Source organism: Carcharodon carcharias, chromosome 13, assembly GCF_017639515.1.
Source record: "Carcharodon carcharias isolate sCarCar2 chromosome 13, sCarCar2.pri, whole genome shotgun sequence".
NCBI classification, from domain to species: domain Eukaryota; kingdom Metazoa; phylum Chordata; class Chondrichthyes; order Lamniformes; family Lamnidae; genus Carcharodon; species Carcharodon carcharias.
The window spans coordinates 38,564,409-38,708,587 of record NC_054479.1 but is presented as its reverse complement, the minus strand read 5'-3'; the positions used below and the strand labels follow the sequence as shown (position 1 = coordinate 38,708,587).

Sequence of the window (144,179 nt, the reverse complement as noted above, 5' to 3'; positions counted from 1 at the left end):
GCTCCGCCATTCAATCATGGCTGATAAGTTTCTCAACCCCATTCTCCCACCTTCTCCCCATAACCTTTGATCCCTTTACCAATCAAGAACCTATCTATCTCGGTCTTAAATACACCCAATGACCTGGCCTCCACAGCCTTCTGTGGCAATGAATTCCATAGATTCACCACTCTCTGGCTAAAGAAGTTTCTCCTCATCTTTGTTCTAAAAGGTCTTCCCTTTACTCTGAGGCTGTGCCCTCGGGTTCTAGTCTCTCATACTAATGGAAACATCTTCCCCATGTCCACTCTATCCAGTCCTCTCAGTATTCTGTAAGTTTCAATCAGATCCCCCCTCATCCTTCTAAACTCCATCGAGTATAGACCCAGAGTCCTCAAACGTTCCTCATACGTTAAGCCTTTCATTCCTGGGATCATTCTCGTGAACCTCCTCTGGACCCTCTCCAGGGCCAGCACATCCTTCCTGAGATACAGGGCCCAAAATTGCTCACAATATTCTAAATGTGGTCTGACCAGAGCCTTAAAAAGCCTCAGCAGCACATCCCTGCTTTTATATTCTAGTCCTCTCGAAATAAATGCCAACATTGCATTTGCCTTCCTAACTACCGTGTCAACCTGCAAGTTAACCTTAAGAAAATCCTGGACTAGGACTACCAAGTCCCTTTGCACTCCAGATTTCTGAATTCTCTCCCCATTTAGAAAATAGTCTATGCCTCTATTCTTCCTACCAAAGTGCATGACCTCACACTTCCCCACGTTGTATTCCATCTGCCACTTCTTTGCCCATTCTCCTAACCTGTCCAAATCCTTCTGCAGCCTCCCCGCCTCCTCAATACTACCTGTCTCTCCACCTATCTTTGTATCATCTGAAAACTTAGCCAGGATGCCCTCAGTTCCTTCATCTAGATCATTAATGTATAAAGTGAAAAGTTGTGGTCCCAACACTGACCCCTGTGGAATCCTTTAGTCACCGGCCACCATCCTGAGAAGGACCCCCTTATCCCCATGCTCTGCCTCCTGCCAGACAGCCAATCTTCTATCCATGCTAGTACCTTGCCTCTAACATCATGGGCTCTTATCTTACTGAGCAGCCTCCTGTGCGACACCTTGTCAAAGACCTTCTGGAAGTCCAAGTAGATAACATCCATTGGCTCTCCTTTGTCTAACCTACCCGTTAGCTCCTCAAAGAATTATAACAGGTTTGTCAGGCATGACCTCCCCTTGATGAAACCATGCTGACTTTGCCCAATTTTACATGCACTTCCAAGTATTCTGAAATCTCATCCTTAATAATGGACTCTAAAATCTTACCAACGACCGAGGTCAGGCTAATTGGCCTGTAATTTCCGGTCTTTTGCCTCACTCCTTAAACAGGGAGGTTACATTAGCGATTTTCCAGTCCTCTGGGACCCTCCCTGACTCCAGTGATTCCTGAAAGATCACTATTAACGCCTCCACTATCTCTTCAGTTATCCCTTCAGAACTCTGGGATGTAATCCATCTGGTCCAGGTGATTTATCCACCTTCAGACCTTTCAGTTTTCCTAGCACCTTCTCCTTGGTAATGGCCACCATACTCACCTCTGCCCCCCGACTTTCTTGAACTTTGAGGATGTCACTCGTGTCTTCCACCGTGAAGAATGACGCAAAGTATCTATTTAGTTCCTCCGCCATTTCTTTGTTCCCCACTCTACTTCTCCAGCGGCATTTTCCAGTGGCCCACTCTCCACTTTTTCCTCTCTCTTACCCTATATACATCTAAAAAAACTCTTGCAATCTTCTTTTATATTACTGGCTAGTTTACCCTCATAGTTAATCTTCTCCCTCCTTATTTCTTTTTTAGTTGTCCTCTGTTGGTCTTTGTAGGCTTCCCAATACCCTGGTTTCCCACTGCTCTTCGCTGCATTGTATGCTTTCTCTTTAGCTTTTATGCTGTCCCTGACTTCCCTTGTCAGCCATGGTTGCCTCGTCCTCCCTTTAGTATGCTTCTTCTTCCTAGGGATGAATTTTTGCTGTGTCTCCCAACTTACTCCCAGAAACTCCTGCCATTGCTGTTCCACTGTCTTTCCTGCTAGGCTCATCTCCCAGTCAATTCTGGCCAGCTCCTCCCTCATGCCTCTGTAGTTGCCTTTATTCAACTATAATACCGTTACATCTGATTCCAGCTTTTTCCTCTCAAATTACAGGGTAAATACTATCATATTATGGTCACTTCCTCCTAAGGATTCCTTCACCTTAAGCTCCCTTATCAAATCTGCCTCATTACACATCACTAAATTTAGAATTTCCGGTTCCCTAGTGGGCTCCACCACAAGCTGCTCCAAAATGCCATCTTGTAGACATTCCACAAATTCCTTTTCTTGGGATCCACTACCAAACTGATTTTCCCAGTCTGCCTGCATATTGAAATCCCCCATGATCACTATAACTTTGCCTTTCTTACACACCTTTTCTATCTCCTGGTGTATCTTGTGCCCCACATCCTGACTACTGTTCAGAGGCCTGTATATAACTCCCATTATGGTTTTTTTACCTTTGTGGTTCCTCAACTCTACCCACACAGATTCTACATCATCTAACCCTACATCATTTCTTGCTATTGATTTAATTTCATTTCTTACTAACAAAGCAACCCCACTCCCGCTGCCAACCTGCCTATCTTTTCGATACGATGTATAGCCTTGGATATTTAGCTCCTTTCCTGATCCCCTTGTAGCCATGTCTCCGTAATGCCCACCATATCATACCTGCCAATTTCAATCTGCGCCACAAGCTCATTTACCTTATTTCGTATACTGCGTGCACTCAGATACAACACCTTCAGCCCTGTATTTCCTGTCCCCCTTCTCATTGTCATCCCTTTATCTGATGTGCTTGAAGTTAGATTCCTAGCCCTTTCCAAACACTGTCCTATTTTGTGTTCTGGAGACTTTAATAGCCTCTCCTGGGCTCTCTTTTCTTTTCAGTTTTTTCATAATTTTTCATGAAGTTGAATCCAGCCCCCCCTCCACTCCCCACCCCCCCACCCCACCACACGCTAACCTGCTGCTTTGTTTCCCATTAGTCATACTTCTTGGAGTTTTACCCTTCCCTCTTAAGTATCTGTAATCCTATGTGTGTGCTTGAAAACTTTTCTTTTGCTAATAAATGTTTTAATTTAATTTTTGTAATCTTTAAAGGGTGTTAGTATACTCATTACTTCTGAATTCCACGCCTAAATCATCTTGTGATGATACAAATTGTAAAATCATTGTGATAACGTGGCCAAGTTTCCCTTGTGGATTTGTTCCACCTGGCAGACATCACCTGCTACATCATAACAAATAATAGATTTTTTAAAAAGCCTGTCAACTCACCATAGGTCCATCTTCACATTCTTCTTTCCATCCCAACATCTTCTACACATCTCAAGTGGTTTGTGATTCTTTGGATGGTGGTGCTCACTTCCCACCAACTGACTGCCCCACAAGCCAATTTATGTTCCAATGAGCATCGATTGGCTGCAGACAGGATGTCCACCCCTCACTCAGGAAGTACTGCTTTAGAGAGCTGCCAACCAATCTGATTGGCCGGCAGCTCTCCAGTCCCTGTGTGATAGCGCTGCAGTGGACAGAAGGGGAACTATACCAACCTGTCTGATCCTAACTGCCGGAACTGGAAGGCAAGGTAAGTGTAAGGGGTCCCAGAGCAGGGAGGGTTGGGAAGGCCTAAGAGTTTGCGAGGGGGCGATCATGGTCTTAGGGGAGAGGCCATGGGCAGGGAGGGCAGGGAGGGAGGTCCAGAGGTCACCGGGCCTGAAGGGGATTGTGCCCCCAGTCAGAAGGGGGTTTCTGATGGAGGCTTCCCCATCACCCCACTTCTCGCCCGAGATCTAACATTGATCCTTTCCAGCCTTCCCCCAAGGAGGTTCAATGTTCCCGCCAACCTAAAAATTGAGGCCCTTAAGATCAGGACAGGTGGGAACCCAGAGGGATTCCCCACAACCCTACAATTTGACGCCCCTCCCCCCATCTGCCTAAAAACCTGCCGATTGTGAATTTATGAAAACTGTTTTCAGCAACTTCCTCCTCCTTACTACATGGCACTCAGTTGATTAAGAGAATTTCTACCATTTAGGGTTTGCAATTCTAGGACCCCATATCTTGGAGCCCAAGGACATTCTTTAAATTCATTATTAGAATATAGGAGTGACTGGCAAGGCCAGCATTTGTTGCCCATGACTGGTTGCCTGAGACAATAGCAGTCAGTCTTTCTTTTGATACAACAGAACAACATGATGAGCAACTAGACCGTTAAACATCAGTACCATTAGTGTGAGACTGGAGTCATAAACAGGTTAGATTGGAGTTATATAAAAGTTAGGCTCGGTAGGGATGGCTGCTTTCCTTCCCTTTAGTGCATCAGTTGAATATTCATAAAATTCTGACAGTTTTCCATTTTTCCAAATAGCGGGTTTTTAAAAATATATTTCTGGAATTCTTTTTAACTGAATTCAAGTTCTGAACTACTATAGTGTGTTTTGTACTCGTATTCTCCAGATTATTACTCCAGTAGCATAACCACTAAACTGAAGTACCCATTATTTAAAGACTGTAAGGACTGAATTTTACTGTGGGCTTCAGGCCATAATGCTGAAATCAAATGGGGAGCTCAAGCATGCACTTGCAGGTAGTGGGACTGGCTGTGATTTTACCAGAAACAGCCTCCTAATTGGTCACCTCCAGTCCCGTCATCCAATTAAACATGGGGGTCGCTGGGCTCCCGATGCTGCTGGCCCAGTCAGTGTCAGCAACACTGAAGCCCCAGCATGGGAGACGGTCCCTTTGGCAATAGGCGTCATGGCAGATGTGAGTGGACAATACGGCGATAAGGCCAAAAATCAGTTCCATGTTGTTGTGAAACCAGTTTACGATCGTCTGCTCTGCCTATCAATGGCAGGCCGCATTTCCTGCCATCCAACATCGGGAACTTAATATTAATGCACTTGCATCTCATTATTGTGCCCACACATAAGTATCATCCCCCCACATCAAACTTACCACCCATGTTGGCGTGGCTTCAGAACAGCTTCATGACTGCCTTTTAAAAGGCACGCACCTGGCAAGCTGAACTTCAAGGGGATCTCAGAGGTGAGTGCGCTCAACCTTGTGCAACAATTGCAAGGATCATCCATAGGACATTAAGGAAGAGATGCCATGCATTCAGGATGGTGGGGCACAGGCAAGTCGCTTTTTCCCAGCTGGCTTTACTGGATGTATCCAGTGAGTGTGAAGCTGGACCATCACTTTGCTCTGAAGGTTACACACTGCACAGGGAAGAGGCCCTGGACTGAGGCACCTGTCTTTATCTTGTACAGGAACCAAAGTTTCACATCTAAGTAACATGAACACTGCTTATCCATAACAAGGAGCCATAGACAAGCAGACATTCTTGGGAGTTTATTGACGATAGTGAACATTATGTACAAGTGATTAACACCCATGCCCAGGCTGTGCCAGCATTGACCTCGGTGCATTGGCATGCCAGCGCTATCACCTCGGACTTGAGGTGGACGGACTCTTCCATCATCCCTTGCAATCTGAGGGATGCACCTCTTCCTGATGTTCCTGTGATTGTCTTTGCAGCTCCACCAACTGATTGAGGACTGAGCCCAGAGGCTCATCATCTGACTCGGACTCAGCAGGTTCCTTGCCTCCAGCAGTCTTCCGCATGCCAATGACCAAGGATGTCCCTGACTCCACCTGCTATGGAACAGTTTGTGTGGTGTGCTCACCAGATTGTGATCCTGAGGCTACTCCACATCTAGGTCCCAACAAAATGTGCTGCTGCGCTGATGGAGGGTGTGGGTGAGTCCTGTGATGAGTCTTCAACAGTGCTACCCTCAGGGTCCTTATCTGAGGTGCACTTGGCAGTGGGGTCAGGGCCAAGGTTGCCTGAGAGTGACATGCCAGACGTGCCTAGACAGAAAGTGGAGATTACTACTGCTTGGCCACAGCGTTGAACACAGAAAGGTGGACTCAGTAGCATTGAGAGAGCGATGATGTGGTGCAGAATCCTCATGTGTGTGTTCACCGCTGACCTCTCAGTCGCCACAGGAATATTCCACGCCACTCTGGCCAGCTGCAATGCACAATTCTCGAACAAAGTGAGGGATTTGATGTCCGGCCCCCCCACCCACCTTTCTGGGACCTCTCCTGTTGATTATGCAGGACAAGATCATGCATAGAGACAGATGGAGAGAGTGTGAGCAAGGTGCATGCCAGGTCAAAAGAAAAGGATGCCAGGTATGCATGTGTGCTAAGTGGATCCATGGACAGGATGAGGTGGCCATTTCCAGGGGAGGTGATACCAGATAGAGATGTGAGGGTGCATGTGAGAGATTGTGTGGTGATTCTCCTGAGCTGGCAGTGAGTGAGGTGCCAGTGAATGTATGATGGCTTGTGAAAGGATGAGTTGAGATTGATGAGATGGTTGCCTTACCCTGGCGGCATGGATGACATCATTCATCTGTTTTCTGCACTGGATGGCTGACCTCTTGTGTGCAGCTTTGGCACTGACCACCTCTGCCACTGCCTCCCAAGCCAGAGAGGTAAGACTGGGCCTCCTGCAGCCAGAGTAGGGGTAGAGGACATCGCAGTGGACCTCCATGGCACCCAGAAGGTGTTCTATGGATGCATCGCTGAATTGGGGGCTGCACTCTTCTTGGCTTTCAGGGCCATATCTTGAATGGAGTAGTCCTGGGCTGCAAGCATTGAGAACTTGTCACACAGCTGCATTCTAAATATGGTGCCCAGCATGAGAGAGTAGCGAGGTAACTGGATGGTGGGCCACTCAGGGGCCGTCTGCCAGCAATCCGGCATCTTTCCCATGACTGCATAATTTGAGGCAGGAAGGAGATGAAATGACAGGAAAACACATCATTGCGGCTGGTAGATATAAAATGTCTTTTTCCACACCCAATACTGCACAGTGCAAATCGGGGACGATTGGCACGGTCCCATCATGGTCCCATGGGGAGATGTTGGCATTATTGAGCCAGCTAGGAGATACTTGCCAACCAGTCAGCAGTCTCTTCACATACAGTATAAATTGTTGTTTTCCTCTCATATGGGTATTCTTGCCAAGTGACCTGGTGAATGCTAGACAAAAAGCTTTCACATGTCTCTTTTTTTCAGCAATACTCAAATTAACTTAAACTTTGGAGTCATACCTAGCACAAAGGAAGATAGCTGTGGTTGTTAGAAGTCAGTCACCTCAGCACCAGGACATCACTGCAGGAGTTCCTCAGCGTAGTGCCCTCGGCCCAACCATTTTCAGCTGCTTCATCAATGACCATCCTCCATCATAAAGTCAGAAGTGGGGGTGTTCACTGATGATTGCACAATGTTCACCATTCACGACTCCTCAGATACTGAAGCAGTCCATGTTCAAATGCAGTAAGACTGGGACAATATCCAGGCTTGGGCTGACAAGTAGCAAGTAACATTCATGCCACACAAGTGTCAGACAATGACAATCTTCAACAAGAGAGAATCTAAACATTGCCCCTTGATGTTCAATGGCATTACCATCACTAAATTCCCCACTATCAACATCCTGGGAATTACCATTGACCAGAAACTGAACTGAACTGAAGCCATATAATTACTGTGGCTACAAAAGCCGGTCAGAGGCTAGGAATTGTGCAATGAGTAGCTCACCTTCTGACTTCCAAAAGCCTGTCCATTATCTACAAGGCACAAATCAGGAGTGTGATGGAATAATCCCCACTTACTTGGATGAGTGCAGCTCCCACAACACTCAAGAAGCTTGGCACCATCCAGGACAAAGCAGTCCACTTGATTGGCACCACATCCACAAACATTCACTCCCTCCACCACCAACGCACAGTAGCAGCTGTGTGTACCATCTACAAGATGCACTGCAGGAATTCATCAAGGCGCCTTAGACAGCACGTTCCAAACCCATGAACATTACCATGTAAAAGGACAATGGCAGCAGATAGATGGGAACACCGCTACCTGGAAGTTCCCCTCCAAGTTACTCACCATCCTGACTTGGAAATATATCCCGTTCCTTCACTGTCACTTGGTCAAAATCCTGGAACTTCCTTCGTTACAGCACTCTGGGTGTACCTACACCATATGGACTGCAGCAGTTCAAGAAGGCAGCTCACCTCCACCTTCTAAAGGGCCATTAGAGATGGACAATAAATGCTGGCCCAGCCAGCAAAGCCCACATCCCATGAATGAATAAAAAAAATTGATGTTTGTCTATAAAATTTCTATTCTGTGGCTGGGAATTCTCCAGCCCAGTCATGGCAGGATCCACAGCGGGGGGTGCAGTGGGCAAGCCAAAATCCATTGACATTTGGCAGGACCAGAAGATCCCAGCAGCGGCTGGGGTCAGAAAATCCTGGCCAACATCTTTTCTGTTGATTATCCTGTCCCTTTTATGTAATATATCATTGTTTCATTTAGGGATTTGTTTTCTTAAAAAGCCTGGCATGCTTTTTGAATGTTTTATTCCCTCGCGAATGCATGATATCATAGCATGGCTTATACAAGAACCTTACTGGTCTTGGACCATGTAATGTTCCTCTTATTTTAGTCACACATTGAATTGGCTGGCTTGGGAGATTGCAATTTCTCTAGATCTGCCAACAGTACATGATTAACGCTCAATTTGTGGCTTTCTAGCTTTCATGTGAATTTAGTTCTGAACATGATGTGAGGTGCAAACCTTGCTGAGCGTTTTCACTGCTTTTCCATGAATGTTAATCAGAACAGAAGCAAAATCACATGAACTATTCCTGCAACAGAAACTGATTAAAGCTGTCAGATAAATGTTTTCAATCTTTTAAATTTCTTGTCCAAATTTTACCCAGTTTTATTCATATACATGAAAAGAAGTTAAAAGAAAATAAAGAAAGATTGCATTTATATAGCACCTTTCATGACATCAAAAAGAGCTTTACGACCAATGAACTAGTTTTGAAGCGTGGCAACCAATTTGTGCACAGCAAGCTCCCACAAACAGAAATGTGATGTTGACCAGATAATCTGTTTTAATGTTGTTGATTGAGGGGTAAATATTAGCCAGGACACTGGGGATAACTCCCCTGCTACTCTTCAAAATAGTGCCATGGGATCTTTTACATCCACCTGAGCAGGCAGAGGGGCCTAGTGTTCACGTCTCATCTGAAAGACAACACCTCGGACTGGAGTGTCAGGCTTCATTTTTGTGCTCAAGTCCTGGAATGGGACTTGGACCCACAACCTTCTGACTTGGGGCAAGAGTGCTCCAAACAGAGTGCTGTTACTTCTCAATTGTCCTAATGTTGAAACTCGAGGCAAAAGAAAAAAAGAGGCACCTGGGAAATTAGAAAATTAGCCTAATGGAAAGAACCCCGGGAAGTTTAAAAGCTAACCCGGTGAGTAGAATGAAAAAATATTGTTGCAAGTGAGGTGCTTGTTCAATTAAACGGTAATTGTGACTGGACCTTGACATGTCTTCCAGAAAGAAGACATTTGGCTGTGAAAGTTTGAAAAACAGGAGAGTTACTAAAAACAGTGTTCTTTTACAATTTGCACATACATACCAGACTCGCCAGTGAGTGAGAACAGACTGATAAAGGCAATGTGCAGGTCCTCGGGTCCAGTGAAAGGGAGGAGCCATGTTAGGCCAGAGGGCTGGACAAAAGCAGTGAAATGAACAACGGCAGATTTGAGCTTTCACGGGAACAAGAGAAGTATTAAAAGGAGACTGTGTGTTTTTAAAGTCATGGAGTAAAAGCAGTGTAATGTATTAAAGTGAGGGCCCGCATGCTTAAATATCTTGTATTCTCTCTGTTGCATCTGCTTCACTTGTTGCTTTCTTTGCATAAGAACATTAGAAGTATTGAACTAAGATATGAACATCAAGTGGATCACTTTTGGCACTACTCAAGTAAAAAGAGAATATCTATCTTTTTACCAACATTCTTGAAAAATTGATGAAACGTTGGCTTTGTATCAATGTGAACTCTCATCCATCAAAAACTCAAACTCAAATGAGCTCTGAGACAAGAGACAACTTCCAAAGTTGGCAACTTGCAGTGACAACTACACTGCAGGGCATTGGAAAATGAACATATACATGTGTAGTTTGTGCCTGATTTATTTGGGACGAGAATAGATACTATACAGACTTCAAAACTTATAAGCATCAAGCAAAAGGGGGGGTTGCTGTAGGGAAAAAATGTAAAGGAGACTGATCACCTCCAAATAGGGTCAAATGTAGTAAAACTGTAATAAAATGGGTAAAGATAATTAAGGGACATCTGCACGGAGGCTGTGGGCAATAGACTATGATGCAAAACATTGTAAAAAAGGGCCTTTTCAGGGTGAAAAAAACTGATGACCAAATTAGAGAATTTTCCATTAAGTGTGATAAACGTAATGAAAAAGAAAAGTAATGAAAAAGAAAAGAGAGAGATGTGGAAGGTTTGATAGCCTGTATGATGTAGACAGTAACTAAACTGAATGGAAGATATGCTAACGCTAAAAAGCAGAACTTTGAACAAACTAACCAGAACCAAACCCTTCAGACAAAGACAGAAATTTTGAAGAATGGATTGGGAACTATATTGGAAGAACAGAAATTAGCAGCTTGTCAACAATTAGATATCTGCCAGTAAATACTCACTTGTGCACCCATGTAGCTATTGGGAATTATGAAACTTGTCACATGAGAAGAACGGGGAGATAGTGAAAAACAGTGTCAGAGAGGAGAGCAGGATAAGAAAAATATTCAGGAGCTAAAGGTGAGGGTGGCAGTCTTTTCTTTAAGCAATTATGGAGTTGAAGAGGAGTCTTGTAGTGATGATGAGGACCTTTTCAGTGAACACCTTGGACTGGATTTTACGACCCCCTGACTGGGCATGTTTTCATTGTGGCGGGGAGGCAGTGGGTGGTATACCATGTGTTCCCTGAGCTCCCATAAAATCCAGCCTCTTATGGTTTGCATAATCCCATCAGCTCCTGAGACACCCACCCACCGTCATTCCACAAGCCCCTTGTCACTTTTCAGTAATGAGACACATGAGTCTGCTCATACAAGATCTCAATGGCCTTGTCTTTGTCATAACTAAGGCAAAAGACCAAGAGTGAAGTTGATACAAGTACAGGATCAACAACTTTCAAATGAGGACAAGCAGATCAATAGGAATTTGACTCCTATTGAGTTTTGTCAGATGGACACACTATCAAAGTTGAGGATGTAGGGAACCCCACTCCACTAGAACAAAGAAAAGAACAAAGAAAAGTACAGCACAGGAACAGGCCCTTCAGCCCCCCAAGCCTGCGCCGATCATATTGCCTGTCAACTAAAACATTTTGCACTTCCGGGGTCCATATCCCTCTATTCCCATCCTATTCATGTATTTGTCAAGCTGCCTATTAAACACCACCATCATACCTGCTTCTACCACCTCCTCTGGCAGTGAATTCCAGACACTCACTACCCTCTGCGTAAAAAACTTGCCCCACACATGTCCTCTATAGTTTTCTCCTCTAACCCTAAATCTATGTCCCCTAGTAATTGACTCTTCCACCCTGGGAAAAAGCTTCTGACTATCTACTCTTTCCATGCCACTCATAATTTTGTAAACTTCTATCAAGTAGCCCCTCAATCTCCGTCGCTGTAGTGAGAACAATCCAAGTTTCTCCAACCTCTCCTCATAGCTAATAACCTCCAGACCAGGTAAACTTCCTCTGCACCCTCTCCAACGCCTCCATATCCTTCTGGTAATGTGGCGACCAGAATTGCATGTGGCCTAACCAAGGTTCTATACAGCTGCAGCATGACTTCCCAGCTTTTACACTCAATACCCCTGCCAATGAAAACAAGCATGCCATATGCCTTCCTGACTACCTTATCCACCTGCATTGCCACTTTCAGTGACCTGTTGACCTGTACACCCAGATCCCTCTGCCCTTCAATGCACTTAAGGGTTCTGCCATTTACTGTATAATTCCTGCCTGTATTAGACCTTCCAAAATGCATTACCTCGCATTTGTCCAGATTAAAATCCATCTGCCATTTCTCCGCCCAAGTCTCCAACCGATCTATATCCCATTGTATCCTTTGACAATCCTCTTCACTATCTGCAACTCCTCCAACCTTAGTGTCGTCTGTTAAACAAAGTAAGAGCATTGCAAGTGACCACCAGTCTGACAGACAAAGATGCTTGTAGGTTAACCCAAGATGCACTGCGACATCATGTAAACCAGCCTGAGATTTTTCTTTGTGAGCGTAAAGAAACAGGTACCTTCCCGAATCATATGAAACAAGTGTAGAGGGTCTGGAGCAAAAGGGTATAGAGTGCTGGCAGACTTTGGCAAGATAATGAGCCATAAGACAGGAAACAAGCACTCCAGTCAGTTCTTATGGATCTGTGTGGAAGCATACAATATTAATAGAGGGAATGGGAAAGGATGGACTTCACTGGGAATGACCCTACATTTTGGGGGATTAATAAAGACTCACATAAGCCCCCCTTGTGATTATACACTCTGCCACTCAGAGTTAACAGCAACTGAACTAAGGGAAAGAACAAGGAGGAATATCCACACAGCTGTCCACTTCTGGTATAGTCCAACTTGATTAAAAACTTTACGAAATCCCAAAACCAAAGCGAGCAGCAGTACGTGACAAATGAGGGAGCATAATGCAGGGAGACCTTGATGTAACTGAAAGAGACGGGAACATATTTTGCCAGAAAAATTGTGGTAAGGGAACACCAAAGAGCAATGCTGGCCACAGGTAGAAGGGACCCAAACAGAAACAACAATAGGGGAATTCATTTCCAGCTCTTTGGGATGATCAGAACTTGTATTGGACATCTTACAAACCCTACAGAAGATAATAAGAGAGTAATAACCAGGTTGGGGTCACATATCCTACAGATCCTTTTGTGAAAGATAGACGGGGACAGGTCTCAATAACTGATAAGTCAGCTTAAATATGATAAAGAGAGTAGACTGTGTAGTCCAGTCTTGGTGGAAGGTTGCTGAGACAACGTTTTAGTGGACACCGGGGCTTCTTGTTCCATTACTCACCACATAGATTTCCCTCCTAGCCAACATTTATTGGGAGTGGGAATTCACATACCTTTGGGGAGAATGACTCGTCCCCCCAATTGGAAATTGGCAACGATAAATTTGAATTACCATTGTATACAGTAGCCACATATGAGGGGTCAATTTTAAGGTTGAATGGAACCAGAAAAGGAAACGTGGTCATAGGTTTTACAAATCATATGATTTGGCAGGGACCTAAGTAACCCCATGACACACTTGTGCCAACCATTGTGCATGCTGTACATTCAGTATTTATTGCAAAAGGCATAGGGACAATGATGTTCCCCAATTATTACAGAGGTCCGATCAATATTCCCATATGTAATAGTGAAAATCAGGATGTTTGAGCACAACATAAGCATGAATGAGGAAAGGTGACAAATATGGTAGCAGCTGTAAACAGTTAGGACCATCCACATCAGCAGTAGTATCCATTCCAAAGGACAGGGAACAAGCAACTGCAAAAGTTAACAAAATCCTATTAGATCGGAATGTACCACAGGAATGTGCCTCCTAGAAAAATGCTCCCAGATGATCTATAAAGAAGCCTGATGGCCCTTCGTGATTACCACCAGTTAACTAAGCCACTCAATTAATCACTAGTCGTCCTGATATGATGTCCAAGTTACAGGGCACAGCTACCATCTATTCAACCTTGGACACCTCAAATGGACTCTGAAGCAATCCAGTGCATCCAGACAGCACAAATTTGTAGTTATCTTTAGGGAACAACAGGTTACTGGGGTAGTGATACCCCAGAGATTTCACAACTCATTTATTTTGCTCATCAGTGTTTGTCACATGTATTACGGTTATGTTCATGACCTGACAGTGTGAGTCAGTACATTACTGACATATCACTGCAGTCAGAGTTGATGGAGGAACATTACTTCCTTCTAGAGGAAATTCTAAGCCGCTTAGAAGGGGCTGTGTTTAAGATCAATGCAAAAATGTAACATTTTGGGGAGTCAACAGGGAGGAAAAGCCTTGGATCCAGCCACGTTAATGGCAGAACTCCCAAGGTCACATATGGTTATGGTTTTTCTCTGTATTGTGGTATTTTGTGGAAAATTTGAGGATTTCAGTGAAATAGCAGCCCCTTTGTATCACCATCTACAGGCCAACCTTGGTAAATACAATGCTGTTGAGAAATGGGACTCTGAATTCCATTGAGTATTTGAAAGTCTTTAAAAAACACTCATACAGGTTCCAGCCTTGAAGCCAGGTCCCTCAAACCCTTTCATTATGAAACTGGCAGTGTCAGAACATTCTATAACTACTGCAGTCATGCAAGAGGTAAAGGTATTCCTCAGATACTCCTCGCGCACACCCGACTTGCTGTGCACGTGCTTGTGCACTGGAGTCATCGGCTATGTGGTCAGCAGATGGCTCTCGTCACCCGGTAACCAACTATTAGTTTGCCATGGTGATTCAAATGCAACAAGCACTGCGGACTGCCACAGAATGAAGGCCACATTACTGCTGAGTATCTTGGCAGCAGTGATCTGCCTGACTCCTCACCTATGGTCACATACCAGCTGGACATTGAGGTAGTGGAATCCCTCTCGGTTGTAATATGGGGTAGGGTTGGCATGCAGCCCTCAGAAAACGATATGTATGCAATCAATGGCAACCTACAGCTTGGGGAAGCCTGCAATCCTAACAAAGCCAGGTTTTTATTCCATCTGCTTCTCTCTGGCAAGCTCTGTGAATGCAACAGTAGACAGCAAACTGCAAGTTGTTGCAAGAAAATATCTCTAGCTCTAGTCTGGAAGGAAGCAGACACACTGGCAAAGTGGTCCTTGTTCTGTTCTGAGGTTGCCGTTGTGGCTGCAGCAGGTGAAAGATTTCAGTGAGGACATCCTTACTGAAGTGCAGACATTTCACGCATTGTTCCTCACTGTGGTTCAGGTAAGGAGAATTGTTCCCTGAACATCTTGGGCAGATATGGCCTTCTGCTGAGAACCCTGCTTCCTCTTCCAGCAGTTTGTCCTGCTCTGCTTGACCTTTCTTATGTTCCCCATGCTGTTTTGCAAAGGGAATGGTTACTAGCATACCCATGTCTGGGAGGAACTGGTTTGTGCAGAAGACTTGAAGTCAGCAAACTCTCCCTGAGCACCATTTCCTGTACATATTTAAACAAGAGTAGAAAGCACCAAATTCCAAAACCAAAGAATCGAAGTAAAAGCCAGGAAAAATAAACCAGAAACTAACCTTGAAATAATTGATAACCTTCTAAACACCATTGATCCTTCCTGCTGCTGACTGTGCATCATGATCTGCCAGCTCTACATACTTCTGATAGTTGTTCACTGCGCTCTGCCCCATATGGTATCCTGCATGATTCACCCCAAAAGTGGACGCATGCATTTTGGGTATCAAACATCACCTGTAGCTCAAATGCTACTGACCACGATTTCACACCAACCAGGTTCAATTCCTGGTACAGCAGTTGGGGTCCTACAATTGCATCAACGCCCTGGGTTAGGGAGAGGAATAATCATTCAGTGACAGCTACTAGAGAGTGTGCATAGGTAACATGGGTTGAAAATATGCCAAGGCCCAGATGTCTTGCACTCCATAGTCAAATAGTTTGCCACCACTCACTGTTAAAGCTCATAGATGAAGTGTATCTGCTGCAGTGAGATACCAGAGGGACCTATGGAACAGCCAGTCGAGCAACCTCAGGGAAAAAGATGAGAGCTGGAAAAGTTGTTACCTTTTCAATGCACCAAGATTTTTTACAAATGTCCTTAGCTAAAAATTGTTACGACTCTTATCAAGAGGCCCTTCAATAAAGTCACAGAGATGATTCATTTGAAAAGACTAGGAAACTCAATTATACAGACAAGCAATAGATTCCAATTCCACCAAGCCAGTTCTTACCACAGACCCAGAGAGATGACAGAATATCAGTAAGTTTAATACTCTATAACAAACTATCTCATATTTCAGCTCTTTCCTGTGAAATTGAACTCATGAATAATGTGAAATTCATTCCTTGTGTATCGAAATTGTACAAAGTAGGGAGCTGTCATACAGATTTTTGGTTTTGGCGGCATTTGAAAGTTATCTGTTGCCATGTATTACATTGCACTGAAAACCAATAATAGAGGAAGTTAGAATAATATTTTCAAGGTTTACATTTGATGAGTGAGTGCTAAGAGTTTCGATAAGTAAAACAAAAGTCACTGGGATATTAAGTGACCAAAATGTAACTTAAAATGATCATACTTTCAAATCTTTCAAGTACCTCTTTTCCTGAAAAACAATAAGTTGATACATTGAACAACAATAACTGCCATAAAGAACTCAATACTCAAAGTTAACACTCAGAATGAGGCACAAATGCTTTTCATTTCACCTTGATTTTATATCAAATCTGGATTTTTGCTATATTTTCATTTTACTATTGTAATCTTGATGCCCTAGTCAGAATGTCAAGTTCAAATGAACACACATCTACGTCTTAATCTATGGCCACATACACTACCTACCTACAAAACCTTATATCTGTTGTCTTTTTTTGCCGCACTTTAATGCAGAATTTTTCCATGGTAAATTTCTGCATCGACAATTATAATGGGAATCGCCTATGTAAACTTGTCAGCTTGTGAGTGTGCAATCAGCAGCAGAGTTGTACTCAATCTGTAACCTCATAGGCCTGCATATCCCCCCACCTTACTATTACCACCAAACCAGGGGATCAATCCTGGTTCAATGGAGAGTGCAGGAGGGCATGCCAGGAGCAGCACCAGGCAAATCTAAAAATGAGGTGTTAACCTGGTGAAGCTACAACACAGGACAACTTGCATGCCAAACAGCATAAGCAGCAAGTGATAGACAGACTTAAGCGATTCCACAACCAACAGGTCAGATCTAAACTCCGCGGTCCTGCCACATCCAGTTGTGAATGGTGGTGGACAATTAAACAACACGCTGGAGGAGGAGGCTCCACAGATAACCTCATTATGGGGGAGCTCAGCACATCAGTGCAAAAGATAAGGCTGAGGCATTTGCAGCAATCTTCAGCCAAAAGTGCCAAGTGGATGATCCACTTTGGCCTCCTCTAGAGATCCCCAGTACCACAGATGCCAGTCTTCAACCAATTTGATTCACTCCACATGATATCAAGAAACAGTCGATACTGCATTATAGCTATAGTACTGAAGACTTGTGCTCCAGAACTTTCTGCACCCCTAGCCAAGCTGTTCCAGTACAGCTACAATACTGGCCTCTACCCAGCAATGTGGAAATTTGCCCAGGTATGTCCTGTACACAAAAAGCAGGACAAATCCAACTCGACCAATTACAGCCCCATCAGTCTACTCTCCATCACTAGTAAAGCGATGGAAGGGGTCATCAACAGGGCTATCAAGCGGCACTTGCTTAGCAATAACCTACTCACTGACAATCTGCCAGGGCCACTCAGCGCCTGACCTCATTACAGCCTTGGTTCAAATTGGACAAAAGAGTTGAACTCCAGAGATGAGGTGAGAGTGACTGCCCTAGATATCAAGGCAGCATTTGACCGAGTGTGATATCAAGGCACCCTAGCAAAACTGGAGTCAATGGGAATCAGGGAGAAAACTCTTCTGGTTGGAATCATACCTAGCACAAAGGAAGATGGTTGTGGTTGTTGGAGGTCAGTCATCTCAGCTCCAGGACATCACTGCAGACTACCTCAGGGTAGTGTCCTTGGCCCAACAATCTTCAGCTGCTTCATCGATAACCTTCCTTCCGTCATAAGGTCAGAAGTGGATATTATCGCGAATGATTGCACAATGTTTGGCACTATTCACAACTCCTTAGATACAAATGCAGCAAGACCTGGACAATATCCAGGTTTGGGCTGACAAGTGGCAAGTAACATTCACGCCACACAAGTGCCAAGCAATGACCATCTCCAACAAGAGGGAATCTAACCATCGCCCCTTGATATTCAATGGCATTGCCATCACTGAATCCCCCACTATCAACATCCTGAAGGTTACCACTGACCAGAAATTGAACTGGACCAGCCATATAAATACTGTGGCTACAAGAACAAGTCAGAGGCTAGGAATTCTGTGACGAGTAACTAACCTCCTGACTCCCCAAAGCCTGTCCACCATCTACAAGGCAGAAGTCAGAAGTGTGATGGAATACTCTCCACTTGCCTGCATGAGTGCAGCTCCAACAACACTCAAGAAGCTTGACACCAAACAGGACAAAGCAGCCAGCTTGATTGGTACCACATTCACTCTCTCCACCACCGACGCACACTGGCAGCAGTGTGTACTGTCTACAAGATGCACTGCAGGAACTCACTAAGTCTCCTTAGACAGCACGTTCCAAACCCACAACTACTACCATGTAGAAGGAGAAGGGCAGCAGACAGACGGGAACACCACCACCTGGAAGTACCCTTCCAAGTTACTCACCATCCTGACTTGGAAAAATATCGCCATTCCTTCACTGTCACTGGGTCAAAACCCTGGAAACCCCTCCTTAAGAGCACTGTGGGCATACCTACACCACATGGACTACAGCCGTTCAAGAAGGCAGCTCACCACCAACTTCTCAAGGGCAGTTAGGGATGGGCAAAGAATGAATTAAAAAATTACTCACTAGGCAACAGTGTGTTACCTTTACTCCATAACTTGCTCAAGATCCTTCATTAAAATTTTTTATTTTTTTCTCACTAACTAAAATTTCTAATGTCCATTCTAATGAGTTTAACTAACTCAACTGTTCTGACAACATATCTAATAGCTCAGCTGTTTTTGGCTTAACTGAACAACAACCACAGGGGGAAAAAAATCGATAACTCGTTGAAGTAAAAGTTACGATGTCTTTTATATCAATAAGAGAGACTTGAGGGCTGATTTTAACATTCAGCAGTGGCAGTAATGGAGTAACTGTCCATCAGACACACTGCCTGACTTTTGTTACCATTATATTCAATTAAGTTTAATCGCTCCACTGCATTTGCTTTCATCTGGAGTTCTGGTGTCATCATAGACTGTAGATTACTGGAGGGATTCCTAAGTAGAGAAGTGGCTTCTCTCAAAATTTTTCAAAATTTTTATACAAAAAACATACCTCGTATAACTGGTCTAACACATAATGAATATCTAGAAATCATCCAAACGGTCTACTTCAGACTTCAGGAATTTTTTAATGACCTTTCTAGCAACTCAATTTTGGATGTTACAATAGTACATATCAGGGATTCTGGCAAAGTCTCATTGGCTCAAGGCCCCACTCTACCTTCTAAGATTTAGTTCCCTATATCTCTGAGTATTTGTACTCTCGCAGATATCTAGATCAATTTCTAGTGTGTCCTTGGAGTGAATAAAGAACTGTCTTTGCTCATTTCAGTTATTGGTTTATCACATGGTTTAGCAGCAACAACATCCTACATTTTTATAGAGCCTTTAATGTATTCAAAGGTCCTAGGGCGATATTCAGTCAGGTGAACAAACGTTTAGTCATAGAGTTAGGTTTTAAGGAACTCCTTAAAGGAGAGAGTGGCACCGAGGTGGAGAAATTTAGAGAGGGAATCCCAGTGCTGAGAGCCCAGGAAGCTGAACATCTAGCTGCCAAAAGTGGACTGATGAAAATCAGGAATGCAAGAGGCCAAAATTGGAGGGGTGTAAAGAGCGGGGTGGGTTGTAGGGTTGGGGAGCTTAGGGAGGGGTGAGAAAAATTGGAGGGATTTGAAAACAAGGTTGAAGGTTTTAAAATCCAATCAATAATAGCACTAAACAACATTGTTTTCCAGTGGTTGTTAAGCTTCACAGTTATTATGCTGTGAATATTTTCCTTTTCTCACCATATAAACAATCTGGACTGACTATCTCTTATCAAAGGTTTCAAACTGATTCTCCAATTTGGGAAACACAAAATGAAATAAACCTCCCGAAAATGACAGATTAAAAGTACATTTAAGTAGCTGTCTGTTCATTTAAAAATTGCTGTCAATCAAACAGATATCTGAACAAATTGCAAAATTGCTTGAATTTGACTTGAATAGCTTGGGTTCTTCAGACCTTTCTCAAACAAATCGACCAATTGTTATGAATAATTGTATTGAGTTAAGCTGGGTTAGATTTTCTCTGAAGCTTATTTTTAACCCCTTATGTATCATGATGGAATTAACAAAGCCAGTACCAAACTCAAATCTTAGACAAAAATGCTAAGCATTAAACATTTTATTACATTAAATCTTAGTCACAACCGATGATTAAAATTTACAACAAAAAGCATTATTAAACATTTTTTTCTAAAAGAGGAAGATATAGGCTGTCCATATATGTATTAGATCAATATTTGTCAACTTCATTGATGTTTCATTTTCCATTTAATTGTAAATATTTAGATCCTTTAGTTTTTGAACACATTGTTCCATGTGTGGGAGCATCCAGCACAACATTGGGCTGAAAGTGTGAGGCTGTACTGCTGCTTATAACAATGTAACCTACATTCCTTGAACCAACCTCATAGTTAGCAAAGTTCCATGCTAGCACCAAAGCCTCTCAATTTCAGCATTTTGTATACATAATGCAGTATACAGATAACAGGAAGTAAAGTAATTTAGCTTTAAATCATCTCAGGATGGTATTCTGTCAGTATTTCTTTCATATAGGGGACTGGTTACAGCTACTTGAAGGGAAATCAGTGGCAGAGCAATGGGAGGCATTCAAAAGCGAGATTCTACATGTACAATGTAGACATGTCCCCACAAAGAAAAAGAGTGGTACTGCTAAATCAAGTGCCCCCTGGTTATCTAGAAGCATACAAGGTAAGATAAAGCAAAAAGAAAGCTAATGAGAGTCACAAAATAAAATAGGTTAGAAAGCTTAGTGGAGTATAGAAAATACAGGGGTGATGTAAAAAATGAAATCAGGAAAGCAAAGAGAGGGTATGAAAATATATTGGGAGGTAAAATCAAGGAAAACCCAAAGATGTTTTATCAGTACATTAAGAGCAAGAAGACATGTAAGGAAAGGATATGGCAAGTCAGGGATGTACCAGGTAACTTATGTGTTGATGCAGAAGATGTGGGCAGGGTTCTTAATGAGTACTTTGTCTCTGTCTTCACTAAGGAGAGGGATGATGCAGACATTCTAGTTAATGAGGAGGAGTGTGAAGTATTAGATAAAATAACCATAGTGAGTGAGGAAGTACTGGAGGGACTGATGTTCTTGAAGGTGAATAAGTCACCAGGGCTGGATGTTTTGTATCCCAGGATGTTGAAGGAAGCCAGGGAGGAAGTAACGGATGCCCTGAGGATCAATTTTCAGTCCTCATCAGACACAGGCGAGAGATCAGAAGATTGGAGTTCTGCGAGTGTTGTACCATTGTTTAAAAAGGGTGTGAGTGTTGGGCCAAATAATTATGGGCCGGTCAGTCTGACTTCAGTGATGGAAAAATTATTAGAAGCAATTCTGAGAGCCAGGATAAACTCTCACTTATTCTGGGATAGTCAACATGGTTTTGTTAAGTTAGTAAAACACAACTTTCTCTTAATAGAATTTTTTGAGGAAGTAACAAGGAGGATTGATGAGGATAGTGCAGTGGATGTTGTCTACATGGATTTTAAGGCATTGGACAAGATCCCACATAGCAGACTGGCCAGAAAAGTAAAAGCCCATGGGATACAGGGACATGTGACGAGTTGGATCCAAAATCGGCTCAGTGACGAGAAACAAAGTGTAATGGTTGATGGATGTTTTAGCGAATGGAAGTGGTTTCCAGTGGTGGTTCACACGGTCCCTTGCTGTTTGTTGTATATATTAATGATTTGGACTTAAATGTAGGAAGCATGATTGGTAAATTTGCAGAAGACACAAAAATCAGCCATGTAGTTGATGATGAAGAGGATAACTGTGGACTCCAGAATGATATCAATGGTTTGGTTAAGAAGGCAGAAAAGTGGCAAATGGAATTCAAACCGGAGAAGTGTAAGGTTATGCATTTTTGGAGGGCGAACAAAGCAAGGGAATACTCAATAAAAAGGAGGATATTTGAGAGAGGTAGAGCAAGTGAGGGACCTTGAAGTGCATGTCCACTGAAGGCAGTAGGACAAGTAGATAAGGTGGTCAATAAAGTCAATATGGTCAATAAGGGTCTATACTCGATGGAGTTTAGAAGGATGAGGGGGGATCTGATTGAAACTTACAAAATACTGAAAGGCCTAGATAGAGTGGATGTGGGGAAGATGTTTCCATTAGTAGGAGAGACTAGGACCTAAGGGCACAGCCTCAGACTAAAGGGAAGACCTTTTAGAACAGCTATGAGGAGAAACTCCTTTAGCCAGAAAGTGGCGAATCTATGGAATTCATTGCCACAGAAGCCTGTGGAGGCCAGGTCATTGATTGTATTTAAGACCAAGATAGATAGGTTCTTGATTGGTAAGGGGATCAAAGGTTATGGGGAGAAGACGGGAGAATGGGATTGAGAAACTTATCAGCCGTGATTGAATGGCAGAGCAGACTCGATGGGCCGAATGGCCTAATTTCTGCTTTTATGTTTTATGGTCTTATGGTCAAGAAGGCACATGGAAAACTTTCCTTTATTGCATGAGGTATGGCAGCAGGGATGTAATGCTGGAACTGTATAAAATGCTGATTAGGCCACAGGTGGAATTTTGTTTACAGTTCTGGTCACCACATTACAGGAAGGACATAATTGCCCTGGAGAGAGTACAGAAAAGATTTACAAGAATATTGCCAGGGCAGGAAAATTGCAGCTATGAGGAAAGATTAGGTAGGCCAGGGTTGTTTTCCTTAGAACAGAGGAGGTTGAGAAGTAATTTGATTGAGGTGTACAAAATTATGAAGGCCCTAGGTAGAGTAGGTGGGGAAGGTTAGTTTCCCCTAGCAGAGAGGCCAGTTACCAGGGGGCACAGATTTAAGGTGATTGGTAGAAGGATTAGAGGGAATATGAGGCAAAACCTTTTCACCCAGAGGGTGGAAGGTCTGGAATTCACTGCCTGAATTGGTGGTTAAGGCAGAAACCCGCAGCTCTTTTAAAAGGTACCTGGATTTGAACCTGAAGTGTTGTAACCTGCAAGGCTGGACCTGGTGCTGGAAGGTGGGATTAGAACAGGCAGCTATTCTTTTCAGCCAGTGCAGTAATAATGGGCTGAATGGCTCTTTTTGTGTCGTATCTTTCCTAAGGATCTCTATAGAATATTGATTTTGCTATATTGCTACAGAGTGATGATTTTTTCAGTTCTATGGTACCTGGGGTACGTATTGATAATAAAGTATTGAAGGTTTTTCTATCATGAAGTTAGTTAAAAACAAGAAAACACTGAATCATACATTTCAGGAGGAGGAATAAGAAGGTCAAATATTCCTCGGAAAATAAGAATCTAAATGGGGTATAGGGATCCAGGGGTACAGATACACAAGTCATAATAAATGGCAACACAGGTTAACAGGGCCATTGAAAATGCAAAAAAAAACGCTGGGCTTCATTTCGAAAAGCAAAGTTGTGCTAAAGTTGTGTAAAACTTTGGTTAAGTTACACTTGGAATACTGTGCACAGGTCTGGTTTCCAAATTACAAATAGGATATGGACGTACAAGAGGAGGTGCAAAAATGGTTTAAAAGGATGATACCAGAGTTGAGAGGTTATATCCATCAAGAGAGATTGAACTGACTTGGGTGATTTTTTTGTTTAAAGTCAGGGCTGAGAGATGACCTAATAGAGCTCTTTAAAGTTATGAAAGGACTTAAAAGGGTAGATATCGGGAGGATGCTTCCACTTCTTGGGAGATGCCCAAAATTAGAGATCACAAATGTAAGATGGCCACTAATAAGAAAATCAGGAGAAACCACTTTACCCAAACATTAGTTGCAATGTAGAACTTGCAGCCACGTAGAGTGGTTGAAATGAATAGCATAGATGCTTTGAAGAGGAAGTGAGGTAAGTACATGACGGAGAAAGGAATAGCAGAATATGCTGAACAGTTAAATGAAGGCTTGAAGGAGATTCATGTGGAGGAAAAACATCAGAATAGGCCTGCTGTGCTGAATGGCTTGTTTCTGTGCTGCAAGTTTTATGAAATTCTAAGTAAAATGGAAAAGATTATGAAAGATTATGTCTCAGATGGAACCCTCATAAATTGTGAAGAAAGTCCAACTCCAAAGCATTAACAGCTCTATTTTAAATTAAGGTTTTCAGTTTTGGTGATTTCTCTTTTAATCTCATGAATGGAAAGTAATCAGATATAAAATGCTGAACAATTCCAAACAAGTTAACAACAAAAACATTAATATAGGAGTTTTGACTTTTGTGACATTGATTATTCAAAGTGCAAGGAAAATAGCTATTTCTAGTGAAGAATGATTTACATCAGAAGGAACAGTGGGAGGTGCTGCAGTACGGGCAATTCATTCCGTCTTCATTGTAATAGAATGAAAGGAGAGCAGACACAATTCACCCTCAGGTTCTGTAACACTTCAGTTATCGCAAACAAAACAGTCAGACACAATCATTACATTTTAGAGAATGTGTGGAACATGTTGCCTTAATGTATTGCTTTTGAAAGTGCCCCAGAGCTCGGATTGATTTGAGATGGGATTTGGGACTTCTTTAACAACATTATGGGTGTGATATTAGTGTGAAGCCTATCTATGTTGTTTGGGTGTTCTGTTCCCCTTGATCATGGGTTTATTCATGAAGACAGTTATTGCCTCTTTATACTTTTAAAAATACATCACCCTCCGTTAGAGAACGTAATAGCCCCTAATATTAGGAGCTGGATCAACTTGTAATCCAGTACAGCAACAAAAACAAAATAATTTGTGCTGTCAAGTGGATAAAGGAGTATTTCAACAGTGTCTAGTCTCCATTCATTGGCTGCAAATTTCAAGAATGCGGTGCCCATATTTTTGGTGCAATTTGTGCCAATACATACCCAAAATGGTGTCCACGCCATGCACACACACTTCAAGTGTGGATTGCACCGGACGCCATTTTGGGTAGGTTGTTAGCGCAAGCACTGGGAGTGTGCGCTTTATGCATGCAGGTAGATCATGATGTCAGTCAGTGTGTAATGCTGATTTGAATCTAGTGAAGCCATTTTCAACCTCAACACCCCAGTTAACACCCTCTCTTAGCATTACACTTCTGCACTTGCCTTCAGCAGCAGAAAGGACCCTCCCCCTCCACCCACCACTGCCCGAAGGCCAGCAGTGCTATTTAAAAGGATCATCCAATACTTTCAAGGTGATTTCTAATGGCTGTCATTGAGTTAGTAGAAGTGTTTGCAAGTTTGTAGTGCTAGTTGAAGTTGGTGAAGTCTTCAGGGTTGTGTTGTGGCGAAGGCATTTGTTCTCACTTCAAGGCCATTTGCTCCAATCCATCTTTCTAACCACCTTGGCATGAATTAGAGAACGGACAGAGGTGACACAGGAAGGCAAGCTGCTCAAAGATTTTGTTGGGTTGTGGGGGGTGGCAGTGGAACAGAATGACTCGCAGCTGGAAGCAATATCCTCCCAGAATCATCAGGGAGCAATTCTCCCAGCTCAATCTCAGAAAGGAATAGTGTGTTCTTCACTCTGCTTCACTGAGGAGGTGCACACTGAAATCTGACACCTGTTGGAGGCAGACTGCAGCCTCAGAGCAGGATGAGGATGGCATTGCCAGTGGCTGTGAAGGTGACGGTGGTAACACTCTTCTTCACATCGGGCTTCTTCCTGGCTGGAGCAAGTGACATCTCCAACAACATGCAGTTTGCCTTCCACTGTTGAGGTCACTGACCTCTGTATGCAAAAAGAGGGGAATACACTGTGTTCTCTCTTTGCAGAGAGAAGCATGCAGAATATGCATGCAGCATGGCTATGATAATGGGCTTCCCCATGGTGCCATTTAGGTGCCACATGTAAATTCAGAGATGTACCACAACCGTAAATGGTTCCACTCCCTCAATATCCAGCTGTTATGTGACCATACTCAATACATCATGCAGGCCAGTGCCCGGTATCCTAGCAGCTGTGCCATTATTCTGTGGCAGTCTGATGTACCATCAGCATTTGAGTCATCTGGTTCATGACTCTGTTACATAACCTACACATGCATAGGCAGCATATGTATAATGAAGGCATGCTGCCACACAAAATGTCATCAAGCAGATCACTGGAGTGCTTAACCAACACCTCTGCTGCTTGGCCTGCTGTGATCCTACAGAGAGCACCCCAAAATTCAACATGGTCTGCTGCATCCTGCACAACCTCGCCATCATGAGAGCACAGCACCAGGTATATGGTAAGAAGCTTAGGAAGTGGAACAAGAGGAAGATTGAAGGAGTACGAACGGAGGTGACAATCAACACATCCCCTCTCCAGCTGGGGTATCATGATTGGCTCATTCAAGGTGGCGCCAGTGAACGCAACCCCAATTCCTCATTCACCCACAGTCCCACAGCTCACCTTCCCTCTGACCATCAATCCACCCTCTTAACCACAGTGCACAAAATAAAAGCCCTCCCAAAATAAAAATTCTGTCAATTTTATGATTCAAACCGTCCAATATTCTACACAAAAGTGAACTATTTACCCTTATGCATTCCCATAGTGCCTGTCTTCTTTGTACCTTTGCCTGCACAGGTGTTCCTAGGCACTGCTACCCCTGTAGCTGCAGCATGGCTGGTGAAACACCATGGTCTTTCACCAGGGGAGGCTGCAGATTGTCTTGATGGACAACCTTGAGCAGCGCTGGGCCTTGAGGGTCCAACTTTGGGCTGCAGCAGTCTGGGCTTCTGGATGGACAAGCAACAAGGGTGCTGGCATAGTGGCAGTGATGGGAGGAAAAATGTTGTCGCCCTGAATGAAGACAGCAGGTTTGTGCCCAACAGAGCAATTGCTGTTCCCCTGGGCACCTCAGTAATCCTAGTGATCTGTTGGAGGACAGATTATTGGACTGCTGTGAGACCCTCCAAACCCAGCATCTTCAGCCATAATGCCAATAGTCTAAGCTTACTGAGCTGTATTAGCATGACTTCTGTCTGATCCTTCACTGCAGCACTCAGATGTTGGCTGGCTGATGCTTATGTTGCAACGGAAGCTGAGATATCAGCTATCACCATGGTTGGATCTACAAGTGTGCTAATGAACTTGGCCACCAATCCTATATTGGAAAGGAGGGGCTGCAAGCTCTGCACAAATATGTGTGCAAGGTTGGTGCTGGACTCCTCTATTCTCCTTACTAGTTACCACAGGCTTTCTGGCAGGCCTGCCAATGCACCAATCACTCTGTGTTCATACTCATCAACTTTCTTCTGTAGGCCACGCCATCGAAGTTCTCATCTGAATCCTCTGCAGCAGAATGCATGTGCAATCTGGCCTTGCAGTCAGATTGGGCTGGTACCAGTGTTATCCTTTCTCTGTGCCCCACTTGCAGATCACTCATACCTGGTGCCAAGGTCCTGCCTCTAAGCTACCCTCTGAAGCATGCACAATGTAAGGATTTGAGCCAGTAGTTGAGAGTGTGAAAGTGAATGATGGTATTTCTTCTTCATCATTCTCTTCTTTTGCTTCCACTTCTTGCTCCTGCACCACTGCCTGTCCAGGTTGCATTCCTTGGGCGTCTGAAAGGGGATAAGTACAAAGGTAGGATGTGGTGAAGGAAGAGGGGAAACTAAGAGATGCATATTTACACCATCTACAGCTGATATATCAGAAGTGATTGTGGGATGAAGAAGTGGGATCCAAGTCAGAGGGTTATGTATGAACATATCATTATCTCCTATGCTTTCAGCCCCACTGCTGATCATGATCTCAATGATGGTGAGCACCATCTCCTCCATCAGGGTCGGGATTATGCAGTTATGCCTGTTTAGGCACTGTTGTCAGCAGGAGTTCACTTCTTGTCTTTCAATAGAGAGGGAAGCGTGTCAGTGAGCATGGTGCAATTTTTCAGGTGATGTACCTGTCATTGTTGAATAGCTGGAAATATGTGCATGCTGTCACATATGGGAGTGAATCTTGCAGTGGTGTGAATTGTGTGAGGGTGAGGTGAAACTATGAACGTTTGCAAGTTGCAGTTGATAGACATTGGTATTAAATGAGTGAAGTAGGGAAGGAGAATTGAGCATCATGTGTAAGTAATGATTCAGTTGTAAGGATAAGGCATATGAAGATCCATTCATTCTTGTGAGGTCATTGAACTTCTTTGGGCACTCTCTCCAGGTCCTCAGTGCCAAACTATTGTCATTGATCACAGTGGCTCTCTGCTTTCACAGTGTCAGTCTGGAGGACCTCCTGATCCCCTGTCCTTCTCTCTTCCTGTCCACCACCTGCACCAGCGGCCTCCATTGTTGCATCAAAGTACCTTGGAGCACACTTTTTGTCGTGTTGTGCCATTATCCAGAATCATTTCTGCTTGGACACTCTTCCCCAGGCACTTCTAGCACTTGCTGCAGCCAGAGGATTGCATGTGTCTGCATCAAAAGAGCAGGGATGGGTTATTTGTAAATCCCTATGCTCAATTTCACAGGCTATCTAATTTTACCCCTATTGTCTATGTTAAAATAAATATATCCTAAGCATCAAAATTTTAGAAGGGTATATTTAGGATGCTAGAATAACAAAATAATAGCTTGGTAGTACAGATCCTAATTACTGCTGAAAAGGGAAATATGTTGCCAAAGCTTTTGGTCTTGCACTCATTATGACAAATGCAAGATTGTTTGAAATTTGGCAATCACAAGTTATACTACAGGAGAAAAGTGTGTTCTTCCAGTTGTTCGCAATGGGCAAAGCACAGGCTATACTCAACCAGCCCATGCTTGCAAAGCCCAAAACAAAACATCTACTGTTAGATGTGATTCGATGAATGGGCAGCACTTGCTGAACAATCCTGAGTGCGGTAATAGCTACAGTATCTTGTATTCATTGTTAATCAGTTGAGCTCATAAGGTGGCTCAGTTATGCTTGCTAGAAGCGCATACATTCATACACAGGGACCTGTTCTTTGCAAACAAATGGAATGTGTTCAAGCCTCGTGCCTTTTTTGAATTACTCTGGGGTTTGAGGAGCCTATAGTTCCCTGTTGCTTTTGCCATGGTAACACATTAGCCAATGGGGGACAACTTCCCAGCAATTGGCACCCTTTTCTCCCGTAGTATAAATTGTTGTGGTCATTTGAAATTTGGCATTCTTGCATTTGTCCTGATGAGTACAAGACAAAAAGCTTTGGTGTAATGACCACATAAAAGGCTTTTCCTCCAAATGGTCTGTAACCTAAGAATTTGTGTGTATGTAACCCCCTTTTAATTTGAGTGGTTCAATTTAAAAATAACCCAGCAGAGAAGCTTTAGCCTTAGCCAAGATAAAGGTTAGTTTATTACAAAACTATTGCTGAAAGTCACTTAAGTAAAAGTGATGAGTTAATGAGTTAAAATATAGATACAGAGATTAAAATGCAGATAAAGGAAAAAAGATGCTTAAAGGTGAGATTTAAAATCATTCTCTTTCAGATATCATTGTGGGCCTGTTGCTCGAATTCCTTCTTTTTGAATTGAAAGAGGTAAAACTCGAGGTTTGGTTTAGAAGCCGCAATGGCTTCTGCAGCCAAATGGTTGGTGTTTATCTTCTTCAGGTGGAATCAGAAGGTTAAGCAGGTTTTGGGGGAGAGAGGGAGATGAGGGGTTTCTTTTTTCTCACTAGTTCTGCAGTTATATCACTTGCATTTTGCCTGGGCTCTTTTGGCAGAACAGCAGTTGATTTCCTAATACTTTTCTCTTTACTCCCGGTGGCAGAAAGAATATCCCTCTGATGATGTCTCTCAGAGTTCTTCTGTCTCAGCCAGACTTTATATAGTTCAAAACTTAGAATGGCTGCTATGTTAATGTTCAGGGAGTCATTGTATCATCAGGCAAAGAATCACAGAATCACAGTGCAGAAGAGGCCCTTCGGCCCATCGAGTCTGCACCGACATGTGAGGAACACCTGACCTATCTACCTACCTAATCCCATTTACCAGCACTTGGCCCATAGCCTTGAATGTTATGACATGCCAAATGCTCATCCAGGTACTTTTTAAAGGATGTGAAGCAAACCGCCTCCACCACCCTCCCAGGCAGCACATTCCAGACCATCACCACCCTCTGGGTAAAAAAGTTTTTCGTCACATTCCCCCCTAAACCTCCTGCCCCTCACCTTGAACTTGTGTCCCCTCATGACTGACCCTTCAACTAAGGGGAGCAGATGCTCCCTATCCACCCTGTCCATGTCCCTTATAATCTTGTACACCTCAATCAGGTCGCCCCTCAGTCTTCTCTGCTCCAACGAAAACAACCCAAGTCCATCCGATCTCTCTTCATAACTTAAATGTTTCATCCCAGGCAATATCCTGGTGAATCTCTTCTGCACCCCCTCCAGTGCAATCACATCCTCCCTATAATGTGGCAACCAGAACTGCGCACAGTACTCCAGCTGTGGCCTCACAAGTCTGCCAAGTGCCAAGTCTGCACCTCACTTCACTGATGTCTTGCAGGATTTAATGCTGCAGTCTGTTAGGGTCCCCAGTAAGATACTCGTCCCCAGATGGAAGAAGACGGCCACTGAAAGTAAGTAGGTCTGGAAGGAGATTGCTCAGGAGGTCAGCAGCAGGAGTGTATTGTCACAATCGTGGGCTGCAGGCAATGTGGTAGCATGGTGGTATGGTCATTGGACCGGTAATCCAGGGTCTCAAGATAATACTCTTGGAATCCAGCTTCAAATCCCACCACAGCAGATGGTGAAATATGAATTCAATAAAAATCTGGCATTGATGTCTAAGCCGTTGCGCTTGAGGGACATCACAACAATTGACTCTTAAATGGCCTTGGAAATGGATACACTTAATTGTATCAAACTGCTAGAAAGCCTAAAAGGAATGGGGACGGATTAGTGAACCACCCAGGCACCAGCCCTGTCGACCCTGCAAAGTCCACCTCCCTAACATCTGGGGCTAGAGCTAAAATTAGGAGAGCTGTCTTACAGACTAGTTAAGAACAGCCTGACACAGGCATACTCACAGAATCATGCCTGACAATGTTCCAGACACCAACATCACCATTTCTGGATATGCCCAGTTCCAACGGCAGGACAGACACAGCAGAGGTAATAAACAGAGCTAAGTGATTCCATCACCAACAGATCAGACCTAAGTTCTGCACATCCAGCCATGAATGGTGGTGGATAATTAAACAACTCACTGGAGGAAGAGGCTCCACAAATATCCCCATCCTCAATGATGGAGGAGCCTAGCACATCAGTGTAAAAGATAAGATTGAAGCATTCGCAACAATCTTCAGCCAGAAGTGCTGAGTGGATAATCCATTTCGGCCTCCTCCGGAGGTCCCCAGCATCACAGATGCCAGTCTTTGGACAATTTGATTCACTCCACGCGATATCAAGAAATGGTTGAAGGTACTCGATACTGCAAAGGCTATGGGCCCTGACAATATTCCGCAATAACACTGAAGACTTGTGCTGCAGAGCTTGCCACGCTCCTAGCCAAGCTTTTCCAGTACAGCTACAACACTGGCATCTACTCAGCAATGTGGGAAATTGCCCAGGTATGTCCTATACACAAAAAGCAGGACATATCCAACCTGGCCAACTACCACCCCATTAGTCTACTCTCCATCATCAGTAAAGTGATGGAAGGGGTCATCAACAGGGCTATCAAGCAGCACTTGCTTATCAATAAGTTGCTCACTGACATTCAGTTTGGGTTCCACCAAGGCCACTCCTGAACTCATTACAGCTTTGGTTCAAACGTGGACTAAAGAGCTGAACTCCCAAGATGAGTTGACAGTTGACATCAAGGCTGCATTTGACCAAGTGTGGCATCAAGGAGCTCTAGCAGAACTGGAGTCAATGGGAATCGGGGGAAAACTCTCCACTGGTTGGATTCATACCTAGCACAAAAGAAGATGATTGTAGTTGTTGGAAGTCAGTCAAATCAGCTCCAGGACATCGCTGCAGGAGTTCCTTAGGATAGTGTTCTAGGTCCATCCAAATTCAGCTGCTTCATCAATGACCTTCCTTCCATCATAAGGTCAGAAGTGGGGATGTTCACTGATGGTTGCATAATGTTTAGCACCATTCATGACTCCTCAGATACTGAAGCAGCCCATGTCCAAATGCAGCAATATCCAGGCTTGGGCAAGTAACATTTGTGCCACACAAGTGCCAGGCAATGACCATCACCAACAAGAGAGAATCTAGCCATGTCCCTTGACATTCAATGGAATTACCATCGCTGAATCCCCCACAGTCAACATCCTGGGGGTTTCCTTTTACCAGAAACTAAACTGGACTAGCCATATAAATACTGTGTCTACAAGAGCAGGTGAGAGACTAGGAATCCTGTGGTGAATAACTCACCTCCTAACTCGCCGAAGTGTGTCCACCATCTACAGGGCACAAATCAGGAGTGTGATGGAATACTCTCCACTTGCCTTGAAGAGTACAGTTCCAACAACACTCAAGAAGCTTGACATATCCAGGACAAAACAGCCTTCTTGATAGGCACCATATCCACAAACATTCACTCCAGCTACCACTGATGCACAGTAGCAGCAGTGTGTACCATCTACAAGATGCACTGCCGGAACTCACCAAGATTCCTTAGACATCAGCTTGCCAACCACAGCCGCTGCCATCTAAAAGGACAAGGGCAGCAGATACATGGGACACCACCACCTGGAAAATCCCCTCCAAGCCACTCACCATTCTGACTTGGAAATATATTGCCACTCCTTCAATGTTGCTGGGTCAAAGTCTTGGAACTCCCTTCCTAACAGCACCATGGGTGTATCTACACCACATGGACTGTAGCAGTTCAAGAAGCTAGCTCACCATCAACTTCTCAAGGGCAACTCGAGATGGGTAATAAATGCTGACCTAGTCAGTGACGCCCATATCTGCGAATGAATAAACAAGTGCCGGAAGTGGTTTAATGACCTAAGCAGGGCAGGACTGGTAAGTATGCTGTCACATTCAACTACATCCTGTGTTTCTGTGTTTAACACCCCAATCCCATTTTTCTGCCTTCTCAAATCTACTGCAGCACATCACTCCTCATACCAACTTGCCCTACTGATGCAGCAATCCTTCTCTGTCCACGTACTTCCTCACATCACCATCAGGATATTCACCACTGACACTCAGCCTCATCTTTATGCAATGTCACACCTATCCCTCACAACAACACTCAACAAATGGTCTCCATTCATCCGTTCAAAACATACCACTACTCTCACTCATAGGTTTCTTCCTTCCCTCTTTGCAGGAGAAAAGACAACAGAACATCAGGGAGTGACCCAAGGGTGGTCCTCCAACAATCTTGCCACTAGCATTTGCCTAGAAGGAGCCATTGAACATCAGTTGAATCTCAGCGTGCCTGACCATCAGAGATGGGAGCGTTCCACCTACCTGGTGATAGAAATAAGTATCAGACAGCCAATTGGCGTACAACATTCACTCATGTTGACTAGATGTCATCAGTAAGTGAAATATGATTAGGTGCATAACAGTCACTTCAAACACTCTTACCTTGACAGTTCTAATTCATGCCTTTAATCCACCGCAGGTACTCAAATGTCCCAGGAGGTAGTGCAGGAGGGCAATGATGATTCCTTAGACCAGGTCACTCATTCTGAGGGTGCACCATCACAGACTCATGCAGACCATATGCACCAACTCAGATACTCACACTTCAGTAGAACCAGTAAGGCTGATAGTTGTCTTTCCACTGGTGACTCACACAAGTGAACAAGAGCTGATAGGGGCAGGCACAGCAGTGGAGTGTGTGCATCAGGGGCTCTGTTCTGCTCAGCTAGTCATGGATTCTGAACCTCAGCGACTGTTGATGAAGGGGTCACTTCTGGAGCAGCTGCAAAGAATAAGCGATGAAACCCTGGTCTTGGCCATTTTTCACCCAACTGTTCTGGAACAAAGTGCTCTCCAACACATTACTAGCAAGGAGTGTGCATGAGAGGTAAGGTGGTAAAAGGAGCATGAAAGCGGAGGCTCTGCTCACAGTGCTTCCACTTCTCACCCATTGCCCATCCATCAGTCAGTACACTGCATGATGCCTTGAGTCTTGGTCATCGAGTAGGCCCTTGTAAAGATGCAGGTGGAGCAGTCACAGTCCCTCAGAGGCCCCAACACCCAAGAGCATCTCAACAGTCAGAGGAGGGATTTGAACAACCTACCTCTAGCTCTCCTGAAGCTACTGGCATCATGTCAATGTGCTCTAAGAGGAAGAAAAAAATTAGTAATTGCTCAAGAGTATGCACATGGATGTGTGAAATAATGTCACACTGTTAAGTTTCTGTTTTGTTTTTGAGTCACGTAAACATTATTTGTTTGCATCACTTTCCTGCCTTGCCTATTTTTGCCTGCTGCCTGGCAAGTAATCTTTTCACTTGAAATGAATGGTAAGATCAAAATTGATGCTGAGCAATGGGGGCTGTGAAAGGGTTACTTGGTTGATTGCAAAACTGCTTTGTGTTGGGGGAAAGAGATGGGCAGGGCAAGAAGTGGGTTTAGCCTGTGTAAGCCAGATGGGTCGACTGGCATAACCTCACTGAGCCTTGGCAATGTGAGGGCATCATGGGCAGCAATGTGTGCCACTGGTGGTGCACTGGCTGCAAAATGTTTCTCCTCCTCATAAGAACATAAGAAATAGGAGCAGTAGTAGGCCATTCAGCCCCTCAAGCCTGCCCCGCCATTCAATAAGATCATGGCTGATCTGCCCCAGGCCTCAACTCCTCTTTCGTGCCAGCTCCTCTTAGCCCTCAACTCCCCAATATTCCAAAAATCTACCTACCTCCTCTTTAAACACTTTCAGTAATCTAGCCTCCACAACTCTCTGGGGTAGAGAATTCTAGACATTCACTACCCTCTGAGAGAAGAAATTCCTTTGCATCTCAGTCTTAAATGAGTGTCTCCTATTCTGCAACAATGTCCCCTAGTTTGAGATTCCCCCACTAGTGGAAACATCTTCTCAACATCTATCCTGTCACGCCCCCTCAGAATCTTGTACATTTCAATAAGATCATCCCTCATTCTTCTAAACTCTAATGATTAAAGACCTAACCTGTTTAGCCATTCTTGATAAGTCAACCCTTTCATCCCTGGAATCAGCCCAGTGAATCTCTTTTGAACTGCCTCCAGTGCCAATATATCCTTTCTTAAATACAGAGACCAAAAGTGTACACAGTACTCCAGGCACTCCACCAATACCCTGTACAGTTGTAACAAGACTTCCCTATTTTTAAACTCCATTAGACCCATTAGCTTTTGTCACTTTGTATGCCTTAGTTTTTGACTGGATGCTCTCCTTGATTACCTTTGTTAACCATGAGTGGTTCATCCTTCTCACAAAGTCCTTTTTTTGACCGGGATAAATTTTTGCTGAGCTTTATGAAATATCTGCTTAAATGTCTGCTACTGCTTATCCACTGACCTTCCCCTTACTCTATTTTCCCAGCCCACTTTACACAACTCTTTCTTCATACCTCTGTAATTGCCCTTATTTAAGCTGAGGACACTGATTTGAGATCCCAGTTGTTCACCTTCAAACTGAATTTGAAATTCCACCATGTTGTGATCGCTACCCCCTAGAGGATCCTTAACCACGAGTTCTCTTATTAATCCTACCTCATTACAAATAACTAGATCTAAAATAGCCTGTTCCCAAGTAGGTTCTGCAATATATTGCTCTAAGAAACAATCCCTGATGCACTCTACAAATTCACCTTCCATGTAACCTCTGCCAATCTGATTTGTCCAGTCAATATGAAGATTAACATCACCCATGACAATTGTAGCACCCTTCTTACATGCCTCCATTATTTCCCAATTTATATTTTATCCTAGAGTGAGGCAACTCTTTGGGGTCTCTAGATGACTCCCACCCTTGACTTTTTTCCCTTGCTAATCCTTATTTCCACCCAAACTGATCTGCTGCATCTATGTCACTGCTCACCATCACACTAATACCTTCCTTTATGAACAAAGCTGCTCCACCTCCTTTTCCTTTTTTGCCAACACTTGCTGCAGATGTAGTCACTGTGGATCGCACTGGGGTCCACCAGTTTGCACATACTACAGCTGCAACACATCGCCTGCCCAGCCATCTCTATTCTATTTAATTAGCTAATATGGATTAAAGCAGAGACACAGGATAAAAGAGCTCTCCTCGTGCTCTTTTATCCTGATTTCTCATCCTCATCTTCATCCCCCCATCTCCTCTGTATGTCTCTGCCTGAAGGTCCAAACCTTACTGCTGTACAATGTTGTTCAAGTTGCAGCATACTGTGATCACTGTAGAGACCCCTGGCTAGTGAATATTGAAAGCAGCTTCCAGATCAGTCAAAGCACCTGCAGTACATCTTCAGCATGCTGATTGCTTGCTGAATAATGCATTGGATTGTCATATGGCTTTCATTTAGCACTCCCAGGCCTGATTGGTTAGATTCATCACAGTTGTCATCAGTCACGTTTTAAGAGTTCCCCTTGAATCCAAGCAGGCTTGGCCTAAGTAGCCAAGTGGTTATGGTACTGGGTTTGTAACCCCAAGATCAAAAGTTCAAATCTCACAATGGCAAACTATGAAACAATGTAACTTCATCTGAAACAGATGGAAACAGGTTTACTCAAAAGAGTATCAAGAGTTCAGATTTAAAAGATTATCAAGAGTTCAAATCTCACAATGGCAAACAATGAAACAATGTAACTTCATCTGAAACAGATGGAAATGGGTTTGTACTCGAAAGAGTTGAATCCAAGCAGCCAGCCAGTAAGTCTGCTTTGAGATTGGAATAGACCATGGAGGCTAGACAGCCATAGGATGAATGAATTATGGCAGCTGCCTGGGAATCTTACACACTCCTTTTTATAGTTGTCTACCAGCTGTACATTGATCAAGTAGAAGCTCCTGCGGTTCATGAAAACTCCTGAGTGATCTGGGGTGCCTTGATTTGTCAATGATGACTACTCTTTGTTTCTAATAACACACTACAGAAGGAGGCCATTCAGTCCATCATGGCTGTGTTGGTTCTGTCAAAAAGCAAACTAGTTAGTGTCACTCAGTAGTTCTCTGTACTATTTGCCTCAAACGCTCCATGTAATAGCGAATTCCATATTCTCATCGCTCTCCCGGGTGAAGAAGTTTCTTCTGAATTTCCTGTTTGATTTCTTGGTGACTATCTTATATTGATGGCCTCTAGCTTTCCTCTTCCCCACATACTCTCTGTGTTTACTTATCAAAACTTTTCATTATTTTTAAGACGTTTATTAGGTCAGCCTCACCCCCACCCCCTAAAACCCACCCCAACACTTTCTGTTAATCAATATTTATTTCCGTTCCTAAAAAAACCCGGAGCAATTGAGTGCGGTAGAATTCACATTATCAGTCTGATGAGTCATGTTACTAAAATCCTTCTTCGAGTACTGATGAATACGGCCAGGAGCAAGATAAAGCCAGAAATTTCAGCTCTTCAATGTGGTTTGTAGAAGATAGAGGAACAAGAACTGCTATCTCTATGGTACGTATGTTATCAGTAAGAGCCATAGAGATGAAAAAAGATATATTCATGTGTTTTATTGATTATAGTAAGGCATCTGATAAGGTTAAACACAAAGAACTGGTGAGTATGTTACAGTCCCTTGACCTTGATGGCAAGATCTTGGAACAATAAGAAACCTTTATTGGGAACCAACTGCAGCTGTAGAAGTTGAGAATGACCTAAGCAATTTTGTGAAGATTAAAAAAGATTAGACAGGGGAATGTTTTCTCTCCAGATTTACTTAATTTGTATAGTGAAAATATTCTTAGAGAGATTGAAGATCTTCCTGAATTATTAGTTAGAGGTTAGAACTTTAACAATATGAAATATGCCAATGCTATCCTTCTTATTGCTGACTCTGAGGAGAAACTGCAAAATATTTGGATAGAGTAGTGAGTAAAGGTGAGAAGAAAGGACTAAGCATAAATTGTGAGAAAACGAAATGTCTAGTAGTGCCCAGAAAGAAAATCTTAGTGGAATGTAAGATCATAGTGAAGAATGAAAAGGTCACACAAGTAGGTACATTTTGTTATGTAGGAAGTTAGCATCGGATAGAAAGTGCGACGAAAAAGTAAGAGGGATTAGAATGGCCAAAGATGTATTTGAAAAAATGAAAAAGATTATGATTAACTCAAAATTAGCCATGAAAACAAGGCTGAGATTCCTGGAATGCTACGTCATACCAATTTTGACACATGGAAGAGAGTGAAGCACTGCAGGGAAGAATTGAGGCTGCAGCATTGTGGTTTTTGAAGTGAATAATGAAGGTATCTTGGACAAAGCACACCAGCAATGAAGAGGTGTGAGTAAAATCTGAGACCAAAAGAACTCTGCTGGCCAAGATCAGGAAGAGACAGTTGGAATTTCTTGGGCATGTAATAACAAATCATGATTTAGAAAGTCTGATGCTGATGGGAAAGATCGATGGTAAAAGAGATCAGGGTAGACAAAGAACAATCTTTCTAAAAAGCCTCGCAAACTGGATGAATCTACTACCAACGAAGATGATCCATGTCTCCAGAGCAACATTAACATGGAGGACCATGGTCACCGATGCCCTCTTAGGGCATGGTACCTGAAGAGAGAAAATACTCTGTATGACAACTAGACCCTCACAAAAGTGCAAGAGATTGGAGAAGTCCATCTCGAACATGACTGGTGTGATGTCACAGACATTTAAGGTCTTGTCTTTGTCCATGAATAGAGTGGCCACTTTCACTATTATATTTACAGTTTCTAGGTGTTTTTCGATGTTCTCCTTGAGTAGGGTTCTATTATTTTTTCTATTGCTGATGTTAACCTGACTGGTCTAAAGTTTCCTAGATATGTTTTATCTATCTATCTTAAATATATATAAAATATTAGCTATCTGCCAGTTCTTCGGCACTACACGTTTTTCTGATGAATTATTAACCATGTGTAATAGTGTTTCTGTTACCCGTTTCCTTAGATTCTTTTAAAATATGTAGATGCAATCTGTCCGGTCAAGGGGGTTAACACTTTGAGTTTGATTGGTTTATTTAATATTTCTCCTCTTTAAATGCAGTTTTACAATTTCTAATCTCATCTTTCGATGTCTTGTCCACCCCATCCATCTTCCTGGTAAAACCGAAAGCAAAGTAATTATTTAATGTTTCTGCATTTAACTCTCATTATCTGTGATTTTAACCTGTCTATCCCTTAGAGGCCCTATTCCCATCCTGACTCTTTTTTATTTATGTGCTTGTAGAAATATTTTACTTTTTTTATTTTCTGTCCCTTGATGATTTAATCTAAACTCTGCAATCTATTAAATCTCCTGTTATCTTTCTCCGCTCTAAGAAGAAGACCACAGCTTTTCCAATCTATACATGTAACTGTAATCCCTCTACACTCCAAACATTCTAGTAAACCTCTTTTGTACACACTCTTCACTCCCTGCCAAAAATAGGAGCATGGATACATAATTGACTAAGTTGCACAGAATTGGACATAACAGTTCAGCTGCAGCCAAACTAGTGCTTTATGTAGGTTTAGCATAATTTCTTGTCTATTGTACTCTATGTCCCTATTGGTAAAGCCCAGGTTCCCATATGCTTCATTAACTGCTTTGTAAACCTGACGTGCCACCTTCAAAGATTTGTGCACAAACACCCTCAGATTCTTGCACGCCATTTAAAATTGTACCAATTAACTCATAGTGTCTCTCTTCATTCTTCCTGCCAAAATGTTTCAGCTCACACTATTCTGCATTGAATTTCTTCTGCCATGTGTCCACCTATAGCCAGCCTATGGACGGGATTTTCCGGTTCCGCCCATGGCAGGAACAGCAAGGACGGGAATGAAAAATTTGGAAAGGCAGCCAAAAGTCCATTGACTTTAGGCGAGACTGGAAAATCCTGCCGTACGTCTTTTTGAACTCTACTACTATCTTCCTCACTGCTTGCTACACTTCTAAGTTTTGTGTCATCTGTAAATTTCAAAATTATCTCTTGTATCCCCATGTCCAAGTCAATGATGCATATCAAAAGCAGCAATGGTCATTGCAGTGAAGCCTAGGGAATGCCACTCTATATCTCATTCCAGTCCATAAAGCAGCCATTCAGCCCAACTCTCTTCTTTCTATCCCTTAGCCAATTTTATATCCACACTGCTACAGTCCCTTTTATCCCATTGGCTTCAAGCCTATCACATGGTACTTTACCAAATGCCTTTTGAAACACCATCAACTTCACATGCACAAGATCAACTTCACTGCCCTAATCCATCCTCTTTGCTGCCTCATCAAAAAACTCAATCCAGTTAGTGAATCATGATTTGCCCTTAACAAACCAATGCTCACTCTCCTTTAGTTGTCCATACTTGTCCAAGTGGTTGTTAATTTTCTCACAGATTATTGTTTTTAAAAGCTTCCCCGCCTCTGAAGTTGAACTGACTAGCCTGTAACTGCCACGTTTATCCTTCTTCCTTTTTTGAACAATAGCATAATATTTGCAAACTTCCAGTCCTCTGGCACCACCCCTGTGCCTAAGGAGGTTTGGAAGAGTGCCAGCCAACACAACGCAATTTCAGCCTTCACTTCTGTCAACAATATTGATGCATTCCATCCAGACCAGGCAACATATCCACTTTAAGTACTGCCAGCCTTTCTAGTACCTCCTCTTTATCTATTTTTATTTAATCCAGTATTCTGACAACCTCATTTACCTTAACTTTGGCCAAGTCCTCTACCGTGGGAAACTAGTGATGCAAAATACCCAATAAGACCATAAGACATAGGAGCAGAAATTAGGCTATTCAGCCCATCGAGTCTGCTCCACCATTCAATCATGGCTGATAAGTTTCTCAACCCCATTCTCCTACCTTTTCCCCATAACCTTTGATCCCTTTACCAATCAAGAACCTATCTATCTTGGTCTTAAATACACTCAATGACCTGGCCTCCACAGCCTTCTGTGGCAATGAATTCCATAGATTCACCACTCTCTGGCTAAAGAAGTTTCTCCTCATCTCTGTTCCAAAGAGTCTTCCCTTTACTCTGAGGCTGTGCCCTCAGGTCCTAGTCTCTCCTACTAATGGAAACATCTTCCCCACGTCCACTCTATCCAGGCCTCTCAATATTCAGTAAGTTTCAATCAGATACCCCCTCATCCTTCTAAACTCCATTGAGTATAGACCCAGAGTCCTCAAACGTTCCTCATATGTTAAGCCTTTCATTCCTGGGATCATTCTCATGAACCTCCTCTGGACCCTCTCCAGGGCCAGCACATCCTTCCTGAGATACAGGGCCCAAAATTGCTCACAATATTCTAAATGTAGTCTGACCAGAGCCTTATAAAGCCTCAGCAGCACATCCCTGCTTTAATATTCTAGTCCTCTCGAAATAAATGCCAACATTGCATTTGCCTTCCTAACTACTGACTCAACCTGCAAGTTAACCTTAAGACAATCCTGGACCAGGACTCCCAAGTCCCTTTGCACTCCAGATTTCTGAATTCTCTCCCCATTTAGAAAATAGTCTATGCCTCTATTCTTCCTACCAAAGTGCATGACCTCACACATTGTATTCCATCTGCCACTTCTTTGCTCATTCTCCTAACCTGTCCAAATCCTTCTGCAGCCTCCCCGCCTCCTCAATACTACCTGTCCCCCCATCTATCTTTATATCATCTGAAAACTTAGCCAGGATGCCCTCAGTTCCTTCATCTAGATCACTAATTATAAAGTGAAAAGTTGTGGTCCCAACACTGACCCCTGCGGAACTCCACTAGTCACCGGACTCCATCCTGAGAAGGACCCCCTTATCCCCACTCTCTGCGTCCTGCCAGACAGCCATCTTCTATCCATGATAGTACCTTGCCTCTAACACCATGGGCTCTTATCTTACTGAGCAGCCTCCTGTGCGGCACCTTGTCAAAGGCCTTCTGGAAGTCCAAGTAGATAACATCCATTGGCTCTCCTTTGTCTAACCTACTCATTACCTCCTCAAAGAATTCTAACAGATTTGTCAGGCATGACCTCCCCTTGATGAACCATGCTGACTTTGCCCTATTTTACCATGCAATTCCAAGTATTCTGAACTCTCATCCTTAATAATGGACTCTAAAATCTTACCAACGACCGAAGTCAGGCTAATGGCCTGTAAGTTCCCGTCTTTTGCCTCACCCCCTTCTTAAACAAGGGGGTTACATTAGCGATTTTCCAGTCCTCTGGGACCCTCCCTGACTCCAGTGATTCCTGAAAGATCGCCACTAACGCCTCCACTATCTCTTCAGCTATCTCCTTCAGAACTCTGGGATGTAATCCATCTGGTCCAGGTGGTTTATCCACCTTTAGACTTTTCAGTTTTCCTAGCACCTTCTCCTCGGTAACGGCCACCATACTTACCTCTGCCCCCTACTCTCTTGAACTTTGGGGATGTTACTCGCGTCTTCCACTGTGAAGACTGACGCAAAGTACCTATTCAGTTCCTCCGCCCTTTCTTTGTTCCCCACTACTACTTCTCCTCTGTCATTTTCCAGCATCCCAATCTCCACTTTTGCCTCTCTCTTACCCTTTATACATCTAAAGAAACTCTTGCAATCTAATTTTATATTACTGGCTAGTTTACCCTCATAGTTAATCTTCTCCCTCCTTATTTCTTTTTTAGTTGTCCTCTGTTGGTCTTTGTAGGCTTCCCAATACCCTGGTTTCCCACTGCTCTTTGCCGCATTGTATGCTTTCTCTTTAGCTTTTATGCTGTCCCTGACTTCCCTTGTCAGCCATGGTTGCCTTGTCCTCCCTTTAGTATGCTTCTTCTTCCTAGGGATGAATTTTTGCTGTGTCTCCCAAGTTACTCCCAGAAACTCCTGCCATTGCTGTTCCACTGTCTTTCCTGCTAGGCTCATCTCCCAGTCAATTCTGGCCAGCTCCTCCCTCATGCCTCTGTAGTTGCTTTTATTCAACTATAATACCGTTACATCTGATTCTAGCTTTTTCCTCTCAAACTACAGGGTAAATTCTATCATATTATGGTCACTTCCTCCTAAGGGTTCCTTCACCTTAAGCTCCCTTATCAAATCTGCCTCATTACACATCACTAAATCTAGAATTGCCTGTTCCCTAATGGGTTCCACCACAAGCTGCTCCAAAAAGCCATCTCATAGACATTCTACAAATTCCTTTTCTTGGGATCTACTACCAAACTGATTTTCCCAGTCTACCTGCATATTGAAATCTCCCATGATCACTGTAACCTTACCTTTCTTACACACCTTTTCTATCTCCTGGTGTATATTGTGCCCCACATCCTGACTACTGTCCGGAGGCCTGTACATAACTCCCATTATGGTCTTGTTTACCTTTGCAGTTCCTCAACTCGACCCACACAGATTCTACATCATCTGACCCTATATAATTTCTTGCTATTAATTTAATTTCATTTCTTACTAACAAAGCAACCCCACCCCCTCTGCCAACCTGCCTATCTTTTCGATAGGATGTATATCCTTGGATATTTAGCTCCCAGTCCTGATCCCCTTGCAGCCATGTCTCCATAATGCCCACCACATCATACCTGCCAGTTTCAATCTGCGCCACAAGCTCATTTATCTTATTTCGTATACTGCATGCATTCAGATACAACACCTTCAGCCCTGTATTTCCTGTCCCCCTTCTCATTGTCGTCCCTTTATCTGAGGTGCTTGAAGTTAGATTCCTAGCTCTTTCCAAACACTCTGTCCTATTTTGTGTTCTGGAGACTTTAATAGCCTCTCCTGGGCTCTCCTTTCTTTTCAGTTTTTCATAATTTTCCATGAAGTTGAATCCACCCCCCCACACGCTAACCTACTGCTTTGTTTCCCATTAGTCATATTTCTTAGAGTTTTACCCTTCTCTCCAACCCCCCCCCCACTTTCTATTTTAAAGTCCTGTTGACCATCCTATTTACCCTTTTCACTAGAACATTGGTACCTATTTAGTACTTCAGCTATGCTGCCTTCCACGAACAAAATCTCCATAGTTGTCCCTAGTCAGTCCCTCCACTCCTCTTGCAACTATTTTACTGTTAATATATAAAACAGAAGAACATTGGATTATCTTTTACATTAGCCGCCAACCTATTCTTGTACTGTATCTTTGGCTCTTTTATTTCCTTTTTCACTTTTGCTCTGCACTTGTTATATTCAATCCTGATTCTCCATTGAATTATCAAGCTGAGATCTGTCATACACCACCTTTTCCTGCTTCACCTTCTCTAACTCCTTCGCCATCCTGGGAGCTTGACTTTGGTGGACTTCCCTGTGGAAATGTACCAAGATTGTCCCTGAACCATCTCCTCTTTTAAAGGCTGCCCATTGCTCCTTTACATTTCTGCCTGCCAGTCTTTGATTTCAATTTACCCAAGTTAGATCCCTCCTCAATTCGCTGAAATTAGCCCTCCTTTGATTGATTGTTGTTATTCTAGATTGCTCCTTGTTCTTTCCAAACCTTCTGATTCAATGCTACCCCACTATGACATTCTCCACTTGACTCATTTCATATGCCAGGACTACATCCAGCAATGCCTCCTTCCTCAATGGGCAGAAAACATTGACTAAGGAAATTGTCCTGAACACACTTCAGAAAATCTTCCCCCTCTCTGCCATTAACACAATCGCTGCTCCATTCAATAGTGGTTCCATTAAAGTCTCCCATTATCACTAATCTATAGTTCATACACTGGATTAGTTTGTTGTGATTTAAATGCACCATAATTGACATACATATTAGTTTATTCATGATTTTAACAATTTGTTCTGAGGGTGAGATGTCCTGATTCCATAGATGTAACCCATGTTGGATACATTTGCAGTGTACCCCAAATCAACATCTATTATTCATAAATGCATTATTCATCCTGTGATAAATAATGGAATAGTGAAATAATATGACCTATTTATTGGGCTGTAGTGAAAACCTACTATATGCTTCTGATGTTGCAGCCTAAAAACATTAAGGGCAGAATTTTCCATTGAGCAGGCAGTTGTGCACCCAACCAGCTCGAATATAAAATGACACGCAATGACGTTGGGTGAACGTCCTGAAGTCATCGCGCACTTGCGCGGTATTTCGCTCAGCGGGCGCAAGCGGGAGTCGGAGCCGTGCCCGCCATTAATTAACAGGCCAGTTAAGTCCCTTGACAACCCAACTGATGGCAATTTAACATTGCCCGTGTGATTTTTTGCTCATTGCATGGGCTATGCGGGCAGGCAGACCACAATTTGCAAAACCTCATCCACAGGCAGGATAACAGGGGTCAGCAGCATTGCCAGTGTGAGTAGTGAGGAGTTTTAGAGATAACTTGCTGCTGGTGGCTTATTGGTACTTGTCAGCTTAATCTCTATTCGGGGCTTCATTATTAACATTTCCAGGCTTCATTTCTGGACTTATTGGTGTCTTCCAGGCCTCCTGAGGATTCAGACCATGTGGACCTTTCCGTGAATCAGACAGCATTCCTTTACCCTGGTAATGGGGATTGTGGTCTCCGCTGGAGGCACCTCCTCTGAGGAGGAAGAGAGGGGCAGAAGGGAGAGGAGGCTAGGTGTCCCAATGCAGCTCCCAGGGGAGGGACCTGTGGGAGGGGAGGCACAGGCACAAGGGGCGCAGGACCAGCAGGTAGTCCAAGGCGGAAAGGGCCGCAAAAGATGCCACCATCCTGCTGCCAGGGTTTACAGACAGCGATGCAGTTACCTCAATGTGCCCGAGGTGCAATGCCAAAGGATGCTCTGTCTCTCAAGGCCTTGATGACCTTGGCAGTCGTGCTGTGGCCAGCAGAGCCTATGCTGGCCCCACCTGGGAGGGAGTGACCAGTGGCATGGCTCCCCAGTCGCTGCAACCTCATCGGGTGCCACGGCCACTGGCAGAGGGGCGGAGGATCTGCTGCCGGCACAGGGTGCACCCTGAGGGAAGCCAGCAGAAACATCAAGAGGATCATGCGCCGAGGTGAGGTCACTCTGGACCTCCCTGTTCACCATTGATGGACAGGCACCTAGTTGGGATACTGGGTGCCCCATCCATCTCACACACGGACACTGACTATCTGAGGTCAGTGCCTGTGTGAGGCTTGCAGGTCCGAGCGCAACCCCAGGAATCCCTGATTCTGTTCCTGGTGCTGCCCCTCCATGAGAGTGGCCACTCTCTCCATGGAGGAGGCGGTGTGCTCGGCCATGAGGGTCAACACAGTGCTCACACTCCGCAGGGACTCCTCCACAATGGAGAACATGGCACACATACCCTCATGGATCTCCACCAGATCCTCCCATACATCCCGCTGGGCATCCAGTGTCTGCTGCCGAATGGACGACTGCAGAGGTCCATCATCAGCCTCTGACAGAGCATTGTCCTGGTCTCCAGCAGTCCTCTGACTCCCAGCGCCCTGGGCATTCTGTGCCTTCACGCAACTCAAGCGAGTGTGAAGTGCTTTCAATGTGCACTAAGATACTAGCCGCCAAACTAATGCCCTCCGAGGTGCTGGTACCTGCTTCAGAGAGTAGGTGTGACGCAGGTTCTTGGAGAGCATGGTGGTCCTCCGGTGTTAGGGGTGGCCCTTAAGGATCTGGAGAGTAAATGCCTGTTGGTGAACCTAAAAGGGAGAAGATGAACATGTCATTAAGTTAAAGTTATCATACTGTCACCATGCATGCCAGGCACCCTGGTGAGACAACGGAGACTTGCATCATGGTGCCCTCATCTTTCAATGATCGATTGGGACTCCAGGTTCGAGGCTCCCATCATACACTAGAATAGTTGTAATAGCCAACCTCAGTGCACTGCACTCTTACCTTCATCTGACCTCACCACGTCTGCTTAACCGAGGTCCATGGCGCATCTCAAGCTCCAAGGCCTCCCGCTCATAGCGGGAGAGGATGAGGCGGTTCTCCACCAGTCCTCGACCTCTCAGTATTGTTCTGGAATGCTTTGTCCTGAAAGGACAGAGGAGCACTGATTAGTCCACTTTGTACCTGCAGCGCCATTGCAGCCTGGCCAACCCCAGCTGAGGAGCACCTTGCAGAGCAGATCCAAGTCATGACCCTCCAGCCACAAGGCACTCAGTCAAAGCAGCCAGGGCTCATCCCCTTGGCCAGCGCTGGCGTATTTAACAGTTGGCACTCAGACTAATAACACCCCTGAGCTCCACGGGGGGGTGACCAGCCCAAAACAATTGAACACATTGACCCCTGCCAACACAGTACTCAACCTTCCTGAGCGCAGCAGGTCATTGTAGTGCTTCTGGCACTGCACCACATCATGGCTGCTCACCTGGGTTACCACCACCTCCCATGCCCTCTTTGTGAGGTGTAGTTGCCTCCTCCTCCCATCTCTGGGAACAAGGATGTCCCTTCTGGCAGCCAGCTCCTCCAGGAGGGCAGCAAGGCACTCGTCGGAAAAATGGGGGCTGAGTGCCCCACCCCACCCCCCATCGGCCATCCTTCCCGCCTGGCATTTGCTGACACACTGGACTCCATCCTTGCAACGGCGGACAGATGTCCTTCCTTGGAAGCCTTTCTGGGGCTGCCTGGGCTGTTTGTAAACAGGCCCCCACCCCTGCTCGGCCCTTCCCGGCCAGTGACGAGCCATGTTTCACGCTGGGCAAGCACGCCATGGACCTCAGTTAAGCAGCCGCGGTGAGGTCAGATGAAGGTAAGAGGGCAGTGCACTGAGGTTGGCTAATTGGCCCGCCAGCGTGAAATCACAGTCGGGCCCTGATTACAGTCAGAGGTCAGATTTCCAGACACCCTCACCGAGTCTGCCCGACGAGGGCAAAATTCTGCCCTAAGGCAAATAGAGGATAAAGAATGGCATACATGCCTGAGTCCCTCTTTTATACATTTGGACATAATCTCTAAAATGTTACCAACACAGCCACATCACAACAGCTGCTTACAATTAGTTTCTTTATAACAAGAAAATCAAAGCAGCTGTAACCCCACTTCAACATTATTTCAATTCAAAACACATTCCCAGAATTTCAGATGGCAAAACCTTTACTTATCTTTGGAAAGGTCAGGATCAACTCGAATTCTGCTTGTTGTATGAATCCAAATATAAATTTATCCATTGCTCACTGCAGCATGGATTTATACCGTACCAATCCAACATAAACCCTGCCAATTTACTTTGCAATCTCAACAATCCCCAGGGTCAATTTCATGAGATATCTGACCTCACTACAGTTGCTTCAGCTGTTATATGGCCTAATATATAACACAAAAACAAACCTGAAGACTCTCTACTTTAGGTTATTTTATGTTCATTCATATTATTTGACTCATAATCGTAAACATTTAAACAAAATTGCTCCATTCTGCATAAAATTTGTAAAGAATATAGAAAGAATTGGTCACAAATTTCTAGCTGGAGTAAAAACTGTAAAGATAAAGTTAGCAGCTTACCTTTTTCTAGTTTTATTCTTCAAATTGAAGGAACTCAATTAGAATTAAATCACCAGGTCCATAGTTAACAAATTCAATCAGGATATTTTACAATGAAGAAAGCATCTCTAACAGAAGTTACAATTCTTAAGCAAGAATATACATAAATGCTGCTGCAAGGCTTGAATTTCTACTTGGAAACATAGGTCAGCGAGCACTGGAATGATGGATTAATGGGACTTGGTGTGAGTTAGGATCTCAGCAGCAGAGATTAGGATAAGCTGAAGTTTATGGAAGACGGAAGATGGGAGGACAGCCAGGAGAGCATTGGAATAGTCAAGTCTGGTGATAAAAATGCGTGGATGAGAGTTTCAGCAGCAAATGACCTGAGACAGAGTCAAGAATCGAGCAATGATACAAAGGTGGAATTAGGCGGTCTTGGTGATGCCGTGGTGGCCAGAGGCACATTTCAGGGTCAAATACAACACCAACGTTGCGAGTAATCTGATTTACCCTCAGAAGGTTGCCACATGGAGCAATGGATTAGGTGGGTAGGGCTCTTTTTGATATATATTAAAGACCTGGACTTGGGTATACAGGAAATAATTTCAAAGGTTTGCAGATGACACCAAATTCGGAAATGTAGTAAACAAAGAGAAGGATAGTAACAAGTTTCACATATGCAGACTCATGAAATGGGCAAATCCGTGGCAGATTACATCTATTTCAGTGAAATATGAAGTCATACATTTTCATAGTAAGAGAAGAGAGGTATAAACATAAATATAAACTAATGAGTACAATTTTAAAGTGTGTGCAGGAACATAGAGACCTGGTGGCATATGTATGCCAACCTTTGAATGTGGCAGAACAACTTGAGAAGGTTGTTTAAAAAAGCAAATAAAATCCATTACTTCATTAATAGAGGCATGGAGTACAAAAGCAAGAAAGTTATGATAAACATTTATGAAACAATGGTTAGGTCTCATCTGGAGTATTGTGTTCAATTCTGGGCACCACACTTGAGGAAGGATGTCAAGCCTTAGAAAGGGTATGGGGGAGATTTACTAAACTGAAATTAAGGATGAGGAATTTCAGTTATGTGGAGAAAAGGGGAGATTTGATAGAGGTTTTCAAAATCATGAACAATTTTGATAGAATAAATAAGGAGAAACTTTCCAATGGGTAACTGGAGGACACTGATTTAAGATGCTTGACAAAAGAAATAGAGGCACCTTGGGATTCTTTTTATGCAGAATTTTTGTGATCTGGAATTCATTACCTGAAAAGGTGGTGAAAGCAGATTCATTGGGAAAAAAGGAATGTAAAAATACTTGCAAGGAAAAAAACACTACAGGCCTATAGGGAAAGAGTAGGGGAGTGTGAATAATTGGGTAGCTCTTTTAAAATAGCAGGCACAAACACAGTCGGTTGAATGGCCTCCTTTTGTACTGGATCATTCTATGGTTCTATGATTTTATGATTCTGCTCCATCGCCATGGCCTTGACATTATTCCTAAGGTAGGACACCCAAAACTGGGCATAATATTCTCACTGTGACTTAACCAATGGTGTGTATACATTTAGCATCACCACTTTGCTTTTGTGCTTGACGCCCATTTTATTAAACCTATCAGCCCACAGGGTTTTCTTAAATAACTTTACCAATTTGTCCCCTCAATTTGAGAGGCTTTATATTTGAATCCCTATGTCTCTTTGTTCTCTACTCCTTTTACCATTTTGCCATCCTAATTCTTAAACAAGTGAATATTGTGATACCTGTGACAACCTTGACAGTTATCACTTAAAAATAATTCAATCAAATAATGATAAGAAGCAAACTTTCCTATTAATTTTAATTGTCAAATACTAAAAGTAGTCTGAAAAATGACTCAAAATTTTGTTGAGAATCTACACACAATCAGTACAATTTGACGATTGAGGTGTAATTTGAAGTTGAGTTGGTAACTAATTTATTTTTCGTGATCATGGCTCAATATCCCATTGTTTAATTTTAAATTCCTACTATTGTCTGCATTCTTTTTCAGTCCAGCATCTCTGGGTTAAGTCTATGTTCATGCTACCCTGTTTGTAGAGGACATTGTGTTCTTTGATTTATGTTTATTCTTCTTGTGATTTTTTTCCCCCTTTCTAATAGAGGCGTTTAAAAATAAAACATACTGGTAACTATGGTCCTTCCAAAACACATCAATGCTAAAGAATTACCAGGATACATTGACAGATCAGCCTCTAAGCTGTTCACTACAACACTTAAGATAACCTGATTTAGTTGTAGAAGTATCGCAGTCCTATTAAATCATGTGAATCAAGTATTATTATTCCTGCTAAATAGCTGGCTCATATTTTAGAGATGACCATCTAAATAGGCCCTTTTGACTGGTCTGTGTCATCAAGTGTTATATATCTCTGTGCTCATTTTAACTCTTCTTCAAACCTATATCAATTCCTGGTCATTCTGAAGCTTTGGTTTATTTCCTTATTACCGTCTGATTTTCCATATCAGTGACTTCCATTTTAAGAGCAAGTGGGCAAACCCATCCCTAATTAGTATTTAATGCACTAAGAATTAAAGGCGACTTTATCTTGAAACTATTACTTTTTATTTTTGGCAAAATTGAATCGATCCTGGTTGCAATCTCTTCCTAACCTGGCCACAAGTGATGCTGGGGTTTCAGATAAAGTTTAAAACTTAGCTGAAAACATTGGGATGCACCACAAGTTTTGCATAGGATATGAGCTGTTTCCTAGTTGGCTTGCACATTCCAATTCCACTTTGTCTTGATTTGAAAAGTGTGCTTTATACCATGTGTTACTTCCAAACATCATGCAATTGAAACTGAGTACTATATCAGAGAAGGGATTAGGTGATTTTTCATAGGATGAACCATGATCACTAACTGAAAACATAAAGGTAGGCCACCTCTAAAAGTGTGCCAAACAACTCAGTGATGATGGAATTTGCAGGTGATCATTCAAAGCTCTGAGGACTATTGCAAATCAGAGGTTTTAAAGGATTGTTATGTTTTGGAACTGTGCCTTTGATTTAGGGTCAAACAGAAGTTTCACTATCAGCAGCTCCCCCTCCCCCTCCATTCTTCATATCAATACCCCAGGTTTTCCAAAAAATGAATGATTAATTTCAAGCCCAATTTATTTATTATCAAATTCACAACAATCGGATCTTATGTAGGCACCAATTCACTGGATGCAATTAAATGAAGACAGCTGATAAATATAAACCCCTTTTAATGTCCATTTTAGGCACAAATCTAATGCAGGACCATTTGAATGCAAGGGTTATGTGACCTGTTCAGAATTCTGCTGACAGCACGCCTGGGTTGCTTTATTGTTAAAACCCAGCTTGTTTTACTGGGAAAAAGCTGCAACATATGTACATCTATAAACAATAACCAGGGCAGCTGTGCTGAAGGTAACTAGACAGTTAGTCTCCAAGTCCCAGGGAGGTATTAGGAATGTCTGGTTTTGAAAACAGTTATACTTTAAACTGTTTATTTAATTTCAAGATAGAATGGAGTTGGGGGTTTAAAGGATAGCTAATTAGCATTTCAACCTAGATACAAGGCCCATGTGACTCACAGTGCCATGGAGATGGGCTTTGAGAAGGAAGGAGTCCATAAAAAGCCATTGTAGGATTGGGTTACAGGTTTCCTAAAAATATTACTGAACTTCATACACAGGTTCAGCCTACAAGAATCTGAGAGAGTGAGAGAGCAGAGAGATAGAGGCCACAAATCTTTATTGTTTACACAAGAATGTGGTGCAAACTCATGGTTGGATTAAAGAGACCAAGTTTGTGAGGATTTAAATGAGACTGGAAGATTTACCTAGCCTTGGCTAGGGGACGGGATCTCCAGGGTAACCCTCATTGTGAAAGCTAGTTTGGGGATTAGAAGTTATCTGGCTGGAAAAGGAAGTAAGCAAGCCGCCAGGAGCTGAGAATCACTTTGGACTGGTTCTGGGAGAATGGAGTGTCTACTTATGGGACAGGGTAAAGCATAACTGTGGAGTGAGATTTTTGGTTGTGTTAAAGCATTAATAAGTTTTCTGTAGTTTAAAGTATAAACTGCCTTTGCAATAGTGTTTAGTAATGTTGCCTTTAGTTTGTTACAGTAAAAGTCTTAAAACTTGAAAGCTTGTGCAACTGGTTTAAATTGGTCACTGGAAATTCAAATTTCTTTTGAAAAGTTATAGGTCTCTAAGGGTGTCGTAACAGGAGTGGAGCATTTAAGGATTACAGCAGAGAAAGATTCATGGATCCTCATTTATTGAGTGCAGAGTGTTGTGTTAAATAAAAGTCAATGTTGTGTATGAATTTGAAACGAAAATCATCTGAAAGTATGGTTTTCTTTGGTTTCACTTTGCTGCTGGCTTCTCACATTTACAATCCAACTGGAAGCAACTTCTCCCTTGGTTCCTGACTTGCCACTTCAATATATCTGTGCCCATTTGAATTGGGGAGAATCAGTTGCCCCTTCTAGTTTTGCCTGATTGGGGTCCATGAGGTGGGGGTTAAATATCTGTACCTTTACTTGATGATATTCTGCCTCCACCTCAGCTGAAATAACATTTCAAATGGTCCTGCTGTAGTTCCTGAGACATGTCTCTTCCCCGCTCTAGAGACTGGGCTCCTTTACCAGCCTTCCTGGAACTACAATAAGATTTGCGCTAAAACGAACATTGAAAGGGGTTTATATTTATCAGCCGTCATTTAATTGCATCCAGTGAATTGGTGCTTACGTAAGATCCGATTGTTGTGAATTTGATAATAAATAAATTGGGCTTGAAAATTAATCAGTCACATTTTGGAAAGCCTGGGGTATTGATAATGAAGAGGGGCGGGGGCGGGGGGTTGCTGTTGATAATGAAACCTCAGAGTAAGGTTCACAATTCGGGAACCTAACTACAGATCCACTAAGGCTTGACGCTAAAGCAGAGCTGCCCACTGTGACCTGATTGATTTCCAAGCCGCTCTCCCGGTTCCTTTTCAGTGTCAGATAGAATTTGTCTGAGTGAAGCCACGTGTCAGAGACCGGGGTGGGTGGGGGGAGGTGTGGGGGAAAGCCAGACAGGGGGTGCAAGGAGCTCGGAGCTCCTTTAATCGCAGGGAAATGATTGCAGCGGATTCCTTCGCAGAAATTAATGCCACACCATCATGTCTTTCGCTTGGCTCCCGTGTGCTGATTCACTGGAAGTGACAGAAAGGGAAGGTTCCTTCAAACTCGCCGCATGAAGATCAGGGTGAAGAGTCTTTGTGATCTGGAGATTAAAAATGCCAATGCACCCGGTGACTGCGACTTTAATGTACAGGGGTATTTATACGATCCCTGATATCCTCAGCAATCAAGACCCCATTGACATACCTGAGGATGAACTGGAAGGTTAGTGTTATCCATCTGTCTTATTGCACATCGTGGTCGTGTAACCTACGAGGACTGTGACATGTTTGTTTCATGCTACACCAGCAACCCTCCTTTAACGGCGTTGTCACATCCTTAAAAACTGTTGCTGAGAGGGAGCCCATATCTCTTCTCTGTAGTTAAAGGAGAGGATTCTGACTATGGAAGTGTTTGAGAGACAAAGAGAGGGAGGGAGAGATGAAGCATTTAGAGACAGTTAAGTCATAGAGCGAGTTCATTAGATAGGTAAAGATAAACAGAGCCCCCCCCCCCCTCCTCCCGTAAATATTGCTACACAAACAGATGGAATGTGTGAAAGGAAAAGCAAAGCTTTTGGGGAAAGGGGGCGAGTGTTTAGTTGGGTTACAGGGCATTGGCATTCAGCGCGCGTCTGCTGGTTTCACTAGCCAATGGTGGGAGAAAGACCAGGACCCATTTTCCCTTGTCCATGTCAATTTAATAGTTTTTATTATTGGGAACAATCTGCTGTTTTACCTTGGGGCTGAGGTGGACAGTTTGCACTAAAGCCAAAGGATCTGTCCAGCCTTAGACATCAATCACTCTCCCAAGTAATCTACAGAGATTGGAGGCAATTCCCTGGGCGCATGAACAGGTCTTGTGCCAACGTGCGAACGTGTTGCTGGGTTTCTGATTCATCCGCTTCCGCACGCTGGGTAACTTTAACAGCAATGAAAATTTGTCATGAGTTTAAAGAGGTCTAAATGGTTCGGTGCCACACTTCAGCAGCCCCTTTAATAGTCTCTGCCAACTAATATACACGAATATTTGTATATATTCACAAGATCGCGTGCTTCTTTGAGAATTTTGTCACGAATTAGTTGCACAGGGAGAGCCACAAATTTGACCACGAATCTTTTAAAAGTGTCCCAAATCAACCTGAGACCATTGAATGACATCCAAAAGGAAGCGCGCTATTTGACTTCTCTCTGTATTTTCCAGTTGTTGCAACTTCCAAAGAACCAGAATGTTATAAATGAATGAGCACATCTTGCAGATTAAACAATACCCTCCGTGTGAGTGCCATTAAACCTGGCTTCTCCCAACAGAGATCCGCGAGGCTTTTAAAGTCTTTGACCGCGATGGGAATGGCTTTATCTCGAAGCAGGAACTGGGGATGGCAATGCGATCGCTGGGCTACATGCCTAATGAGGTGGAACTGGAGGTGATCATCCAGAGACTGGATATGGACGGTAGGAGGCAGAATACAACTTCTCCCATCAGGTGTCAGAATGATAACAATAGTGGGGCGGCGGTAGTTCAGGACTATACCTATTTGAATCGGCGCGATGATTTAAACATCAAGAATTCGCGTAGGGCGTTGATCAACAGTTAGCTTCAGCAGAAATTGTTTGCCCTGGATCTGGCACCAGTTACGTTCGGTTATTGGAAAAATGTTTGCTGAATTGGTCCTTCGTTTATTCTCACTTAAACGCTGGTTTTCTGCAGCACCAGAAGCCGGTTCCATCTAAATCATATTCGATAACGTGGACCCAAGTGGGTTATGCAAAGGTTCATGTCCACAGGTGTGTGTATAAAAGGGCTTGGGAAAGCAACAGGTTTCACATCAAAATGATACAAGTCTATCAAATAAATAAAACAAAATTTGAAGTGCTGCAGCAGACGCTGGTGTTTAGCAAAGTAAATAAACGACACTGTAATTATGGTGGAACATAAGGTACTGTCACTTTAAATCCAAGATGTTATCTGGCAACGGCAGATTCCAATATGATTGGCTGATTTTTTTTTAATGTTAGCAGTGGCTGTCGACAATTCCAAATGCCAATGACTAATTCCTGAGCCCACAGTGTTGAGCTGGTGTCAAGGAAATAGTCCCCAGCTCAGCGACAGGACTACTGCAGCAAAGTGCAATCTTTCCGAGGTTCTTAACGGCAAAGTGTGGGTATGTTTGAGGTGTAATAGCCTCGAGCAGTTTGAATTGTCCCGATGCCAATCTCGTCATTGTCCAACCTCGCTGCACATTGAGTTTATTCGGATCCCACCAAAGCTTGACAGGAATTTAATGTCAAGAGGATAACCTTAGTGAGGAAGACGTGTCTTTGGCTATCGGAAAGTGAGTCAATCTCGGAGCACAGTTATATCCCACTGATCAAGGGAAAGGGAGCCTTAATTTGCGCCATTGTTTAATAAACTCTTGCTATTCTCACTTCTTCATCAGAAATGGGCAATTCGTCTCTTAGATGCGTGACTAAATATTTGTTCAGTCTATTTTTTTTTCATGTGTTATCTTTTTCAGGTACTTGTGTATTTATTTATAATGTTATTTTTAAGAGGATATTATAGTCTGTACACGAGCTGTGGATAATCTGTTATGTCAAACTGATTGACAAGATAACATCGACTGCTGTGTATTCCGCAAGGCCGATTAATGCTAACACGGGCCATTGTTAATCTAGGGAGGGGGCACACGGCACTGGAGATATGAGATGAGATTTGTTGAAGGGAAAACAAAAACAGAATTACCTGGAAAAACTCAGCAGGTCTGGCAGCATCGGCGGAGAAGAAAAGAGTTGACGTTTCGAGCCTTTTCTTCTCCGCCGATGCTGCCAGACCTGCTGAGTTTTTCCAGGTAATTCTGTTTTTGTTTTGGATTTCCAGCATCCGCAGTTTTTTTGTTTTTTTCTCTTTGTTGAAGGGAAACTCCGTTATTGTTCAAAACGAAACTTGAAATCGGGATAACTGGTGGCTGCGCGGTAGGAAAATGTCACTCACAGGTTCCACCGGTTCTTTAAAGTTGAAATTGGGCCAGAATTGGAATGCCCCTCCCAAAAAAGAGGGGACAACTTGAAGTGCACAAGCTGGAGTCATGATTGGTGATGGATAAATCACAACAGCGAGGTGGAAATGAAATGCAATATCTGGAGGTAATGGGAACATACAAACTGAAGGGAAAAGAAAATAAAGATGGACTGGGAAGGGCAATGCCAGGACATGGTGGTGCCAAGAGTAGAGGAAGCAACACCAACAAAAATCTAACATGAAGGATTTTCCATTCCACAATGAGGGGGAAAATCCACAGTCTCTTCTCAATTTGGAAGAGATAATAGTAGCTACAAATCAGGTAAGTGTGACCTGGTAGACTCAGCCCATCACCTGGTACACCAGACATTTACCAAATCTAAGCACCTTCCAAATTTGAATAATATCAATGGTTTCTTCAGAACTGTTAATGGGTTAACTCATTAGAGGCAGATGTATGAAAGAGTGAGCTGTAGCATCAAAGGCCTTTTCACATCCACGGCATGTTCCAAAGTGACGCACAGCCAGTGAATTACTTTTGAAGTATGGTTACTGTTACTTAGGCAAATCTAAAGGCCAATTTGTACACCACAAATTCCTGCAAATTGAAAGAGATAAATAATGAGTTAACCCACTTTTGCTGGCGTTGGCTCAGGGATGAATGCAGGCCTGCATACTGGAAGAGCTCCTTTTCACTCTCAATAATGTCGTCGGATCTTTTACTCCCACCCGAATAGGCAGACAGGGCCCTTGGTTTAACAATATATCCAAAATACATCTTACCTGACAGTGCAGCACTCTCTTAGTGCTACACTAAAGAATGCTCCAGTCCTGGCCTGGGGACTGAACATTCCTAACTCAGATGCAAGGTGCTGGCACCAAGCCAAGCTGATAGTGTCATTCAGTGAGAATGCATCCACTCTATATTGCCATGTAGAAGCTCGTTCGTGTATCATGATAATTCAGTGAATTGCACAATCCAAAATTATTTTAACCTCATTCTAGGAATTTGATGGCATAAATTTAAAATGCTACTCATACATATCATGCAAACTTCCTAGAACATACATTTATCATGAATCAGTTAAATGAAAATAGCTTCAGCTTCAGAAAGCTGTGAGGCTTACATCTCTGAATGACTGAATAATAATCTACTTACTGCAGCAAGCAACCAGTGATATTAGGAGCATTTAGTCAGGTGCTAATAATTCCTCCGTATTCCCAGCCTCTCTCAACTTTGTAAAGGAAAGGCATGGAAACAGAATAGATTTTGCATCTTCAGGCACTTATGTCTCCTTTTATTATTGGCTCCTATTCCACTGCAGCAAGTGCCCAGGCCAGGATCACCGAATTTCTTAATTATGCCACAGTGAAGTTCAGGCGGCAACAGTCTCAGCCCAACCACCTCCAGCAGTGATGCTGCATGATTTATTAAGTGGTTGAAGTTAATTGCATGCACAACACCTGTTCCTAACAATTGGTTGAAAGATGTACTGCTGGGTTAAGCCTTCCTTGGAATTTGTTCAATGATCTTAATGCTGCTCAAAGTAGTCTTAACATCTGGACTGCTATTGGTAAGTCAGTGTAAAAATTACAAAATTTTACCCATAGCACTTTTCTTTTAGATAGTTCTAGATCTATAATGAAAAGTACAGAGAGCAATCAGTCCCTCTGGAAGATAACATACCATGAGAAAAGTTACGGTGCAGAAAGAGGCCATTCAGCCCATCATGTCTGCACCGGCCATAAAAGAGGAAAAAAAACCTAGCCACTCATTTTAATCCCACTTTCCAGCATCTCATCCATAGCCTTGCAGGTCAAGCACTTTAAGTGCAGATCCAGGTACCTTTTAAAAGAACTGAGCATTTCATTCTCAATCACCAATTCAGGCAGTGAATTCCAGATACCCACCACCCTCTGGGTGTAAAAGTTTTTCTCATGACCCCTCTAATCCTTCTACCAATCACCTTAAATCTATGCCCCCTGGTAATTGGCTCCTCAGTTAGGGGAAACAAGTCTTTCCTGTCTACCCTATCTAGGCCCCTCATAATTTTGTACACCTCAATCAAGTCACCCCTCAGCCTCCTCTGTTCTAAGGAAAACAACCCTAGCCTATCCTCATAGCTGCAATTTTAAAGCACTGGCAACACTTTTGTAAATCTGCTCTGTACTGTCTTAGAGCAATTATGTCCTTCCTGTAATGTGGTACAGAAATGTACAGAAAGCTCCAGCTGTGGACTAACCTGCATTTTATACAGTTCCAGTGGTCCCCCCCACAACCCCCCAAATCACTGGATCATCCATCCACATCAGCAGGAACACACCCCGACGTGTTTCACAACAGCACAGAAGTGATGTGCACTTGGCGGGCTGCACTTCGCTCAGGACTTTAAGGTTTGTTTGCCTAAACAAAAACAGAATTACCTGGAAAAACTCAGCAGATCTGACAGCATCAACGGAGAAGAAAAGAGTTGACATTTCGAGTCCTCATGACCCTTCAACAGAACTGAGTGAATCCAAGGAAGGGGTGAAAAATAAGCTGGTTTAAGGTGTGTGTGTGTGTGGGGGGTTGGGTGGGGGGAGAGAAGTGGAGGCGGTTGGTGTGGTTGTAGGGACAAACAAGCAGTGATAAAAGCAGATCATCAAAAGATGTCACAGACAACAGAACAAAAGAACACATAGGTGTTAAAGTTGGTGATATTATCTAAACGAATGTGCTAATTAAGAATGGATGGTAGGGCACTCAAGGTATAGCTCTAGTGGGGGTGGGGGGAGCATAAAAAATTTAAAAATATTTAAAAATAATGGAAATAGGTGGGAAAAGAAAAATCTATATAATCTCTCTCTCTGAACTTACTGCACTCCATTCTCTCAGGTCCAACCCTGACATTGTCATCAAACCCGCTGACAAGGGTGGGGCTGTTGTTGTCTGGCGCACTGACCTCTACCTCGCGGAGGCTGAGCGTCAATTCACAGACACTTCCTCCTACCTCTCCCTGGACCATGACCCCACCACTGAACATCAAGCCATTGTTTCCAGGACTGTCACTGACCTCATCTCCTCTGGGGATCTTCCTCCCACAGCTTCCAACCTGATAGTTGCCCAGCCTCGGACGGCCCGCTTCTACCTCCTACCCAAAATCCACAAACAGAACTGTCCGGGTAGACCGATCGTGTCAGCTTGCTCCTGCCCCAGAGAACTCATTTTTCGTTACCTTGACTCCCTTCTCTCTCCCCTTGTCCAGTCCCTTCCCACCTACATCCGTGATTCCTCTGACACCTTACGTCATATCAACAATTTCCAGTTCCCTGGCCCCAACCTCTTCCTCTTCACCATGGAAGTCCAATCCCTCTACACCTCCATCCCCCACCAGGATGGTATGAGGGCCCTTAGCTTCTTCCTCGAACAGAGGCCCGAACAATCCCCATCCTCCACTACTCTCCTCCGTCTGGCTGAACTTGTTCTCACACTGAACAATTTCTCCTTCAACTCCTCTCAGTTCCTCCAAATAAAAGGTGTGGCTATGGATACCTGCATGGGCCCCAGCTATGCCTGTCTCTTTATGGGGTATGTGGAACATTCCTTGTTCCAGTCCTACTCCGGCCCCCTTTCACAACTCTTTCTCCGGTACATCGATGATTACTTTGGTGCTACTTCATGCTCGTGTCGGGACTTGGAAAAATTTATTAATTTTGCTTCCAATCTCCACCCCTCCATCATTTTCACATGGTCCATCTCTGACCCTTCCCTTCCCTTCCTTGACCTCTCTGTCTCAATCTCTGGTGATAGACTGTCCACCAATATCCATTACAAACCTACCGACTCCCACAGCTACCTCGACTACAGCTCCTCACACCCCGCTTCCTGTAAGGACTCCATCCCATTCTCTCAGTTCCTTCGCCTCCGTTGCATCTGTTCCAATGATGCTACCTTCAAAAACAGTTCCTCTGACATGTCCTCCTTCTTCCTTAACCGAGGTTTTCCACCCACGGTCGTTGACAGGGCCCCCAACCGTGTCCGGCCCATCTCCTGCGCATCCGCCCTCACGCCTTCTCCACCCTCCCAGAAACATGATAGGGTCCCCCTTGTCCTCACTTATCACTCCACCAGCCTCCGCATTCAAAGGATCATCCTCCGCCATTTCCGCCAACTCCAGCATGATGCCACCACCAAACACATCTTCCCTTCACCCCCTCTATCGGCATTCCGTAGGGATTGTTCCCTCCGGGACACCCCTGGTCCACTCCTCCATCACCCCCTACTCCTCAACCCCCTCCTATGGCACCACCCAATGCCCACGCAAAAGATGTAACACCTGCCCCTTCACTTCCTCTCTCCTCACCATCCAAGGGCCCAAACATTCCTTTCAAGTGAAGCAGCATTTCACTTGCATTTCCCCCAACTTAGTCTACTGCATTCGTTGCTCCCAATGTGGTCTCCTCTACATTGGAGAGACCAAACGTAAACCGGGCAACCGCTTTGCAGAACCCTTGCAGTCTGTCCGCAAGAATGACCCAAACCTCCCTGTCGCTTGCCATTTTAACACTCCACCCTGCTCTCTTGCCAACATGTCTGTCCTTGGCTTGCTGCATTGTTCCAGTGAAGCCCAATGCAAACTGGAGGAACAACACCTCATCTTCTGACTAGGCACTTTACATCCCTCCGGACTGAATATTGAATTCAACAACTTTAGGTCCTGAGCTCCCTCCTCCATCCCCACCCTCTTTCTGTTTCTTCCCCCTTCCTTTTGTTTTTTCCAATAAATTATATAGATTTTTCTTTTCCCACCTATTTCCATTATTTTTAAATATTTTTAAATCTTTTATGCTCCCCCCACCCCCACTAGAGCTATACCTTGAGTGCCCTACCATCCATTCTTAATTAGCACATTCGTTTAGATAATATCACCAACTTTAACACCTATGTGTTCTTTTGTTCTGTTGTCTGTGACATCTTTTGATGATCTGCTTCTATCACTGCTTGTTTGTCCCTGCAACCACACCAACCCCCTCCACTTCTCTCCCCCCACCCAACATCCCCCACCACCACCCCCCCACACACACCTTTAACCAGCTTATATTTCACCCCTTCCTTGGATTCACTCAGTTCTGTTGAAGGGTCATGAGGACTCGAAACGTCAACTCTTTTCTTCTCCACCGATGCTGCCAGACCTGCTGAGTTTTTCCAGGTAATTCTGTTTTTGTTTTATATTTCCAGCATCTGCAGTTTTTTTGTTTTTATTTCTTTGTTTGCCTACCTTGCTTTGGGCAGCACTCAGTCATCAGTGCCAGGTTTCACAGGCAGCACCACATCACTTTTAGGGGGGGCTCACGGATAGGTCTGTACCACTAGATCAGCCATATGTGGGTGGCTTTTCAATGGCTGCAGGGCAAGGTCTTGCTTGGGGAAAGGGGAGAAGTGGCCTCAGGTAAGGGAGAGGCTTCAGGACAAGGGCTGTACTAGGGAAGGAGGGTATCCCAGGGTGTGTGTGGGGACATATGCTGATCTGTGCAAGTGGCCTCAAGATAGTGAAGGCTGAGGAAGCAGTCTCCAGAGGAGATGAGGCCAGGTGAACATGTGACAGTGTGTGTGAGAGAATGGGTGGTGATGTCCCTTGAGCTGGCAATGAGTGAAATGCCAGTGAATGTGTGATGGGCTTGAGTGTGTGAGTTTAGATTGATGAGATGGTTGCCTTACCCTGGCAGCATGGTTGAGATCATTCATCCTTTATCTGCATTGGCCAACCTCTTCTGTGCAGCATTGGCACTGGTCACCACTGCCATCACCTACCAAGCCGGAGTGGTAATGTTGCTGCCCATCCTGCGGCCAGAGAGGGGGTAGAAGACATCACAGCAGGCCTCTATGGCATTTAAAGGGTGCTCAAGGGCTGCAGTCTTATTGTCTTTTGCTGCTATCCTGGGCTGGAAGTGCTGAGCACGGTTGTACTTTAAATGTGGTGCATTGCGTGATGGAGCAGTGAGGTGACAATGTGGCAGGCAAATGAGAGCATGCCCATCATAGAAACAGCATGTTTTCTGGGAATGCATAAATAATGTTTGGGACGATACAGTGTGAAAACCCGCCATCACGGCAGACGGGTAAGATGTTGTTTTACTCGCCCACCACCACACTTTGTGCAAATCTGGCCTGATTCCACCCAATAGCTGTATCCAATCCAATTTCACCAGTTCGCCTCTCAGCTTTGTAAAATTTGTCTTCCCCCCCAGTTTAGAACTTTTACTCCTGTTCTATCTTTCTCCTTTTCCATAATGATGCTAAATCTAACTAGATTATGGTCACTAACTCCAAAGTGGTCACTCACTGCTACTTCATCCACTTACCCAGCTTTGTTTCCTAAGACTAAATCTAGAATTGCACCCCCTTTCATTGGGCTTGTTACATGCTGGCTAAAAAAGTTCTCTTGAAAGCAGTTCAAGAATTTTGTGCCCTCTGTGTACGTATCCCAATTGATATTAGGATAGTTGAAGTTTCCAACTATTATTACCCTATTATTTTTGCACTCAGAAATTTGCTCACATATTTGCTCTTCTTACTCCCTTTCACTCTTTGGGAGTCTATAGTACACTCCTAGCAGTGTGGTTGCCCCTTTTTATTTGAGCTCAACCAATATGGCCTCATTTGATGATTCATTTAGTATATCATCCCTCCTCACAGCTGTAATTGATTCTTTAACCAATAATGCTACACCCCCACCTTTTTTTATCCACCTCTCAATCCTGTCTGAAAACTTTCCAGGTATGTTGAGCTGCCATTTTTGCCCCCTTTTAAGCCAAGTTTCCATTATAATGATGATGATATGCTGCTATGTATCTATCTGTGCCCTCAGCTCATCGGCTTTGTTTGCTATACTCCTTGCATTTACAAATACACCTTTCAACACTGCCAAATTCCTGCACTGTGTTCTTTTTAACCTGTGCTTCTTCTGTCTTTCAAAGTCACTAATTTTCTATCTCTCGTTCCCTGCTCTGAATTTGGCCTCAGGTTCCCATCCCCCTGCCAATCTAGTGTAAACCACACCCCCAACAGCACTAGCAAATCTCCCTGCGAGGATATTTGTCCCAGTCATGTTCAGGTGTAGACCGCCTGGCTTGTATGGATACCACTTTCCCCAGAACTGGTTCCAATACCTCAGAAACCTGATGCCCTCCCTCCTACACCAGCTTTCCAGCCACGTGTTCAATCACTCTATTCTCCTATTTCTATACTCACTTGCATGTGGGACTGGGACTAATCCTGAGATTACTGCTTTAGAAGTACTACTTTTCAATCTCCTGCCTAGCTCCCTTTCAGGACCTCAACCCCTTTCCTATCTAAGTCATTGGTATCAACATGGACCATGACCTCCTGGCTGATCACCCTCCCACCAGAAGAATGTGCTGCTGACAGCCTTAACCCTGGCACCAGGGAGATGACATACTATCCTGGAATCATGTCTATGGCCACAGAAACACATGTCTCTTTCTATAACTAATGAATTCCATATCACTACAGCTCTTCCTTTTTCCTTCCACCCCTCCTGTACAGCACTGTACAGTGCCACAAACTTGGCTTTGACTGTACTCCTCCAAGGAACCAACACCCTCGCCAGTATCCAAACGGATTGACAAGCAGGACCCCAGGGGATTCCTACAGTAGTACACTTGGACTACCTGGTGGTCCCATTCCTTTTCTGCCTCCAGGCTCCAAAGCTGTGCTGTGACCACCTCTCTGAGCGTGCAATCCACGGATGCATCACAGTGACTCCAGCCGCCACTTGAACTCTGAAACCCAGAGCTCGAGTTCTGTAGCTGGCAATGCTTCCTGCACATGTGGTCAATTAGGAGACCCGTAATGTCCGTGACTTCCCACATATTACAGGATATGCATTCCATGACCAAGCTGTCCTGCCATGGCTTCATTTTACTTCCCTTATGTTAACTTAATTTTGTACTACTTTATTTTACCTGTCCTTGCCTTAACCTTACTTCCCTATTACTTGTGTTTCTTACTTAAATCTAAGTAGCCACTTCTTTTAAAATAATGCATTTTTCTAATTATCAGCTACTTAAAGAACCTCCCTGACTGGAGTTTCTCACCAGCTAATGACCTTATGTCTCTCCTGTGATGTCATTCTTGGATTTTTTTAAACTCGGCCCTCTCATGCAGCTTTTCAACTCCTGGCCTCCTGGAGGCTGAGAAAGATAGAGCAAGAAAAGAGCACCTCCATCCCTTCCTCAGCAAACTCCCTTACTCACCAAACTCACAGTAATTACACTCAGAACCAGCTGCACTCCCAGCATGAGCAAGATTTGAACATAATGCCATAAATCTATCAACTGACCTTTTGAAAATCCAGCATTGTTTGGATTTCAATTGAAGAAAGTTAGTATTAGGGGGTGTTGTTCATCCCTACAGGTAAATGTGCATTGTTCTTTTTGCCCTGCTCACATACATGCATTATGAATGAACCTGTGGGCATATCATATAAAATGCAAGTTTCTTTCTTACAATTCCTCATCTCACTGGTATTATTTCCTTATTGAAGTTCACGGTGTAGGCAAGTCATTTATGGGATGGCATTCTTGACTTTACTAATTTTAGGAAAATTATGGACATGAATGTAGATAGAAAATGCTAAGAGGAAATGCTAAGGTCAAATAAAAGCAAGGGTCCATATTCTATTTAGTTAAGATATGTCTGGGGAGCTCAGTGTGGTGATTTGCCCATCCTACAGTATGTGGGAAATCCTCGACACTCCTGGTGGTTTGGATGACCATGTGTGCAGGAGGTGCATCCAACTGGAGCAACTCGAGCTCTGGGTTTTGCAGCTTGAGCAGCAGCTGGGGGCACTATGGTGCATTCACGGGGCTGAGAGAGTCGTGGATAGCATGTTTCAGGACATGGTCACCCCGCAGCTTAAGGAAGTGCAAGCAGAGAGGGAATGGGTGAAGAGGAGGGGGGTTGCAGTATTGATCAAGGAATCAATTATAGCAGTGAGGAGGGATGATATCTTGGAAGGATCATCAAATGAAGCCAAATGTGAAGTAAAAAACACAAAAGGGGCAAGCACGCTGTTGGGTGTGTACTATAGGCCCCCAAACAGTCAGGGAGAGATAGAGGATCAAATATGTAATCAAATTTCAGAGAAGTGTAAGAATAATAAGGCAGTAATAGTCGGGGATTTTAACCACCCAAATATTAACTGGGATAGTTTTAGTGTGCAAGGAGGGATGGAGCAAAGTTATTAAGTTGCTTCTAGGAGAACATTTTTAGACAGTACGTAGAAAGCCTAACGAGGGAGGAGGCAGTTCTGGACCTAATATTCAGAAATGAGCCTGGGCAGGTGGAAGGCATATCAGTTTGGGAGCGTTTTGGAGATAGTGACCATAACTCAGTTAGATTTAGGATATTTATGGAAAAGGATAAGGTTGGGCTGGGAATAAAAGTTCTAAACTGGGAAAAGGCTAATTTTACTAAGATGAGATACGATTTGGCTCAAGTGGACTGGGAGCAGCTACTTGCAGATAAAACTGTGTCAGACCAGTGGGAGGCATTCAAGGAGGAAAGAGCGAGAGTACAGGGCAAATATGCTCCCGTAAACACAAAGGGGAGGACCATGACTGGAGAACCCTGGATGTCAAGGGACGTAAAGGTTAGGATTAAGAAAAGAAGAGAAGCTTATGACAGATACTGAGGGCTCAATGTGGCAGTGTCCTTAGAGGAATATAAAAATTGCAGAGGGGAACTTAAAAAGGAAATGAAGAAAGCTAAGAGAGTGCATGAAAAAGCATTGGTGGGCAGAGTAAAGGAAAACCCAAAGGGTTTTTTAAAATATATAAAGAGTAAGAGAATAACTAGGGAAAGAGTAGGGCCAATTAGGGACCATGGTGGTAATGTGTGGGTGGACCCGGAAGACATGCGTTCAGTCCTCAATGAATATTCTGCGTCAATCTTCACAATGGAAAAGGTCGATGCAGATATAGACATCAGGGTGGAGGACTGTGAAATATTAGAGAAAATTAACATAGAGAGAGGGGGTACTAGTGGGTTTAGCAGCCTTACAAGTGGATAAATTGGGAGGCTCAGATGAGATGTATCCCAGGCTGTTGAGGGAGGCATGGGAAGAGATATCAGTGGCCCTGGCAGTAATTTTCAAATCATCTCTAGCCACAGGTGAGGTTCCAGAGGACTGGAGGACTGTGAACATTGTCCCATTATTAAAAAAGGAAGGAAGGGATAGACCAAGAAATTGCAAGTCAGTCAGTCTAACCTCGGTGGTGGGGAAGTTACTAGAAAGAATTCTAGCACATATATCTGCACTGGGAGAGACACAGATTAATCAGGGATAGTCAGCATGGATTTGTTAAGGAAGGTTGTGTTTGACAACCTTGACTGAATTTTTTGAGGAGGTAACCATGAGTGTTGATGAGGGTAATGCATTTGATGTAGTCTACGTGACTTTAGCAAGGCTTTTGATAAGGGCCCTCATGGCAGACTGGTCAAGAAAGAAAGAGCCCATGGGATCCAAGGCAAAGAGGCACGTTAGATCCAAAATTGGCTGAAAGGCAGGAAGTGGAGGGTGATGGTGGAGGGATGTTTCTGTGACTGGAAGTCTGTTTCCACTGGAGTTCCACAGGGCTTGGTGCTGGGGCCCTTGCTGTTTGTGGTGTACATAAATGATTTGGACTTAAGTGTAGGGAGTATGATCAAGAAGTTTGTGGATGACACAAAAATTGGTAGGGTGGTAAATAGTGAGGAGGATAGCCGTAAACTGCAGGAGGATATCAATGGACAGGTCAGGTGGGCAGAACAGTGGCAAATGGAATTCAACCTGGAAAAGTGTGAAGTAATGCTCTTGGGGAGGGCTAACAAGGCAAGGGATTACACTATGAATGGTAGGACCGGAAAGTACTGAAGATCAGAGGGATTTTGGTGTACATATCCACAGATCCCTGAAGGTAGCAGAGCAGGTAGATAATGTGATTAAGAAGGCATATGGGATACTTGCCTTTATAGTTGAGGCATAGAACACAAGATCAGGGAGGTTATGCTGGATCTGTATAAAACATTGATTAGGCCACAATTGGAGCGCTGCATGCAGTTCTGGTCACCACATTATAGGAAGGATGTGAATGCACTGGAGAGGGTGCAGAGGAGATTTACCAGGATGCTGCCTGGGCTGGAGGGTCTGAGCTATGAGGAAAGATTGGAAAGGCTGGGGTAGTTTTCCTTGGAGCAACAAAGGTTGAGAGGGGACTTGATAGAGGTGTATAAGATTATGAGGGGCATAGATAGGGTGGACAGGAAGGCACTTTTTCCATTAGTAGAGGGTTCAAAAACCAAGGGGCATAGATTTAAGGTAAGAGGTAGAAGGCTAAGAGGGGAGTTGAGGAGAAATTTCTTCACCCAGATGGTGGTGGGAGTCTGGAACTCACTGCCAAAAAGGATGGTTGAGTCAAAAACACTCATAACATTTAAGAAATATTCAGATATTGACTTGTGTTGCCATAGCCTCCAGGGCCTTAGGTCAAGCACTGGAAAATGGGATTAGTGTAGTCAGATCTTTGTTGACCAGTGCGGACACGATGAGCCGAATAGCCTCCATCTGTAGTCGACGGCTATGAGTCTAAGAGGACATTTGTCTGTGTTTGCTGCTGCATTGAGGATTCCTGCTTCTCCAAAATTGAATTAACAAATATCAGACTTTTTTTTTAGTTTTGCTTGGTATAGACTTGTCAAAGGTCATTGATGAGCCCATAGAGAGTTCTTAGTTGCATAATTAAATCAAATAGAAGACATTTTAATCAGTCAGACCTGGTATTAATAAGCTTAACAAATAGGAATATTTTGAAATATCACCAAGTTTATGGCATAAATAACTAGCTCACAAGAGATTTTTTATCAGCACACAGAAGGATTGCAGCTATTGATTGGTGTATTGCAGTGGATGAGACAGTAGCCAAGAAATATCCGGGGCAATTTTAACCTAACCCACCCAGTGGAAAAGAGAAATTTGCATTTATATTGTGCTTTTCAGAACCTCAGGATGACCCAAAGCACTTTACACTTTTGAAGTGTAGTCACTGTTGTAATGTGGGAAAAACAACAGCCAATTTGCACGCAGCAAGCTCCCACAAAAGCAATGTGATAATGACCAGATAATCTGTTTTATTTTGTGATGTTGATTTATTGGATAAATATTGGCCAGGACACCATGGATAACTCCCCTGCTCTTCTGCGAAATGCTATGGGATTTTTTACATTCACCTCAGAGGGCAGACTTGGTTCAACATCTCATCCAAAAGATGGCAGCTCCAACAGTATAACACTCCCTCAGTTTTGCACTGGCTGTCAACCTTGATTTCTGTGCTCAAGTTTCTGGAACTGACATGATCAAGTCAGCTGCCTGTGTTACACCTCGCCTGATTCATAATAATAGGCTGTGACATCAGGTGGGATGTAAAACAGACATCCTACCCCATCCTGTCAATTTTCCACTTGGCAACTTAGGTTAAAATTGGCCCCAAAGAGAGTCGATAAATGAAACAACACTTGCAGCAGATATTAGCTAAGGCAGTTACAGATACTGCAGCTGAGTAATTTACTGGGACATAGAGGTGCAGTGTATCAGGAGTCTCATACTCTTCAGGGAGGCTGGGACTCAGAAATGTGCACAATGATCAGAAGAGGTAGTCAGCTATCTGCAATAGATTATCAGTGTCAATGAAAGGTACTATTACCCTCAACTGTGATGCTCTGAGTAATTAGGACAACCAATATTTTTGTTTCAGTGTAACACAAAAACTTCAGACTGAATTAATGTTACTGAGTTGCGTCTTGGTGGTGCTGTATGAGTGCAATGTGCCTTTCTGAAGTATTTACAGAGAATTACATAGACATGGAAGCAGGCCATTCAACCTGACAAGCCCATGTTGGTGTTTATCCTTCACATAAACAGTCCTAATCCCATGTGTCCATCTTGTTCCCATATTCCATTATTCCATTTTCTTCAGCCATTTATCTAAACTAATCCCAAATGATCTCTGCTTCAATCATTAACTCCAGCCAAGCATTTAACGGACTCAGAAAACCCTGTGTAAAAAAAAAAAACAAATCTTCTCCTTGTCTCAGATTTAATCTTATACCTATGTCCTTTTACTTTAGACCCTGAGATTACTGAAAATAATCTGGATATATTTATTCTTCTTGAGTTCTTTGTTCAAAGGCAAGTCTGACCCAGAGTGTTGCAATCTCCACCACAGGTAGGGCAAGAGTGCAAATCCCAAATGCAACCAAGCTGGAACAGGGATCAAACTCCATGTTGTTGGCATCAATTTGATCCACACTGGCTGTCCAGCCAACTAAGCCAATCAACAAATCCCCCAATCCCCCACAGTTCAAGTTGCTATTGCAGCATATACTTTTACATGTATGTTGTAGCCTGGAGTTTTAGATAGTGATGGTAGAGAATCCAATTTCTTTCCAGCACATGGTTGACTAGGAATCTCCCCCACTCTTACCAGCTGCCATTAGCATATGTTGGAAGGATTTACAAGTTAATACTCAACCTATTTGGCCTCATGACAAAAGCATCTTCCTTGCTAATCAAGTCCTGGAGTGGGACTTGAACCCAGAGCTTCTGGCTCAGAAGCAGCGGCATTAGTGAGGCAGGTAGAGGGATCCTGTGTTCAGGAAGAGAGGACCCTCAGCTCTTGACTTTGTCCAACAGGTACGAGGCACTTGCTCCCTGTGTGGATGAGGAAGAGGGCTGTAGAGAGGATAAGCCAGCTGACCACGGCACCGTGGCACAGGAGGCCATTCAAGAGGGGGGAGCAAAAAGGCAAGTGGTAGTTGTAGGGGATTCTATAATTAGGGGAATTGATAGATTCCTTTGTAAGCAGGATTGAGAGTCCCGCATGGTATGTTGCCTGCCCAGTGCCAGGGTGAGGAACATCTCTGACCGACTTGAAAGGATATTGGAAAGGGAGGGGGAGGATCCAGTTGTTGTGGTCCACGTCGGGACAAATAACATAGGTAAGACTAGGAAAGAGGACCTATTTGGGGATTATCAGGAACTAGGAACTAAATTAAAGAACAGGTCCTCAAGGGTTATAATCTCCGGATTACTACCTGAGCCACGTGCAGATTAGCATAGGGACGCGAGAATAAGAGAAGTAAACACATGGCTAAAGGAGTGGTGCGGGAAAGAGGGGTTCCATTTCGTGGGGCACTGGCATCAGTATTGGAACAGGAGGTATCTATACCGTTGGGACGGTCTCCAACTGAACCGATCTGGGACCAACGTTCTAGTGAAAAGGGTAAATAGGGTGGTCAATAGGACTTTAAAATAGAAAGTCGGGGGAGGGAGGGAAGGGTAAAACTCCAAGAAGTATGACTAATGGGAAACAAAGCAGCAGGTTAGCGTGTTGTGGGGGGTGGGGGGGTGGGGGATGGGGTTGGGGGTGGGGGGAGGGGTTGGAATCAACTTCATGGAAAATTATGAAAAACTGAAAAGAAAGGAGAGCCCAGGAGAGGCTATTAAAGTCTCCAGAACACAAAATAGGACAGAGTATTTGGAAAGGGCTAGGAATCTAACTTCAAGCACATCAGATAAAGGGACGACAATGAGAACGGGGACAGGAAATACAGGGCTGAAGGTGTTGTATCTGAATGCACACAGTATACGAAATAAGGTAAATGAGCTTGTGGCGCAGATTGAAATTGGCAGGTATGATGTGGTGGGCATTATGGAGACATGGCTGCAAGGGGATCAGGACTGGGAGCTAAATATCCAAGGATATACATCCTATCGAAAAGATAGGCAGGTTGGCAGAGGAGCTGGGGTTGCTTTGTTAGTAAGAAATGAAATTAAATCGATAGCAAGAAATGATGTAGGGTCAGATAATGTAGAATCTGTGTGGGTAGAGTTGAGGAACTGCAAAGGTGAAAAAACCATAATGGGAGTTATGTACAGGCCTCTGAACAGTAGTCAGGATGTAGGGCACAAGATACACCAGGAGATAGAAAAGGTGTGTAAGAAAGGCAAAGTTACAGTGATTATAGGGGATTTCAATATGCAGGTAGACTGGGAAAATCAGGTTGGTAGTGGATCCCAAGAAAAGGAATTTGTGGAATGTCTACAAGATGGCTTTTTGGAGCAGCTTGTGGTGGAGCCCACTAGGGAACAGGCAATTCTAGATTTAGTGATGGGGCAGATTTGATAAGGGAGCTTAAGGTGAAGGAACCCTTAGAAGGAAGTGACCATAATATGATAGAATTTACCCTGCAATTTGAGAGGAAAAAGCTGGAATCAGATGTAACGGTATTACAGTTGAATAAAGGCAACTACAGAGGCATGAGGGAGGAGCTGGCCAGAATTTACTGGGAGATGAGCCTAGCAGGAAAGACAGTGGAACAGCAATGGCAGGAGTTTCTGGGAGTAATTTGGAAGACTCAACAAAAATTCATCCCTAGGAAGAAGAAGCATACTAAAGGGAGGACAAGGCAACCATGGCTGACAAGGGAAGTCAGGGACAGCATAAAAGCTAAAGAGAAAGCATACAATGCGGTGAAGAGCAGTGGGAAACCAGGGTATTGGGAAGCCTACAAAGACCAACAGAGGACTACTAAAAAAGAAATAAGGAGGGAGAAGATTAAATATGAGGGTAAACTAGCCAGTAATATAAAAGAAGATTGCAAGAGTTTTTTTTAGATATATAAAGGGTAAGAGAGAGGCAAAAGTGGACATTGGGCCATTGTAAAATGATGCTGGAGAAGTAGTAGTGGGGAACAAAGAAATGGCGGAGGAACTGAAAAGGTACTTTGCGTCAGTCTTCACAGTGGAAGACACGTGTGACATCCCCAAAGTTCAAGAGGGTTGGGGAGCAGAGGTGAGTATGGTGGCCATTACCAAGGAGAAGGTGCTAGGAAAACTGAAAGGTCTGAAGGTGGATAAATCACCTGGACCAGATGGATTACACCCCAGAGTTCTGAAGGAGATAGCTGAAGAGATAGTGGAGGAGTTAGTGGTGATCTTTCAGGAATCACTGGAGTCAGGGAGGGTCCCAGAGGACTGGAAAATCGCTAATGTAACCCCCTGTTTAAGAAGTGGGTGAGGCAAAAGACGGGAAATTACAGGCCGATTAGCCTGACCTCGGTCGTTGGTAAGATTTTAGAGTCCATTATTAAGGATGAGATTTCAGAATACTTGGAACTGCATGGTAAAATCGGCCAAAGTCAGCATGGTTTCATCAAGGGGAGGTCATGCCGGACAAATCTGTTAGAATTCTTTGAGGAGGTAATGAGTAGGTTAGACAAAGGAGAACCAATGAATGTTATCTACTTGGACTTCCAGAAGGTCTTTGACAAGATGCCGCACAGGAGGCTGCTCAGTAAGATAAGAGCCCATGGTGTTAGAGACAAGGTATGAGCATGGATAGAAGATTGGCTGTCTGGCAGGACGCAGAGAGTGGGGATAAAGGGGTCCTTCTCAGGATGGCGGCCGGTGACTAGTGGAGTTCCGCAGTAGTCAGTGTTGGGACCACAATTTTTCACTTTATACATTAGTGATCTAGATGAAGGAACTGAGGGCATCCTGGCTAAGTTTTCAGATGATATAAAGATAGATGGAGGGACAGGTAGTATTGAGGAGGCGGGGAGGCTGTAGAAGGATTTGGACAGGTTAGGAGAATGGGCAAAGAAGTGGCAGATGGAATACAACGTGGGGAAGTGTGAGGTCATGCACTTTGGTAGGAAGAATAGAGGCATAGACTATTTTCTAAATGGGGAGAGAATTCAGAAGTCTGGAGTGCAAAGGGACTTGGGAGTCCTAGTCCAGGATTCTCTTAAGGTTAACTTGCAGGTTGAGTCAGTAGTTAGGAAGGCAAATGCAATGTTGGCATTTATTTTGAGAGGACTAGAATATTAAAGCAGGGATGTGCTGCTGAGGCTTTATAAGGCTCTGGTCAGACTACATTTAGAATATTGTGAGCAATTTTGGGCCCCAAATCTCAGGAAGGATGTGCTGGCCCTGGAGAGGGTCCAGAGGAGGTTCACAAGAATGATCCCAGGAATGAAAGGATTAACACATGAGGAATGTTTGAGGACTCTGGGTCTATACTCGATGAAGTTTAGAAGGATGAGAGGGGATCTGATTGAAACTTACAGAATACTGAAAGGCCTGGATAGAGTGGATGTGGAGAAGATGTTTCCATTAGTAGGAGAGACTAGGACCCGAGGGCACAGCCTCAGAGTAAAGGGAAAACCTTTTAGAACAGAGATGAGGAGCAACTTCTTTAGCCAGAGAGTGGTGAATCTATGGAATTCATTGCCACAGAAGGCTGTGGAGGCCAGGTCATTGAGTGTATTTAAGACTGAGAGATAGGTTCTTGATTGGTAAGGGGATCAAAGGTTACAGGGAGAAGGAGGGAGAATGGGGTTGAGAAACTTATCAGCCATGATTGAATGGCGGAGCAGACTCGATGGGCCGAATGGCCTAATTTCTGCTCCATTGTCATATGGTCTTATGGTCATTATGTAGAAAAAAATTACGTAGGGATATATTTATTTTATCCCTACATCATTTAAAACAATTCTATCAAATCACCCCTTCATCTCTTCGGTTCCCACAAAATCCACTCATATTTTTCACACCTGTCTTCATGTTCTGCCCCAGCTAGAGTAATGTTTCCAATCCTGGACAACAATCTTTTAGGAAGGATGTGAACAGTTGCGAGAGGGTACAGAAGAAATTTACTAGAATGGTTCCAGGTACAAGGGATTACAGTTACATGGATAGACTGGAGAAAATGAGTTGTTCTCCTTAGAACAGAAAAAGCTAAGAAGATATTTGATAGAGATTGTTAAAATCAGAAGGGTTTCGAGAGAGTAAATAAAGAGCAATTTTTTTCCATTGGTTGAAGACTTTATAACCAGAGAGCACAGATTAAGGGAATTTGCAAAAGAACCTGCAATGACATGAAAAACATGTTTTGCAATGCATGGTTTAGATTTGGAATGCATTGTCTGTCAGGGTATTGGTTAAATGTTCAATTGTAGCCTTTGAAAGGGATTTGGATAAATACACGAAGGAGAAAAATTGCAGGGATATGGAAAAGAGCTGGAGTGTGGGACTAACTGGATTGTACATCTGTACAAATCTATGATTCTATGGTTTGGATTTTCTCATACCAGTCCCACTGTTTAATAAATGAAGGAAAGTGATAGCAGGGAACTCTAGGCCATTTAGTAACTTAGTCAGCAGTAGGGAAAATGCTAGAATCCGTTATTACAGAAGTGGCAACAGGACACTTGGAAAATCATAATATGATTAGGCAGAATCAATGTGGTTTTATGAAAGGGAAATGTTTGACAAACATGTTTGAGATTTTGAGGGTATAACTAATAGGGTAAATAAGGGAGAGCCAGTACATGCAGCAGATTTAGATTTCCAGAAATCATTCAATAAGGTGCCATGCTAAAGGATGTTAGACAAGAATAGGGCTCGTGGGATTGAGGGTAATATATTAGTATGTATTGATGATTATTTAATGGACAGAAAACAGAGTAGAAATAAATAAATAATTTTCAAAATGGTAGGCTTTAACCAGTGAAGTGCTACAAGGACTAATGCTTGGACCGAAGCTGTTTACAATCTATATCAATGACTTCAATGAAGGAACCAAGTGTAGTATTTCGAAGTTTGCTAATGATGCAGAGCTAGGTGGGAAAGTAAGCTGTGAGGGATACATAAAGAGGCTGCGTAGCTCTATAGACTGGTTAAGTGATTTGAGCAAGAAGGTGATAGTTGGATTAAAGAGAGATGTGAAATTATCTATTTCAGTAGGAAGAATAAATAAAAAGAATATTTTTTTAAAAGTGAGAGATTGCTAAATATAGGTATCCAGAGGGAGCTTGGTGTCCTTCTATATGAATCACTGAAAGCTATGACAACAGCAAGCAATTAGGAAGGCAAATGGCATATAGTCTTTATTGCAAGGGAGACAGAGTATAAGAGTAAGGAAGTCTTGCTGCAACTGCAAAGGGCTTTGGTGAGGCCACATTTGGGATACTGTGCACAAATTTGTCTCCTTGCCTAAGAAAGGATATACTTAACTTAAAGGGTGTGCAACTAAATTAATTCCTGAGATGAGAGGGCTGTCCTATGAGGAGATTTTGTGTAGAACGGGTCTATATTTTCTGGAGTTTTGAAGAATGAAAGATGATCTAATTGAAAATTTAATATTCTTAGAGAGCTTGGCAGGCTAAATGCTACAAAACTATTTCCCTTTGCAAGACAGTCTAGAACTTGGGACTGAATTATACCAGGCACCGGATTCACCATTGCCTTCCCCAGTAGGGAAAATAAAATCCAGCCCATGGGGTCATTGTATCAGGATGGGGGGGTTGACCATTTAGGACCGAGATGAGGAGAAATTTCTTCAATCGGTGGGGTTGTGAATCTTTTGAATTCTCTGTCCCAAAGGGCTGTGAATGCTCTGAGTATATTAACTTAACTTGAGTATACTGACCTAAGGGCCTCAATTGGCCCAATGGTGGGTGGACCACACAATGCCACCCCCACAGCTGGTATAATTGTGGTGAAGGCAGGGGTGGGGGCATAGGCCACGAGCAGGCCACTCGCTTGAGTTAACAAGCCCCTTCTTATCAAGTCCATCAGTGGGGAGAGTAAAACCCAGCCCATGGGGCCATAGTATCAGGATGAGGGGTTGGCCATTTAGGACTGAGATGAGGAGAAATCCCTTCAGGGACCAGATTTTAATCCAATTTGCTACTCTTTTCCCCATCTGTGACTAACCCTGATGCACCTATATCTGTATTGGGGGTTGTGAATCTTTTGAATTCTCTGTCCCAGAGGGCTGTGAATCTCTGAATATATTCAAAACATATATTGATAGATTTTGGGAATCAAGGAATATGGGGATATGTTGGGAAAATGATATTGATGTAGAGTTCAGCAATGATCTAAATAGATAGTGGGGCAGGTTCAAGGGGGTCATTGGTGTACTCCTGTTCCTGTTCCTTACATTCTTATGTTCAGACAGCATTCTAGTTAATCTGTCCTCTGTTCTCTTTATGCTGTCAGCATCCTTCCTGTAGTGTGGAGCCCAGTACTGCACATGCTATCGTCTTAAGGTTTTATTTAGACCATTACAACTTGATGGTTGCATTCCATAGCTCTTGTCATAAAACCCAGTATTCTATCAGCTATCTTACAGCCTTATCCACTGGATGTAATTCTTTAGTGTCTAGTGAAGCTTAACCACCAAAGGACATAATAGCTCTGGAGAGAGTGCAGAGAAGGTTTACAAGAATGTTGCCAGGGTTAGAAAAGTGTAGCTACGAGGAGAGATTGGATCGGTTGCGGTTATTTTCCTTAGAACAAAGAAGGCTGAGAGGTGACTTGATTGAGGTGTACAAAGTTATGAGAGGAATAGATAGAGTGGACAGGATAAAATAAATTCCCTTGGTGGAGAATTCTAGAACCAGGGGACATAGATTCAAGATAAGTAGCAGAAGGTGTAAGGGGGACAAGAGGAAGAACTCTTTTACGCAGAGGGTAGTGGGTGTCTGGAATTCACTGCCCAAGTTGGTGGTAGAGGCAGAAACTCTAAACTGTTTTAAAAAGTACCTGGATGTGCACCTTAAGTGCTGTAAACTGCAGGGCTATGGGCTGGGAGCAGGAAGGTGGGATTAGAAAGGGCACTTGGGTGTCCTTGGCTGGCATGGACAAGATGGGACAAATGGCCTCCTTCTGTGCTGTAACTTTTCTATGGTTCTACGGTTCTAAATCTCTCTGCACTTCCATATCACCTAGCTTTCCCATATTCAAACTATAATTTTTTTTTTAGTGAAAATATACACTTATTGACATTAAATTCAGTCTGCCATTTTTGTCCTTTTTCACTAATTTATCAATTACCTTTTCAGCTTTCTTTGGTCCTCAGAATTTATTACTGTGCCTTCAAATTTAGGCACCATTCCCTCTAGCCTGGTATCAAAATTATTGACGACACAGTGCCATCCCAGAGCTGAACCCTGTGAGACAACTACAACTATTCTGAGAAATGGCCAGTAACTCCTTCTCTGTTTCCTCCTTTCTAACCAGATTTTAATCCGATTTGCTACTCTTTCCCCCATTTGTGACTACCCTGATGTGACTATATCTGTACTGGAGATTTCCTATGCTGGAATTGTGAGTTTGCTGTTTACACCATGTACTATTATCGTTTCAGGCTTACCTGATGGCACAGAACCGTTGCCAACACAAAGCAGAAGTTGGTCTTTGTAACTTTGCATGTGCTGTAGTCGGAAAACCTTTCTTCGCTACCTGAGCATTGAACAGCAGGCATCCATGAGAGCTTAGAATCTCTCTTTCATGAGACCCTTTAACCATTTCCCAAGCAAATTGAAGCTGACCATAACAGTATCATCAGGCTTGATTTTGAGCACCCATTGAGACCAAGAGCAGAGGTGGGTGGTTCCAAAAAATAGTTCCACCGGCCGGTTGTAATTTATAAACAACTGGTTTTGAGCAACAAACATTCTACAATGGCCAGCATGCCTGTTCACTGCCTCCATCCCATCCCTGGACTATTTTGCTGAGGTGGGATAAGGGAGGATGCGGCTGGGCTACCTACAGGGTAGCCTATCCAGTTCATCAAGGGCCAATTAAAGGAGGCAGACATGGGTTTTCAATTCAGCCTCTAGGTTCCACGGGCGACAGGGCCTGATTAGGTGCCTGGAAGCGGCCTCCCAGTACCAGGGGAGGAGACCAGTGCTCCAGGCAGATCTAGGGGCCCTCCCTACCTGTGCAGCGCAGTAACAGCAGCAGACTGCCCGATAGTAGGGCTCCCCTTCAACAGTGGTAGCCAGTGCAAAAGCCATTTTTTTTTAGTTATTTAAAAAAAGTGTTGGTGAGAGGGCATCTCCATTTTGAAGCGTCTTTTCCCTCACTTTTCAGTATATCTGCCTGCACCTTTTAAGCTGGAAGTTCTCTGGCCCTCTAGCTTTGAGAGCCTGCCTACCATCCTTAATTGGATGGCGAGTCCACCCTCTGGCTTTAATTTGCTGCCCCCAGGAAAATCACAATGAGTCATTGTTTCACACCCATTGTGGGCTTCTGACCTACACTTGAACCTTATGTTCAGAAGCTCACAGAGCTTGGGAGCACTTATGGAAAATGTTTCTATTATGCCAATGGTTGAGTGTCTTAGGTCTCCACTGCAGATGCAGATAACCATTGCTCCATGATGTTGCTCATGGGAGCTGGCGGTGCCTATTTGCATGTTTAACTCCATGCTGTCCAGACTACCTTCATGTACAAGGAACAAGTGATTCCTCCATACGCTCTCATGGTCTTGTAACAGCCTTTATTCCCAAGCTATTCACAAAGGTCTATTCATACAACACAGGAGGGACATTAAGCATGCTGGACCTCTGCCCTGCACTAGATGGCTCAGTAACAATCAGCGCCATTCCTCACAACTGCTTGGTGACTCACCTATGCTTCTTCATAGCTACTTCTGAAGGTTGTGTTGGTAATGGCTTCAAGTTGGGATGGTGGTTGGTATTTTTTGGTGAATACTACGATTCAGATTTAGCTGAGCAGTGACTGTAAGTGATGCATTATGAGTTAATAAGCACACTTGTCTCTGATGCTCTATCACATGTTTCAGCATAATTACTTCTTTGGGAAAGGCTGGTGAGATATTACTAATAACTCAGTAGCTGAACAATTATCTACCATGAGTTTTGTGCTATCTTCCCATATTCACAGACTCTGTTATAAAAACAAAATACTGTGGATGCTGGAAATCTGAAACAAAAGCAGAAAACGCTGGAAAAACTCAGCAGGTCTACCAGCATCTGTGGAGAGAAAAACAGTTAACGTTTCGAGTGCATATGACTCTTCTTTTAGCTCTGAAGAAGACTCAAAATGTTAACTGTTTTTCTCTCCGCAGATGCTGTTAGACCTACTGAGTTTTTCCAGCATTTTCTGCTCAGAGTCTGTGCCTTCAAGGCTGTCCAGCCAAAGTGATCAACAGTGGCTCACTCAAAAAGCTTCATTGTCCAGGATTCCAACAATTGTTTCATGATGTGCCCTATGATTGTTTTAATATTTCGCAATGGCACTGCAGCAACTTTTGCATACCTTTAACAACTTCAGCTTTCCATTGTCTGTATAGATGTCCTGTGCTGCTACTCATCCATAATGTTTATGTATTACCTTTTGTGCTGTAATTTAAGACTTGCAACTTCTATCTCATGTTCATGGGTCCTTCTGACAATTGACACAGGTAGCACCATGTCTGTTATATGCTCTCATGCATGTCACCTCATTTTCATACTTGTAAGTCAACCTCCCTCATACCAAAGGTCCGTACTAGAATTCTCAGAGCTTAATCCGTAAAATATGATTTTCTCTGCAGACATGTTCTACTACTGTTGCATTCTCCACAGCTGCATTACTAAACCTTGCACCACTCTTACTGCTAGGCTATTGTTTTCAATTGCACCTGCCCATGCTCACTTGTGCTGAGTAAATCATCCTGTGAAGCTCCCATTAACTCTCAATTTATACCATGTAGGGATGTCAATCCATGCATAAGAGTTCAGGAAGGAACAATCGAGGGAGAGTGCATCTTCAGAAGTGAGATTCCCCTTTCTCCATCTGAGCAGTTGCAGACACCAAATCATCAGAGGACTTAGATAAAGGGTAGAGCAACTACAGTTAGGACATGTTGGCATTGTTGAGCACCAGCAGTTGAGTAGAGCTCAATAAAGCTCAGTGATGCCATGCTATATGGGTGCATGTGTATGTGTGTAAAGGAAGGAAAAACAGTCAAATGCACTGCAATGCTGGCCTTTAGCCTTGCCATCCCCGAACCTGTGCGCTCAACAGAGTGGGGTTGATAGTGGTATCCTCCATTGGAGTGAGAATTTGTAGCATGACAGGGAGAAAGTTGTTCTTGTTACTTTACTATGCAAGCTAGTCCTGCAGAAACAGTGGGAGTGGAATAGTTTATGACTGTGAAAAGGTTGTGAATCTGTGTGAGGCTGCTTAGCATAATGTGTATGCAGAGAGGAAGAAGCAAGAAGTGTATGAAAAATATAATATTGTGTACATTATGAACAGCAACCCGGCATAGATGGTCAATCCATAATTGTGCTATGGTGCAACTCGAGTATACTTTTTATGGAACTTAATATAATCAAAAGTCTCAGAAAATCTTTAAAGTCCCTATTGCCTGATACCAATGTCTTCTTAGTATTAGAGATCTTTTATATAGAATTGTTCAGTTAATACAATAATTTATTTTTGAAAAATGGAGCTAAGATACCCAAATTTGTTGTACAAAATTTACTGCTGGTGCCAATGAAGTAACTTGAAAATGTTGTTATGTTGATCTTTAAAACTATTAATCTGTACCAGTTTGCAAGATGGGTTCGGATGAAAAATCCGTTGATCTCATTTGATCTCATCTTTCCACAATATCAAGCCTACCAGCAATCACATTTACTGATCAGAAGCACAGACAGTATAAGTCTCAATGCAGGTGGAGTTCTGAAGACTGTGACCTGACTGATTTCCAGATTAGTTTCCCAGACTCTGTTCAAGTGATTTAATTAGTTTGATGTGTACTTTGAGATATAAATCCCTACTTCTAATCCTAACAGTTCATTATATATTTAACATCTTGTCTTGTGCTACAGTGTTTCCAATGTGTACCCTTTTAGGATATGCCAGCCGTATCACTTTATTACAGAAAGCCACATTAATTCTTTACATTAATTTTCACTTATTTAATATTAAAAATAAATTACAAAGTTATAAAGGACTCTCTTGGTCCATCTGTTAATCTTACTATAAAAAAAACTTCAAAAGTTAACACGTTTTTATGCTAGGGATGCAGGCACTTAATACAATGTCAATCAAAGAGTGGATGGCAAAATATTTGACATTTATAGTTTGATGAAAAAATGCTTCAAAGGTTAATGATGAATCATCCTTAGTTTGGTAAGATTGTTCAGTATTATCCCAACTTAACTAAGCTCACAATTCAATTAATTTAGATCAAATGACCATATTTTCATCCAGTGAGCTGGTTTTTTTTTAAACAGAAAAAATAGATTTGATTAAAAATAAATTCACATGGTGAACAGGGTTAAGCAATAATTACAATTTCTTTTAATTTTACCATTACCCTGAATCTTCCTCTCATGTGAAAATGTGTTCAGAAAATTATTGGTGGGAATATTTACTTGTTCAGGACTATTAAAGCTTTACAGATGATTTTGATGCATTGAGAAATGTCAGGTCAAGATCTTCAGCCATGCTGGAATACTTCATAAACATAAATAAAAATGATTTAAATGAGTTCAAATATATCCATTAATTCTGTAGTTTGCAATTTATTACTTGTTCATGGTAAATTAGTTTGCAAGGACCTTCTACGTAAATCAGTTGAGGTCAGTCGATTGAAATGATCTGTGTGAATGTGAACATACCAACATCAGCAAGCTTTTTGTTTAAAAAACAGCATAGAATATTAATGGAGCAAGTATTAGTTTTCTTTCTGTTTTAATCGATTCTTTCCTAACTCCATTTCTGGTTGTGAAAATAATCAATGTTTTACATTATTTTCTCCAATTTTGAACTAATGAACCATAACCCTTCCAGCTCAGTTATTGAATGCTGAAGTCTCATTTCCTAGAATTGTGTTTCTGTTGATGCTATTTTTCTTCAAATATATATATTATGTTTCTGGCATATCCTCAACTGGCCTTTACCCAAAATATGATGTTGTTTGTACTCATGCTGATATTTTCAGTAAAATTATTACCCCTCAATTTCATATTTGTGTATTGCATCCCAAAAAAACATAACACAAGAAATAGGAGCAGGAGTAGATCATATGGCCCATTGAGTCTGCTCCACCATTCAGTACAATCATGGCTGATCTTGAGCTTCAACTCCATTTTCCCACCCGCTCCCCATGTCCCTTAATTCCCTGCAAAACTAAAAATCTGTCAATCCCGGCCTTAAATGTATTCAATGGTGGAGCATCCACAACTTTCAGAGTTAGACACTTCCAAAGATTCACAACCCTTTGCATGAACTCATCTCAGTCCTAAATGATCAGCCCCTTATACTAAGACTGTGCCCACGTGTTTTAGATTCCCCAACCGATGGAAACAATCTCTGAGTGTCCACCTGATCAAACCCCCTCAGAATTTTGTAGGTTTCAATGAGATCGACTCTCATTCTTCTAAACGCCAGAGAATATAAGCTTAATTTATTAGCCTTTCATCATAGGACAACCCCCTTATCTCAGGGACCGATCTAGTGAACCTTTGCTGTACAGCCTCCAATGCAAATACTATATCCTTTCTTAAATTTGGAGACCAAAACTGCATACAATAGTCCAGATGTGGCCTCACCCAAACAGCTAAAGAAAAAATTCAAAGAGTGTTGTTTGAATTTAGGAAGTAAACATTTCTATTACTGGTGGCATGTTTCATTCATTCTCACATTGGATCAACTGTTTATTACATCTCCTTGTTCCTGGAATGCACAAACAGTGCTCCTTAATGTCACAGAATTTCAAGGTGTGAAATTGAAGGGCTTCCTCGATCCCATGGATCAAACATGTTGCGAGGCAGATTTGAGGCAAAAAGGGGACGTGGTAACCAGGAGAAAGGCCTCCAGCTTCCAATGGGAGGGGAGTTAGTCTCAAGGCAAGTGTGTCCCCTTGCTAAAGCCCATCAAAAAGGGTCCAGGTTAAGTTTTAGGTGATGAGTAAACATTGTACTCCATTGCAATTTGCCATTTTGGACACCCAAGTGTTTGGCTTTTTCTATGTCCTACAAGCACTTTGAAATAAGTGAGGGAACTCTGAGATTTGAGAAAAAAGCTGCTGAAAGTTGTTACCTGGAGACGGGCTATGAGAGCACATTCACCCGTTCTGCGCTCAGTACATATCATGATCTTGTTGCAGAGAGTCAGGCAGATGCTCCTGCAGTCCACCACGTAATAGAAGAATTTTCTCATAGGATGTGGCATGTACCCAAACTGTTTGCAGAAGGATGGTGGTTATGCATTCATAGATATTATGCTGAACTGTGCTGCTTGCATGCTGTCTGTGAGGAGCTTCTGGTACCTGCTGTCCATCTAGCAAGAGGTAAAATCTGTACTTGTCAGTTGTCTGATGAGAAATAAACACAGTTTCTTTGGAAGCAAAATCAAAATGGCTCCAAGAATACATGCCTACCGATGGAAGCTTATACCCAGTTCATCTTCTTGGGTAAACACAATATTGGGCTGTGACTTCTGAGCTCCCAGGTATCGGATTTGCGATGGGGGGGTATCTAAAAAATGTGCTGAGGAGCTCCTCTTGGAATTTCAAAGGTAAGGGTTTGCATGCAATTACCCAGAAGTGCGAACTTCCTCTGGGCAGTTGCCCTGCTCTGTGAATCATCCGAAAATGCAATTTAAATTGTAAACTTTGGATGGTTCGGCTGTGTTACACAAATAGTTACCCAGAAAACGGTAGAAGAATTAAAATCTCTTCTAACTCCTGTGTCACTGTTGTAAAGGCACAAACTGGCCCTCCGCAGGATTCCCCCCCAAAGCCCCCAATCCCCCAGGGTCTCCACCACCTACCCCCCTACCACCAACTACCCCCCCACAACACGATATTCCTCACTACCCCCCCCCCCCCATTCCCCATTGGAATTTCCCCCGACCCAACCCGACCTGACTCAACGCCCAACCCCCCCCGACCCAAACCCCTCCCCGCCCCTGCCGTCCCGACCCGACCAGACACCCACCGCCAGCACCCCTCACCTTCAGCAAGTCCTACCGCTTCCCAACATAACCAGATCTCCCCCGCTCCTCCCCCAACCTCCAAAACCCCCTGCACCCCACCTCCAACGCCTGACCCCCCCCCTCCCGATGTCTAACACCCACTCCACTCTCACCCCTCATATCCTATCCACTTACCTTAGAGACTTACCTTCTCCCTTGCCTGTCAATTTCTATGGGGCCTTTAAAATTACCTGGTTTACAGCAGCTAGTGCCATAAAAAAGGGGGCGTATTCTTCTTCAATATGAGTCTGCTGGACTGCGATGCTGGGCTTCAAAGATAACTGCGCTGCCTGGACTTCAGCCAGCCTAAGTCAGAAGGTCAGGCAAGACAGGCACGGAAGAAATTTCCAGCAAGTAATTGGGCACAGGGTGGAAATTCAAGGAAGTTATAGCCCAATAATCTGATAATTGTATGGCAGTACACTGCTAGTGATTGATCAGCCTTTCTGGTTCACTAATTGAACCTGGAGAGGTAGGTCTATTGTTGGGGACCTGATTAGGCTCCAGATAATCCTGAAAACTAAGTCCCAAAAGGTAGGGTGGCAAAGCTATAAGAAACATAATGCTTTGCACAGGTACACTGTGCAGTTTTAGCTGGCTAAACACTAGCTCCACCATCGCTTACAGTTGGGTTTCTTAAGCTTTGGGTCTGCCAACCTGTACTTAAAATTGTTGGATTTGATTAAGTAAAATGCACCTTGGGATGGTTTGACTATATTAAAGTCCACTATATAATTAAAAGTTGTTACTGGAGGTATTCCTAACGGAAGAGAGTGTGCACTGCAGATTAATGCAAACAGAACTCTGCAAGACAATGTAAAATTCTAAGTAACTTGAATTAAAAAATACTTAATATGAAATCTGACTGGCTAATTTTTTCAAAAAATGTCATTTTCATAGCAGAAAAATGAGCACAGGTAAAAGCTAAGTTCTTAATTTTTATTTTAAAGGTCAACAAATTTAGTACATATTTAATTGTCTACAAATATAGTACTCCAAATAAAATACTTCTGTACCATATAGTTGTAATTATTTGTTCATTTGTAAATTTACTATAATTTCTTCTATGGTAAACTTGCTAAAGTCTTCTTCAGCCAAGAAATTCAATGACACTGCTCCCATTTTCAGGAAGCTAAACAGGCAGCTAAGCTTCCACCAGGGGAGCAGGAAATGCATGTTCTTTATGAGCTGGCAGGATCCAGCCACCTTCTTGGTTTAGGTAAAACAAAAATGCATCTGGAGCCAGTGCCTGAAATAGGCATTAGGCCATTTGTATATGTGTAAAGGAAATTTCATTTTTTTTCCTAATGTTACTTTGGGATGCTGTGAAACAGGTTTGTGGGGGCTGTGTTTGTTTGTGACTAACTTAATTAAACTGAAGACAGTCAGACTGCAAGGTTTAAATCATCAAAGGGCGTGGGTGTAAAAACAAACATTTTAAGATGGTGATGGGTGAGCTAAGATGAGGTCCCAGTATGTACAATGTGAATGGGAATTTGCATTAGAAGATGAGTGAGAAGTGAATTGTTAGCTGTTTGAATTTCAAAGGGACATGACTGGATGTTTTTCAACTGGCAAAATCATATGTAAATAAGGCAAAGTTATTAAGTTTATTTTTCCCAAAAGCACTGACCATAGAGACAACATGAAAGATTTTTATATTCTGGGAAAAGTAACTTCCAAAGCAAGGTTGAAACAATGGGATTTAGAGATCAAAGGGGAGAAATTATTTAAGGAAAGATTGAAAGCTGTATGTGAGTGGCCATGTGAGATCTTGAAAGGTGGACTGTGTGAAGACAGACTTGTGAAGAAGTAGCCTCAAGCCACCCCAAGGAAGTATTTGCTTGTTTTAGAAAGCAAGGTTTTGGTAAAAGCCTTGGGTTTCCAGTGTTGAATAAGAGGGAGAGAGAAACCGTGAAGTACATCCCTTATAACAACAGTGGGTGCCTTGTGGTAATGTTACTGGATGTTTTGTAGATTAAGAATCTATTTGGACTGTTGGCTAGAAATGGCTATTTATTTGGGAGTCTAGTTAAGTAGAAATCTGTTGGGAAATGTTGTAAGACTAAATTTGACTGTGAAACTGTAATCTTGTGTGTTTAAGTTTTCTTTTCTCTTGTTAATAAATGTTTTAATTTCATCCTTAAAATCTCCAAAAGATGGTACTGGATGCTTTACTTCTGATTTTAGTGCACATATCTTCTCGTAATAAAAATACAAACTGCAAATCATTGCGATAGCTTGGCCAAGTTCTCCTTTGGGATTTGATCAGACTGGCAATTACCAGCTGCCATGTCCTAACATATGCAAATCAAAGATAAAAACAAAAAACTGCAGATGCTGGAAATCCAAATCAAAAACAGAATTACCTGGAAAAACTCAGCAGGTCTGGCAGCATTGGTGGAGAAGAAAAGAGTTGATGTTTCGAGTCCTCATGAGTTCTGTGGAAGGGTCATGAGGACTCGAAATGTCAACTCTTTTCTTCTCCACCGATGCTGCCAGATCTGCTGAGTTTTTTCAGGTAAATATGCAAATCAGTCTTGTTTGAGGCTTACTGTGTAAAATTGGGTTTCATATATAAACACACACACACACATAATTGTTGGGCGAAGAGGAATAGGAGTGCTTCTCCTGAACCCACATTGAAGCTGTGGGCTGCTTCTAGCCACCATTTATGCTCCACCTCCCTATTGGATTGAATCCTGCCCCTCCAAATTACCAATGAACCAACCACAAACCTCTAGACCTTTATCCTATAGAATTGAATTATCATAGCTCATTCCCAGTAAGCGGGGATGCTTACAAATTCTTAATCTCATTAAGGGAATATCAACAGGATATAGAGTTTTTTAAAAATAATTTCACAGTCTATAACCTTGCCCAGTCGCATATGAAAGATTAGCAAGTATTTCAAACTACACAGTACTGGTGTTAACATGTGCTGGCATTAAATGCAGGATCTGCAACTCCCCATTTATCAATGTGTTCATGATTAACTTCTACCACATTCCATTTTATCCTATGCATGGTCATTTTCAACTTCCATCTCTTTCAACTATTAGATGGGTTGGACCACTTACTACTATATATCTACATTAAGCTGCAAGGAATTCTCCACAAATCAATGCTGCTTCATGATTAGCTGTCAGGAGGCAGTGTTTAAGTACGGCAGCTGCATGATTTCCTCATTCCCCTCAAGGTGGGAAATCTTATTATCACATTATGTTCTGTCTTATAACCTAGCTGGGAATGCACAAAGCTCGCCTGGCTGATATACTTTGTGTGCTACAGTCAAACAAGTAGATTTTTACCTGAGAATAGTCCAGAATGAAAGATAGAGGGCTGATTTTTAAGAGTCGGCGAGCAGGGGCGGGGCCCACTCACCGACATATAAAATAACGCGAGGTGACGTCGGGGGGAACTCCAACGTCATTGCGCCTGATTTAAATTTTCAGGAAAGCAGGAGCGCAGCAAAATCAGCTGCGCGCCTGCCGACCTGCCAATGGCCAATTGAGGCCACTGACAGGATCAATTAAGCAATTAAAGGACCTGCCTGTCCAACATTAAGGTTGGCGGGCGGGCCAGGAGCCCCAGCGGGAATTAGAAAAAACATGAACCCTCATCCACGGACAGGATGAGCCGATCTCCTTGAGGCTGCACTTACCCTCAGAGAAATGAGTGCGCTCTTTCGTGCGCATGCGCAAAAGAGCACACTCTCAATTTTAGGAATCCCCTCCCACCCACACAGGGAGCGCAAAGCGCTTTCCTGCGGACGTCACACTGGGCGAGCCTTAATTGGCCCCCCCACGTAAAATGGTGCCGCGCCTTCAATTGGGGGTGCTGATCGGAAGCACGCCCGTACGTGCCCACCATCAACTTCCCCCCTGGTGGGTGGGGGAATTCAGCCCAGAGAAATAGAAGAAATAAATCCTGCAAAACTTCATTACAAAGAAATCTTTATATATTGGACCAGGATTTGCTGCCAATTTAACGGCAAGTTTAATATTCGCGCCAATATTATTGAGGAAAAGAGGGCCTGTGAGTTGTGAAGCGTCACAAATTGCTAGACAATTTGTGCCCCTCCACCTTTAGATTCACAGAAAACAGCAGTTCGCCTCAACCATTCTGTGAATTTCGAAAAATTGCTATATTATTTTTATTTATTCATGCATGCATGGAATGTGGGTGTCGCTGGCTAGGCCAGTATTTATTTCCCATCCCTAACTTGCCCTGGGAAGGCGGTGGTGAGCCTCCCTCTTGAACTGCTGAACTGTATGTGGTGTAAGTACACCTACAGTGCTCTTAGGAAGGGAGTTCCAGGATTTTGACCCAGTGACAAACTGAGTATCAGTCAGCAGGTTATTGCTGAGTGAGTGCCGCTTGATGGGACTGTCAACCACCCCTTCCATCACATTACTGATGATCAAGAGTAGACTGTTGGGGCGGTAATTGGCAGAGTAGGAGTTGTTCTGCTTTTTGTGGACAAAACATACCAGGGGTTGCACATTAATTGCCAATTAAACTCGACACTAAATATAGGGCTGGTGACTAAACAATGTAGATACTTTGAATGACAAGATTTATGTTCCTGCAATGCTACTAAATGTAAAGATTCATTCCTGCAGGTAGCAAATTGTTCTCAGATTTTTAAAATTTAAAATATTTCAATTTTTTCTTTTTCCTTGTCTCCTTTTTTTCTCTCTCTTTTCTTAATCTAATTTTTCTTTCCTTCTCTTTGGCTGTAATTTTCCACCCCCCTCCCACCCCACCACCTCCTTCCCCTGCCCCAAGCAGGATCCCACACGGCAGGGCCAGCAAGCCATCGAAATCTCCATTCACATCAGCGGGACCGAAAGATCCACCGGTGTGAGGGGCTGGAAAAATTCCTGTCTTTATTTCTGTTTCTCTAACTGATTTGACTCTAATCCACCTTCCTCCATTTAAATGTCATTGATTAAGAAGATAAACTGTTGATCCTGTTGTTCACTGAGTCTAGATGCCCTTTTGCCATCACTGCACCATTACCAGCTCTCAATTCCAGCAATTTGCAACACAAGCTGAAGGATGAGGGATAAAGTGTAACTAACGGAGTTTACCACGCGATGTCCTGCTCCAGCAAATTCTGGGCCATTTTCAGTACATATTAATTCTTTATGTTCCACTAACGTTTACACTTACTAATTATTCTATGCTACAGGGTAAGACTATATATTGCACAATCAATTTTTTTTTCAATTTATTTCACTCTGTGGTTTCAACATTAGAACATGCAAGAGCCCCTGATAACTGGAAATGAGCTATGATGGTTCAATGCAGTAAGGCAAAGAGTATATCAAATATATTTGTTACAAACCACATGGAGACCACTAACGTCAAAGGACCAAACTTCTCAAACGACCCCAGTGGAAAAACCCAATGAAGATTTCACTTTTTAAAACTTTCATTGCAACAAACAAACCAAAACCAGCATAGATTAAGTATGAACTAATAGGTAAATTGTATTCAATGGAAACCATAAATTACCTTTGTTCTTTCAGCTATTTAAATTGTAGGTCGCACGGATATACTAGGCAGTCCACTCAGCGTATGTGGCACTATTTTCAGCCAAAAAGCCCTTCAAAGCTCTGAACCTTCTCCAGTAGAATTCCACTCCTTCTCTTTGAGGAGTTAGCCTGATCCCCTGCCAACAACACCGCCCAGCCGGCCCCAATTCCATGGGCACGGTCTCCAACAAAATGGCACACATCTGCAGAACCTCCTCAACTCTGCTCACAATGGTCCTGACGGTGTACATCCACCAATGTTATCTTCAAGTAACAGGAGCAGCTGCAGCAACTGTGGCCAGAATTTTCCAGCACTTGTGGAGCCGGTTCTCCCACAGCGGGGCCAGCGAACCATTGAAATCTCCATTCACATCAGTGGGACCCCAGAAGATCCCACTAGCATGAGGGGCTGGAATATGATATTTGCATATTCTCAGCTCCTGGGTCCAGCCTCCATCTTCTTCCACCCACCTATACCACCTCGAATAGCCATGTATCTTTTTATTTGGCTTCAACCAGAGTCAGTTTCTATTTCTGTTTCAGTTTTAACTTTCCCACAAAACTCAAGGTTCAATTTCCCTTTCAGTGAGCTGAAGTTTCCATTTCAGTTCCAACTCTGTCTCAAAACACTATCAATGCAGACAACAGCTTGCAAACTATGAATTTTATCACATACTGGAGAAGCAATTAAAGTTTATTTGCAGTTGAACAGATAATTGGATTACATATACATGGTACAAAACCCTTTGAAGTATTTGGTTATATTATAATTAAGTGTTAAGTATTGAGTTGATTTATTTTTAACATAGAACCCAGCAGAAAACTGAGCCCAGAGAAAAGCTATGAAATGGACAATAGTTGTCTTACTAACTTAACTGACAACTGTTGTCATAAGGACATAAGAAGTGGGAACAGGAGTGGACCATTCGGCCCCTCGAGCCTGCTCCGTCATTCAATAAGATCATGGCTGATCTTCTTGTGTTTCCATTTCCAGATTCCCATCTAACCCCGATAACCTTTGATTCCCTTGCCTAACAAGAATCTATCTACCTCTGTGCTAAAAATATCCAATGTCCCCACCTCCACCAGCTTTTGAGGCAGAGAATTCCAAAGTCGCACAACCATCTGAGAGAAAAAATTCCTCCTCATCACTATCCTAAAAGGACGACCCCTAATCTTAAAACAGTGCCCCCTAGTTCTGGACTCACCCACATGAGGAAACATCCTTTCGACGTCCACCTTGTCAAGGCCGTTCAGGATCTTGTATACTTCAATCAAGTCACCCTTCACTCTTCTAAACTCCAGAGGAAGCAAGCCCAGTCTGTCCAACCTTTCCTCATGAGACAACACACTCATTCCTGGTATCAATCTAGTAAACCTCCTTTGAACCGCCTCCAATGCATTTACATCCTTCCTTAAGTAAGGAGACCAAAACTGCACACAGTATTGGAGGTGCAGTCTCACCAATGCCCTGTATAACTGAAGCATAACATCCTTACTTTTATGTTCAAGCCCTCTCATAATAAAGGATAGTATTCCATTAGCCTTCTTAATTACTTGCTCTACCTTCATACTAACTTTTTGTGACCCATGTACGAGAATATCTAGATCCCTCTGCACCTCAGAATTATGCAGCCGTTCTCCATTTTAGTAATACTCTGCTTTTTTGTTCTTCCTGCCAAAGTGAACAACTTCACATTTTCCCACATTAAACCCCATTTGCCAGATCTTTGCCCACTCACTGAAGCTAACTATATCTGTCTGCAACCTCCTCATGTCCTCTTCACAACATACTTTCCTACCTATCTTTGTGTCATCTGCAAATTTAGCTACAATGTCTTTAGTCACCTCATTTAAGTCATTGATGTAAATCATAAAAAGTTAAGGCCCCAGCACAGATCCCTGTGGGATGCCACTCGTCACATCCTTCCAATCCGATAAGACCTATTTATGCAATTTCTCTGCTTTCTGCCAGCCAGCCAATCTTCTATCCATGCTAATATATTACACACTTCCCCATGAGCTTTTATTTTCCATAACAATCTTTGATGTGGCACCTTATCAAATGCCTTCTGGAAATCCAAGTACAGTACATCTACAAGCTCCCCTTTATCCACTGCACATGCTACTCCTTCAAAAAACTCCAATACATGAGTTAAACATGATTTTCACAAAACCATGCTGACTCTTCCTAATTGCCTTGAGCTCTTCTAAGTGCCCAGCTATAACCTCCTTAACGATCGATTCTAATAACTTCCTCACAACAAACATCAAGCTAACTAGCCTATAGTTTCCTATTTTCTGCCTCCCTCCCTCCTTGAATAGAGGGGTTATATTTGCTACTTTCTAATCTGATGGAGCCTTTCCAGAATCTAGCAAATTTTGGAAAAATAACATCAGCGCATCAACTACCTCATTAGCCACCTCTTTTAAGACCATAGGATGTAGTCTATCAGGACCAGGAGACTTGCCAGCCCGCAGCTCCATCTATTTGCCCAGTACCGTTTCCTTAGTGATTTCAATTTCACCAAGTTCCTTTCTCCCATTCACCTCCTGATTTGCAGCTATTACTAGAATGTTTTTTGTATCCTCTAATGTGAACACGGAAGCAAAATATTAGTTAATTTCTTCTGCTATTTCCTTATTATCTACTATTGTCACTCTCCAGAGGTCCAACAATCACTTTATTTACTCCTTTTCCTTTTTAATTACCTGTAAAAAACTCTTGCTATCCATTTTTACATTTCTAGCTAGCATCCTCTCACACTGTAATTTCTTTCTCCTGATTAACCTTTTAGTCATTCTCTGCCGTTCTTTATATTCTGTCCATTCATCTGTCCTGCCACTCATCTTTGCGGAGTTGTGTGCTTTTTCCTTAAGTTTGATGCTTTCCTTAACAGCTCTAGTTAGTCACGGATGGTGGATCCTCCCCTTAGAATTTTTTTTTTATAGTAGGGCCAGAATTTCCCATTCATCAAGTGGGCTCAGCGGGGATGGTTGGGGAGCTGACCACTGCCTGCAATCGACTCCACCCACCCTGCGTGGATCACACCCGGTAGTGTTAAGCACTACCTGTGCGAGTTTGGGGAGAAGGGACAGTCGGCTCCAGTGTGCAGTTACATGCGCGAAAAGGCGCTTCAATCTCCTTGATGCACAGAGCTGCCTCAGGGAGATTGAAGCGCTTTTTAAAAAAATAAATAAGGACATTAAAAATTTAATGAAACATGTCCCCTCATGTGACTGTGTCACAAGAGATCGGACATGTTTTTATTTTCTAATTACCTAGTTAATGGCTTTAAAAGGCCTTTCAATTATCGGCGGGCACGCAGCCAATTCCAGCACACGCCCACTGAATAAAATATCACGTGTCATTTTACATTCCGGTGTGTCAGGCGTGCACGTCAAATGCAAAATTCTGCCCCAGGAATGTATTTATTCTGAATACTCTGAGTACTTGTCATTGGACTTCATTAACCCTTCCAATTCCAATGGGAGCCAATCTAAATTCATGTTTGCTTAATGAGAAAACAGACTTCCTCTTAAAAATCAAAACATCACTATCAATGGGAAAAGTTAATGTTGCCAAAAAGGCTATCATTGGTCTAACTTAAGATAACCGACAATAACTTAATACATAGTATTGCTGTTTAGCAAGGAATAGGAATTTGCCAAAGCTATGGTAAACGAAGAGGCTATCGGGGTGCTGGGTGTGATAAAAATAGATAAATAGTAGGTACTAGAAAGGCTGGCAGTACTTAAAAGTGGATAAGTCACTCATTCCAGATGAGATGCATCTTAGATCTTCCAATCCTCCTCAAGTGCAGGGTTGGTACCAGTGTCTGGAGGATTGCAAATGTTGCACCCTTTTCAAAAAAGGGAAGAAGTGAAGCAACTATTGGTCAGTCAGTTCAACATCAGGCATGGGAAACTTTTAGAATTATCTGGGAAAAAATTATCAGCCACTTGGACAAGAATGAGCAATTAAAGAAGAGGCAGCACAATTTTTTAAGGGCCATTCCTGTTTGACTAATTTGAGTTTTTTTGGCGAGGTAACAAACAGGATGAATGGGAGCAGTAAAGTTGATGTTGTGTATATATTCAAAATGCATTTGATAAAGTAACCACATAATAGGCTTGTTAACAAAATTGAAACTGTATGGGATTTAAGAGACAGTAGCCATGTGGGTATCAAATTGGCTAAGGGATAGGACAAAGTTGGGTGAATAGCTTTTTTTTTGTGTGTGTGTTCCCCTGGTTTCAGTTCTAGGCCACTGCTATTTTTGATCCAAATTGGACTTGTGATTACAGGGCACAAATTCAAAATTTGCAGATGACGTCCAACCTGGAAGTGTAGAAAGCAGTGGGGAAGTTAATAATAGAGTTCAGGCTGGCGGAATGGGCGAACATGTGGCAGATGAAATTCAAAGCAGAAAAGTGTGCGATGATGCAATTTGGTTGGAAGAATGAGGAGAGACAATACATGCTGAATGGTTCGATTTTAAAGAGCTGTAAGGTCAGAGACACAAGCGGTGCTTGTGCACAAATCTCTGAAGGTGGCAGGCAGGTTAATAAAGCATATAGAATCCTGGGCTTTATAAATAAGAGCATAGAATACAAAAGTCAGGAAGATATGTTAAACATATATGAAATGCTGGTGAGGACCCAGCTGGAGTGTTGTGTCCAATTTTGGGCACCACGGTTTAGGTAAAATATGAAGACTTTGGAGACAATACAAAGGGGTTTACTAGAATGATTCCAGGGATAAGGAATACAGTTATCTGGATAGACAGGAGAAGGTTAATAGGAGATTTGATTGTGATGTTTAAAATAATGAAAAATTTAGATAGAGTAGGTGGAGAAAAACTGATTCCAACGGCTGACAATTCATTACAGGACACAGATTTAAGGAAAAGTTTTCACAATGCACTGCCAATAGGGTGGTGGAATCAGATTTGAATAGTACCTTTCAAAAGGCAATTAGATAAATACTTGAAAGGGAGAATATTGCAGTACCAGGGCAAAAGGTCCAGGGAGTGGGACTAATTGGATTGGGCTTTGAAAGAGCCAGAGCAGACTTGATGGTTTGATAATCTCTTTCAGTACTTTACTATTCAAGATTCCATATTGCAATGCAATTTTCAAAGTTTACTGTCATTTATTTCCAGTTTATAGAACGGATTCATGGTGCCTGAATCTTCTGGTCGGCATGTGGGGGTGGGTCCCACACACCGACGGGTAAAATGACACGCGGTGACATCACCACGCGTCATTCCGATCTTCAGTTCGGTGGGCGTGCACCAGAGTCGGCTGCGCACCCACCGAAATGTCAAAGGCCTGTTAAGGCCATTAATCACCTAATTAAACTGATTGATTGTCTGGGCTGCCCACACAACCTTAAGGTTGGCAGGCAAGCGAAGAGCCCTGGCGAACTTCTCATTTCTCATGTAACTTCATCTATGGGCGGGATGAGTTTTATGAAGGGTTTATAAATTAAATAAAAGTTTTTATTAAAATACATAAACATGTCCCCAGATCATGTGACACTGTCATATGCGGGAACATGTCTGAGTATTTTTTTTCTCTTTTTTACAATGTTTGATCCTTAAATTAATCTCCCTGAGGCACAGAGCTGCCTTAGGGAGATTTCTGCGCTCTTTCACGCGCGTGCACAAAAGAGCACAGGCCTGACTCTCCCTCCCTCCCCCCTCGCCCACACAGGTAGCACTGAGCGCTTCCAGGTGTATGTCACACTGGGCGAGCTGTAATTGGCCTGCCCATGCAAAATGGCAGCGCGCAGCCACAGTGATTGGCTCTGCGCCTGCCCTCACCCGTTCCCGAACCGCCCGCCCGACGGGGAGGAAGTTCGCCCCATAGTAGTTTATTGCAAAAAAGGCCATTTAGCCCAACATGCCAATCCAACTGTCTTAAAGAGCTATCCACCTATTACTACTTCACTATGCTTTCCTCATACCCTTTTGAATTTTCCTTTTCCAAATATTTATCAATTTCCCTATTAAATGCTATCATGTTTTATTGGATATAACAATTATTGTTATTTAAGCAAGATGTTTTGTAGAGAGGAAATCCATTTTTTAAAAACTTTATTCCCAGAATTTCCTCCCCTTTTTAAACTGCTATAGTCTCACAAAGATTAAATGCTTTACTTTGCTCTATTTTATAGAATGCGTTATACCTTCCTCATAAATGTTTCTGCTTTGGGTGCAACTGGTGATGCAGGTGCAAGTTACACCTTAAATTGCACTGGTTTTAAGAAGTTTTTTTTACACCAGTTTCTGCTCAAACTCATTTGCATATCACCAAATGCAAAAGCTGCCATAAACCAGCACAGTGTTTTATAACATAATTCATTTTAAAGAAAATTTTTGCTATAAAAAGTATTCTTTGATATAGTATACACAGTTGTAACTTGGTGCAGTTTTATTAATACCTGTGAATGGGTTTATCACAAAAAATAAGCATTTTCTAACCAGTGTCTAGTCCACCACATGTGAATAACCCAATTTTAAATAATTGAAAATGTTTTTTTTTTAAAAATCTATACAGAGCAATTGTTAATTATATAGTTGTACAATAGTCAGTTTCTTGGAGAAAAAATACAGATTCTGAAACTCATCTATTAGCATCCTTTCATCTAAAAGAACCAGCTTCATTTTAAGAGATCCCTCAAAGGTGTACAAAAGGGCACAGTTGGTGGAAGGTCACAATGCTGATTAATTTGTTCATGGCATATGACCAGTTTGGTAGATGGGGTCAGCTTCTAGTGCAATATTTTTTGAACTAGCACAAAAGGTCACAGAAACTCACTTTGTGCTTAATTCTGTATTCTTTTGCACTGGTTCAGCTAATTTCCAGGAACATGCACTGAAAACTAGCAGAAACTCAAAAGCCCAAATGTTTAAAACAATGGGTATTTATAATGACTTTTAGTTATTGTTTACCATGGTTATGTAAAACAAAGAGCTCCATTTATATAGCATCTTTAATGCATATTTAAAAACAGCACTTGGAGCTTCACAATTGAGATATTTGGGGATTGAAGCACTTTGGGGTGCCCTGTGGTCAAGAAAGATGCTGTATAAATACAAGTCTTTTTTAATGTGAGCAATCATGGTTATGAATCTGTTTACTTAGCAGTAATATTTAAAATAAATGAATGGTGACTTTGAATATGGTTATTGGGTAACAAAGGAATAGAAAGATTGGGGCGATTAATCTTGGCCTCTGAAGTTGTATTATATAGTCTGACTCCAGTCCGAGGTAAAGACTGAATGCCGCAACCTTTGCGCCTACTATTCCTTGGTTGTTTAACAGCCAATGATAGCTAATAATTATACATTACTACTAGTGTGGTGTTTTACAATGGAATGATAGCTTCAGCTTTGTTTGCAGTCCAGTGATACTTGTGGAACACAGTCTGTTTCTTCTTCTTCATGCAATATTATTGGTCAGGAGACTGAACAGGAATGCTACCATTAAAAAAGACTTGTATTTATATAGCAACTTTCATGACCGCAGGGCATGCCAAAGTGCTTCATAGCGAATGAAATACTTCGAAGTCGCTGTTGTAACATAGGAAATGTGACAGCCTATTTGAGTACAGAAAGCTCCCACAAGCAGCAATGTGATAATGATCAGATAATCTGTTTCTGTGATGTTAATTGAGGAATAAATATTGGTCAGCACACCAGGAATAACTCCCTTGTTATTCTTCAAAATAGTGCCATAGAGTATTTTACCTTGACCCGGGATGGTAGATGGGGCCTCAGTTTGACATCTCATCTGAAAGATAGCATGTCCAACATTGCAGCACTCAGTATTGTGCTGGAATGTCAGCTTTGACTTTTGCGCCCAAGCCCTGGAGTAAAATCCATAAACTCCTGATTTTTTGTATTTATTCACCGAATGTGGGCTTCACTGGCTGGGCCAGCATTCCTGTTCAGTCTCCTGACCAATAATTGCCTGCCCCTAGTTTCCCTTGAGAAGGTGGTGGTGAGCTGCATTGTTGTCCAAAATGTAGCTGCCTGTGTCCTGTCCTGCATTAAATTTGCTTGGCCATGCTCATCATCATTGCTGATACACAATGACTCCCCAATGCATTTAAATTTTTCTGTTTTTGCCTCGACTAACACCTGAAATGGGTGGGTTGTCTTATGAGAAAAGGTTGGGACAGGCTAGGCTTGTATCTGCTGGAGAACTAGCCTAAGATCCAGCCCACTTTCATGTCATGAAAATTTCCACAGTTTGCCACATTTAAGGACCCTGCCTGAGGTGAGTCCAACCATTTGAACCCAGCTTTGGATCAAGTGCCTAGAGCTTGGTTAAAAAAAAAGTACTTGAATTAGTCATCTCACTGGGAGGAATTAGAAGAATAGTTGATGCTGAAAATGCAAACATTTCCAGTGGTACTGTAACACGTTTGGGGGTGGGAGCAAAATCGTAAACCTGTTCTTTAAGAATGCAGAAACGAGTTTACTGGGAGTAAGGACCGGAGGAAATCTCGTTGAATATGTTTATGTCACTAAACATAGTAACCAGAGCAATTCTTCCCCAATTGTTGACTTAGGTTAGAAGATCTTTACTCTGTTTCTTGTTTCACTATGTCTGAACAGAGACTATTTGTTTTCTGATGCTAACCGCCTAAAGCATAATAAACGTTCCATTTCCAGCACAAAAATCCACCAAACAGGGAATGCATATACAAAATAGAAAAATCTACTGTTAAGGTAGAGTTTTCATTGTTATTTTCTTCTCCCAGTAACAAAAAGACCGCAGTGTCTGTGTGAATTATGGCAAAGAACATTTTTGCTGCTCACATCTGTTCTTGCTTCCCATTAATTGCATTATACAGTAGGGATCCAGGTTCAGGTACATTCTGAATCCTTCCCAATGATAATCTGAAGTTTTAATAATGCACTGCAGCTAGTTGACGGAGAAAAGAATACATGAGTGACACGCATCTATCACCGTCAAGTACTTCAACATATAACTGCAACATGTATCTCATGCCCAAAGTCAAGTACCTGCCATTTTTTAAGGTGAAACCCGCATGAAGGGTCATTTTGTCCTCAGTGCATTCATTTCACCATCTTTGAAGAGGAAAACAAAATAAGCAAAATTCAGCTTAACCAAAGAAGCCAATTTTAGACTATTTTCGATGATCATTTTTGACTCATGTTCATTCTTAATGCATGCAGTTATGTCACTCCTTCCTATAAATTATTCAAAGATTGCCAGATATATTTACCAAGAATTCATTAAAATCATCATAACTGAGCTGGTAGAGATTCGATCACCTTCAGGGTAACCCCTTAGGCTTGAACCTGTACCTTCTGAGGAGTGAAGACATGGGCTCTGTCGCTATTATTTTAATGGGTTACTAATAATTGTATCCGGTAATTACTTGTGTTGTCACTCACTTCTGCAAATTGCTCATTAGTCAGTTACTGTAGCTCTATACTGATATTTACTGGCTATATGATTACTTACTACAATTTTCATCGAAAATAAAATGTATAACTTAAACAGGGCAGAAACACAGCAGAACTAAGATCCACCCCAAATCTCTGTCACGACTTGGGGGCAGAAATCCACCCTCCCACCACACCGCCCCCCCCACCACCCCCACCCCCAACTCAGGGGTTGTGGTCCTTTTTATTTTGTTACAAGGATGTGCTTTACTAAGAAAAAAGAGATACAATTTCTATTTCTTCTTTTTCTGACTTGATTTTTTTTAAAATCAACTGTAATCCTATTAAGACACTGGAGGACCACCAGCCAGCCACAATATACAAACTTGCATTCCACTAAGTGGAATGAAAAGAAACAGCCACTCAAATCCCTCCAGAGCGTGAAAGACCCCACCTCCAGTTGGCTTTTAGACTGTTCTGAAACTTTTCAAAAGTTTCTGAGATCAGACATCAAAATGCAATTACCTGTTCTAAAAACAATGCTGGCAGCAGACATGCATTCATTGAATTCCTCTGGAATATACAGACAGCAGGACTTTAAGAACTGTCCACCAAGCCAGAGAGATAGAAGATTAAAATGCTGTACTGAAATACTGCAAAGAAGCTTTAATCTAAATTTACAAGATTCTGGACAAAAAGCAAGGAAACATTTTTTTTTCTTATTCCCAGACTTTTTTCTCAACATAGAAAATTACAGCATAGGAGGGGATCATTGGCCTGTTGTATCTATTTTGGCTCCTTGAAGAGCAGTTGTGGTCAGTCCTACAAGTTTGCTTTTTTGTCCATAACCTTGTAAGCTCCTCACCCTCAAGTGTCTGTCTGATTCCCTTATGGAATTGGCTTCCACCAAATTTTAAGGTGGTGTTCCAGATACTGACAGCTGTCTGAATTTTTAAAAAAATAAGTCTCCTCTTTCCCCTTCTAAATCTCTTGCCAGTGATTTTGAACATATGGTTATTGACCCATTTGCCAGAGAGAATAGATTTTCTCTCTCTACTCTATCAAAATCGCTCATTAACTTGAAATCATCTATTAGATCATCTCTTAACCATCTCTGTTCCCAGGAGAACAGTTCTACCATTTTCATAAACATTTTCCTAACTTCCTTTGTAACTGAAATTCCTCATACCTGGGAATGTTTTAGACAACTCCTCTGCACCCTTTCTATAGTGATTACACCTTTCCAGAAGCGTGATACCCAAAATTGCCCACAACAGTCCAGCTGAGGCCTAACTTGTGATTTAAAGTTCTAGAATGACTCCTCTGCTTTTATGCCCTAAGCCTCTAATTACAAACTCCAGTAACCTATATGACTTTTAACCACCTTATTAACTTGCTGTGCTACCATTATATGGACACCAAGGTGTCTCTGCTGATCTACACTTTTCAAAATCATGCTAGTTTATAGTGTACTAGCTGCCTTTCTATTTCAGTTGTCCCAAAATGTATCCTTTCACACTTCTCCACTTTGAATTCCATCTGCCATGCATCTGTCCATTTTAACATCCTGTCGGTCAACCTGAAGCCTATAGCTATCCTCATCACTATCTACCACCTTAAGCTTCGTATCATCCGTGAACTTTATAATGCAGCTCCCTACGCTCAAGTCTAGGTTGTTAATAAAAATTGAAAAGAGTAATGAACCCAAAGTTGACCTTTGGAGAATGCCACTGGAAACCACCTCTCAATCTGAATACCCATCCATAACCACTCATCTGTCACACTCTTGTCACTAAGCAAATCTTTTATCTGTACCACAACTTTTCTCTTAATTCCGTGAGCTTCTGTCTTCTTAATTAACCTCAGGCGTTTGTTGAATGCCTTCCAAAAGTCCAAATATACAATACTTACTTCACTACCTTGATCAACCTTCTTTTTTATCTTATCAAAGAATTGAATCAAGTTTGTCAGGCACAATTTGCTTTTAACAAATCCAAGCTTGTCTCCTTGATTAACCCACGTGTTTCCAAATGAAAGTTCACTTTGTCCCTGGTAATGGTTTCCGCTAAGTTCTCTCTACATCCTCCGCCATTTCCGCCAACTCCAGCATGATGCCACTACCAAACACATCTTCCCTTCACCCCCCTTATCGGCATTCCGTAGGGATCGCTCCCTCCGGGACACCCTGGTCCACTCCTCCATCACCCCCTACTCCTCAACCTCCTCCTATGGCACAACCCCTTGCCCACGCAAAAGATGCAACACCTGCCCCTTTACTTCCTCTCTCCTCACCGTCCAAGGACCCAAACACTCCTTTCAAGTGAAGCAGCATTTCACTTGCATTTCCCCCAACTTAGTCTACTGCATTCGTTGCTCCCAATGTGGTCTCCTCTACATTGGAGAGACCAAACGTAAACTGGGCGACCGCTTTGCAGAACACCTGCGGTCTGTCCGCAAGAATGACCCAAACCTTCCTGTCGCTTGCCATTTTAACACTCCACCCTGCTCTCTTGCCCACATGTCTGTCCTTGGCTTGCTGCATTGTTCCAGTGAAGCCCAACGCAAACTGGAGGATCAACACCTCATCTTCCGACTAGGCACTTTACAGCCTTCCGGACTGAATATTGAATTCAACAACTTTAGGTCGTGAGCTCCCTCCCCCATCCCCACCCCCTTTCTGCTTCCCCCTTCTTTTTTTTTCCCAATAAATTATAAAGATTTTCCTTTTCCCACCTATTTCCATTATATAAAAAAAAATAAATAAAAAAAAACCCACTAGAGCTATACCTTGAGTGCCCTACCATCCATTCTTAATTAGCACATTCGTTTAGATAATATCACCAACTTTAACTTTAACACCTATGTGTTCTATTGTACTATTGTCGTTGACATCTTTTGATGATCTGCTTCTATCACTGCTTGTTTGTCCCTACAACCACACCAACCCCCTCCACCTCTCTGTCTCTCTATCTCTCCGCCCCCCACGCACACACCTTAAACCAGCTTATATTTCAGCTCTTTCCTGGACTCGAACTCAAGTTCTGTCGAAGGGTCATGAGGACTCGAAACGTCAACTCTTTTCTTCTCCGCCGATGCTGCCAGACCTGCTGAGTTTTTCCAGGTAATTCTGTTTTTGTTTTGGATTTCCAGCATCTGCAGTTTTTTTGTTTTTATCTCTCTACTGTTGTTGGGTTACTTGGCCTGTAGTTTCCTGATTTATCCATCATCCCTTTCCTAAATAATCATATAACATTACCAACCTTCGGGTTCTGCAGCCCTGCTCAGGTATCTAATGAGGGTTGAAAGATTGGAACTATTGCCCCTGCTATTTCTATCTTTGCTACTTTCAGCAACCAAGGGCAAAGTTTAATGCCCTCCTGCATGACAAGTTTGGTGCCAGAGGCCCAAGGATGGCCTTCCTACCCAGCTGCCAATTAAGACCCTAAGGGCCTCATTCCCTTAAGGGCCTCATCCCACCATGTCTCTACTAATCCAATTCTACCATAATTTTGTGTAGCAATTTGTTTCTGCAGCTCACCTTATTACACAACGGATATTGGCACAAGTAAGATTTAAAACCTCCTTTGTCACTTCTGTTATTTTCCTCAATCTGGTCCTTGCTATTTTTGTATATTTCTAATGTTACTGCTACTTATATCTCTTGTAGGAGGCCTTGTGGTGCAGTGGTAGCATCCCTACCCCTGGGCCAGAAGCTCCGGTTTCAAGTCCATCTTGACATGCCGTCAGCAGGATCAAAGTTGTTGGCTGATCTGTGATGCTTTGTAGGGCTTCTTCCTTCTCTGCTGTATCACTTAAGATTCCAGAGTTCAAAAGCTCAAGTACCGAGATGCTCCTTGTATCCTTTATTGAACTTACCTTAAAGTCAAGCTTGAATGGGCAATGCTCAGACTCCACAAACAGATACTGGGCAACAGGTTCATCTCCAGCATGAGTGTCAGGTGCAAAACATTCATCTGCACTGCAGTGTTACACATTGGCCTAGGTGAATGCATTGCAGCTCGAGTGGCCCTGTATTGTCCAGGTAATACTAGTCATCTGCTGTGCCCATTACTTTGGCTGTGTTTGCATTCCAAGTGTCACAGGGTGTGCTTTGTGCGGTAAGCAGAGGTATATAGAAGCCAGGAATGTTGGATGTGGTGCCCGTGTCAGTAACTGGACCATTTGCTGGAATGGATGGTGTGCAAGTTCTTTCAAAGAGCTGTTGTTGTACAGTCATGGGCTCCACATGCACGAGGTGCTTTATCTGCATGTATGCTATAAAATACAATCCTATCTGCATGTCTAGGGTTTGAATTCTGACGCATGTCACTCTCCACATTGTGGGCCTGGTTTGATTATGTACAATATGGTGGCATGGGCCCCTCATTTACTGTCTTTGGTGTCCACATGAGGGGGCCAGGTTGTGAATGACTTACTACCAAGTGTGTTTGCAAAATGATGAGGTCTATGGTTATGATGGTGAGGGTTTCAACAATACGAATATGAGTGAGTCCAACTCATTAATGACTATTCTGGGGATGGGCAGTTTCTTGCATAATTGTGGAGTCAATGTACAAGGTTCATTAGCTGGAAGTATGTCACCGCGGACTGCTGCTGGAAATTGTGATATCGGAGACCTTTATGGGAATTGCACACCATCTGGCGATGATGCCCCCCCCCTCCCCGCACAGAGTCAACCCTGGCTACATGGCCATGCCTCCCAGCTGCTCTGCCATTGGCGGCCTCCTCATCCTTATCTGTTTCAGAATTTCCAAATGGACAGGGGCTTCCTCCTCATCATTCCTCCTCCTCAGAGGTTGGAGCTCTGCCCATGGCATTATCATCATTGATTAGTAGGCCCCTCTGTCGTAAGAGAAGGGAACCGGGGGTTTCAGTTTATCTCTCCTTCCTGTCCGTAACAATTGTAACTGTGTTCGTTTTACTAGCAAACATGGAGGGTACAATTGTCTGCCTGTTCCACACTGGAAGTGTGGCTGCAGTACCATGTTGGATTGGGTGAGTCTAGGTGCACACCAATTGTATTAAAAAACTTCAATGGAATAAGAGGTCCCTGAACTTGTTTTATGATCCTTTTAGGAAGATTTCCTCAGAGACGCTAACAGATAGCAAGAGTACTGTAATGGTGTTGTTTAAAGGGGTCATCCACTTGATAGTTAGTTGCTGCTTTGTCCTCTTCTGTTCCAAGTTAACACCTGGGTCTATGTTATAGTGTCAAGGAAGCCATACCTACAATGGGTTCTCTGGCAGCACTTCTCATAAGTAAACCATGCTATGTGACCTGTTGCAGCCATATGGAGACTCAAAGCAGGACATGGCCTGTTGCTGCAAGGTCACTATGACTCTCAACTTATATGCCACAGAGTCATTGCATGCTGCAGTAGGTGACATTAGCAGCATCTCCAAGTTTGCTGCACACCATTGCATCAGGGAGGTGGCAAACTTGATTTATATATGACTGCATGTCTGATTTAAAAGGTGTTGCTTACCCTTTAAAAGGTCTTAGAGATGCCCTATTTCCCAACCATTCCCATCACCAATAAATAGGCACACAGCCAATAAGCAGCATGCGTAATGCTGGCTGCACACCTGACACAATTGCACATTATCCCCATTCCTGTGTAAGCGGAATATGCAGAAAGCATTACCCCCATCTACCGCAGCTCACTATGTGCATCCCTTTCCAGCCATGAACAAATCTCTAGGGCAACATATCAGCTTGTTCAACAGAGGCAGGTGAACACAGGTGACAGACAACCCTGGAACTCAAACCCAAGCCATTGTTATCGGGGTACAGGCACTGTCCTTGTTTGGGTTTTGGAAAATGCAACGTTGTGCTGACTAATTGGCTTGCCGTAGTCATGTGGCTCTGCCATGAGGCACTCTGCCTCTGGGGGCCGATATCTTGAGATCAGTTCAATAAAGACCTCTCACAGACACACGCTGAAGAAGTACAGCTATCTTTATACATGAAACATGTTGTACAGAAGCTAAGAGAAAATATATTTTTGAACCCTGCAAAAGGAGCGGAGAAGACACTGAGAGCCCAGGAACACAGGTTGAAATCTGCAAAAAAGCTGCTGAAATGAACAAAGGAAAACAGACAAAGGCTACAAGTGAGGCAGCTCAGAAAGGCACACAGAAAAGTATAAATCTGGCAAAAAAAGGACAAATGAAAAGTACACTCAAGCTGCAAGTGAAATTACTGGCTGCAGAGAAAGAGGACAAAAGAAACACACAGAGGCTGCAAATAAATTACAAAGTGAATAAAAATGGCTGCAGTAAATTCTCCAGTCCAATTGAAAAATGATGTACGGCAAAATTAGCAGTTTTTCCACTTACAATGGCCAAACTATGAGATTGCAACAGACTTAGTTAAAGAGCCTGAACCATTAAGCACAGCCACACTTCTCACGCCGAGGATGAGCACAGCAAGCCAAGCTCCAGTGAAGCCCAACGCAAACTGGAGGAACAACACCTCATCTTCCAACTAGGCACTTTACAGCCTTTCGGACTGAATATTGAATTCAACAACTTTAGGTCGTGAGCTCCCTCCCCCATCCCCACCCCCTTTCTGTTTCCCCCTTCCTTTTTTTTCCAATAAATTATATAGATTTTTCTTTTCCCACCTATTTCCATTATTTTTAAATATTTTAAAATATTTTATGCTCTCCCCACCCCCACTAGAGCTATACCTTGAGTCCCCTACCATCCATTCTTAATTAGCACATTCATTTAGATAATATCACCAACTTTAACACCTATGTGTTCTTTTGTTCTATTGTTGTTGACATCTTTTGATGATCTGCTTCTATCACTGCTTGTTTGTCCCTACAACCACACCCCCACTCCACCTCTGTCTCTCTCTGTCTCCGCCCCCCCCCCCCCCCCACACACACACCTTAAACCAGCTTATATTTCAACTCTTTCTTGGACTTGAACTCAAGTTCGGTCGAAGGGTTATGAGGACTCGAAACGTCAACTCTTTTCTTCTCCGCTGATGCTGCCAGACCTGCTGAGTTTTTCCAGGTAATTCTGTTTTTGTTTCACACTTCTCACACTGCTGGGGTGGGACTGCTACAAAGTGTATACCATCCTAAATCTTAACAGACGAGCAAAGAAAAAAGGCAACAGGTTTTAAAAACTTTGAATGTACATTTTGAATCCTGGGTGAATGTTATATATGAACAATATGTATTCAACACTAGAGTTCAGAGTGAAAACAAGACAGCCACTCAACTCAGCAGAGGCCAGTCTAAAGCTTGGACTGGTAACCCTGAATGTGCCAACAGAGGTTCACAATGTGTCAAAGCACACAAAACCAGTGACGGCAGGACAGATCCTAGAGGAGTACAAAAATGTGTTTATAGGGTTGGGATGTGTCCCAGGACAATATCATGTCGAAGTAGATGAAAGTGTAAGACCAATTTAGCATCTGCCAAGGAGGGTTCCAGCTGCCCTCAAGTCAAGCCTAAAAGACAAGATAGAAGAACTGGAAAAGGGGAGTAATCAAAAGAGTGATAACTCCTACAGTGTGGATAAGTAGCATGATAGCAGTTAAACAACCTGGAAAGCTGCAAGTATGGTTAAACCCAAAGGATCTAAATAAAGTACTGAAGAGATCTCATTACCCATGCCAACTATCGAAGGAATTTTGCTGTAACTTGCCAACGCAAAGATATTCACCACCCCAAATGCGAAGGATGGTTACTGGCAAGTGAAGTTGGATGAGAGCAGCAGCTTTCTAACTATATACTGGACCCCGTTTGGGATTTCCACGGCTCCAGAAGAATATCAACACAGACAGCATGAGGTAGCCAATGAGCTTCCCAGAGTAGAAGCCTTAGCAGATGATTTGTTATTCTATGGATGTGAAGACACAATGAAAGAAGCCACAGCTAACCATGATCAGAATTTAATACGACTGCTAGAGAGAGCTCACCAGGTTGCCCATAGCAATGTAGTTGACTCTTAAATACCCTCTGAAATGGCCTAGCAAGTTACTCAGTTGTACCAAACTGCTACAAAGATTCAAGAAAGGAATGAAACCGGAAGGACCAACCGGCATTGACCTAGGCACCAGAAAGGACAATGGCAATTGCAGCCTTGTCGACCCTGCAAAGTCCTTGCTAACATCTGGGGATTAGTGCTAAAATTGGGAGAGCTGTCTCGCAGACTAGTCATACCTGACAGATAATGTCCCAGGCTCCACCATCACCATCCCTGGGTATGCTCTGTCCCACCAGCAAGACAGGCCCAGCAGAGATGGGGGCACAGTGGTATACAGTCAGGAGGGAGTTGCCCTGAGAGTCCTCAACATCGACTCCAGACCCCATGAAGTCCCATGGTATTAGGTCAAACATGGGCAAGGAAACCTCCAGCTGATTACCTCGCACCGCCCTCCCTCAGCTGATGAATCACTGCCCCTCCATGTTGAACACCGCTTGGAAGCAGCACTGAGGGTGGCAAGGGCGCAGAATGTACTCTGGGTGGGGGACTTCAATGTCCAAGAGTGGCTCGGTAGCACCACTACTGACCGAGCTGGTTGAGTCCTAAATGACATAGCTGCTAAACTGGGTCTGCAGCAGCTGGTGAGGGAACCAACAAGAGAGAAAAACATACTTGACTTCAATCTCACCAAACTTTCTGCCACAGATGCACCTGTCCGTGACAGTATCGGTTGGAGTGACCACCACACAGTCATTGTGGAAATGAAGTCCCACCTTCACATTGAGGATACCCTCCATTGTGTTGTGTGGCATTACCACCGTGCTAATTGGGATAGATTTCAAACAGATCTAGCAACACATAGCTGAGCATCCATGAGGTGCTGTAGGCTATCAGCAGCAGCAGAATTGTACTCGAACACAATTTGCAACCTCATGGCCCAACATATCCCCCACTCTACCATTACCATCAAGCCAGGGAATCAACCCTGGTTCAATGAAGAGTGCAGAAGGACATGCCAGAAGCAGCACCAGGCATACCTAAAAATGAGGTGTCAACCTGGTGAAGCTATAAAACAGGACAACTTGCATGCCAAACAGTATATGCAGCAAGTGATTCACAGAACTAACGATCCCACAACCAACGGATCAGATCTAAGCTCTGCAGTGCTACCACATCCAGTTGTGAATGGTGGTGGACAATTAAACAACTCACTGGGGGAGGGGACTCTAGAAATATCCCCATCCTCAATGATGGAGGAGCCCAGCGCATCAGTGCAAAAGATAAGGCTGAAGCATTCGCAACAATCTTCAGCCAGAAGTGCCGAGTGGGTGATCCATCTCAGCCTCCTCCAGAGGTCCCCAGCATCACAGATGCCAGTCTTCAGCCAAATCAATTCACTTCACATGATATCAAGAAACGTATGAAGGCACTGGATACTGCAAAGGCTATGGGCCCTGGCAAAATTCCGGCAATTGTACTGAAGACTTGTGCTCCAGAATTTGCCACGCCCCTAGCCAAGCTGTTCCAGTACAGCTACAACTCTGGCATTTACCCGGCTATGTGGAAAATTGCCCAGGTATGTCCTGTACACAAAAAGCAGGACAAAGCTAACCCAGCAAGTTACTGCCCCATCAGGCTACTCTCCATCATCAGTAAAGTAATGGTAAGGGTTCATCAACAATGCTATTAAGCGTCACTTGCTTAGCAATAACCTGCTCACTGATGGCCAGTTTGGGTTCCACCAGGGCTAATCAGCTCCTGACCTCATTACAGCCTTGATTCAAACATGGACAAAGAGCTGAGTTCCCGAGGTGAGATGAGAGTGACTGCTCTTGACATCAAGGCGGCATTTGACCAAGTGTGGCATCAAGGAGCCCGAACAAAGCTGGAGTCAATGGGAATTGGGGAAAACTCTCCACTGGTTGGAGTCATACCTAGCACAAAGGAAGATGGTTGTGGTTGTTGGAAGTCAGTCATCTCAGCTCCAGGACATCACTGCAGGAGTTCCTCAGGGTAGTGTCCTCGGCCCAACATCTTTAGCTGCTTCATCAATGACCTTCCTTCCATCATAAGGTCAGAAGTGGGGATGTTCGCTGATGATTGCACAATGTTCAGCACCATTCGCAACTCCTCAAATACTGAAGCAATCCATGTGCAAATGCAACAAGACCTGGACAATAGCCAGGCTTGAGCTGACAAGCGGCAAGTAACACTCATGCCACACAAGTGTCGGGCAATGACCATCTCCAACAAGAGAGAATCCAACCATGACCCCTTGATGTTCAATGGCATTACCATCACTGAATCCCCTGCTATCAACTTCCTAGAACTGAACTGGACTAGCCATATAAATACTGTGGCTACAAGAGCAGGTCAGAGGCTAGGAATCGTGCGACGAGTAACTCGCCTCCTAACTCTGCAAAGCCTGTCCACCATCTACAAGGCACAAGTTAGGAATGTGATGGAATACTCTCCACTTGCCTGGATGAGTGCAGCTCCTAAAACACTGAAGAAGCTGGACACCATCCAGCTTGATTGGCACCACATCCACAAACATTCACTCCCTCCACCACCAATGCACGGTAGCAGCAGTGTGTACCATTTACAAGATGCACTGCAAGAATTCACCAAGGCTCCTTAGAAAGCATCTTCTAAACCCATGACCACTACCACATAGAAGGACAAGGGCAGCAGATAGATGGGAACACCATCACCTGGCAGTTCCCCTTCAAGTCACTCACCATCCTGACTTGGAAATGTATCACCGTTCCTTCAATGTCACTGGGTCAAAATCTTGGAACTCCCTTCCTAACAGCACTGTGGGTATACCTACACCATATGGACTGCAGCAGTTCAAGAAGGAAGTTCACCACCGCCTTCTCAAGGGCAACTAGAGATGGGTCCAGCCAGCGAAGCCCACATCCCATGAATGAATTTTTTAAAAATGAATCTGAAGCTGAACAAGACAAAATTGCAACTGAAAATGCCTGAAGCCAAGTACATATTGACGGCAAAAGGTCTTCACCCGGATCCTGACAAGGTGAGAGCTGTAGCAGCAATGCAGTGACTGACAGACATGAAAGCAGTGCGACGATTTGTTGGATTTGTGAACTCCCTAGCAAAATTTTTGTCTAATTTGTCAGCAGAGTGTGAACCATTAAGCAAGCTCAGGGCCAAGGAGGTGCTGTGGTATTAGGCACAGCATTCGCTAAAATCAAGCAACTAGCATCGACAGTGCCAGTGTTGAAGTACTATGATGGCAATGATGAAGTCACCTTGCAGTGTGATGCCAGTGTGTTAGGTCTGGGATCAACTCTGATGCAGCAAGGACAACCAGTCGCATTTGCATTCAAGGCACTAATGCAAACAGAACGACACTACGCTCAGATTGAGAAAGAATGCCTGGCTATTGTTTTTGCCTGTGCGCATTTTTATCAATACATGCTTGGAAGAGACAGAGTAACTGTCGAATCTGACAGCAAGCCCCTTCAAAGCATTTTTCGCAAACCGCTACTTGCTGTTCCAGAGTGAATGCAAAGAATGTTACTTCACTTAAAAAGATATCATCTGGATATGACATACAAGCAGGGAAAACAAATGTACATTGCAGACGGGTTGTCGAGAGCAGCGCTCCCATGAAGAAAGTTGAGGAGACTACAACAGAATGCGAAATCTTCCAGATTCAACACGAAACAGCAATGAGACATAATCTGGAAGCCATCAATCCAGCAGAGATATTGACTCTGACAGACAAGCATCTTGCTCAAATCAAGCAAACCACCCAACAAGATGCATCATTACAAGCGCTACAGGAAATGGTGAGGAAAGGATGTCCTGAGAGCATCACTTGTGGTCACGAACATATTGAGCATACCAAGATAAATTGACAGCCCGATTAGAATATGAGAGAAAACTAGCTAGAAGTATAAAAACTGATGACAAGAGTTTCTAAAGGTATTTAAAAAGGACAAGAGTAAGTAAGGTGAATGTCGGCCATTTAGAGAGAGAGTCTGGGAAATTAATAATGGAAAATAAAGCAATGGCAGGTGAATTGAACAGATATTTTGCATCTCTTCACTGAGGAGGACACAAATAACATCCCAGAAATAATTGTAATCAGGAGGTGAAAGGGAGGGAGGAGCTTAAAACAATTACAATCACCAGGGAAAGTATACTAAGAAAATTATTAAAACTAAAAGCTGACAAGCCCCAGGTCCTGATGGGCTTTATCCTAGAGTGCTAAAAGAAGTGGCTGCTTAGATAGTTGATGTCTTGGTTTTAATTTTCCAAACTTCCCTAGATTCTGGAAAAGTCCCATCAGATTGGAAAATAGCAAATGTGACTCCTCTATTCAAGAAAAAAGGGAGACAGAGAACTGGAAACTACAGGCCAGTTAGCTTAGCATCTGTCATAGAGAAACTGCTGGAATCAATCATTTAGGAGGTTATAGTGGGACACTTAGAAAATCTCAATGCAATCAGGCAGAGTTATAATGGTTCTGTGAAAGGGAAATTATGTTTGACTAATTTATTGGCGTTCTTTGCAAAGTAACAAGCAATATAGCAGAACCAGTAGACATGCTGTACTTACCTTTCCAGAAGGCATTTGACAAGGTGCCACATCAAAGGTTACTTGTGCAACATCAGAACGTATAATGTAGGAAGTACATATTAGCGTGGATAGAGGATTGATTAGTTAACAGGAAATGGAGAGTAGGCATAAATGGGCCATTTTTAGGTTGGCAAGATGTGACAAGTGGAGTGCCACAGTGATCAGTGCTGGGACCTTAACCATTTACAATTTATATCAATGACTTGGATGAAGGGACCAAATGTATGGTTGCTAAATTTGCTGATAACACAAAGTTAGGTAGGAAAGTAAATTGTGAAGAGGACATAAGGAGTCTACAAAGGGAGATAGGTTAAGCGAGTGGGCAAAAATATGGCAGATGGAGTATAATGTGGGAAAACATGAACTTGTCCACTTTGGCAGGAAGAATAGAAAAGCATTATAGTGTTTAAATGGAGAGAGGTTGCAGAACACTGAGGTACAGAGGGACATTGATGTACTGATACATGAATCACGACAAGTTAGTCTGCAGGTACAGCAAGTGATTAGGAAGGCAAGTGGAATGTGGTCATTTATTGCAAGGGGAATGGAATATAAAAGTAGGAATGTTTTGCTACAGATGTACAGGCCGTTGATGAGACCACATATGGAATATGGTGTACAGTTTTGATGTCCTTATTTAAGAAAGAATATAATTGTGTTAGAAGCAGTTTAGAGGAGATTCATTCGTCTGATACCTGGGATGGGGGGGATTATCTTATAAGGAAAGGTTGGACTGGCTGGACCTGAATATATTGGAGTTTAGAAAATTGAGAGGTGATCTTACTGAAACATATAAGATCCTGAGAGGACTTGACAGGGTAGATGCTGAAAGGATTTTTCCCCTAGTGGGAGAGACTAGAACTAGGGGACACAGTTTTAAAATAAGAGGTCTCCCATTTAAGACAGAGGTGAGGAGAATTTTTTTCTCAGGGTTGTGATTCTTTGGAACTCTCTTCCCTGGAGAGGGGGGAGGGCAGAGCCATTGAATATTTTTAAGGCCGAGGTAGATAGATTCTTAACTAACAAGGGAGTCAAAGGGTCCCGGGGGGTAGGCAGAATGCGGAGTTGAGGCTGCAATCAGATCAGCCATGATCTTATTGAATGGCGGAGCAGGCTGGAGTGCCCGAATGGCCAAATACTGCTCCTAATTCATATGTACATATGTATATAATGAGTTTCAAGTTATGTTATCTGCTTTCATGACAAATTTAGAATATTCAAAACTAACTATGTATTATGACTTCAGGTGATGGACAGGTGGACTTTGAAGAGTTTGTGACGTTGCTAGGACCCAAACTGTCATCAGCTGCTATTCCAGAAAAGTTCCATGGGACCGACTTTGATAATGTTTTTTGGAAGGTAAGGCATTAGGGGAACAACTTTAACATAAAGACCAGCAACATTGTGCAACTGAGAAAAATGCCCAAACTTTTAATTTGTTCTTATAGCCATAAGTTGGGATACTTTATTTACCCCACGCTTGGCCTGAAATTACACTCTTGTACAAAATTCATATTTTAACACAGGCATTTGTGGCAATAAAACAACTTTTGACTGAAAAATATTTGCTCATTTCTAAATTCTCAGAAAGCACTATGCCAAAGCCTCAGATGAAACAATCATTAAAGAGTGGCTATTGCAACTATGTCACTTCAGGCACTAGCTGATGTGCCACAGAGCTTTCATGTTTCCCTCAACCCCTTCTCTAGGACTGCTTTGTGGCCACTTCTTTTTCCTGAGTACATGAACACCTCAGTCAATGGCAATGTCATGCACCATGCAAGATTCTGCAGTTGTTCTGCCAACTTGCTCTGGGTCAAGCTGCAAGACCCCACCCTGACCCCACTCCAATCTAGAAACTGCAACTATTGTTTTAGGAAACTAAGGGTATGTTATGTTATATTTCTGCTTCATTATTGTGCATCATTACATGATTTTTCTTGGTGTATTAGAGCCACAGAGGTGTCATGAACATGTTTGGAACAAGCGACCCATGGTTGGAATTTTTTGTGGAGGTGGTAGCCCCAGCCCCTGGTGTGGCGACAAACCCGCCTGCACCAGGCTGGGAAGCGACAACCAGATTTTACGGTCATCAGGCTGTTCACTCCCCGAGTTCACGGCTTCTGCCCACACATGGGAGGGTATCATGCGTCCAAGAGCAACTGGTCAATCAGATGGCCGACAGCACTCCAATCTCAGCAGCACCACTGGGAGTGGTGGTCACCGCTGGGACCGCAGCCAGTCCCCTCACGAAGAACTGTGATGGAGGCTGGATCCCAAGGTAAGTTAGGGCGGCTTTGCCTGGCGAAGGGGTGGGGGTCCATGATTAGGATGATGGAGGGTGACAAGGATGTCATTGATTACTATTGAGGTGCCTCTGTTGGGCACAGGATACCCGAAGAGGAGGGTCCCCACCTGAGCCTGGAGGCAAGCCGACACAATTGGCCCAAGGACAGGCAAGCCACCAAAATTCCAATGAAGATGGGTAGGCAACAGGCATAATGCCCCTCGCCATGCCACTTAATTTAATGTCCTCTGCTCCTGCCTGCCAGCCCGGTCCCAGGGGAAACAAAATTTTGACCCCTTTCTCCCAAGGTCCAACTTTGTGCTCTATCTTTCCTCACTTTTTCCCCACCTCCCTCAACACCCACAACCCAAAGTCTTTGATTCCTTCAAGAAAATAAGCCTATTAGCTGAACATTAAGCAAACAATAACCCTTTCTGTTGATGGAAGAATTGGCAATGCCTCCTGATGTACAAAAGCAATATTGGCGCAATCAATGCCACATGGTACTGAGGGAGTATCTTGTGTCTAGTAAAATCAAGGCTGCATGTCACTGTTGATCTCGATCTATGATGACACACAGTGAAGAGGATATCTATTATCTCAGTAAAGCAGTGGTGAATTATATATTTGCTGCTCTAAGTGATATCCCCTGTTGGTGCTCTGAAACCTCAGTAGTGTGGACGATGAAGTAGCTCCATGCTGAGACAGCTCTCAAATCACATATCTGTCACATTGTAGCTACTTTTCATGCTGTTCTTTACTAGGTGGTACTGTGCATTGGGTAGTATCAAATCCTGCATAATCTCCTATCGTTTCAAAGGTCTTTGAGCTATTTTTGTTCCCCTTCCTCTTCCATCATGTTCAGCACGGAGAGATTTGCTCCTTTGCCTACCTGTAGTTAACCTGAAAAAAAAATTCACCCCAGGTAACACAATTCTGCACATCCTAACACCTCTGTTGCTCCGACTCCAGCCTTAATTAGGAGAAATGAAATTAATATACTGTGAGAATAAAATAAATCATAAGTAACTTTACACATTCCACATTTACTGCTCAACAAACAGTAAGTAACTAGAAAAGGCATTGATGTTAGAAAAATGCATTCCCAGGAGTAATGTCGGATGCATGGGAAGAAGTTAACACACTTTACGTTAAAGTCAATGGACAAAATTATGAGAGCACGATGCACATTTAGCACTTGCACCAGATACTGAAAATTAAATCCCTTGACAACGAATCCTGAACCCAAACTTGGTGCAGTTCAGGTTTAGTTGCTGAATGCTCATATTTGACCTAGTTTAACATGACCTAGACACTGAAGGCACATGTCATCCTCTGCTTTTAAATATGTTTGCCTTCTGCTTAGAGGTAGAAAAAAAATGCACCTGTGAGTTTATGCTGCAACATTGCTTACATCTGGTGGCTTTCAGGTGAGCAACTGCATCACAACAAAACACTGAACGACTTTTTATTTCTGAAATGCAAAGAAAATGGTAGAAAATTATTCGCCAGGTGTCTGTCTAGTATGTATCTTTAGGGAGTGTAGAGGAGAGAGCTGCATCCAATTTCCAACTGAGTACGCAGTCTGGTAGCCTAATAGGTATTTATATTCAGCAATTTCTTCCAGTTTTGCAACATAGTGGTAAGAGGCATCCTCAAGATACTAATGACTGGTCATTGAATGGAAGCAGGGATGATAATTCCTGCCGAGATGCAGCAGGCAATTTGAGCATGACAACATCTGCCATCATTAATGAGACAACCATGTTCTAATAATGTTGGTTGAGAAGTAATTATTGGCTAGAACACCAAGGCGAACTCCTCTGCTCTTGTTTAATACAGTCCCAAGGAATCTGGGCCAAATTTCACTGGATTGTCACTCTAGATTTTTGTGCTCTGGTATCTGGAGTCACAGCTGTCTGACAGAGCTACCCATTGTAACACTTTAAAGAACACCATGGTTGGTAAGCCCACAAGACACATTACCTAAAGTAAATTCCTAACCCATTTATTTTAACCCCTCATCAAGGAATCAACTGAAGATTTACCCAGGTACATTAAGGAGATTTTTGGGTGCCAAAATTCAGCTCACTTGGACCAGCAGGTTAATGATACTTTTCACACAATCAACAACCCTCCAAAGGGCTAGCGCACCATTTAACCTCTTCTTGTCAGATCATTGAAGAATTTAGGCAACTAAATCATGAACTAACATTTCTTTATTAACACTAATGAAAACTAATTAAATCTGAAAATATGGCAGCTATTTACAACAACTTGCAAGTTCTGGTATGATAGCCAAGTGGTTATGGTACTGGGCTTGTAACCCCAAGATCAAGAGTTCAAATCTCACAATGGCAAACTATGAAACAATGTAACTTCATCTGAATAGGAACAGATGGAAACGTGTTTGTACTCGAAAGAGTTACAACAACTTGCATTTATAATACAAACACCAACCAGGAGGTGCAAGACTTGCCTGAACTCAGTCCTTGGTCTTCATTTGAATAATAAATGGAACAATGAAAAATGTTAAGTTTGGCCAATCACAGGCTAACATTGGCCCACAAATGAAACTAGGCAATAACCTAAACTGAAACTGAAAGTTTGAGTAATCACTGCCAAAGCAACTGAGAGAAATAAGCACCCAGGGATAATTACAATACTTGGATAGGACAAAGGATAAACAACAAGCACATTCCAGTCACATTGCAATGCTATAGTCAATGTGTCACTTGAGAATGAGTACTCTTGATGATCCAAGTGGTAGAGGGCTTCAAGGTTCGTTACAATTTACACAAGTTAAACATCAATGAAGCCACTGGGGAAAAGAAAAGTCTAAGTAAGAAAACCCAATAACAAGTACAGCGTTTTGTTTCAAATGGAAGTAGGTCTGTTCTGGATGCTAGAGTTATTCAACCTGTAACAATAAATATCACAAACCTTATGATGATGGATGGTTCATCAGAACTCTCAAAAGAGATTTAGTGATCAATGTAAGCGGAAGAATGTTGTAGTCAGTAAACCCATAAACTTGACGAGTGATATTACCTAAACTAACATAGAAATTAGGAGCAGGAGTAGGCCATTCAGCCCTTCGAGCCTGCTCCACCATTCAATATGATCATGGCTGATCCTCTATCTCAACGCCATACTCCTATGCTCTCCCCACACCCCTTGACATCTTCAAAGTCCAGAAATCTATCTATTTCCTTCTTAAATATATTCAGTGACTTGGACTCCACAGCCTTCTGTGGTAGAGAATTCCACAGGTTTACCACTCTGAGTGAAGAAGTTTCTCCTCATCCCAGTCCTAAATCGTCTACCCCATATCCTGAGACTGTGACCCCTTGTTCTAGACCCCCCCAGTCAGAGGAAACATCATCCCTGCATCATCTGTCCAACACTGTCAGAATTTTATAAGTTTCAGTGAGATTTCCTCTCATTCTTCTAAACTCTAGTGAATACAAACCTAGTTGGCCCAATATCTCCTCAATCCTGCCATCCCAGGAATCAGCCTGGTGAACCTTTGCTGCACTCCCTCTATGGCAAATATATCCTTTCTTAGATAAGAAAACCAAAACTGCACACAATACTCCAGGTGCGGTCTCAGCAAGGCCCTGTACAGCTGTAGTAAGACATCCTTGCTCCTGTATCAAGTCCTCTTGCAATGAAGGCCAAAATACCACTTGCCTTCTTAACTGCTAGCTGTACCAGCATGCTTGCTTTCAGTGATGGATGTACAAGGACACCCAGCTCCCTTTGCACGTCGACATTTCCCAGTCTGTCACCATTTAAATAATATTCCACCATTCTGTTTGTCCTCCCAAAGTGGATAACTTCACACTTATCCACATTATACTGCATCTACCATATATTTACCCACTCACTCAACCTGTCAATCACCTTGAAGCCTCTTAACACCCTCCTCATTCCCACTACGTTTCATGTCATCAGCAAATTTGGAAGTATATTTGGTTCCTTCATCCAAATCATTGATATATATATTGTGAATAGCTGGGGCCCAAGCACTGATCCCTGCAGTACCCTACTAGTCACTGTTGCCATCCCAAAAAGATACATTTATTCCTACTCTCTGTTTCCTATCTGCTAACCAATTCTCAATTCACGCCAATATATTACCCCCAATACCATGTGCTTTAATTTTACACACTAACCTCTTAAGTGGGACTTTATCAAAAGCTTTCTGAAAATCCAAATACACCACATCTACTGGTTCTCCCTTAACTAGGTCCAGATCAATTGTTAATCCCGTCACCCTGGCTTCTTCTCAAAGATCCTTCTGGGGATTTGCCATTCATATCTAGCAGATTATTGAAAACCTGAATTTGGCGTACTTGTACTACATTACGCAGTCTACATTATATTCTTTACACAGCCAACCACACTTCAGGTGGCCAGTGCACCAGTGAATGAATGAATTAACAAAAGAAAATGCTGGAAAAACTCAGCAGGTCTAACAGCATCTGTGGAGAGACAAACAGAGTTAACGTTTCGAGTCCGTATGACTTCTACGGAGCTAATCAGCATGCTTAGTTTTGGTTAAATTTTAATTTATAGCTGGCAAGTCAACAGCTTGGGTAACATTCAGATACATTAAAACGCTAATGTATTCAGGTTACAAAAACAAAAACAGAATTACCTGGAAAAACTCAGCAGGTCTGGCAGCACATCTCCGACATGTATTCAGGTTGTTGTTCATAAACTCCAGATCCAGCATTGATTCCTGGGTCTTACACAACCTTATTCTTTGAGTTGATGATGTTGTCTCCCTCTAGGAAGCTTGTATTTTCCTCCAGAACATCAATATGAAGAATCTCTATCTGCTGTCATTGTGTTTGTTCCTTCTTTCAATGTTGTTCTTTCCATGTACAAGTAATCTTGCTGCTTTTCTCAGAACCTAACTGTGACATACAAGTGATACACTGGTACTAAACTTCACACCTTGGAAATCCAATTTCACAAATTATTTCTTACTCCATTTTTGGAATTTTCTCCAGATTTATCCAAGTGCCTCTGAACTAATGTGTTTCTATCTCCCTCTCTTTCTTTCTCCCTCTCTTCAAAGTCTTCTCTCTGACTTTCTGAAACTGTATGGCTATTTTAAAATACTGGAAAAGAAAAATTATGCAACGATCCTATTGCACTGGTCAGGGAAATTTCTTTAAATTGTGCTCCTTATTTTAGGCACAAGCAGGCATGTTTTAAAATGTTTTCAAACAAAGCTTTTAATTTATTAAAGAACTGACCAGTGTACACCAATGAAACTATTAAATGGTTCAATGTAACTTTTCACAGTCATTTCCTGTGTAGTAACTTAAAGTATAGCCTTTCCTACTGCCTATCGGGGTCACGTGATTGTTCTTGGAGGCCCCAATCAATGATCCCTGGGCACAGGTAATCCAGCAGTGGGTGGGCCTTCTTGTAGAGGACCTGGTTCAAGCATCTAGCACCTGAAAAGCTCTCTATAATAAAGTTAGCTGTTTCTAATTGAAACCTGTCCAGTACATCAAGTCATTGCATTTGGTGACAAGGATGGAATAGCTCTAACCCTGCACCTCACCTTGTGAACATGAGTACATCAAATCTTAAGAAAAAAGAAAAGAATACTCACCAGTCATGCCACTCTTTGGCAGAATCGATCCTGATGACACGATTATGGAAGACTGGAGCCAGTATGTAGATTGCCTTGGTTTTTATTTCCTGGCAAATGAAATTACCATAGAGGAGAAGCAGAAAGCAATCCTTTTGAGCGTATGTGGTAGCAAGACATACAATCTCATCCACAGTCTGACGGCCCTGAAAGCACACAATTCTAAGCCCTTTAATGAATTAGTTGACCATGTGAAAACGCATTTTTAGCCGAAGCCATCCATAATAATGCAGAGGTTTAAGTTTAATTCCAGAATTAGGGCCCTGGGAGAGTCCATCACAACTTGTATAGCAAAGCTGAAGCAGCTGACTGAGCACTGCACATTCAGCGACACACTTAATGATATGCTGCGGGACCAGTTAGTTTGTTAGGTAGATATGGGAACCTCAACCACAGTGGTAGGAGAGCACACGTTTAAATACCTAAATAAAGGTACCCAGCTACTGAAACTGGCTTAATTGAAAACAAACACTGGAGAATCCATACAGTTAAAGAGTGTTGCCACAGTACCTGTGTCCTATTGGCTATAAACAGCCCAACTTCCAGTCATCATAGTGACAGGCGAAGGACCTAATCTTCTGGACCGAGACTGGGTACAAAAAATCAAGTTTGACTGGCCTGAAATATTTCACGTGAGAACAAGAGGAGTTCCTCAACAACTAAGGAAATACGACAGTGTATTTCGTGACAAATTAGGGAAGTTAAAAGGCTTGCAAGCAAAAATATATATGGATTCTCAGGTGACACCCCATTTAAGGCCAGACCTATGCCTTATTCCTTAAAGGAGAAGGTGGATGCAGAACTGTGCCAATTAGAAAAGCTGGGCATCATCCAACCAGTCCAATTTTCAGAATGAGCAGCACCATAGTCCCAGTGGTGAAACATGACCAAACTATCTCATTTGTGGGGACTATAAATTGACTGTGAACAAGGCAGCCAAACTAGCTAAATATCCTATACAAACTGGACATGAGCCATGCATACCAACAGTTAGAGCTGGATAGCACGTCTAGAGGGTATGTAACCATCAAGGGTCTGTATCAATATACTCACCTACCCTTTGGTCTGTACGTGCAATCTTCCAAAGGGCAATGGAGAGTCTTTTGCAAGGACTTCCCCGAGTCGTGGTATACCTAGATTATTTTCTGATCACAAGGTCAAATGAAACCCATCACTTGGCCAACCTGGAAGAGGTGCTAAGAAGATTCTTGGAAGCCAGTGTACGCTTAAAGAAAGAGAAATGTACATTCCAAGTGCCAGAAGTTACTTACCTGAGTCACAAGGTGAAAACCATGGGTTTGTATCCGGTAGAAGAGAAAGTTATATCAATCAAAGAGGTGCCCTCTCCATCTAGTGTAACTGAATTCGAGGGCAGAATTTTCCGCTTGTCGGGCAGGCATGCACCCGAACCAAACAAGGGGAATATGACACGCATTGACATCAGGCGAGTGTCCTGATGTCATCGCGCACTCGCACGATATTTCAGTCAGCATGCATACACAGGAGTCGGCAGCAAGCCTGCCGACAATGAACAGGCCTATTAAGATCATTAAAGATTTAATTAAATGAAATTTTTTGCTGCCCATCCAACCTTACAGTTGGGCGGGCAGGCGAAAATGTCAAGTGGCCTTTGGATTTTTTGCGAAACCTCATTCACGGGCAGGACGAGGATTTGATCCGTTATATGAAAAAGTTTAAAAATTTCCAAACTGATTTCTAACATGCCCCTGCAAAATCACAAGGGGACATGTTATTAACATTTTTAAAATCTTTTTTATGTTCAAAAATCTTCATCTCCCTGAGGCAGCTCTGTGCCTCAGGGAGCTTTTGAACTTCCGCGCTTGCCCTCCTCCCCCCAACACAGGCAGCGCTGCAGTGCGCATTTCATGCTAGGCAGGCCTTAATTGGCCCACCAGCATGAAATCGCAATAGCGACTTGATCGTCAGCGGCAGTCAGCTTCCCAACTATTCCCTCTCCGCAGTTGTGAAAGGTTATTCCCAACTTAGAAAAGGAAGATTTATTAGTGATATTCAGAGTGGAGAAATTCCACCAGTATCTACATGCATTGTGTTGGACCATAAACCATTACTGGGTTTATTCAGTAAGGATAAGGCCATTCCACCAATAGCATCAGCAAGAATTCAACAGTGGGCTTTGATATTATCTGTGTATGCACCTTCCTGGCTTGCATTTGCAAATGCGGACGCATTCAGTCACCTCCCTTTACCAGATAGCATTGTATGTGCTCCAGCACCACAAGAAGTTGTGCTTGTACTGAATTTCTTGGATTCTTTAACTGCGTGTGTGAAGCAAATTAGGAATTGGATGAACAGAGATCCAATTTTGTCAGGAGTCAGAGACCTTGTATTGCAAGGGTGGTCAAATTTACCAGTGTCTGAAGAGATGAGACCATTCCATACCTGAAAAACAGAGTTAAGTTGGCAAGATGGAATCTTGTTATGGGGATCAAGAGTTGTCATCCCTTTGCAAGGAAGAGAACCACTCTTGACAGAGTTTCACAGTGCACATCCAGGCATACTGAAGAATGAAAATGCTTGTGCGAAGCTATGTCTGGTGGCGAGGCCTTGACAGTGATATTGAAAGCATGATCAAGCACTTGTCTCCATTGTCAGCAACAACAGAAGTTGCCTGTTTCAGCTCCACTGTATCCATGGGAGTGGCCTGGTTGACCCTGTGTTAGACTACATACTGATTAAGTAGGACCATTCTTGGGTACTATGTTTTTACTGATCGCATATGCGCATTCTAAGTGGATGGAAGTGCATAAAGTTAGATTACCGACATTGAGTGCAACTATTGAAAAGCCGCATCAATGTGTTAGTATACATGGCCAACAGAAGTCATTGTTTTGGATAACGGTTCATTCTTTACTAGTACAGAATTCCAGAGATTCATGAGTTTAAAAGAAATAGACAAATTAAAAAAACACCATGTCATCCCTCATCAACTGGTTTAGCTGAGAGAGCTGTGCAAACTTTCAAATCTGGGATGAAGAGGTTATCAGAGGGTACTCTAGAAACTTGACTTTCCCTCTTCTCAGTTATTGTATAACGCCACATTCGACTACGGGTTCAACACCGTCTGAATTATTGATGAAATGTCATCTACATTTAAGGTTAAGCCTGGTATTTCCAAACTTAGAGGGGAAGGTAGAAAAGGATCAGATTAATCAAAAATTGAATCATGTTATTCATAGCTCAAAGATTTACTGTAGGAGACACAGTTTTCATGCAGTATTTTGGAACCTTGTTGGATTCCTGGTACAATTGTCTCAGAAGCTGGTTCCTTTCCTTCCAGGTGGAAATGGAAGACCGAATTGTTCGAAAACATATGGATCATTTAGGAATAGAGAGGCAGTTCAACAACCAGCTATTCCACCTGTGCTTAACATCACACCATTAATCCCTGAGGTGACAGATCAACCTAGAATAGACATGCCCGATGTCTCTGTAGAGTTGCCTACCCCTGAACTGCCACTTTATAATGATATATCTGGGTGCTTCGGTTCCTGATCATGTCGATCCAGTGGAAGAACCTCAAGTGGTAGTGGTACACTGCTCTGACCGAATAAGGTAACCAACTCAGAGACTTAATCTTTAATCACCTGAGTTGCCTATGATGTGGGATATTCAAATGTTCTCTGTAAATAGAAACTTAAAAAAGACATCGAAAGGAGGAGGAAATGTAATAATTGAAGGTATAGCCTTTCCTATTGCCTACTGGGGGTCACGTGGTTGTTCTTGGAGGATTTGACCAATAATCCCTAAACCCGGGGGTGGGGCTTCTTGCTGAGGACCAGCTTCAAGCAACTGAACAGACAATCCCTGTATTAAGGTAATCTGTTTCTAGTTGAAACATGTCTGGTACATCAAGTCATTAAACTGATTTTAAAATCAGGTTACTCACTGGTGGAGAGCTGGGCAATTATTAAGAATACTTATTTTTGGTGATAAACCCACTTTCAATTAGATTAATAAAACTGCACCAGATTACCACTCTTCAATACATCAATGGGTACTTTTTAATGATAAAAAAGAAACCATTGCTTTCTATTCCACTGCTCGATTGTACATTTGTGATTACGAAAATTAATTTTATCAGGAATTTGAACTCAAGCCTAACCAGTACAATTTTGAGCATATTTTGGGCATAATTTCCTGATTGCACCCAAAGCAAAAGGTCCACCACAATGTCTTTTATTCATTTGAATCTCAAAGTAAACTACCTTCTCCCATCTTGACTAATCTGAGTAATGCATCTCATTACAAAAATAGATTGGTATACCTGAGAGAGAATTGTGGAACAGTGGAACAGAAGTTGATCATGGCTGCCCCCAATTTTTTGACAATGAAAGTTGAAGGTTTGGGGAAGAATTTCCATGCATGATCTCCCCTACCCCGTCCACGAAGGTATGTGCCAAACTGACTCGAAACAACGTCCGAGAGGCTAAAGTGCCTGTCTAAAGACAGCAGGAGACATCGCAGCAGAAATAGTATTCCTACTTCCGGGTTGCAATTAGCAGAAATTATTTCCACATTTCCATTGATGCTAATCAGGGCTTTAATGCCTGTTTTAGGACCCAGTGCTAATTTCAGCGAAAATTGGGCAGACAATGCCGAAGAACGGATTAAGATTTTGTTTTATTATTTATCTTTATGTGCAACAGTGAGTCACCTACTCCACCCTCACAAGCTGCTCCCTATTATATTTATAATGATTTTTACATACATTCCTCTTTTGTGTTATTCAACAATGGGAAGTGCGACCTAATGACTGGGAGCAGAATCTTACCAACCTAGTCACAACTCTGTGACCATTTTTAGGATTGTTAGCCAACTCCCTGCACAGCAGCACAGCATGCCCAACAGTTGCTCTTTACCAGAGCAAACCTATTAATAACCCGCTTTCAGGCTCTCCAACCAGGGAGGGAGGGTGGATGGCGTGTCCATTCTGTTAAAGGGAGGATTTCTGTTTAAAGGGACTACCGCATGGTTCAGAAAAGCTCACCAGCACTTGGATTTTTGAGGCTGCAGCAGCCACAGGAATGGAAGGCCCCGGGTCTATCACTCTTACCTGGAAGTCCTGCTGCGGGATTTGATGGACTGCAGTGAAATGAGCTCTCCGAAGGACAGGAGGAAGGTCCTCCAACTGGAGACTGTGCACCAAGATGATCCAGAACCTCAGGAGGGCATGACAGGTGAGTGCCATAACAATTTCAAGTACAACAATTTCACTACACTCTGACTTGCCCAGCATGGCACTTTTCAACTGAACTAACCATGCAGCTGCACTCATTCCTCTCTCTCCAGTTGCCTCACAACCCCATCTGAAGAGTCAATACTCACAGTCACCCTCAGCCTCAAGGTCTCTCACACCCATATATCACAATCAGCCTCCAAAAATAGTGCCCTTCCTTCCTCTCCACCAAGCCCTTAGCAACACTCATTCTTCACTGCTTTCTCTCTTTGCAGGGGGAGAAAAACACACACACAACTTGACGAGAGGCAGACAACCAGGCCAGGTTGGGGGTGTGGCCTTCCAGTGACAGGCAACTTGGTGGCCCCTTGTGATGCATGTCCAGTTTCTCCACTGGGAAGGAGGTCTTGTTCTAGGAGGCTGCAGATGTCAACAATGACCTGCAGTGAGAGCCTGAGGCTCCTGAGGTGCTGGTGCTCAGACATGTTGAGAGAGCTGATCCTTTGAGTGTCTCGCCACCTTCCAGCTGGATTTTGTTGTCCTGTGGAGTGGCATGTGGCTGAGGAGAAGGCGGCTGAAGCTGCTGTTTGTGTTGGAACAGTTGGTGGTGGCATGGCCTCTCTTCTTGACCCCTGGCAGAAGTGAACGGGGGAGCTGCATAAACTGAAGGCTGGTAGCAGGGCAGTGCAGCTTAAGATGTTTGCCTATTCCCTTACCCTTGTTAAAGCTTTTGTACACCACGTCGGCCATTGCGTGAGCAATTGTTTGCTTATCGGCACTTTCTTTCCCCTCTCTTCTTTTCCCCCAAGGAGATGTCAGCCATGGCAGAAAAGAGACCTTGACACGTTTTAACAGGGAGACGGCGCCCAAGTCTCTGGAAGTGGATTCCTTTCATTTGTCCTGGCCATGGACATTTCATTTTCTTTCTTTAAGCACCTTTCTGACAGGTGTGAGAAGTAATGCCTGGAGTGGTTGCTGAAGCACAGCCCAAACAGAGAGATTATCCTGGAAATGTCCGAATCTCAGTCCAGAGCTGCAATAACTGCTCTGTTCAATTTTGAAATGTTCACCGATTTTGTCTGCCAGTTTTGAGTTGATTCCTTTTTCTCTTTAATTAGGATTGTCTCTTTTTAAAATTTTCAATGTCTTGTTTTGCTCAGAGGCTCCCCCTGTCCATCATATACAGGTATCACAATTTGCTGCACAGTAACTGCACAAACCAATGCTGCCCTCATATTGCTGGAACCTATCTAATTGACTTCCATGGGAAAAGCATGTTCATTGTGCACGATCTTGCCGTTTGTGAGGTTTCGTGGGAACATAACCCTCATGAATGGTGGCACTTTACTGTAATTTGTTTCCCGTGGGGGAGGGAGGGGGTGGGGAACTTATCTGATCTTTATCTTCATTCTCTGCCTGCCACCAACCCCTCAACTGACATCAGGCCACCATCATATAAGGAGTTATAGAACACTATCACATCTTATTATTCCATGGTACCATATTTAGACACATTATTTGTCTGTGGTGCTATAGTAGCACTTCTAATTAAGCAGCGCAACGATATGGTGTTCAAGAATAACATTAATCCAATCATTGTTACTGTTTTTGTCCAGATATAGAGTATAAACCTTGCCTTGGTTTAGGGTTATTATGATCCCTACTATAATGGTCTTTGGCACAATAAAGCACTTTCTGTAATGAAAATATGAATTCAGTTTAAGTGCCAGAAATTATTCATTAGTATAGAAATGATGCATTGGTCAAAATATCCAGACAAACAGAAAAAGGCAAGAGACTCAACAAAGGTTCCAATTCATGTTACACTTAAGTAACTATCAGCTAATCACAGAGTGCCATTGGAAGAGACAAGTTATAATTGTTGTTGCTACCATAATGGATGTAATTATATTACGATGACACTACTCCTGGGGTTATCAACTTTACATATTTGGTTTGTCCCACAGTGCGATATGCAGAGAATGACGGTAGAAGAGCTGAAGAGACTCCTTTATGAGGCATTCTGTGAACATTTGTCAATGAAGGACATAGAAAATATAATCATGACAGAAGAAGCAGGCCACGTTGTAAACCCAGATGAATGTCCTGTTGACATTGACAGTAAGTCCAGTATGATATTGCACAATCTGTTTCTGGCTTCCAGTAAATCACTGCAACAGTCACAAATCCACCAAGTGCAACTGAATGAATGTCACACTTTCTGATAAGATGTGATAAATGGATGAATATCTTTCCAGTATTTTCTCTTTTTGAAATGCTCAGCAGGTCTGGAAGCATCCGTAGAGAGTGAAACAGGGTTCATGGTCTGGAATTTAACAGCTGACTCGCCAGGAATGGAGGCTCAGTAAGGCTTGGGGAGCCTGGCATTGGGGTTGCCCACACACTGTGAAGTTTTAACTCCACCATGTGCATGTGATGCTACCAACTGGTTCCCTGCCCAGAAGCCAGCCTGACTGACAGGCTTCCAGTTCTGACAAAAGGTCAGCAACCTGAAACAGCGGCCAAAATTTTCCGTTAGGCGAGCAGACAGAGCTGAAGCTGACGCGGGCCACACCGCCATTTTGCGTGGGCGAGCCGATTAAGGCCCACCCAGTGCATTTCCCACTCCCGTGGAGAGTGGGAGTCTTAAATTTGCGGCGGGCGTGTACAGACCGCTGGGTCCAATGGTGACCCGGCAGTCTGTATAAAAAAAGGCCAGGCAGCCTCCTTTAGGCTGCTCACAATAGCCAGCTACAGGTGGCACCGCAGGGGGTCTGCACAGCAGGCCAATGTAGAGGGAAGGCCAGAGGAGGAGGGCAGACTGCAGGGTGTAGGCCAGGAGCAGGGCAGGCTGCAGGGTAGGCCATCGAGGGGCCCAATGTGCCCCTCCCTTTTCTGATGACTGCCTTGCCGCCCTTGTGGAGGAGGTGGGAGGTGCTGTTTCCCCAAGCTGGGAGGAGGAGAGCCCCCCCAGATGATGGTGTGCCTGGGAGTTGGTGGTGGAGGTGGTGAGCTCCCGTAACGTGGTGCGGCGCACCTCAATCCAGTGTCACAAGCACTTCAACAATTTGTTGCGCTCTGGAAGGGTGAGTACCATGTTAGCATTGGGCATTTAACCCAGCAGGTAGCCTTAGCATTTGAGAGCCTCCCCCTCCCCCGCCACCAAGTCTTAGTGTCGTGACTGCACTGACTCATGTTGGGCATTTGTTGCACGCTGGATGGGCAAGCAGATAGTCACCATGCTTACATCAGCCTTAGTGGTTCATGAGAAGATGGGTTCTCCCCCGCACCATGTGTTGGTTTTAGTCACACATGACTAGTCTGGGGGCAACCTGCAGGATATGCAGCTAGGCACATACTCAGAACTCCAACATATGTTCTATTCACGGTGATGAGATGGTGGAAGGGGAGCCTCAAGGTCTTGTGGCCAAGAGCCATCTGGTGCCCTCGGCGCTGCACCTAGTTGCGCCTCCTTGCCATGGGAGCTAAGACCGTGTGTTTCTGAAAGTGATGGGCACAGAATGTGTCCAAGGTGGCCATTGGGTGGGGGTGGTTTGGGTTGGGTTGGGAGCAGCCATAATATATTTTTGTGACCGGTCACTTGTAGCGTGGACAAGAGGCACAGGAGGCCTCAGATGGGCCACTGTGGTTGGGGTACGGCATATGCGTGCAGAGTACATAAGCGATCAGCCCCAATAAATGGTCTTCTCTGTTTTGCAGGAGAAAAGTGCGCATAATGCACACGAACGTTCGCGCACTGGAGGCGGCCAGGCCCAGCTCGTCATCTTGACCCGTTTTGAACAGGAGGCCCTGGAGCTAGAAATGTGCCATGCATCCAGGTCCACAGGTGTCAGTGAGGCTGGGGTAGAGCAGCCAGGTATTTGAGGCCCACAGTCCCATCTGCTCTGTCTTCCCACCATCCAAAGCACTGATGATTGTTTGAATCGTTAATGCAGCAACACTACTCATTCACAGACTGATAGAGTCAGATGTTTGGGTCATAGACAACGGTCCCTCGGCCGTTCGAAGATGCGCGTCTCTAGCACCTTCCAAAGTCGCCTTGTCCCATTTCTGACCACTATCCCCATGGCCTTGTATGCATGGCATCGCAACTGCACATCCAAATACTTATCTTAGGAGGGTTTCTGCCTCCACCATCCTTTCAGCCTGTGCGTCCCACATTACTGTGTGCAAAAGTTCCTCATTGCCTCACCTGTCAACCTCATGCCCCTTACCTTAAATAAATACCACCAGGTTAGTCATCCCTCCGCCAAGGGGAAACGTTGCTTTCTGTCCACCCGATCTATGCCCCTCATAATGTTATGAAGCTCAATAATGTGACCCGTCTATCTCCTGTGCTCCACGGCAAATTTCACCAGTGTTTGCTATGTTACCTCATAACTCCAACTCTCCAGGCCAGCACGCATCCTGGTCACGAAGCTCTGCACTCTCTCCACTCCAATCACATCCCTCCCATGAAGCGCTGATCACAACTGAACGCAGAAGTGTAGCTTTGACCTCAACAGCGTTTTCTGCACTTGCAACATGACCTCCCTGATCCTACGTTCTATTCCTCGGCTAATAAAGGCAAGTGTGGCTTTTACCTTCTTAAACGCCTTATTTTCCTGTTCCGCTACCTTAACGGGCCTGTCGACATGCCCAGCAAGGTCCCTCTAATCGTCCTTACTTTCCACGCTCCTACCATTCCTTGTGTATTCCCGTACCTTGTTTGACCTGCCCAAGTGCATCACCTCACACTTATCCACATAACATTCCATTTGGCATTCCTTAGGCCATCTGACCAGCCCGTCTGCATCAGCCTGTAATGTTTGGGCCTCCTCCTGACTATTAGCCACCCCACCAATGTTCATCTCCTTAGGTTCTGGAAGGTTGAGCGCATTATGAGCATTGTGTGCGCACTAACTGATCCACTGTTCTTGTTGTTAATTTCAGCATCATCAGAGCATGGCTGCCAGGAGGAATTTCAGATGTCCCCTCTCACACCTGAGGGGCCTGAATTGTCACCTGCGTCACACCATTTCAGTGAGGCAGGCACCAGCGCAGAGACTAGCACATCGGTGGGAATTGTTACATTGGCTAGTGTCCCGAGGCACCTTGGAGAGGGCACTTCACAATCGCTGGAGGAGATGGCACGGACAGAGAGTGCCGATGGCACCAGCAGCTGGAGGGCTGCAGGGGACCAGGCACATGCTGAGTCGGACCGTGATGATGTGTCTCTGGAGTCGTCTGCCACGCAGCAGCTGCAGAAAATGCGGCCGGGTGTGAAGGAGCATCTGGCAGGGTTGCATGAGAGTATGCTTCGCTTGGTCTCCATGGTGGAGAAATCCGCGCGGAACGTCAGTGATGCCATGAGCCTCATGTCAGAGCGTCAGGCTTCCTCCATGGAGAGATTGGTGACTCTCCTGGAGAGGGGCTTCCAGCAGAATAACCAGCTTCTCCTGGAGATATGTTCGGACCTGCAAGCCCTCACAGCGCCAGTGGTCACAGTTGGTCATTGGCAATGTGGGAGATGGTCTGGGCACTAAGTGTCCCAACTCAGTGCCCATCCATCTACGGTGAGCAGGAAGGTCTGAAGTGACCTCACGTCAGTGCAGCAGCTGCCTATTGTTTCTATGGGCTTCTCCCAAGACGCTCCAGATGTGGGCGGCAGCTCCTCCGCTGCTCTGCCAGTGACCGTTTCATCTGGTGAGGCTGCGACGACTGGGGAGATGCCAGCTGTGGAACTGGCGGGGCCAGCACAGGCGCCAATGGCCAGAGGATGTCTGCCAAGGTCATTGAGGCCAACAGGACAGCAGAGTCAGCAGGCTGTCTGAGAAGCCACTCCCAGCGATGGGACAGCACCAAGACGTAGCACCCAGAAACGTAAGCATAAGGCACACCACAGGGTTTCTCACTGCTACTGTTGTGTTGGCCCTAGGTTAGGGAATTTTTATTTTTTGACCTTGTAACAACGTTTGGAATTAATTTTGTTAGATCACATGATGGATCAAAATAAAATCCACGTGTTAACATGTGGCTTCTTTGTGCTGCATCTGTATGTTTCACGGACATATCATGAGAGTTTGAGTGGACATTGAGGTTTATGTACTAAGTTCTTAGTTGCAGCTGATAAAGTGATGTAGCACTTAAGTGCCATGTATGGATGCTCCAGGCAATGCTGGTCCTCCAGATCCATTTGTGTGGAGCTAGCTGAAGGTTCATTGGATTAAAGTCTGCCGAGTGTCCTTACCTCTTTGGTGTAGTTCCAGGTCAGCGTTCAGCCCCTCATCGTTGCCCCATGCTTCCTCATCCTCCGAACAACTGCTGGACTCATCATGTGCAGCCGCATCCACTGCATCAAGGTCTTCATCATCCACTGCATCCCCCCTTTCCAGTGCAAGACTGTGGAGAGCACAGCATGCTACCATTATCACGGAGGGTATTGGAGTGCACCACCTGAGCGGTCCAGGCATCAAAAGTGCATCTTGAGAAGACCGATGGCTCTCTCCACCACAGCCCTTGTGGAGGTGTGGCTCCTATTGTACTGCTGTTCAGCTTCTGTTATTGGATGGCAGAGAGGCGTCATGATCCACCTTTTGAGGGGATAGCCCTTGTCACCCAGCAGCATCGTCCAGCCGAGCACTGAAGAACCTCGGCACCTGGGAGTGTCTGAGGATATAGGTGTCATGGGAGCTGCCTGGGTACCTTGCACAGACTTGTAGAATCAGCATCCTCGTGATCACACACTATCTGCACATTCATGGAGTGGAAGCCCTTCCTGTTGATGAAGGCACCGGGCTCACCTGCTGGTGCCTTGATGGCTACATGTGTGCAGTCTATAGTACCCTGGACGCAGGAGAACCCAGCAATGGCCGCGAAGCCTCTGGCTTGCTCTGTCTGGCTGGCCTCATCCCAGCGGAAGCGGATGAAGGTCAATGCATGCCTGAACAGAGCGTCTGTGGACAGCTGATTGGGAGACACCACAAAGATCACCCGTCAAGCCCTGGAAGGAGCCAGAGGCATAGAAGCTGAGGGCAACTCTGACCTTCAGAGCCGCTGACTTGGGGTGTCCGCCCACACAGTTAGGGGAGATCTCAGGGCCAGTCCTCTGACAGATATAGTTGACTGTCTCCTTTGATAGTCGGAGCGTCCTTCGACACTGCACCTCAGACATATCGAGATAGCTGCTTCTCCGCGTGTATACCCTGGCAGCAGGACAGTGGTGTCTTCTGCAGCCCCTTCCACCTTGGACAACCTCTTGGCCCTGTGCCCCTTGTGCCTGCGCCTGTCCTCCCAAAGGTGGCTCCCCTGGAAGCTGATTGTGCCCTCCCGGCCTCCTCCTTATTCTAGCCCTCCCTTCCTCCACAGAGGAGCTGCCTCCAGTGGACATGTCAGATTCTATACCCAGGCTAAAGGGAGGCCTCCAGAAAGCTGCAGGCCTGATAAAGATTACTAATTGCAGACTGGTGAGCCGAATGTTCAAAGTACACAGAAAGCTGCTGGAATTTATTCTGAACTGCTGCAGATCACACAGGCAAGTTTAAAACACTTTCTGCAATAAATCCTGACAGACCAGATTGACGACCCCACTGAGCCCCCATATCCTGCCCGTGGATGAGTTTTATTAAAAAGTCGCTTACGCGCCTGCCCGTTGCGCCCATGCACCGAGCTGAAGATCGCACGGGCACCTGAAAATCGGCGTAGATTACCGAGTTAAGGGCCTTAACTAGCCCTTTAATTAATGGCAAGCACGCGTCGCATTCATCGCGCGTCCGCTCAACGAAATATCGCGATGGCATGTGGTGACATCGGGACGCTCGCCTGATGTCACCGCGCGTCATTTTGCACGCAGACATGTGGGGCCCACCCCTGGACATCACCCTGAAAATTCTGCCCAGTAATTCTATTTCTCTGTCCATAGTTTCTGCCAGATCTGCTGAGTATTTCTATCGTTTTCTGCTATTATTTCAGATTTACCAGCATTTGCAATGTTTTGCTTTGGAATATTTTCCAAATGATTTTGATTGGGTAATTGCTCAATAAAGAATGGAAAATAGTAAACCAAAAGTCTTCCCTTTACACATCTTAAAATTGTGCTTCCTTAGTTCTTTTAGGTATATTTCAAACCCTGTGGCATGTGGGGAGTAATTGGCTGTCTAGGCTTCTCCTCCTGCCATAGCTGAGCTAGAAACTATACAGTTTCTAATGTAGACTGTATTCTAATTCAGACTGTAATGACTCCCACTCTGATTTGTCACACAATATGATGAACCACAGTCTACTTGTCAGTTCACCCTCAGGCATGATTTGAGGTCAGCATGTGAAGTATTACAAGGCTATGCCCACTCCTTACCAGCCTATATTGAGATGTTGTGCCACCACATCACTCTGATTAAGTAGGCTTTAAGGTAAAATATCATTTCAAGAACAGTCTACTGTTACTGCATGCTTGTCCTAACAGTAGGAGACATCATTGTAGGAAGGAAAACAGAAAATGCTGGAAAAACTCAGCAGGTCCGGCAGCGTCTGTGGAGAAGGAAACAGAGTTAGCATCTCAAGTCCAAGTGACTCTTCTTCAGAGCTGCTGATGCTCTGAAGAAGAGTCATACAGACTTGAGGCATTGACTCTGTTTCACTCTCCACAGATGCTGCCAGACCTGCTGAGTTTTTCCAGCCTTTTCCGTTTTCATTTCAGACTTCCAGCATCTGCAGCATTTTGCTTTTATCATTGTAGAAATTCTTACTTGAGGGCTGGAATTGGTCTAAATCTTTTCCACATTTTCCACTGATGCTGAATAGACAGTAGAAATTTCTTATGAACCCCCAAGAACAAAGTGAGTGAAATTAACAGAATGCTTGACATCTCCTTTATAACATCAAGGAAAATTAGAGCATTTGATGGAAGAATTGAGTTACATTCTGCTCTCACTCAATTTTAAATCCAATTGTGCTTGAAAGCTTCTTAACTTTGGAGAGTCGGTTAGTAAATAACTTTCTGAAATGATTACAAACTTATTTGGTATCATAATTAGATATAATTTTCCACTTTCATCAAAAATAAATGACTCATTAATATTTTTCAGAGGAATGGAAACAAAGGCCACTAGAACACCAAAAACAAAACTGAAAATGATCTTAGGCAGTCTTTAATGATGCAAATCCTCAACATCTGTGAGATCAACTCTTCACTGTCTTAGACTTTACATGTAATACATATTTACATGGTTATAATGAATGTTTTTAATTAAGCACTATCTTTTCTTCTTGTGGAGTTTGTGGCATGGAATGGACATTTATTGTTCCCAGGGCAAGTGATCATCCCTCTGGCGACAGGGTAGTATTGACTCTGGAATTACCCCATCATTTGAAATTTAAAACATTGAGTACATTTGAATTTTTTAACATATGAATTGCTAATATATGTGTGCCATTATATATTAGTTAACAAATATGCATAGTTGTCCTTGTATGCAATAGACATTTAAAACATACTTGAGTTCCAAGTGGAAAGACACAATTTTTAACTGGCATTTGAACTTATTTGCTCTCACTGGACAGGTTTCCTCACTTCCCAGCTGGGCCACTAGATATAGCCCTGAGCAAAATGAAGTGGTGCTGTTTTCATGTGAATTCAGAAATCAACAATTTTTGTTTTTTTATCTGCAGCATGCTCAACACAGCAGATCAAACAGACGTGTGTAAGAAAGAGTCTCATCTGTGCGTTCGCTATAGCTTTCATCATCAGTGTAATGCTCATAGCAGCAAATCAGGTGCTGAGAAGTGGGATGAAATAAGAGCACAACAGCCTCAAATCAGCCTACACCTGGACAACTCTGAGAAACTGATAGCAGCCCAATTGCATGGTAGTCCTATTGATTTTGGAGTCCCTGAAGGAACATCCAGCCTATACAGGAATACAGGAAATTAGATGCATGATAATGCATGGATTTTCAAATACACGGTGATGTGACAACTTTTATTTTGTGAAACATTTACAATGTTGATGAACAGCACCCAAAAGGATATCACTAAGTGCACTACTGGCAGATGAAATCTACAGTATGCATGACACTATTGAGTAGGCATAAACCTATAGTGAAGACTGGAGGAGCTCCTATTTTGGCAGAGTGAATCCAAACATGTTTGTGTAAAGAGAGAGAAAAAAAAAGACTGGTGAGTGAAAGGGTTCTGGATATTGTATATTCATTTCTTCCTTAGAAAAACAGTTATCTTGCCAGTTGATTTTTGGTCACAATCTGAATTTTCCATAAACATCAAACAGATGCACATCCTGCTTATTCTGTGACTGTTTTTCAACAAAAAATCAACAGTCACTATCTTGTTGGTTCAAAAATGAATTTCCACACTTCAATTTGCATTACACAACTTAACGTATCACAATTTGATACTATATACAAACCATTAAAGTACATGGTTAATATCTTAGCATTGCACAAATATCATTTTTAAAATGTAATTAGCTAATGTAGGGTAATACGGCCAGTTATAGGTAGAAACTAAACCTGTACAGATTTGAGTTTTAAATAGAATCAGTGTAACCCTTTGTAATTATCCTGTATTTACTCACAATTTCAGAAAATGTATAAAGAACTCTTGCACCAACTACTGGATATCAGCATGAAATATAATGGTTTTCAAAGCAATATAACAGATATACTTCCTAGAATGGAAAGGAGCAAAAATACAGGTTTATCCAAATCTATCTGGTTTGATGGAAAAACCATTGACCTTTTCCTATTCAAGCCTTGGGCTTAGTTTTCCAATGACAAGTATGAAAACACCTGAAGCCAAGTTTTCACTCTGTCTTCGCGTATAAGGAGGAAAGTAATGGCAATGTTAGAGGTTTGGATTCATTCTCAATTTGTCAGAATGCTGTTTTCATGTCCCTAGTCAACAGTTTTAAAGCACTTTTACTTTTTTAGCAAAATACAATACATTGAGGAAATCTAGCTTGTTGTTTTATTAAAATTGCACAGATATATTTTTGCATAGTTTACTATAGAAACTTTTATTCATTTACGGAGGATAGAAAAACATGTTTATGAGGTACAGGGCAATGACATTTCCAGCACTGGATTTTATTGCCACTGTTGATGGTGTTTGCTATGTGAACATGAGAAAACGTTAGAGGAAACCAAACCAAATTGTTGGAGGTTTCAGGGTCCTAACGACTTCTAAGAAGAGAAAGGATTCTTTTTCTTATTAAATTTAATACACTTGATAGGAAAATATAGCCTGCATTGGAAGATGGTTGACAGCCAGCCAGTGTCAGTTCTTTGGGATGTATTCAATCATGCTCTGTGGTATTATTATAAGCTTTCTTACAATGATATGATATGAGTTAAGCGTGAGATATTAACCTTTACTTCCTCCAACACAATGAACCATGAACAATCGATTGTCACCCAAGTGGGTAGAAATTACAGAGATGGCGGGGTAAGAAAGGGTTTTAGGACAGAACAGACAAAATTTATATTTACAAAAGGCTTTTTTATTTTGTATCTCAACAAGACATCAAATATTTATTAAATTTGAAGCAAAACATAAACACTTTAATTCTATTCTTAATATTTTAACTTATTTACTGTAGTCCTGACAATCTTCATATTTCATAGAAAATCTGAAGGTACACAGAGGCTAATGAAATAGTACATTGAGCTGTAGCAAACAACTCAGGTTACCATCACAGTTAATGCTGTGGTTTAGGTTTAAGTATGAGAATCTAGCATTGTCAACGATTTAGTGTAGTTGAACTGTCAATAATCACTCTATAAACTATAGTTTTAATTATACATAAAAAGCATTAACACATTTTTGCTTAGGGATGTAATAATAATCGCATCTACTAAAACCAATTATGGGAGCAAAAAGTGCACTTAAAAATTAAACAAGATATCCCAGTACATGCCAAAAGACACCAGAGTAGATTTAAATCTTCCTTTAAAGTCCCAAATTAATTTAATGCTTTAAATCACGATGATTTCTTGTTAAAATTAAAAAGTCTATTATTTGATTTTCTATGAGAAGCAAAATTCAAGACATTGTTAAAAATGTCTTAAATTCCAAATATTTCCCTTTAGTTTACAGCAATGTCATGATACATCCGATACTTAATCAGCTGTTCCATGATGTGTGTTGAATTGCAGCCATGACCATTAAATTAACTGCTCAATGTTTAGTATCATCCGATGGAATAGCTTATATTAAAGGAAGCAAATGTCAACCTGACAGAAAATAAGAACTTTATGCTTATGAGTACTGCGGTTTAATCCTTAGGCTCTGAAAATATGCCATATGATACGCATTCATCTGTGATCCCTTCCTCTGCTATTTTAGTGGAAGCACTAAACAATATATTTTGAAGAGATTAATGCCCCTGCTAAAATAGCAAAGAGAGAAAGCTCAGACATACATGCTAAGCATTAGTATCCTAAGGTGTAAATTCAGGTACTGCGAAATTCAAGGCTCCCTGTGATGCTTCAAACACCAGTTCAAATACAGCTGGAAGAAATTGTTCCGAAGATGACTTTGTGTATCTATTCCACAAACAAGCTAATCTTTCATACAATTGGATAGAGAAACCTTTGCTTGGAAAGTTATCTCATCAGCAGCCCAGCTAATCCAATTTACATGCTGCTGAGAGAATGGGATTGATTTCCCTTCGAGAGTGGACTACAGCTGGCTGACAGGCAGTGTGCACATAGCTGCCTAATCATTCCGGTAGGAGGCCTGTTCCATTTTCAGTTCAGGGCCTGATTAACATTGGGCCAGCAGGCTCCAAATGGAAAAACGAAGTTCCCCAAGACAACCTGCAATATCAGGCAGTGCACGACAGCCTCCTGGCTGCTAGAAGGTACATCCATGGAAGATGGGCTCCAATCTTGGTGGGGAGGGGGAATAGAGAGAAGTGATTTGAAGTGGCAGCAACACAGGCTGGTTTTGTGCAGCCCTGTGGAGCACTCCTGTTCCCCCTGGCCTCGTAAATATAAAGTGAAAGTTACTCATCGGTTTCTCTTCAGCCCCGCTGCTAGCTAATATTGGGCAGAGCATGCACGTTACATGTTTAGTCCAAAAATAATGTAAAGCATTATTGGCATTGTAGGGGCCTAATTTACAAACAATACCTAGATGCCCTCGATAGCTGGCCTCCTGGGTTGCTTATTCAGAGGATCCTGGCAAAATGGAGATGACCATTGTGATGGCAGTAATGAGGCACCATGTTCTTCCATGCCATTGTAAGGGTAATACCACCTATTTGTGCTGGGCAGTAGATCTCAAAATTCAGCCCAATACACTGACATCACAGATAGGGTTATTAAGGGAGACATAAGTAGTCAGAAATAAAAATTGAACTGTTGGTTTGGTAACTTACCTTATAGATGTTTTATTTATTGCAGCAATAGCATCAACACTGTGTGCAATATTAACACAGCAAACTGAAACAACGCAAATTCATCTACTAAAGGCACTTGTAGCTACAATACTTTAAAGCATTTATCATTTCTTTTTGTTACTAATCTGTTAGCTTTAGATAATGAAAAAGATCATGTGTACATATTTTGTAAGGAAAATATAGAAAGAAAATTCAGAATTAGGGTAATACCCTAAAGTTCGTTCATTCTTCCCGTGCATTAATTGGAAAGTTCAGTGACATCCATCATCTAAGGATGTGTTCCGTAACTCCAATAGCATCTACAGTGGGCTTACTTACTGTGCCAAGCCACTCTAAATATTGAGTAGGGATATCACAATACACAAAACACAACAGAGAAAGCCCAATGTTTGAACCGTAAACCGTTTTCTGTGCAATATATTTATTTCTCTGCATGAATAGATATAAAATACGTGTTCGGGAAGTGTATGTTTTATTTGATAGAATATTTTAAGTTAACATTTGTGTAGAAAATATTACTTTAACTGTACCACCAATGTTTCTTCATCCTAACGTAGTCTATGACATCATTTATGAATGCCTTTAATTTTGTACCTTGTCTGTTCTTGTCAATGCATAATGAATAGGAGAACTGTAACACAACAAATTATGTTGAAATTGTTCATAAGTGTGATGTATGAGTTACAATGTCAGTAGATAGTTGAACCCAACAGAAGTTCAGGAAACAATCACCCCACATAGAAGATATGCTGTCTGTGAGTGAGCCATTTCACTGCCCTATAATTCATGAAGTGTAAATTTAAATTTATATTTATAGAGTTGTTGAAAATGTAAAACATGCTATTATCCCCTTTTTGTAATTCCTATCTAAATAATAATCTACTTATATCTATGTCGCTTATGCACATCCAAAGTTCAACTTAACAGGAGTGTTATTATTGTTGTAATAGTATATATAATCTACATTGTGTCCTGTTGTGTGTGTAGTGAACTGTGTCTGGTTGAATTAGTGCTGAATTTAGAATTCAGGCCATTTTCTCAATCCAGCAAAATCCCACTGAGCAGTGAGAATAGAAGTAATTTAAAGGGTGGTACGAGCAGCAGACAAGGTCACATGCTTGGCATACGAACTGGAAGTAAATATTCATGTACAGGAAAGTATATCAGATATACCCTGTCAACTAGTTTAAATCTGTTCCCAAGCTGCGTTATGTTTACAAGACTTGGCAAAAACCTGCATATCAAACCAAATCTCAGAAGACTTTGCGTTTCATATGTGAGAAACACTGCCGCTGACATTTATTTCGTATCACTGTATGGTTGATCTTGGGATTTTCTAAAAACATTTTTTCTTTTAATTTAGCAGTCTGTTTTGCTCTTAGTTCATCAAAACTAAAATAACTGATAAACACACCAAATAGAAAAAGGAATTGTCTTCACTGGGGGCTCATACATTTATGCCCACTGAGGTTTCTTCAATTATCATTATGATTTTGAAGTCTGTAAGAAGAGGCAACTTCTGAGCTTTCCATTCCCGCTGCACTGCCTGAATTCCACCAGAGACACCAACAAAGACTTTGATGGTCTCATCAGTGTTGGCTGCATATTAAATAGATAAAGGCTTCAGGCAGAGGTTAACTAGGACTTCAATAACGGTGATTCATCATTGTAGTAAAAGAGGCCATATGTCAACATGTAATGGAGTAATGGATTCCAAGTCATGTACAAGGAGTGTTTCATATGACCTTTTACTATGCAAGTTGCTGCTATAGATGGTATATCCTAAAATGAACAATATGTTGAAAGGGCTCTTCATTATTACTTCCCTGAATAAATAAAGGGGCAGGTATATTAGAAGTTTTTTTTAATGTTGCTAACTAATGGGTAATAAAATGCTTAAAGCAAAATGTAATTTTCAAATATGTAAAGTTATATTTTTAAAGCAACAGTAATCTTTTTGTTGGTCTTTGAGGTGGGCTTGATTGTAGAAGTAAACATCAGCAACACAACTTTTCTTCATACAAGTCTTTGTTCCATGCAGTTTTTAGTCAGAGCAAGTGGAAAATGTTCACTTGTACTCTCTTTGAGGGAAGAGTTCTGCATTTGCACGCTCAAAAGTATGAGAGTGTGATTCAACAGCTTCCTGTACCAATAGAGTTTTTTTTCTACAGGACAGCCAAATCTTTTTATCAGCGGGTAATAGGTAGCTGCTCTCCTATACCACCAAAAATTTTCAATAAAACTCAGACATTGAACACTGTGAAGTCAGACCTTCCAACTTATCCTCATTGTAAGAGGATGAGATGATAAAATAGAAGATGGTAAACAAGCCAAACCTCTGTGGCTGGCTCAGTAATTCAACATAAAAAAAGAAAATGCTGGAAATTTTCAATGAGAAACAGAGTTAATGGGCAGGAGTTTGCCTTTTGGGTCAGGACTCCAATGCCAGGGTCAAGTGGATGTCACTAGCCTGCACTATGTGGGGAAACAGACACCTGGCAGTGATTTTCCCTGAATTGACCAGATAGTGGCCAGAGGGTGGACTTGCCATCCAAGTAAGTATGGAGGGTAGACTCTCGAAGCTGGAGGGTCAATAGGAGGTCCTCCAGTTTAGAAGAAGCAGCAGCCTGCCCCTCTCTGTTAATTGGCTTCAAGCAGCTATTCACTTACTCAAAAGCCAATCCGGCCCCCGAGAAAACAACCCAAGATTTGGATGGTGCCAACAAATTGACACACCAGCTGACGGTGTGAATTTTTGCAGCCACCTGGCTCCACCCCCTATGGCGGTGAAAATCCTGCCTAAAATTTCAGATTGCTGAGCTTTTGTCAAGTTGCAATTTGTTAACTCCGTTGTCACATATGCTGTCTGACCTGCTAAATATCTCCAGCATTTGCTGTTTTTATTTCAGTTTTCCAGTATCTGCAGCTTTGTATAAGTAATTCAAAACCTGCACTTGCAGGTCCACAGTCTTCCAGCGGACAACTGAGTGCCAGTCAGGCTTGTTAATGGTCAATCGAGGGTTAAATCTGTCACTCGGGGCTGGGTTTCTTTTTCTCTCTCCATTTTGGATAGCTCTGTGAACAATGCAACTGGTAGAGCGTCCCTAGCTTGAACAATGGGATACAGCTTCAGAAAGCTGTGCAGTTAGAACTGATTAAATTCCTGTACACACATGTGAATCATGGAGCTCTGGTTTGGGCAAGTGTCATGTGTCTGTACTGGAATGGAGTTTCCGCTCCATAATAGACAACCCAAAACTCTTCAGACTGTGGTAGATTTCTTAGCGACTTGATTTGGCTATTCTTGATTGTAGATTTTCATGCATGTCATGACCAAAAACAAATCCTCATTTTGAAGGTAATAGCCTCATTTCTGAACAATCATCTGGGTCTTTATATGACAATTGAAAGCTTCTGAGGCCCTGCAACCCCAGCAAATTTGGCTACTCTTGTAAGTTCAGTATTTGGCTAAGAATTTACCTTCATAATATTTTCCTTCAAGTTGGAAGGTCTGTAAGACAAAATCAGTGGAAGGCACCTTCTTGGATCAGTGTCACTGGCACCAATAAATTAAAGGATTTTTCTGCCATTGGTTAAATTATACTATGTTTTTAGCACCAGTGTGAAACTCTGTGTGACTTATGCTAGTAGTACAGTGTAGTGGGAGCCTAAGATAATTTGTTGGATAATTTCATATGAATGCTGAATGTAATCATCTGAAATTCCACTCTCTGCTTTTTGAATGAATGGCTTTTTGAATTGGGCTGTTGGCGAAAATGGATTCGTGCCATTGCTAGTTTAGTGAGGAATTTCATACAAATACTTTACTGTAATTGCTTATTAGCACCTAAAGTCCCTTCTTCCTCTTTCATGAATTTGCCTATCTGCACAAAAGTCCTTGTACATCAGTTCACCCATTGCGGGCCCAAATGTTCACTTTTCCGTGGTTTTAAAAATAAAAAATAGAAGCCATATTTAAAATGCTGAAGGAAAGAAAAACACCCAAATGTAATTTTTTTAAAAGAAGGGTGTCCTGGAAGTATTTCCTGCAGCCAGCCTCCTCCCCACCCCCCCCCAAACCCCCATACCCAGAAGGAACAAACAGTAAAAACTGGGAAGAGCACTGGCCTGAACTGGTCTTGTATACCTTAAAATAGAACACCAGTAAAACTGGGAAATAAGAGTACTGGTCTGAACTGCTTTCTCCTCCTGGACAGCCCTATGACCCCGACAACAAGAACTCCCTGTGACCTCGACAACAAGGACTCCCCATGACCCCGACAACAAGAACTCCCCGTGACCCCGACAACAATTACCCCCCGTGACCCCGACAACAAGAATTCCCCGTGACCCCGACAACAAGAACTCCCCATGACCCTGACAACAAGAACTCCCCATGACCCCGACAACAAGAACTCCCATGACCCCGACAACAAGGACTCCTTGTGGCGCCAATGGCAGTCCACCTCCAATCTTAAGTAAAGCACTGTAAGTATGACAAACTTTACATTTTTCTTGTTTTATTAAATAATTTCTCCAGTAAATTTCTCTTTAAATTTATCAAAAAGATAGTTTTTATTGTCTTTGATCCTTTATGCATGTAAAATTTTAGGATGGCTAGAACCTAACTAATTGACTCCCATTGCAAAGTATATTCGTCATTTGTGATTTTGATGTTTGTGAGGTTCCACGTGAATGTAACCCCCACAAACGACGGGACTACTGTCCTGCATGGTGCAATGTCAAGGCCACTATATTTTCATTGAACAGAATCATAGCAAATGAAACAAACATCATGAATTAGGACACTACTTTTGACATGCAATGTGGATGAATTTTAAACACTGAAACATATATTAAAAGCAAATGTTGGGTAGATTTGACTTGTAACAAAGACCAAAAAAAATACACTAACTTGTTATGCATGTATTTTAAAAGTCTGGATTTTAAATTTTATTTAAATATATGCAGAACTGATTTGTGGGTTGCTTTTAGTGCATGAACTAACTTATTTTTAAATTGTTTGCAATACTGAATAAATCTATGTTTAATTTTTTATTAAAATGTTATACGTTTCAAAATTTGGTATAAGAAAATTGTTTAATAAAAGGGTAATTACTTCCTGAAAAGTTGTTTCTTTTTATTTCTTTCAACAGATGCTGACAAAAATATTACAAAAAAGTTATGTTGGCATCGTGGATCACGAGTCACTGAGTTATCAATGTTGTGTAAGGGTAAATTGGCCAGCTAGAAGTTTTAAACCACCCTTTCCCTGTGAACTTAATATATAGGGAATATCTCAGTTGTGATCCGTAAGCTTGTATGGGATAGGCTAGATGAACCAGTTGGCCTTTCCCTGTTGTAAGTATGTTTGCACA

At 42.9% G+C, this 144,179-nt stretch overlaps 1 protein-coding gene across 1 annotated transcript; it reads left to right on the top strand.

Annotated features, from left to right (window-relative positions):
- The first annotated feature begins 53,863 nt into the window (after positions 1-53,863).
- Positions 53,864-135,181, top strand: LOC121286395 (calcium-binding protein 7). Its single transcript, XM_041203487.1, has 5 exons — positions 53,864-53,972; positions 55,058-55,201; positions 113,455-113,567; positions 127,355-127,508; positions 135,054-135,181. Exons 1-5 carry the CDS (start codon positions 53,864-53,866, stop codon positions 135,179-135,181), a joined length of 648 nt encoding a protein of 215 aa, XP_041059421.1.
- The last annotated feature ends 8,998 nt before the right edge of the window (positions 135,182-144,179 follow it).

What these genes read in the sequence shown, in the direction of transcription:
- LOC121286395 (XM_041203487.1), top strand. Translation starts at nt 53,864, where the DNA reads ATGCCAATGCACCCGGTGACTGCGACTTTAATGTACAGGGGTATTTAT. An exon ending in CCAGAGACTGGATATGGACG is followed by an intron (nt 55,202 to 113,454) that starts GTAGGAGGCAGA and finishes TTATGACTTCAG; the next exon opens with GTGATGGACAGGTGGACTTT. An exon ending in ATGTCCTGTTGACATTGACA is followed by an intron (nt 127,509 to 135,053) that starts GTAAGTCCAGTA and finishes TTTTATCTGCAG; the next exon opens with CATGCTCAACACAGCAGATC.